The sequence below is a fragment of the Urocitellus parryii genome, chromosome 11 (assembly GCF_045843805.1).
Source record: "Urocitellus parryii isolate mUroPar1 chromosome 11, mUroPar1.hap1, whole genome shotgun sequence".
NCBI classification, from domain to species: Eukaryota; Metazoa; Chordata; class Mammalia; order Rodentia; family Sciuridae; genus Urocitellus; species Urocitellus parryii.
Genome location: NC_135541.1, coordinates 102,938,526 through 103,080,883, shown reverse-complemented (window position 1 = coordinate 103,080,883; position 142,358 = coordinate 102,938,526). Strand labels below are relative to the sequence as shown.

Sequence of the window (142,358 nt, the reverse complement as noted above, 5' to 3'; positions counted from 1 at the left end):
AGAGCCCATCCACCCCCTAGAGCCAGGTAGGCAGTATGCCTCTCAGGCAGACCACAGCTGGGAGACTCTTCATTCAGTCAACAAATTTTTATTGAGCCACTTCTGTGTATATTGGGGATGGACTAGTAAATGGAACAGAACTTGTCACTGTTGCCCTCCATGTATCTTATAGTCTAGCTGAAGATCTCACCTCATTGCCTCTCCCAATCTTTTTTGTCTTCACTTGACTGGTTTTAAGTCTAGGACAGCAGATTGGTTAAAGCTAGAATGGCAACTCTCATCAAAACGAGGGGCTAAGTGGCAAGGTATGTTCAACCCTGCTCCCTCCATCTCAGGGGAAAGTGTTATGATTGATTAGTGATGTCTGCCATGAGATCAGGATAGAGAAGCAGGACCAGATGTCCCAGTGATATGAGCATTGAACTTGTCCTTGCATTTCAAGTCCTGGAATAAAAGTTTACAACTTGAATCCTGAAAGTCCACCTTTGAAATTCAAATCCTAGCCTGGGGATGGTGGCGGTGGTAAAGATCTGAGCGCCCAATTCTAGGGAAGGTGAGCTTTTAGAGTTGGCAGATCTAAATCTCAAAGGAGGAAAGAAAGGGACAAGAGATGGTGAAGTGAGATTACAGCTGGGAGCCCGACAGTCATGGCTGACAGAAGAGAACAGAGTTCACTAGACAGTAAGAGAAATTGGCAGGAGAAAGCCCAGTGATGAGTGAAAATCTAGCTGACTGAAGTAGTGAAGCCATCATGGACTCTGTTTCAACTCCCATCAAGATTCTTTAACTAGAAATGCCTTCCTTGAAGACGGATGTTCTGAAGATCCAGCGGGTGACCCGTAAGATGGCAGCAAGCAGCCCTAGGTCTGTTTGGCTTGGAAGGTGAGCCTAGGAAACTGGACAGGTGCAGGATGCCTTCCTGGTACCTGAAACAAGTCCCTTGGGTCTCATCATCAAAACTCAGGGGGTCCCAATTATGCATGCCCGTGTGATTTTGTATTATTTGTGCAAAATAGTGAATATTCTTAAAGCTTGAAGGGAACTTAAGGATCAGCTACTCCAGGGTTCCTCAATCCTGTCACAATTGACATTTCAAACCAAATACTTTTGTTTGTTGCTGGGGTACACAAAACCTGTGCATCATGGCCTGCTTAGCAATATCCACAGATGCTAATAGTACTGCATGCTTTCTCACATTGTTACAACCAAAAGTGTCTCCAGATGTTGCCAAATGTCTCCAGGGGAGCAAAGTCACCCCTAGTCAAAAACCACTGATTCAAATTATCTCAATATGTAGATAAAAAAACAGAGGTCCAGCCAGGTGTGGTTATGCATGCCTATAATCCCAGCAGCACGGGAGGCTGATGCAGGAGGATCGCAAGTTCAGAACCAGTCTCAGCAACAGTGAGGTGCTAAGCAACTTCAGTGAGACCCTGTCTCTAAATAAAATACAAAATAGGGCTGGGGATGTGGTTCAGTGGTTGAGTACCTCTGAGCCCAATCTCTGGTACCCGGGCCCCTACCCGCAACACACACACACAAAACAGAGGTCCAGAAAGATGACCTGCCAATGGAAACACTTTATTCTTTGGTGACCACCCTGGAGAATTCTTCTATTACACCTCCTACCAAAGACAGAATCTCATATAACTATGCACCTAGTGTCATCGTATAACTTAGAGTACAACTATATACAAACCTTAGAGTTAGTCTAAATTTAATTAGAGATGGGCTCTGCTTCTGCCCCTCTCCTAAGGGTGCTGGGTCTCAGGACTTTCATGATGTTACTTCCCACTCAGACCTTCCCAGAATCCAGTTTAGAGCAAAATGTACCAGGGCTTAGAGAAGGAAACCCTGTCACTCAGCTCCTGTGGAGCTGCTGCTGACTTGAATGTCACATTTTATAGGTTTCAGTATTGAAGGGGAATGAAGTTTCATCCAGAGGGTAAGAACTCCAAGGTTGGTAGCAGATGAGCTATCTCAGGGGCAGATAAGGTGACTAAGAAATGTTGTGGGTTGTCCATTTCACCAATAAACCTTATTTTCTTTTTTTCTCAAAGAAAAGAACATCCCACTGTTAATTTGTTAGAGCCTAGAGTTGCCCACGGCATTAAAAGTGGCACAGGGAATAGCATTACATTTCTATTATCTTCCTAATGCAGGCATCAAGACCTGCTCCTGCTAGGCTATTTCACATTTCCAGCTAAAAAGCAAGCAATTTCAAAGGCATTTTGCTGGCCTTGGACGTTTTTGATGCTGTGTGTTCTTTCTTGACTTCACTTACAATATTGCCCCTATCAAATGAGCCTAAGTCCCTGTGATTACTGAAATGCTGAAAGGAGATGGCTAAATTTAGATCTGGGTGGGATGTGGGATGGTAGGCAGCATGGAAATCGGAGGCTTTGGGGGCGAAAGGACAGCTTACAGGTGCCTTGCAGTTCAATAAAACTTGAGTAACTAATTAATAATGTGTGGGTTATATTGGTAAATACTTACAACTCTGGTCTCTGCACTATGGAGAACTTTTGGGGACTAGCCTATTATCAAATCATTTTTGCAGTTGCCCCCTCGCCCCTACAGGTCCTGTTTGTCAATCTTGAGTTTGCTTTTAGTATGGTGACATGATGCACTCTTCTTCTTCTTCTTCTTTTTTTTTTTAAAGAGAGAGAGAGAGAGAGAGAGAGAGAGAGAGAGAGAGAGAATTTTAACATTTATTTATTTTTTCTTAGTTCTCGGCAGACACAGCATCTTCCCATTTGTATGTGGTGCTGAGGATCGAACCCAGGCCGCACACACGCTAGGCGAGCACACTACCACTTGAGCCACATCCCCAGCCCATGATGCACTCTTCTTGCATGAGATATTAAGCAGTTGGGGCTGTTGGGATGCTTGTTTCTCTGATGTGCTGAATGCAAAATGTCCTGATTCCTCTGCTGAAGAGGATGCTCTTGCATTTAGATGTACTCTAGAACTTGCCTGTGCTGAGGGCTTCCTAAGGGATTGATGGTATATTAGAATTGTCATTATAAATGGAACTCAAACAGCTTGGAATCATATTATTAGATAGTGTTTAGGCAGAATGAGGTGGATTTATGCTTTCAACAGTCAATATAGTGTACCATAGGGACCAGGTACCTAGATCCTTCACTTTAGAAGAGGTCTGTCCAAAGAGTTCAATTTCTGGACTGGACTGGGGGCTGGTCAGGGCTCCTTCTCTTTCGGACACAGCTGCACACACTGATAGTCATAGGTTCCTGTTTGCCTGGACACCATGAAAGCCACCCCTTTTCCACTTACTCATTTTTTAACCTATCAAGGTCACAAAGCATACACTGGTTGTTTTTTTTTTTTTCTTTTTTGAAACAGGGCTTTGTTACCTAGACTGGTCTCAGACTCCTAGACCCAAATGATCCTCCCACCTCAGCCATACAGGTAGGTGCATGCCTGGTGCATTCGGTTCTTAATGACATTTGAGTCCTAAGGGAGCTCCCCAGCTTCTTTGGTTGGTCCTGCGAGTGACTTAGGTCCTCTGTATAACTGGTGCAGACTCTCAAGTCTGGGTGACTTCCTGAGAAAACTCATTAGTATCCAGGAAGTTTTGGGATGACTGGTTTTTCTACTGGCTCTATTCAGACAGGTGGCTTTACCTGTAAGACCCAGGGTACCTCCCTACAGACACCACTCACCCACACCCAGTTGGTGTTTGCTTTGAATTCTTCCCTCAAAATGGATTTGGGTGGTTTTAACCCACATTCTTCATCCCTCTCTACTCTCCCCCTGTCCCTAGAGCACATATTTCCAAGATTTGCTGGTCAGGGTCAGAGTCACCATTGGTGGATATGGAGGGGTAATACAGTCCTGGCCCACAGGTCAACACTCTAGTTAATCCTCTGAGTGCCAGGCTCAGCACTAGTCTCAGTGGAGGGAAGGAGAGTTGATAACTCAGGGACCCTGTGCTTTCTGGATCCTTCATCTCAAAGAAGAGACAGAGGTAGCTAACTCCCACTGAAAGCAGACCATAATGAAGTCTCAATGGCAGTATCAACAGAATGCTGGGGTTTGTGTCCCTCACTAAAGAGTGAGAAAAAAATCCTAACATATTTGTCTGTTTCCTCAGCACCAGGCTCAGGGTCAGGCCCATATCTGTGCACAATAAATGATTATGGAACAAGTGAAGGAACTCGGGCAAGGGACTACAGACTGCTCCCCTCTAGGGACTCTCCCACGTCAGTAAAAGACACTTCCTAGCTCTAACTAGATGTCCTCTTTTGGCTCCTGGGCTCATTTTCTCCAGGAAGCTTTAGAGGCAGTTGCAAGGGTTCAGACTTCTTTCTGTGCTTCTGTTCCTAATGGTCTTTCATACTGCCGAGGCCAATTGTCAAGGGAACTGCGGAGACTTCAACACCAACTCCAGGGCCTTCCCTTGGAGATGCGGGGGCGATCACTCTTATAATACACCAAATCAGATTACATGAAGATAAAGGCATCTTAGGATGGATTTACTAGATGCAAAGGATAAAAAAAAAAAAAAAAACAGCATTCCATGCAAGCCAAAACAAAGGAGGCAGTGACTGTCAAGTTATAAGGCGGCTCCCAGAAAGAAAGTCCAGCCCCGATTCTTAGAAACTGGATCATTAAGGGCTTGAGGTAATAACTCTCCCTCTCTCTTTCTCCTTGGGGACATTTGTCCACTTTTCCACATCCCCAATCATGGATTATTATGAGTGAACTGTCATGATTACCAGTGGCTACGTCTTGTGTCTCCTCGGGAAAGCCACACCATCGAGTGACTGTGGCATCCTCTGGGGAAACCCAATCTCAATTGCAGCCTTAAGAGCTGCTGGCTTCAGAGCCACACCAGCCCTCTTTGCAATGACCTGCAGACCTCTCTCTGACTCCCTGTCTCTGAGGCCTCCACCGTGTCTCGTTTATTTAGATGTGTGAGACGATTTTCTCTCTGCAGCTGACTCAAGAAGCTTCTCTGCCTCCTGGTGACTTAAGGTTATTCTCAGTCTTTTAGGTGTAGCAGAGGCTCCTCCTCCACCACCACCATCAGCTGCCTTCCAGAGTCACTGTGTGGCAAGACAGAAGATTCTGGAAGCATGTGGTATTGTTGTAGAGGACAGATGAGGCAGGGCACTGAAGACAGCAGGAAACGGTTTTATTTGGCTGCAGCCAGGTTCAGAGGGCACAGCTTTTGCTATGATCAATTAATCCCCTGAACCCCAAGTTCAGGGAGTTTCAGAACTTTATACCCAGCATGTCAGGGGAGGGGCCCAGAAGTTCACAGTCTGAAGAAGTTCACATAAAAGCAGCTTTTTCTTTCACTGTCCTGGGCAAGTTAACTTCTTTAAGGACAACACCTGAGTAGGGGGAGCTTCTTCTTCCCTTTCTTTCCTCCCCCTGCCAGCTGTTACCATCTCTTATCTTAGAAAGGTAGACATTTCTGTGATGCCCCAGCTCAAGACCAGAGGTCTTGTTAAAGGATCTGTCTCTTTTCTTTTCTTTCTTTTTTTTTTTTTTTAAATTACAATATTGCATTTGCAAACACACTTTTACAAACTACCATATTGGATAAATATGAAAAACTAGGAAAAAGGGCGTTCAGCACATGGAGTGCTGATCTCTTCCAGGCCAGTGGCCAAGTAAAATAGAGCAACAGGAAAATAGGAAGTTTAACTACATTGAACTCTTTTGTAGACACTTTTTTGCTGATAGTCCTAAAAGCAATTATGGAGAAGATTTCTGGAGAAGCTTAATTAAGATTTTCTGTGCAGGAGGGGGTGTCACCACAGTAGGAACAGTGTCCTCCTCCACCCCACACCTCAGGCCCCTCTGCTATATGCTACACTAGAAAACAGTTTCACTCACAAATGTCTGCTTCCTGGCAAACTGGGCCTGCATGTGTCCAGGAGCAGCTAGCCCGCTTTTGTTGGAATGATCTTTGAAGGGAGGACAAAGTTGTTCACTGCCAACAGAGTTGAGCTAAACTCTGTAGCCAGGAACTCTGCAAGTGCAGGTATTTCCAATGGGAATGAACAAGTCAAAACAGATCTGGATTCAGGCAAAGTCTGGCTTCCCATTTTTAGCTTTTTGCTCTTTAAAATAATTTTTCTAGACTGGAATTTCCAGATCAACTGCCAGGATTTGGATTCAAAACTGTTCTCAAAAGAGTCCAGAGACCTGGCTTCCAGTTTTGTCTCTGCCACTAGCCAGCTGTGCGACCATGGGCAAGTTCTAGGTCTCACACCTCTCTCTAGAAAGAGGGAATTTGGGGTAGAGGATCCCTAAGGTTCTCTTCTTGACCATCCCTTCCCCTGCCTTTTCCTGATCACACTGTCATACTCAGCTGTCCTCACCTCAGTGGGGGCTGCACCTTGAACTCCCCAATCTCCCACCTCTGAAGGTTTAACTTCTTTTTTCTCTTTGCTTCATTTCTCCAGGGCCTGGGTGGCCTTTGGAGCTTGCCAGTCCACACAAGAGGAACTGAGCGTGTCTGACAATGGAGAGTTGTCCTCTGTCTTTTGCTTTTATCCTGCGTGTTTTCAACCTCCTTCAGAACTGAAATCCTCGGGATCCCTCCAACTTGTCCCCAAGCCCTCCTGGAAAGATCCTTCAGGAGAGTTCCCTTCTGTACCTCAGTGTCTAAATCTACTGAAGAGCTGACCTTTCACATCAATAGACTCTTCCATTGTCTCAAAATGTGTAACTCTCAATTGAGGCCACTGCAGAGCCACTCTGCAGGGGATGAAAGAACCATTGTGATGGCCAGGCTAGGCCTCCTGTGGTCAGGCCCTCGGGGTTCTGATTGGCTGTAGACCTTTGATGCTGCCCAATTGCATCAGAGGATCCTAGACTGCTCTGACATGCAATCCCTCCCGCCTCACAGCCTTGTTCCCCCATTGCATCATGCTTCTGCTTGTCTTCCTCACCCTGAGCTCCCTCCCAGCCATTCCGCCATTCCTCCCTCCCACATTCCTTGTTTGTACTCATACCCTCCACGGAGTAGCTTATCTCCCCCATGAAGCCCAGGAGCCACAGTATGGGGACAACTTGCAAGACTCACAGTGAATATGTAGACATGGGGTCGTCAGGCTCTTGGGCTGCCTCTTTTCCCCAAGTTCATGGCCGGGTCATCAGTGTATTCCCATCCAACCGCTTGGCTTTGTTTTCAACCTTCCAGGCACAAGTAACTGCTTTTCACAAAACTCCTTTAATTCTGTGGTCCTTATACCTCAGTCGTTTGTACATTCCCTGGGGATCTGCTGGCCATGACCTGGCCCTGGAGAGGAAGGCCCAGGCTACACTTATTCCCAAAGGATTGAGGCCAATGCAGCAGGCAGGAAAAAAGGACCAGAGAGCAGGGTCTGAGGGTGGCATGACTGCAAAAAGGGGTGAGGACAGAGTGGACCAGGGGCTGCCTGATGACTTGAGGGAGTCGTTTGGACCACAGTGCTTTCCCGGTGAGAAGGATGGAGCACCAATAGCTCTATCTTCTGGAAACTGCCAAGCCACCTGGAAAGCTTCATTCAGCTACTCATATATGTGATAAAGATTTATTGAGCATCTATGTAGTCCATATAGAAGATACAGAAATAAACCAGTCCTATTTCCTATCTTCCAGGATTGTCCTTGAAGGAAAGAATGGAGGGGGGGTGGGGTGGGAAACTGGCAATATTTAATACTGGTAAGGATGCAGAGCAACTGAATTGTTTGTAATTTGCTGGTAGAAATGCTAAATAACAGCTTGTCTTCCTTCTTTCCTTCCTTCCTTCCTCCCTCCCTTCTCTCTTTGCAGTACAGATGATTGAATCAGGGCCTCATCTATGCTAGTCAAGTGCCTGATCACTGAGCTATATCCCCATGCCTAATGCAGTCACTTTAGAACACAGTTTTGCAATTTCTTAAGTAGGACTAGGGATGTAGTTCAGTGCCAGAGCATTTGCCTGGTGTGCATTAAGAGGCTCTGGGTTTGTTCCCCAGCACTAAAAAATAAAAAAATTAAAAGTTAAATATACACTTAGAACATACACATACAACTTAGAAGATGTTTATAACAGCTTTATTCATAATTGCTCCAAAAAGAAACAACTCTAGCGTTCTTCAATTGGAGAATGGATAAACAAGCTGTAGTACATCCATATTTGGAATACTACCTAGCTTAGAAAGGAATGGGTTACCAATACATTTAATAACATGGGCAAGTCTCCAAAGGATTGTAATGAGTGAAAACAATCAGACTCAAATTCCATTTATGAGACAATCAGGAAAAAGCGAATCCAGAAGGGGAAAATGAAACCATTGCACACTGGTGGTTGTGAGAGCCTGGGGAGAGGGGAAGTAGCTGACTTCAAAAGTATCCGAGAGAACTTCTGGGGTTGATGGAACCATTCTGTACCTTGATTAGGGTTGTAGTTCCATAACCATGTGTTTGTCAAAAATCTGAGACATATATACCAAGAAAGGCTGTATTTCATGCTGTGTAAATCATACCTCAGAAAACCTGCCTGGAAAACTAAGTGCCATGTAGTTTAGATACTTGCTATTGCGAAGTCCTTGGGGGGAATTTGTACTCTCAGAAGGTGACCCTTTCCCAGGAAGTGGAGTGAGGAAGACTACAAATGGCAACTGAATTTAGAGGGCTTCCTCCTGTTAAAGGTAGATTAAGATGGTAGCTAAAGGCATGGCCTAATCCTAAGAGAGACTGAAATGCAGTTTCACTGGCCAGGGGAGGAGGCAGGAACCAGATTCTAAATGTATTTAGAAGTGCACTTCTGTGGGAGGTGGAGGTCTGGGGAGAGTGTTGGTATCTGGAATTACAGATTCAGGAAGGATGTGGTGACAGCAGGGGAATAAAGACGGGCCCTCCATCAGCTGAATCTCTCAGCGTGCGTGTGTACAACAGCACTGAGCCAGAAATGTACTTCCTTGCCTCAGAGCTTACCAGTTTGCTTCAAAGAAAACCCCTAGACAGTAACTGCAGTATAAATAGCAAACAAGCAAATGCGACATTCTTCTGCATCAGAATGGAGAAAGCTGTTGGCTTGAGCAGCCCGAGGGCCTTAGGTGGTGACCAGCAACAGCCTGGCTGGGCCCTAACCCCTTCCAGTTCCCCACCTGGACACCTGGAAACCAAGTACCCTGCTTCCTAGAAAACCCCACCTTGCACAGGTACCTGAGTCAACCACGGCCAAAAGAATGACGAATGGCAGCCCTTTCCCCAAGGGTTCTGCCCACAGAGGCCTACATGGCTGCTTACGGGCCACTTGCAACAAGATGAAAGCTCCAAGGCTTTGGGGCTGCTGTAGTTTGTTTTGCTCCAGGCCCTTGGCAAATGCTGTTTGCTCAGCCTGCTCATCAGCGGAGGTAAGGAAGTGGGGTGCCCCAGGAGATGGTAAGGGGACATCAAAAGGAGAAAACACCCTCAGGACAGTGGCATATCAAGGCCTGTGTTCTCAAGGGCCCAGGGAACCCATGCATGGAGGTCCTTTGGGGTGAAATGCCAAGTCCTTAAAGGGGAAGAAATGGGGCCCATTACCAGGAGTGAATGGTAGTGAAAGGGCCAAGCTAAGGCCAAGAATGGCAACGACAGCCGTGGAAATGGTATAGGTAAGAGCAGAGACTGGAGCTGGACTCCCTGGGTTCAAATCCCAGCCCTGCCATTTACGGGTTCATGCCCTTAGACAAGGTTTTTTTTTTTTTTTAACCTTTCCTTATTTGCAAAATAGGACCAGTTATAGTACCTATTTCCCAGAATTGCTGTGGAAACTAAATGAATTATCCTATATCAAAGGCTAAGAGCAAAACTGTTAGTAAAGACTACCAACAATGAAGGATTGTGCTTCCAGAAAGTCTCCAAGGAGTTCCAAGAACCTTCCAGAAATTCTTGTTCCTCCTTGTAAGGAACGGGATATTCTGGGGCTGCCCTTATTGGTGGGACCCAGGTCATTCTGCATTCCAGCCCTACCCCACCTCACTCAACGCTCCAGGGTGTCATTTCAGCCCTATGACCTCACTTGATCACTTCCCTGTCAGTTCACTTCCTTCAGCTGAGATCATCTGCCCAAGCAGCAGAGTTGGGACCCTCTACATCCCCATCCGCCATTTGACTTGATTCTTGCCCTTGCTCTCTCCCAGGACTGAAGGGGGATGGAGCGAGTTGTACTTAGGTGTAGCAGTGGCTGCACCTGCAGGTGCTCAGCAGTGCTGCTTCGTCCTCACACAGAGCCTCAGGAGCTAGTGCCCACCCTGTTCCTAATTCCTCTGCACCACCAGCCCAGTCTCTCCATATTTTTCAGAGGATTGTCCAGGGCCAGCAAGACCTCACCTGTGCTGCCTTCCTCTAAGGGCCTCTCTCCTGGTTCTGAGTTCTTCTGCTGAGCCCCAGGACAGGCCCCTGGCTAAAATGGGAGACGATTTTTGGGTTGTCTCCAAATCAGAGGGTTAACATGTTGACTTAGTGCTGCTATAATCTTAGAAACTCAAGCAGCCTGGAAGAGTGGGGATGACCATCCTCAATGTTGCCTGGGAGAGTGGCCTGGGTGACTCTGGGGCAGTCTTCTCTGAGAGCTCCTTTGGGCTCTGACACAGCCCTCTTCTAGCCCTCTTCTTGGACCCAGCTGCTAAGGGCTATCTTCTGGGTAGGGATTTTTTTTTTTTTTTTTTTTTTTTTTGTATTGGGGATTGAACCCAGGGGATTTTTACTGCTGAGCTACATCCCCAGCCCTTTTTATTTTGAGACAGGGTCTTGCTAAGTTGCTTGGGGCCTCACTAAGTTGCTGAGGCTGGCTTCGTGACCCCTCCTGCCTCAGCCCCCTGAGTCACTGGGATTAAAGATATGCACCACCGCACCCAGCAGGCTGAGGAGCTTTGAATGATTTATTCTTTGCTGCTCCTGAAGACCCAGGAAGCCTTAGAGTTCTCCTGTTCACTCATTGGCCACTGGCAAACCAATTTTCCAAGGCTTACAGCCTAGGGAGTACCTGAACCCTTTAAAGGAAGGATTGTTCTGGGGAGTCTCAGAGTGGAAGGGACAGGGGAAGAGAAGTTACGAGTATGGCATCAACAAAGTATGTTTTGATATTGCAATTGTTTTTCTCTTTATCATCCTCCTCCCCCTTCTTCCTCTTTCTCTTCTCCTTCCCTTTCTCCTTCTCCTCCTCCTTCTTCCTTCTCCTCCTCCTCCTCCTTCTTCCTTCTCCTCCTCCTCCTCCTCTCCCTTTCCCTCACCTTCTCCACCCCCCCCCCCATATAAAGAAGTTCAGGAAACACCATCCTAAACATGCTGTTTGGGGTCATGCCATTGATCACTTCTAGCTGAGAATATTTGGGGAACAGTAAATGCAGAGAGAGAGGCTTTCTCTGAGCTTCCATTATCTGACTAAAGACAGATTCCCCCCAAAGGAACACAGTTGTCATGAATCTTCTCCCACAGAATCTCATCAACTAGACAAGATTAATTGCATCACAGGACAGAAGACTAGAAGTCAATATCACACCCCAACAGACTTTGTCACAGGCCAGCACCTATTCTTTCAAGGCCCATTTGTCTTTCTACAAAATCACTCACAATCCCCTACGTCTCCTCTCCCTTCTCCCTTAGGAAAATTATACGTTTCTAGGCCATGCCAGAATTGGGGGTAGTCACTTTCTTTCCTGTGATGCTCCCATGCATAGAACAAATTTGTATACCTTTTCCTCTGTTCTTCTGTCTACCATTAGTTTATTTCATACACTCAGTTATGGAATCCCCCAGGGAATGTTTTTCTTCCCTTACATATGTGTAAAGTCCCTTTCGGAATTTCACTCTACCTTGGTTGTACTAAGGGCAATCTAGGAAAGAGATTTTTTTTTTCCTACCCATTTCCTAGGGAAGATCCTATCAATGAGGGAGATTTGTACCCAAAGAGAAAGCAAAGCCCCAAGGTAGAGACACCTGTAAAGAGTCCTTCTCAAATGCAGACTCCCCCATCCAAAGTTTGAAATAGTTTGGTTTTGTTTAAGGAATGGTAGTTGTTGCTTTCCAATCTGGAATTTTTTAAAAATATATTTTTAATTGTACTTGGACACAATATCTTTATTTATTTATTTATTTTTTAATGTGGTGCTCAGGGTCGAACCCAGTGCCTCACACATGCGAGGCGGGCACTCTACCACTGAGCTAGAGCCCCAGCCCCCCAATCTGGAATTTATTTCTCCAAATAATCTACACTGCAAGACTGTTTCTTATTTCTGTGTCTAAAATTGGGTCTTCAAACCTATCAGTCCCCTACATGAAATCCTGCTCTAACTTAGACTCATTTTTTTCAAGACCTACTTTGTACCCCAGGAATAACTAAGGATTGGATGTTGGCTCTACTTGGAGTGGCCCACATATTTCAGGGCGTCTGTCTGTCTGTGTTGCCCAGACAGCTCCTACTTACCCTTGGTAATCCCTTCTGGACGAAGGATGCCAAGACAAATATAAGTCACTCTATCTCTAGCAGCAATCTTAGATGGCCAAGGAAATGCCAACCTTAGAAAATAAACAGCCCTAATATTAGCCTGGATGTGTGGACATGTTTCCCTAGCAGGTGCAGGGAGGAAAAAAAAACCTTGAATTCTCATGCATTTTTAAAGCATGCCTCATGCACTGACACCTCCCAGGATGTCACTACATGTCTTTGGGTCCATAACAGATGTTACTACCCACAGGATGGGGTAGCAGCCAGTCCTCAGTTCCTAGGGATCAGTGTCGCTGTCTGTCTCCAGAAGAGTCTGAGCAGTCCCATCCCTCCTGATCCCTCATGTCCCTCTGTCACCACGCAGGCAGCAATTCTAGGGCTATAGCACACAGACACTCCCTCTGGCATAGAAAAATGTGCAAGAGACAGATGCAGACAGGTCATCAAGCAGCCCCCCAAATGTCATGCTGTCACCAACAAGCATTTCCAAATGAGGCCTGAGTACAGCATGTTCATGTTCACAGGGCTATGTCCAGCTGCCAGACTACAAGGCGTCTATGTGCTCTCTGGTTCTTACAGTTGACAGTCAGGTAGGATGGACAGGACAGCCTTATCATGATGAATGATTATCATCATACCTACAAAATCACACAGGTAGGTGCTGTACAAAAGTACCCAGTGCTTTCAGCATCTCTTCCATTGAATCGGAATTGCTTTCTCATAGTATATATCAGAAAGATGTCCCATATACTAAAGCAAGCAAACAAACAAAGTACCCAGAGGTTGGAGGGTCCTGAGAGGTCAGAGCCAAAGAAGTTTAGAGAGGAAACAGACTGGAATCTTGTCTCAAATCTAGAGTTCAAATAAGTTTGGGAGAAGAGGGGCTCCTGGAGATGAATGGGGACAGGCAGGTGACAAGGGTGTTAGACAAGACAGAAGCACATCTGTATTGCAAAGGAGGTAGAACTCATCCTATGACCTTTAAGGAGCCAGAGTAGGATCAGGAAACAAGCCTAGCAATGATAGGACCTAAGATTCTGGAGGTTAAGTCTCTGTCGGCAGCAACGTTATATTCACATTCACAAATGCAGCATCTTCTGAATGAAGAGGTAGGCCCAGGGGCAGGGGAAAGTGGTCAGAGTCTGGGAAGAGGAGAGGCATAGAAAGAAGAACAGAAAACAGGAGCTTCAGCTATGTGGAAGGACAGTGCCCTCCCTTGGCTAAGAAGCCAGTGATCCAAGGCAGTACACGAAAATCATCAAATAATTCCAGTAGCACCAAAGTCTGTTCTTTCGAGTGAACAGAAAGATTTGTGTAACTTTATACTTTATAATTTATTTGTTTATATATATATATATATATATATATATATATATATATATATATAACAAAAAATTATGTGTGTGTGTATATATATATATATTTTTTAATTTATTTTTTGCATTGGGGATTGAACCCAGAAGTGCATTATCACTCAGCTATATCCTCAGCACTTTTTTGGGGGGTGGGGGGGTTACTGGGGATTGAACTCAGGGACATTTGACCACATCCCCAGCCCTATATTGTATTTTATTGAGAGACCGGATCTCACTGAGTTGCTTAGTACCTCACTGTTGCTGAGGCTGGCTTTAAACTCGAGATCCTGCTGCCTCAGCCTCTTGAGCTGCTGGGATTACATACGTGTGCCACCACGCCAGGCTTGTATATATAATTTTAATAAAATGGAATCAAAATTTATTGTAACTCCTCATTTAAACAGATTTAGCAAGGCAGAACATTTTGTTTACAGTTCTTCTGTAAATGTTCAGATACAAGCAATTTAAAGATAAAATTGTCCCTTGGTATCTATCTGAGGGGGATTGGCTCTAGGAACCTCCTCAGATACCACATTCACAGATGCTCAAGTATCATATCAAATGGTGTTGTATTTGCATATAACCCACACAAATCCTCTCATATACTTTAAATCATCTCTAGATCACTTATACCTTACAAAATGTAAATGCTTTGTAAATATTTGTTATACTTTATTGCTCAAGGAATAATGACAAGAAAAAAAAAAGTCTATGTACTGTTCAGTACAGATGTAACCATTGCAGTCTGAACCACATCTTCCATCCATGATTGGTTGACTCTGAGGTTGAAGACCTGGCAGATAGAGGGCTGACTGTGTTATAAACAGTACTTTGGGGAAAATGGTGCAACAATGCAAACATCCAAACATCTGTTTTCAAATGTTCTTTTTTAGCACAATTTTAATTTTTAAAAGATGATCAAGCAATACCTGTATGTTGAAGGGATAGGTTAAGACCTTGTTGTTTTTGTTTTGTTTTGTTTTGTTTTGAGGAGTGGTATGGGTACTAGAAATTGGACCTGTGGCCTTGCACATGACACAGAGCTACATCCCCAGCCTAGGACTTCTTATTAAAAAATACCTGACAGCCACTCGTCATCACAGAGAAGGACAATAAAAATAGAACTTGATCTTTTTGTTTAAGAAAAACTTGTAACTTAGCTTTAATGTTGGTAACTCATTAAAATGCTTGTCCTAATAACAACCAGTGAATGCCTATGTAAATAGAAAGATCTTCCTGGTTACTCTTATCCCATTATGAAGAGTTAAAAGAACTCATTATATTTTAAAGAACTTTTTTTTAAAAAAAAAATAAATGACATCACAATGTTTTTTGCATGCCTAGCTTTAACACCTTGGCTGTGAATAAATATCAAGTGTGGTCCTATCTTGGAAACCATATGAGGCCCCTCTTTTTATTCCAGTCAATAAATTTCCCATAAAACATTATTTTTAAAGAAGTCATTTATTTTTCTCCCACACACCTTTCCTTTAATGGCTCAGAAATAACACTTTCTCATACATTTCAATAAAATGTAGCAAATTCCATTAACTGAGATGTTAGAAATCTCTATACTTTTAATCAAATCTATAGCACGCTTCCTATAAGGCATACTCTGTCCTAATATTCATTTCTTGAATTTCCCAGCAATGTTTTCTATGCATCTTTCAATAATGCTTGCCGACAAAAGATTACATTTTTTATTGCCACATTGTTTCATGTATTATTTCAGCTATTTTTCCTGGTAGAAAAAGCAAATGGTTCCCTAAGGCCATGTGGTTTTTTTTATGTTTTGCAATTACTAAGAAATACCAAAAGATTCTTGTATGTGCTTATCATTATTTTTAATGAAATATTGTAAAATACTGGATTAAACATTAGAATGACTTTAAGCATCATGCTTAATTTTTAAATATCTTACCAATTAGGAAAGCTTTCTCCTATCATTGGCTAATGTCTCAAAGCAAAAACTCTTAGGAAAATAACCTTTGTAACAATACTGTCAACTATATTTCAGGTAATTATTTTGAAAATGTGGAATTTTTTTGTCAACTTCCTTTCAGATTCCATTAGATTGTCATTGCTTTTTACCTTTGAGGAAGAGGGCCATTCCTGGTATTGATGTTTTATGCTTGCATTATTGATATTACCTCCAATTCAGATCTCTTTGCAGACATCTTTTAAAGACATTTTTTCATTTTGTGAAAGTTCACATGGTAGGGCACTAAAAAAAAAAAAAAGTCGATGGGCCTGGGATGTAGTTCAAAGATAGAGCACTTGCCCTAGTGTGCACAGATTGTGGGTTCTTGTGTACAAGGCACTGCAAAAACAAACAAAAAGATGTTGGATGAATTGAGAGACATCTTGGACCCTCAATGGTTTGATACCTAAAGAGAGAAGACCCTATCTCTGGGTTTGGGAGGATCAAGTTTTTAATTCTCCAGGAATTTGCAGCCAAGAAGCGTTTTTATGAGAACCATATTCTCTCTTGGAAAAAGTAAAAACAATTGATGGGATTTTATTCTTCATATTCCCCAAGAGTGATACAGATGAATAATCAAGAAAGAGCTCAGACCGTCTGAGATGAGCACCCAAGTCCACTGAGAGTTCTGCTGGGAGAATTCAGATGCTGTTTTTTCCCTGATAAATGGGTGGGCCAATTTGAAGTCTGGCCAGTTTCCAACCTCAGAGCAAGTGAGCTTAGGTACAAACCCAGAATGGGAACTGGATATAGGCTGGCCCAGTCTGCTGCCACAGAGAGTCACTTGCTTTGGCAATCTTAGATGGGAGTTAAGATTGCTTTTGGCTTCCTGTTACAGATACTCAAATGAGGCTATGTGTGTGTGTGTGTGTGTGTGTGTGTGTGTGTGTGTGTGTGTGTGATATAACGAGAAGTTAGGCGGCAGATGATCCAGGGACATTGTTAGGAAAGTTACAGAGAACCCTGCTCAAACATGAGGCATTCCTTTTCAGCATGGTGAGACAATTACTTCAATCCCAGGCCTCCCTTCTCCAGGCAGGAAGAAGAGGGTGAGGCCAACGTGTGGTTTCTTCTTGGGCCTTTGCCTTTTTGTTCAGGGACAGATACTCTTCCCAGAGAGTTCTACCAATATTTATTATCCAGCACGGTGAACATCTGTAAGTGAACTTGAGAGATGAGGGTTTTCAACCAAGCATGTACCTCTCCAAATAGAACTGGTGTTATTTAGTACCAATTAGTGGGGAGCGGGGAGGATTCTGGGATGAATCTGGCTCAACTCATGAAGGAACACCCATGTTTCAATTTCATTTGAGTCGACTGACTCTGGCTTCTTCACAGACATCTCTCAAAACCTTTCATCATGTCTTGGACAATATTTTACTCTAAAAGACTGTTGAAAAGCACCACAATTAGGTGAGTCTTGGTAAGTTCCCCGTATGGCCCACTTTTCACTCCAGAAATATTTCCACAGATAGAGCAGGATTCAGGAGGCCTGGGCTCCAGGTTCTGATTTGTGGAGGGGCTTCTCTGTCCTGTGGGGATGAGGGAATACTCCTCCAGGTCCCTGATTTGCCTATGGGTACTGGGGAGACCTCTGATTCCCAAAGAACTGCAGTCCTCTGTGAGAGACGGTGTGGAGGCTGAGCCTCAGCAGGCTCTACAGCCTCCACTTGCTGCTATTCAACATGACTCCAGTTGGCCTTCAGCCTCAGTCTCTGAGGACACTGGATTTCAGCACGTGGGAAGCACCCCAGATACAGGAGTTGGGGCTGGCAGAGAGGCAGCTCAGGAGCTGGCCCAGGATCTGGCCATGCCTGAAGCTGTAGATCCTTCCAGCTCCCAGTAGACTTTCTATTTTTGTTCCATTCCTCTTTCCATAGTGATATAGTTGGTAGATATCATTCAAACTGAATCGAATTTATATTCGTTTTGACTCTAGGCTAATAGTCACCTAGGTGGATGATGAAGGAGGATAGATGTCTTTCCCCCACCCCTCTTATTGTCAAATAAATATACACACTGCAGAAGATTTAGACAACACAAAGAACTTTCACGAGGCAGGAAATAGAACCCCTTTGTAAGCCTTAGGAGATAAACACGGGTGACCATAGAGATGATGAAATCCCCTAGCAAAGTGCCCATGGCAGAAATCGCTCTCCCAATATCATTCTCCCATTCTTGATTCCTACCACAACCCCAGTTTTAATTAGGGCAGCAATGTGCCCAGGTAAAAGGCAACATTTCATAATCTCCCTTGCAACCAGCAGGTGCTAACGGATTGTCAGTGGAACTTGGGCTTGCAGGAGGACTTCTAAAGGGAGGGAGGGGAAGGAGAGGGAAGCACACGTACTCTGTCCCTTTCTCTTTCCACTTTGCCTGTCCGGGATATGGGCGTGATGGCCAGAACTTCAGCAGATATCTTGGGCATTTTTAGGATTAAATCTATGTGTGAGAAACAGTGAGACAGGTAGAAGAAAGCTGCATCCCTGATGGCTCGGTATAGCCCTGAAGCAGCTGCCTCCAGACTTCTTTTATGAGAGAGAATAAACTCCTCGTTCATTTAAGTCTCTAGGTCAGGTCTCCCCTGACAGTAACTGAACATAATTCTCAGTTGATCCATTGCCTGATAGAGAATGAGTGTCCAGTAAATGTCTAAGGCAGCAGGTTTCTCTGGGAAGAGGTTTAGGCAACAGGAATAAAAGTGCCCAGAAGGGCTGGGGATGTGGCTCAAGCGGTGGCGTGCTCCCCTGGCATGCGTGCGGCCTGGGTTCGATCCTCAGCACCACATACAAACAAAGATGTTGTGTCTGCCAAGAACTAAAAAATAAATATTAAAAAATTTTCTCTCAAAAAAAATTTTTTTAAAAAAGTGCCTAGAAGAATCCTGGCCCTGCTCCATCACCTGCTCCCTCAGGGACCAAGTCACATGCTCTTTCTGGGCCTCAGTTGATTTTCTGTGAAGTGTGTCAGAGTCAACACTCTCTAAGAGCTTCTTGAGTCTTACCCTCTGAGTCTCTGGACTAGACAGACCTGGGTGTTCTAACACTTCCGCCTCTTACCAGCTTTGTCACTAGAGGTGGTCACCATGGCCTCTTGGAGGTTTGTATTTTTCATCTTTTTTTTTTTTTTAAACCTGCCAGGCACACAGGAAACAGCAAGGAAAAAAAAAATAAGATAATTCTGTACTGTACCACCCAGAAGAGGGAGTCTCTGTAATTCCAATGGCTCTAGGACTTAGGTGACCTGGCCTTCCCCAGCCTTGGCCAGAGCTCGTATTCTGTGTATTTGCCAGGACTGGCTTCTGATACAAAATGACCCTTCTGTCTTTCTCTCCCCAGCAGCTTCTGGACTCTGTGGGCAGCCAAAGCCTTCTGGAGAAGAAAGAAACGGGGAGAGAAATAAACCGGTCCATGGCAGGTGTGAGGGACAACAGTCGATCCCTCCCAGAATGAAGCTCTAGAGACAATGTCCTCTGTTGTCAGGCTGACCCCCTCCAAGGGCATCAGGGAATTCTGCCATCATTTGGCTTTAGGAGAGGAAGCTGTGGCCATCCAAGAAGCTCCTCGATTCCCATTGGTCCAGAGCTCTACCTGTGCCGTTATTTCCTGACAGGAAGTTCGGTTGTCCTGGCACTCAATCTCCATGGCAACCCCTGCTTTTGAGACACTGAATGGAAACTGCTGGTGTGGGGAGGCCAGTAGCAGAATACTGATAGGCCCGGGTGTCTGTAACAACCACTGCATCTCAATACCTTTCCAGATACCCGAAGAGCTAAAAATACATCCAGTTCTGTCTAGGGCTCCCCAGCCAGGCTAAGCATCTTAAAGCACCTCTGTGCTGACTCTGATCTGCTAATATTAGTACCTTTGGCAACTTGGGCTTGGGGGACATAAAATCGTTCATTGAAAGCAAAACTGCAGAGCTCAGATTTGGAGGGGTACATTTGGGGAAGAAAGGAAGACCTCCTAAGAGGAAACCCAGGGGTTTGAGGAGAGGGATGATCAGCAGAGAACATGTTGAATCCTAACTCCTCACAGACCTCCAGCAATCTTGCTAGTCCAACTTAGGTCATCTGGGCCTTTGCTCATTTACTTGTTCAAAAAACATGTTATTAGGCACTTACTCTGTTCTGGTGGGTCACTGTGTCAGGCACTGAGATTACAGGTATGAATAAGAGAGTGTGGATGTTCCCTGTTCTCACCAGAGTTTGCAGTATGTTGGAACTCGGGATTCTTATTCAGTCTAGAAATGCTCTGTGTATAGCCGGATGCCTTCCCTGCTCTGCAGTGAGTTTCTTCAACTAGAAGATCATGTTACTTTCAACCATGGCACATTTCCAGTACCTGGTAGGTGGTGAGCTAACATGGGACTGAATGCAATGGGATGGAATGGAACAGCACTTGCAGCTACAGTTGTGCCTGTCCTGCCCTAGTGCCACAGCTTCTCTGTGGGCCTCCCAGAGGCCCTGGTTGGCTCTGCCAAGTGTATGCTCAGGCTGTCAGGTACTGTATTCAGCATAGATGGGGTGACTGCTCCATGGACACCTGCTAAGGGAGCTCAGTATAAAGTGACAGGTTGAATTAATTCCTAGTCTCCTTGGCAGGATCCACAGACAATCCTCCCCCACCCATCTCCTTCCCGTAATCGCTGCACATGTCATTCAATTAATTCTGTATTTCCCAGAGCAGGAGGCTGTGCAGAGTTGAAGCAAGCAGCCTATTCTGGGACTGTTTTTTTTTAAAAAAGCGGGTGTTGCGCACTTAGCCTCAGTCACAGCTCCAGGCCCAGCCTCTTCCTCAGGTGGACAGGCCACAGATGCAAAAATGGACCATGATTACGGCTCTTCAGGACTGTTTCTGGAGACACAGCAGGTGCTGGGCAGGTACCTGATGTGCATATGATGTACTGGATCACGTGAGGATGCCATACTGATCCTCAGGGGGGTCAGATCTTGTGGCTGGCCTGCTGGTGGGAAGCAGGGAAGAGGCTGGACTCCTGGGTGCACCCCAAATCATTCTAGGTCTGAGAATGAAAATGGTTCTATGCAACTTAACCCTCCTTTCTGGCAAGGCAGCTCCAGAGATGCCTGTGGTGTGTGTGTTGGGACGGAGGATGGAGGGTGGAGGGCCGGGGGGGTGGGGTGTCCACAGCAGAGCTGCTTCTGGTTCCCTCTGGAACCCTGTGGGCAAAGCAACAACAGTCCCATTTCCTTCTTCTTCTGCCCTATTTCCTCCGTCACACATGGTAGCAGCAGGTCTCTGGTGGTTTTCTTTTCCCTTCCTCTAGGAGGAGGGATCCTGGGGCTCCTTGGGGCTCGGTCTGTAACATCACCAGCCTGCACTGGTGGCTCCCTGCATACCCACAGGGTGGGGAAGGGATTCTGGAGACCCTTTGGTCTCCAAATAAGCTGAATCCTTTGGGATTCTGGGAAGGTCTTCTCTTGTCCAGAACTCAGCCTGGCAGGTGACAGACTCTTTCAGGGCATCACCTGAATTGCTCCTTAACACCCCCCACCCGCCCAGTGCTCTGATATGAGTTGTCTTCAGAGCCGGTCTGATGGTCCTCTCCACAGAGCCCCGCAGCGCTCTTCTCATGGCTCTGTGGAGGAGGAAAAAACAAGGAAAACCAGATGGCTGAGGTATCAATGGTATGTCTGTGGCCTGTGCAGAGAAAGAAGCTTGGATTCAGAATTGAAACTCAGGTCCCAGTCCTGCTCATTCCCTAATCAGCTGGTCACCTTGGCTACAGCACCAGCCCCTCAAAGCCTGTCTGACCCCAGAAGGTTCTCAGATGACCCATGGGGGCAATGGACATTTAAGAGCTTTGAATCGTAGTACCCAGCTGTGAGGAATGTATTCAACACCTACTATGTGGCTGGCACTGTGCTGAGTGCTGTTCAGATACAAAAGAGTTTGCCTCTGGACTTGAGAAACTTGTGTGCCCGAGAGATGAGATCCTATGGCTATAAGCAATGTGACCTTTTGGGATATTGGCTGCCGTTTAGGGAGGACAAGAAGGGGGAAGGAAGAAGATGTATACATGTGAAAGAAGAGGACACATAAACAGACTATGATGAAGTGCTTTCGAGTTCAGTAAAGGCGAATGGAGATGGAGAGGGAGAGGGAGAGGGAGATCAGTATGACCCGGACCATCAGGGATGCTTTATGGAAGAAGCCCATTGTGAGCTGGACTGTGAAGATCGACAATCATGAGCCACATAATGATGTTTCTGTAAATGAAGAACCACACATATATGTTGGCGGTCCCATAATGATATCACCTAGAAATGTAGCCATCTTGGTTTGCGCAAGTATACTCTGATATTTGCGCAACATGCGATCACCTAAGGAGGCATTTCTCAGAAGACATCCCACCGATAAGCCACAGACTGTCCAAGCTTCAGAGAGTTGACTGAGAGAACGAAGCTGGGGTGGAGGATAGAGGGGATCCAGGGATGAAAGGGATGGGAGCCCCTTCAGTATGGCGTAGGGTTAAAAGCCTCTTTGAGGGAGCAGGGTGGGAAGACAGCAAATAAATAATAATATCAGTTGGTCTTGGGCGGCGAAGGGAGGTCTATCACTCAGCAGTTGTTTGCCTTGGGAAAACCTTATTAACCTATCTGAGTCTCAATTTCTCTGCCACTGAAAACTTGAAAACAATACCTACACGAACTGACTATATTAAGGGTTATACCAGATCCCTGCCACAGTTCTGCAACTCACTGGTTGCCCGACCTAGCAATTTCACTTTCTTGAGCCCCAGGTTTCTCATCTTTAGAGTGGGGACAATGCCTCTTCCAAAGTGGGGGCTAGGATGAAACAAGAGATGATATGTCAACTATTTGGCACAGGTAGGTGCTCAATAAATGTTATCATGAACCAGATCCCCTCTAGGGAGGCAGGGCAACTGGGAAGTTTTCTGAGCAGAGGGGAAGGGTTCAAATGGGGTCATCTATCAAGTGGATGGAGGTCCAAGTGAACAAGAGAGCATTTCTGAGTACCACCTGTGCCCAGGAGAGGGAGGAGAGCCTCCTTCCAGGCTGGAGCCAGCAAGTTAATCTGGCGTGACCTCACTCTTGCAGGGCAAACTTCCATCCCCCAAAACCCAAGTGACCAACTTAATAGCTGTAGCCAAGGTAGAGAAGGTACTGGGAGAGGTTCTCCTCTGGCAGCCAGGATGCATTGCGAACCTCATTTCTTTGATGAATGGAAAAATAAATCATTTCAGTGGATTTGTTTTCCTGTGGGCACACTGAGTCACAGTACCTGGACATCCTTCCCCAGTCATGAAGCCTCTGAGCTCCCCCAAGCTGCCCCTGCCAATGCCTGGGAAGGTAAGCGCACTCCAGCCGCAGAGCCAGTGGGTTCAGGACATCTTGATTAAGAGTGGGGGTGGGATGTGGTGGGCATCACAGGCCTGAGGTGACTCAGAGACTGCTTCCACCCCCTGATCCCTCGCTTGACCAGTCCTCAGAAGAGCCACCTGGTGCAGACAGTTTACTAATGTGGATCCCAGAATCTGCCTGTGTGGAACCTATTGGACCCATGCAGTCAGAACAGGCAGCCTGGGTGAGTAAGGACCCTGGACCAAGGGCAAAACCCTACAGTCAAATCCCATCTCCTTTACTGATGAGCTGAGTGGCCAGTAAGGGTCTTTACCTTTTGGTGCCTCATTTTTTTTTTTTTTTGCCTATATTATGGGATAGCTGTTCCTGCCCTGCTCAGTTCAGAGGATTGATGTAAGACCGTCTGCATTTGTGTTATCAGCCTAACCTCTTACAAAGAATCATAAACAGCTTAGACACTTAAGTGCCCCCCTCTCTCTTGGGCTAATAATCCTAAACTCTGGCTCTCTAAGCAAATTTCAATTCTGTCTCTTTCTTCCATCCACTTCATGCTCTTGGCCTATGGAGCTTCAAAACCCTCTAAATAGACTCTCTTAGCCAGGGCGGATCTAGTGTGTAGTGGCATACAATGATCTCATGGCCCCTCACGTGGAAGTTCCTGCAGGGATTTTGGTCAATGAGCCCCTTACCCTGTGGTCACTACCCTGCTCCCTGCTGGGGTATAAGCAGTTACCATGCGAAACTCCTGGCTGTTTCTTGCTGTGCCTACTGCCCCACCTCCCTTCTCTGCCTGCCACATGGCCCTCATCCCATCCCCCAGTTCTGACGTCAAAGGCTGGAGCGGTAGCTGAGCACACAGAAGGTGAGGCCAGGGCTTCCTGGCAATCCAGGGGCTTGGCTTTGGGAGCAGCCACCTGCCTCTCTGCCTGATGGGCTTGGCTGAGCCTCCCCGGCCACAGCCTCCCCTCTGCTCCTCCCAGAGTGGTCTGTGCTTCTCCTAGGCAATGAGTCCTCTTTCCTGATAAAAGACTGTGTCTGAGCCCTTGGCAACCCAGGAGAAGGTCTGGCTTTCCTCCTTTCACTTGGGTGCCACATTGGGAGGCAAGCTGGGTGCCCAACTCAAAAAACTGCTGCTTTGTGGGTTGATTGGGTGAACGAAGGAAGAAAGAAATAGCTATGCTAAAATTTAGGATTTGATTTCCCTTAGGACAAGAATTTCTACCCACACTGAAAGCAACCCTGCCCCACCCTAAGGCCAACTGTGTGGGCTGATTTCTCTGGGAAGATAATTCCCCCATATTTGGGGGAAGTTTCTTACCACAAATGGCTCAGGCTTACGCACGGGTGCCAAATGTGGCACACGAATTATTCTAAGCAACTCAACAGCCTGGTCTTACACAAATCATGAGATAGGGAAGGGTAATTCTGGATTTCTCTTTCTTTGTTTCTGTCTTCCCTACTGTCATTGATTGAATGATTCATTCATTGATTCATTGACTCAAACTCTTGCAGAGCATCACACATCAGCAGGTGCAAACTGAACAAGGGGCCGGCTGTGAACTGTGCCCTCCCTCAGGGACCCTGTATGTAAAAGAGGGAGTTAGTATATAAAGCAATTGGGCAGAATGTAGGGTGGGCTGCAAGAGGGAGACCCAGAAGTCCAGGAAGCCATGGAAGAGGCTCCCCTGCTGCAGGTGTAACTGGGCTTTGGAGGAGATGAGGCTTGAGCTGAGTAGGCATTAATCAGGTGAGGGAGCGTGGCCTGGCAATGTGGAGGAGGAAGGGGGGGTGCCCATGGAAGGGGAGCTGCGTCAGGGAACCATCTGGAAGACAGTGTTTCATTTAGCTAGAGAAAAGAGGGAATGATGACCCATTCTTGTCAGCAGCTAAGTAAGGTGCTAACTGTTAAGTAAGGCAAGTGTTAGTTTATAACAGCTTCAAGATGGGATTCCTCTTAAGGACTATCTATTTTCATTGGCTGCTGCTGTGGGAAGAGTGTGACTTTGGAATCAAGCACACCTAGGTTCAAAACCTGCTGTTAGTCACTACCTGGAACCTTGAGCAGGTCACTTAATTTTTGGAAACTTCACTTCCTGGAGAGACAACAACCTCCACCCCTTAGGGCTATTGTGTGGGTTAAAGGAGATGTCATATGGAAAGGGCCCAGCTCAGAGTCAGCACAAAATAGGTGCTCAGACAAGTTGCTTTTACCTCCAAAGATTAAACATAGGATTACCATATGGCCCAGAAATTCCGCTCCTGGGAATATACTCCAAACTGAAAATGGGGACTAGAACAGATATTTATACACCCATGTGCCTAGCAGCATTATTCACAATAGCCAAAAGGTGGATCCAAGTACCCATCAATGGATGAATGGATAAATAAACATACAACAGACTATTTTTCAGCCTCAAAGAGAAAGAAAGAAATTCCTGATATATGCTACATGGATGAAGCTTGAGGACATTATGCTAATTGAAATAATCTGGTCCCCAAAGGGCAAATACTGTACGATTCCACTTCCATGAGGTACTTTGAGTAGTCCAATTCAGAGAGACAGATAGTAGAATGCTAGTTGCCAGGGGCAGATAGAGAGGGGGAATGAGGACTCAGTGTTTAATGAGTACCGAGTCTCGTTTGAGAAGATGTAAGGAGTACTGGAGATGGACAGTGGAGATAGTTGTACAACAATGTGAATGTAATTAATGTCACTGAGCTGCTATGCCAAAAATGGTTAAAACAGTAAATCTATGCTATGCATATTTTACCATAATTTAAAAAAGTTTTCAGGACTGGGTTGTTGCTGAGTGGTAAAGTACTTGCCTAGCATGCATAGGAGCTGGGTTCAATCCCTAGGACCTTGATAAATTAAAAAAAAATTATTCTCCTTCTACAGAAGCAAAGCCTCTTACCCCACCCCACCCCCACCCACTCTTTCTGTCTCTCAGAAAGTGGACAAAGGTAGATTCCCTGTGACACTCCTGAAAGGTCACCAGCCCTGAGCTAGATGCCTAAATATCAGCTGATCCTGCTCAGACTCCCAGAGAGGGGATTGATTAAGCAATATTCTATCCAGGCTGAGAACTCTATGCATCCGGCTCATTGGAAGGGAGCTGGCTCTGGTGCTGGAGTTGGGCAGGGAGGGGAAGGGGGATTAGCATTCACTGAGTGTCCACTGTGCGCCAGGCTGCATGCTAAACCAGGTGCCAGGCATACAAATGAACAGCTTCTGCCCTCAAGGAATTTGCACTCAACTTCTACCTCAGTTACCAGTGGGCCAGCCCCCGCTGTGGAGATGGCCAGGAGGGTAAAAGGGATGAAACATATTTTTTTTGCAATTATTGGACAGGATTCAGGACCTAGAGAGATTTCTGCACAACCCCCAGAAGACCTGGCTTTTGAGGCCAGCACTGCTACTGACCTCTAACAATAAAAAGGTCTGTGTCCAGACCTTGAGGAGCAGCTGAGCTTGTCTGACAGAATCTTCACAATGCCGTAGTTGGCAAGCTCATGCCACAGGACAGGAAGGGATGCGAAACTTCTCTGGGCTCCCACTGCAAAAGGGAATTGCGTTGGCCAGCATCCCCCTGGGACCACAGACACCAAGAATTAGGGAACCACCCAAAGGGTCTGGGTTTCTGAGAAGAGGATCTCATCCTTCCCACATCTCCCACCTTCCAGGCCAGTAGCTGATAAGGGATGCTGTTGCAAAATATGGGTAGCTGTACACACTTAAGGTCCCAAATCTAAATAAGGGTCTTTTATTCACTCAACATTCATTGAACCCCTACTTAATACTTAACATGTTAGTAATTCAGTCTTTACTCTCACCTGGACAGGAGACAGAGATCTATCAAAGTACAACTTACGAATAGTTAAAAGTGTGCTTCTCATAAAAAAAGATGTCATTGAACTTAATAATTAACAAGAGAACCAGTAAGGTGATAGAGTTGATTCAAAGAGCATTTGAAGAGCTGGGATTTAAAAGAAAGTCACAGCAAAATAATTTCTTAAAGATAAATTTAGCTCATGTCCTAAAGGGCAGTAAAACTGGGGTTATCTTTCTCACCAGACAGAAATAATCCCATCTGTGCTAGACAAAAAAAAAAAAAAAAGGCCAAGTTAACATGTAACTTCACTTTATGAGTCCTTAGTTAATAATAGCAAATGATGAAGTGAATGAAACCTTCCAGGGGGACACTTTCCAATAGATATATAATGGGAGCCACAGGTATAATTTAAGTGTTTTGGTAGTTACACTTAAAAGGAAAATCAAAAGGGTAAAAATTAATTTTAATAATAAAATTCAATATTAAATTGCAATACTTTATTTAATATTTTAATTAAATACTAATTTTAATGTTTTATTTATTTAACCCAGCAAGTCCCAAATGTTGCCATTTTGACATGTGGCACTTACCACATTTCAAGGGCTCAATAGCCATGTGTGGATTGCACAGTTCTTTCTATTAAATAATCTTTGTGCACATCTGTTCAGCAAAGCCTCCGTGTGAAATAGTCTCTTTGAAATTAAGAGCTTCAAATCTTATTAACTCCTGAACCTCCTTATGGCTGAGACACGGGCCCAGGTGGGCATCAAAGAAACTGACCTGTGACAAGTTTTCTGGCTAAGCACAGGGTAGCTCAATCTCCATATATCTACATATGTATATCTCCTGGCTATTGTTTCTATAAATTGTAACTGCTCCCAATTTTTTTCCCTTACATCATTTGTTTATTTCTTATACAGCAGGCAACCAAATCTCATCGGCTGGGATCCAGGCAGGCTCCCTGGCTTGACTGCCGGTAACATGTTCCTTCTACCAGCCACTGAAAGAACATTCCGTATCCCCCCGATTTTATCTGCAGTTTGAATCATTCTTATGAACATATCTGCACAAGTCTGATGACCTCGAAAGGTGAGTCCCAACTATGGCCCTTAGAAGGGTTTGTGTAAGGCAGCTGAGCAAATGTCATCACATCAGATGCTCTGGTTGGGATGTGTCCAGGACTGTGGGGGTCTACAATCTGCTGGGGGGGACATAGTAGATTAGAAAAAACTTGACCGGGGATGAGTAGGCTAAAAAAAAAAAAAAGTGGTGGAGGGACATTCCAAACAAAGAGAAGAATGAGACCCAAAGCAGGGAGAGGCACAAATTCAGAGAACACTCATGGGTGCACATGACTGGAGAATGGGGTGTGTGGAGAGGGAGGGGCAGGGACTGACGGAGACCTTGATAGGCTGGGTCCCTATAGCAATAGACAAGGGTCTGGGGAAGCTGTGATGTCTCTCATCTACAACCAGAAAAGTAAGGACATGACCAGACTTGTCTTTTAACAAGTTACTTCAAGGAGATGTTAGCCTTGTGGCTGGTGGAACCTTCTCCAATTCCCTATCCTCTTGTTACCCCAGTTATGAATGGGGATGAAGTTTGCATCACAGTTGGTAGCTAAAAATATTTTCTGGGCATCAAGTAACAGATGTGATGCCCAAATCCAAGATGAAGAATGCATTGATAGAGGGGGCAAGGTGGCTCCTGAGGTCAGGACATAGCAAAGACTCCTTTTGGGTTCTGAGGAAGGCTGTAAGGCGACTTTTATGGATTGGTGACTTAGTAGTTGATACTCTAGCAGCCTTTGGGGCCAGGTTCAGGTAAGATAAAAGAATCCCAGCCTGGCATTGACTCAACGGTTGGCAAGAAAAAGCCCATCGTCTGGAGGGAGATGAGAGCTGGCTTTGATTTTCTCCTGCCCTTTGTATCTGAGAAGTCAGGTGTCCTTCCTGGGCATCCCCTGAGATGGTGGTCTCTGGCTCCTGGAAGTGACAGGTTAAACAAGAGCAGGTAAGGCTGAAACAGGCCTGCAGAGTACGAAGAACCAAGAATTCCTTAATTCTCAGGCAACATCCTCCTAGATCCCCCACTACACCAACGTTAGAAAGAGAAAAATGACTTGTTTTAGTTTTACCTGGAAACAAAATATGTGCATGGAACAAGCTTCTTTAGCTAACAGACTGTGGCTGCCAGGAAAGGATGAGGTGAGATTTCAAGATGGCTCTGTAGTCCATCCGCCTCTGTGCACCCAAGTGCATGCGGGCTGGGTAGGAGGGATCTCAAGTCAGCTTCCCAGGGCTGATGTGTCCCTATGTGGCCAGTCTGGGAGACAGCAGATTCTAGGGTCCTATTTTCACTTGGGGCTATACAATCACCAAGTGAAAGACTAACCATCCAGTTGAACGAGGAAATTCTGATCTTATCTCCTTGGAGATATAAGACTTCCCCTGCTTCCGATTCCACGCTTTGCACCATGAACTGATCACTGCTGAGTTCTGCACAAATGTTCATGTTTAGGTTTCATGACAGGAGAGGAGGAAAACCAAAACCCAGAGCAGCAGGGGCTGCTGAACTGGAACTCAGAGGTTGGATCCAGGCCTGCCAGCTCCAGCCCCATGTTTAGAAATGAACGCCACCAAATGTTAAATATATGGTTAAAGATAAAATCCAGTGTGATATCAAGCCATGTTCCAAATATCAGATCCAGGGCCAGATGCCTCTCTGCCTCATGAGCAGCTAGCACCTGCGCTGAGCCCCCTGGTCCCTCAGCTCTCCCTCTCCAGAGCTAACCTTCCGGCCCCAGCCCCTCAGGAGAGGCTGTGGATGATGGTGCTCGTTCTCTTCCCAATTTAAGCATCCTCAGAGGTCCTCCAGTGGAGACTACCTATTACTTTTGAAAAAGGGCCTTGGAGAAGGAGGAAAAGAGGAAGGAAGGACAAGAAGCTTTAGGAAGTGTTGGTTGGTGAGCTCAGTGGTAGGGACACAGATCTCATTTGAGCTTGTGAGAGCCTGTTAAGGTGGGCAGTATCGTCCTCAATTTGACAACCTGCAGCTCAGCGAAGTGAAGTGAAATTGTGCAGTCAGCAGTGGAAGCCAGGCTAGAGCTCAGGGTCCCTGATTCCTTCCACATTCAGCCCCACGTGGAACTCTAGAAGAAGCGATAGCAGAGCAAAGCCCCATAGCGAGGACTCCTTGGGATGGACTAAAACCCAGGCTCCAGCTATCTTCACAGCCTGCACGGACCCAGCGTGTAACCCCTAGACAGATGGTTCTTCCCAGAGCAGTGGGGTGGGTTGGACTCCTTGGTGAATCTGATGGGAGCTCTGGATCCTCTCTCTGGGAAACGTACAGTCACCCACGTTCACATACAACCTTGGCTGATATTTGGAGGGGTGCTAAGTGTCAAACAAATTCTCTTTGAAGCCCAGGAGTCTCCCATGTGGACTTAGATAAAGAAAGAGAAAGTGTTTGGGAGAATGAAGGAAGGAACAGCTCTGGCAGGTGAGGGAAGGAGGGAACAGATGCCTCTCCACTGGCATTGAGGGGCTTGGAGGCCCAGGACCTCCCAGGGTGCGGCTTGCTGGTGTCCCATGAGGTCACCCAAAGCATGCCGCAGCTCTGGGGGCCTGAGAGAGGCAGGGCCTCAGGCCGCCTTGACCCGTCCTGGAACTGGGTTTTGCTCTAATAAAGGAAGTGGTGTCCATTCCCCAACTTAGCTTCCCAAGTCTCCTTTTGGAAATCAGATCTCTGTCTCCGAAGCCAGCAGTAGCCACAGTGAGAATAAAAACCCAGAGTGGTTTTGGTCTCAAGGTACCGCCCACCTGCCAAGGACAGGGTGGCGTCAGGCTAACCCAGCCCCAGCCGCCCCGTTAAAAATAATGATTACGTAAAGAAAACATCCCCAGAAAAAGAATCCCTACTAATCTCAGCTGGACTGGAGTAAAGGTCTCCTGTCCTGACCCACCTCTGAGGCGAGATGGGCCCAGTCTTCCTTGAATTGTTGTCCCTGTTCGGTTCATTCATGTGCTTGCTCAGCAGGCACCCGGACAGTGTGGGTTTCTCGGCTGTTCCACTTCCAGCCTCTTCAGTCCACTTTAGGCCCCGTAACCTCAGCCCCAGCAAAGGCAGGACCTCCTCCTCCCTGCCCTTCCCACTTTTCCTCTCTTCTGCCTCTGCTCCAGTTTTCCACTCTCCCTTTCTTTCTCTTTCCTCTTTCTCTCATCCTCCCTCTCTCCTCCTCTTCTAAGATTCCTGCAGTGTTAGTTTTCCATCACTGTAAGGAATCTCTGACACCTCTGAGATGATCAACTTATAGAGAAGAAAGATCTATTTTGGTTCAGGGTTTCAGAGATTTCAGTCTATGGCCACTTGGTCCCATCATTTTGGGCCTGTGGGAGGCTCGGTGAAACCTGGTGGGAGTGCATGACAGAGGAGGCATTTCCATTCATTTCATGGTAGCCAAGAAGCAAAGAAACAGAAAGGGGTCAGGATCCCAATATCCCCTTCAAGGTCACACTCCCAAAGACTAACTTCTTTCCACTAGGCCCAACCTCCTAGAAGTTCCCCTGCCTCCCAATAGCACAATGGACTATGGACCATGCCTTCAGCACCTGGGCTTTGGGGCAACTTTGAAGATCCAAACTCCCACCTTCCACCTGTCCTGTGCATCCTCTTACCTCATTGCCGCCTTAGCTGTCACTTACAGTGGCTTACAGGTATGTGTAGAAAGGACCTGGGGGGAGTCCCAATCCCAGGACCTTGCTGGAGGAAGGAGGCTGGCAGTTGTGGTCAAGGTACTCCCAAGCATTAGAAGCAGCTTCATGGGTGACCCTCTGTCTTCTCACTGCTTTAGAAAGCATGCACACAGTTCTCACTGCTTCTGGCTCAGCAAGAGGGAAATGGCCCTGCCAGGGAATTGTCTCACGAGAATTAATGTCTCAAGGTCCTGACTCAAGGTTGACATGCCTCATCCTGTTATCCTAAATGTGTGGCTCTAACAAGGGATTTCTGGAAAAGAATTTCTGTTGTGAAAATCAGGTCTGCCAACCCCAGACCCCTGGCTGTTTCTCTAGGTATCCACTAGGAAGGACACACGTTGGGACTGTTCAGCTGCATGGGCCTGGCTAGCTGTTTCACATATTCCACTTCCACTTGCTCCCCTCAACAGGATCTGTAGGAAATGAATGATTATCCTCATTCCACAGAGGAGCTGGGGCCATGGAGGTGCGGTGTAGATGGGAGCATTGAGGGTGGGGTGGTAGGGGGACAGCATCCCAGCTCAGACAGGTTAAATCACTGGTCCAAGGTCACACAGTTCTGGTGCTGAGGGGCCAGCATCTTCTACCTGCAGGTATGTCTGGCTAGAGATCCGGTGGAGACAGACACACGGGGCCAGAGCCAGCCTGAATGGGTTCAGGCCCAAATTGGCCTGTGAAATCTACCTGTGAGTCCTCTGTCAAGTTACTCTCTGTGCCTTGCTTTCCTCATCTAGAAAATGTGAGTGATGAAAAGAACCTTCACCTCCTGGGCTTGTTCAGAGGATTAATCTACATAGAGGGCTTAGAACAATCAGAACAATCTTTGCCTGTCTAGGCACTCAAAATTAGCTACTAGGACTTCCAGAGGCCCCCGTTCCCCAGGTCTGCAGAAATGCCCACGTTGCTGGGAGCAGGCTGGAGGACCACCTTGGGTGAGGATGATGGGCTTCTGTTCCCATCTCAGATGTGGAGCCTGAAGCCTGGCAATAGGACCGGGCTGGCTTAGATCCCCTGTGGAAACGCCACATTTCAGCCAGCCTTTCTTTCTTTCTCTGTTTCTTCCTCCCTCCCTCCCTCCCATCCTTCCTTCCTCAGCCTCTTTCTATGCCCCATTTCTGCCCCAGGAATTTTGTCCAAAGCACAAATGAGAGCAACTGACTAGCCCTCCAGGAGTTGGGGAGAGCATGAGGCTCCAGAAGAACACTTGTAACAAAGACTGAGAAAGAAGATCATGGAGAAGGAAAGGGCACAGGATGTGAGCCCCTCCCTGGCTGTTCCAGTGGACTCCATGGAAGTCTGCAGCCAGTAACACCAGGAAGAAGAGGCCCAGCTCCATGGATCCTGGGGAGCTGGGGCCATGGAGGAGCGGTGTGAATGGGAGCACTGAGGGTGGGGTGGTAGGAGGACAGCATCCCCAGGGAATTGCTCTGGACAAAATTCTGACACCCAGACATGGACTTGAATGACAGATGTGATGGACAGAGATGGACAGACGTCAATAGTGAGCAGTTAAATCATTCACTAACTCTTCATTCGGTCCTTCCTTCATTTGTTCACCACTGAGCTCCTGAGCACTGAGCTGGCTCTGGCACTAATAATGGAAGCATCTGCAGGTGAGCAAACAAGCAACAGGGGATCACTGTGAGGAGCATCTAAGGTAGAGGTATTCTGCCTGGGATAGTGCAGGAAAGATTCTCAGAGAAGATGACAGCTGAGTGGGCCTTGAGGGATGAGTAAGAGTTTGATAGGCAGATGATGCAATAATGGAATGGGGGGGTGGCGCAACAGGAGAAGAGTAATCTAGACACAGGCAACTCCAGTTGCATATCAGTCTGATTTCCCCTCTGTGCTGTGTTTTTGTTTTGGTTAATCAGAGCCAGAATTCCTTATAAAGTTTTAGCCTCTAGATTGACCTACACAAGGGAGCTCCTGCTTTCTTCTCCCATGAATTAAAAAAAAAAAAAAAAAAAAAGGACACAGTGGTACATGCCTGTAATCCCCACTACTTTGGAGGCTGAGCGGGAGGACCTCAGGTTCCAGGCCAGCCTGGGAAACTTCATGAGACCCTGTCTCAAAATAAAATAATAGCCAGGTATGTTGGAGCACGCCTGTAATCCCAATGGCTTGGGAAACTAAGCCAGGAGGATTGTGAGTTCAAAGCCAGCCTTAGCAACTTAGCAAGGCCCTAAGCAATTCAGTGAGCCCTGTCTCTAGGTAAAATATTTTTAAAAGGTTGAGGATGTGGTTCAGTTGGTTAAGCACACCCCAGATTCAGTCTCTGGTACCAAAATAATAAAAATAAAATAAAATAATAAAAAAGGGCTGTGAATGTAGCTCAGTGGTAGAGTACCCCTTGGTTCAATCTCTGGTATCCCCCCCCCACACACACACACAAAGAAAAAGAAAAAAAAATACAAAGAAATAAAAACAAAGAGACCTCTCTGGTGCTAGGATTTCCTATAACAGAGAACAAGGCTTTAACTCCATAAGTTCTTGCCGTCTTGCAATCCTACGTCCTGCGAAATACAACATACTTGGACCTTCATTCGTACTAGCATGTTAATGACTGGCGTCAGATACTTTCTTGTGCCTATCTTAGATGAAGAGAGAGTGACGATCTCTGGAAATATGTTTGTATGCTGGAGGTGGGGCAGCAGGAGCATGGTAATTAGTGGGAGTCCCTGCATAGGGTGGGAAAGAAATCAAGAACTGAGATGAAGAGTATTAGAGATCAACGTTTGCAGTCCTGCCCAGGGAAATCCAGTGTGTCGCCATCCAGCACTGAGGCCCAGAGGGGGAATGGTAACGCTGGTGCTTTCATATCTCCCCACTCCCTCCCCATCTTTCCCCAGGTTCCCTGGGAGCTGGTTGCCACCTCTAACAGGGTCCTAAGAGAAATGAGGTCCCTAATCGATTTGCCAGGAGTACAAACAGTATTGTCCCCTCAGGGGAGGAACTCGGGGGCCCTGCTTCCATGGCTGGATGTAGCTGGGGTGGGGTGGGGTGGAAGGGGCTGGGCTGTGGCCACGGTGTGCACTGAGGGTGGCACAGACCCCACACCCCCCGCCAGGCTGAGCAGCCAGTGTGCTGGGAAGGATGGAGGATCCCAGAGCTGTGTCCCTGTGGAGGTAGCTTCAGAGATGGTGGCACTGGTGGCACGGCTCCCTTCTCCATGGTAACTGGAGAGCCGCCACATCAGGGAGGGCCACCACAGCAACAACTGCTCCGGAACAGCTCCTCTGGGCCTCCTGGCCTCCTGGGTTTGCCCTGGTCCTCCCCAGGGGTAGCTGGCTGGGCCGGGGCCGCCAAAAGGAGGTGAGATGCCTTCTCGGTGAGCCTGGGCTTCTGGGCATGGGGGGAAGTCTGTTGGCTCTGATCAGATCAGATTGATAAGGGATTTGAAGTTGGCTGGGCTGAGGGGTTGAGGGAGAGGTGCTAAGGAGAGTCTCTCGGATGTCAGGACTGGAGCTGAGGCTGGGGCTAAGGAATCCTGGTTTCTAGGTCCCCCACAGGCCTCCTGAGAGCTGGGTTCTACCCCTGGGTCTATGAGCCAGAGTTCAGGAAGCCCTGGTGTCAGTGGGATCTGGAGGAAGCCCACTGTCCCACCTAAGGCCTGAGCAGACCCTGGAGTCTCCCAGGTCAGGAAAGAATGTTGGGGCTGCTGGCTAGAAGGGAACGACAGGCCAGGCAACTTGGCTCAAGGTTCGGCCTCTTCCACACTCCTCAGCCTCACTCCCTTCCTCCTTCTCCTCTCTGCATCCCCTCCTTCATCCCACCCTCCTCTTCCTCTCTTCCTTCTCACTCATTTCTTCCTTTCTCCTCATCTCTTTTTAACATTTTGCTGAGCATCTACTATGCATGGAGCCAGGGTGGATCAGCACCCTTGCCCAGCTCGAAGTGCTGGGGGCCAGGATTTGATAAGAACCAAAAAGGACCAAGTGGGAAGTGGGAAGTTCTGAAGTGAAGAGAAGAGGAACTATGGTTATGGGACTCTCCCCTTCCCTCCCTTCCCGTTTTCCTCTCCCAACCCTCCTCATTATTCCGACAGTTTCTCCGGCAGGAAATGCATAATGTAGAGAAGAGCTTTCACATGGTTCCCCAAGGACTCCCAGGAATGCCCTAGAAGGGAGGCACACAAGTCAGCTGGAGGCAGCTCGGTGGGTAAGGAAGGATGGAGTTCAGCACCTCTGGGCAGGTCCATCTCCAGTCCCCAGCACTGGGCTAGGCCCTAGCAACCCACTGGAAGGCAGGCAATAAACAAACACAGAGTTACAGAGTGACAAGCATCTGGAGAAAACCAGCTGGCTGAGGTGCTAAACAACTCAGGGCATAAGGGACAGAACCCAGCTACTGAGACAAGGGGCTGGGTGTGTGTGTGTGGGGGGGGCAGCACTGTGATAACACTCCTGAAGAAGAGACTGGCAGGTGTGAGAAGCCGAGGGTAACGGAGCTGCTGGTTCCCAAGGGCTGAGGGCTGAGAGCAGAAAGGGACAAACAGAGTCTGCAGAGGCAGGAAGTAGCCTGAGCAGCATCAGGGCCTAGAGAGGCCCCTGAGGAGTTGGGATTTTATTCGAAACGCAGTGGGAATTTAGCCACTGAAGGTTTTAAGCAGGGGTAACATGATCCTGGTTTCATTTTGAGAAACTCTCTGGCTTCTGGGTGGAGACGGGGTGGTGGAAGGGCAGAGGGGACCTAGGGAGAGTGGGAGGAGCTTCCTGCAGAACTCCAGGCAGTCCCCGCAGGGGGCCATGAGCCACAGTGCTGAGGGAGTGAAGAGAATATTTAAAATACATTTCAGAACCAGAAAGACAGAACTTGCTAATGGGATGAAGTTTGGGGTAGAAAATATATATTTTTGCCAATTGTCTTCTGGCCTTTCTCCCTTTCATCTTATTACTGTTGTTTCCCCAGCACAGGCTTATTTATTTATACATGGCAGTGCTAGGGATCGAACCCAGGGCCTTGTGCCTACCAGGTAAGAGCTGTACCACTGAGCCACACTCCAGCCCCAATACAGGCTTTCCATAAAGATTTCATGCCTGATAATTAAGTCAGTGAAATAGGGAATGAAAGAGTGGGTTAAGAATGACACCACCCCCCCCCCCAAATTTCAGGCTCAGCCCCCTGCGGGGGTAGGGGGAGCACAGAGAAGGGAGGCAGAGGCGTGAAACCAAAGTTGGTGTCAGGGAAGCAGTGACAGTACTGTGTCTGGTCCAGCAGGCAGTTAGTGAGCATGGGTAGCATGAGAGGTAAGGACCTGGCTGTCTGGGCCAGTGCTGTACACCCAGCAAGTTCAGCAGCACCAGGAATGGAGGAGAGGCTCCGTCTGTGTCTCCCGAAAGAAGGAACAAACGAACAGCCTTGAGAGGGGATTTCTGATTTCTGGACTGAAACCAGAAATGTGGATGTTACCCGTTCCTGGAAGTGTTGAAGGCCACAGGAGTAGGGAGGTCAACTAGGAAAGCATGTGGAGAGAGAAAGTGGGTAGCCCCACGCACCCCTGACCAACAACCAGGGATGGCTGATTTAAGAAGCAGGGACCCTGACTCAGCTAAAAGCAGGACCCCACATTTTCCAGAGACCCTGGCATATGTGCATTAACCACCATCCTTCCAAGGCCCCCTGGGGTGGGGGTGCAACTGAGATCACCCAGGAGAGAGCCAGAACCTTGGAGTCCTCTGGCAGCCCTCTATAGTGATGTGTGCTGTCCTGGGCCTAGGTATGGTGACCCCAAGCCCAGGATACCGAGGCCAGCTTGTGTGACACCTATTGTGGGTACCAGGGTTTACACACAAAGGCTGGGAGCCCCTATCTGAAGGAAAGCATTCACTGCAATGATGTCTCCTGGCGCAGGGAAGATGGGCAGGGGTGGAGAGTCTGGGTCACATCACAACCCAAGCCCAGGTGTCCACCTACCCACTGCAGACAAGACATGCTAGATGTTCCTTTGCCTTCCTTATACCCATGATGGGTGGGGAAGAAGCAGAGTGAGTCTTGCTGGGAATTCTGCTCTGGAGTTAGGGAATTGGGAGGAAATCACACTGAGAAAGGAGCTGATCTGACCCCTGCTCACAAGCCCTGGGTTCTGGACAGAACTGGTTGCACAGCCCCAGGTGAGTCAGTCTTCCAACTGGAGGAGATCTTCTAACCAACTTCCATGCGGAGCAGAAGTTCTTCCCATTAACCCCTGGCACAACACATTACCGTCCAGTGTCTCTTAACGTGTCCAGGGAATGGAGTGGTGATTTTTCTAGAAAGAGTCTCTTTTCAGAAAGACCTGGAGGACCTACACCAGATGTTCATGGTGCTACCTTCAGAGGGAGGAGAGGGATGGGGGTTTCCCTATTGATTATGAGATGTTTTGCAATACCGTGCATTAAATTTCTACGAACAAACAAAACAACAAGTTTCTTATTTATCCAAATGCAAGTGTTTCCTAACACTTCCAGGTATCATTGGAAACCCCTTCCTCTCAGGATCTTGCAAATACCTGAAAGTGGAGATCAGGTTTCCACTGAGTCTTCTCCAGGTTAGATCTTCCTTATGTAACTTGGTCCCCAGACCAGTCCCTCCCAGGCACCTCTTCCGTGTGCCAGAGAATAAAACTCCGGAGCATTGCACAGGGAATGGACCAGTCACTTCCTGAGCTGGAGGTTACCACTAGCTAGTTAACAAAGTCTGAGAAGACATCCCTTACCCCTTTGTGTGTGGGCACGTGTGTGTGTGTGTGTGTGTGTGTGTCATAGGGTGCGCACACACAAAAGGAAGAGTGAGTTAAATCACTCCTTTCCCTGAGTTCTAGTTTTCTTATCTATACAAGGGGAAACAATGCTTTCACTATAAGAATCAACTGAGCTTAAGGAAATGAAAAATTTAATAGCACAAATTCCCACACTAGGGGCTAATGCCTCCTAAGCCATGTTTGGTTTAGACAGGGACTAGACACTGGGCCCACAGAGCCAGGCTGCTTGTCTCAGAATCCCAGCTTTGCCACTTGCAGGCTGTGTGGTGTTTTGTTTTGTTTTTTAATCTTTTTTTGTAGTTGTTGATGGACCTTTATTTTATTTATTTTTATGTGGTGCTGAGAATCAAACCCAGGACCCCACACATACCAGGCAAGCGCTCCACCACTGAGCCACAACCCCAGCCCAGGCTGTGTGTTTTTGACTTGCAGTTTTCTTCTCTGTGGAACAAAGATAATGATAACACCAATCTCGGAATGCATTTTTATGAGCATTAAATGTATTGCCATGCACTTGATAAATGGCAGCTGTTTGGAATTATCCCTACTCTTACTCTTTTGCATGGAGATAAGGGCTTCACTGGAACAAGGCTAATTCCTAGCACCTATTTTGAAAATTGAGGGCATCCAAACAAAATGGTCATGTTATTCGACTGAGTTGCTCCACAGCACCCCCAACCCCCACATTTGTAAGCAGCGGTTATGCGCCAGGCGCTGTGCCGAAGCCTCTGCAGGCACCAACTTGTTTCATCCTCCTGACAGCTCAGTGAGGTAGAGCCCATTGTTGCTCCCATCACAAAGACGAGAAGAGGAGGTTCAGACAGGTTAAGTGCCATCACAACTAGAAAGTGATGGAGCCGGGGCTCAAACCCAAATCCTTTTGACTTCAAAAACCCCTCTCAATCACCACAGTGTCCTGTTATCTTAAGCAGTTCCCCAGTTTGGGCTCCCCTCCAGCTCCCAGCTGCCTCAGAGTGGCTTCTTTGACAGCAAGGCCCGCTGTCTCTGCAAGGTGGGGCCTCCTGCTTCTCTCACCCAGCTCTGCCCTTCTGTACACTCTGCCCCTCTCTTCCTCCAGGGCTCTGGGTGCATGGTGACACCATGCACTCCAGCTGCATCCCCTTGGGTCCCCTCAGGATCTCCCTGCCATATGATATCCCTGGGCTGCTTGCTGGGTTCTCAGCCTCTGACCATGAAATGGTTCCACATTGATCTACAAAAACAAAAAAACAGCCATTCTGGACGTGGGCCCTGATGCGTAATATCATTATGGAGCCAGCAGTGCATCCCATCCCATTATCGCCTGGCCAAGCTCCTCTGAGCAAGCCTGGCTGCAAATGGCTTTCTTTGAGGGGAGGGGGGCACAGCCCCTATCTGCCCTCCACTGTTGGAGGAGAGATTTTATCTTTAATTGACAACTGGCTGCCTGCCACCACCCTACCTCTTCTGCCAGCCCAGGCTCCCAGCTGATTTTCTCTGACACTTCAGGAACCGGCTTCTCCTTGCTTCTTCCCTCCCCTCAGCCCTGGGGTCCTCACCCTGATGTTCCGTGCTGTCCCGGAGGCCAGCTCTGGGTGTGCTCTTGTCCTTCCTTAGTGTGATGGACATGGAGATTTCAGAAATCTGCAGAGAAACACTTGAGAGCTGCAGGCTAAGGGCGAGAAGAGAGCTGACACTCATTGTATGTCTACCGTCTGCTGTGCGCAGACACATGCCACCCGGCCGGCAGGCTCTCACACTGCCGTCGAGACAGCTGCTGTTCTTGTCCCCATTCTACAGACAGGGCAACTGAAGCTTGGGGAATCGTCCCCAAGTTATCCAGCTAATAAGTGGCAGACCAAGACTGAATGGAGGTCCCCATGACTCAACTTTTGCCTCTAGTGAGAGTAAGGAGTAAGACATAGAATCAACAACAACAACAAAAACAACAAAAACACAAGCATCCAGACCCAGCTACGTAATTTGCAGAGCCTAGTGCAAAATAAAACCATAAGACCCCTTGTTCAACAATGATTAATTCTACAATGGTGAGAGCTGAGCATTAAACCCAGTGTGGGATCCCTCTGAGTGACTCCAAGGGTTACAGCCCATGAAGCTGCTCTGCCTGTGCCCCTATGTGAATGTGCAGGACAGCAGTGAGAGTCATGGCCCATGAGTAACCATGGCTTGCCACCCCCCCCCATCCTACCCAGGTCTAGGTATGCTCTTTGCCTACCCAGAAGCTGCCCTTGGTAGTGCTACCGGTCCCTTGTTGGCTTAAGTCCATCAACCATCCAGTCATCTCAATGAGTAGCATCCCCTGGGCCTTGGCCCACTTAGAACTCGTGCAATGACAGGGAGGGGAAGCCCAGGCACAAACAAGCAGGAGCAGAGGGGACCTGCCTAAACAAAGACTTCTTCCTTGTGAGGGGGATTCAGGTGGCAGCAGTGGAGATCAGACCACTGCCTGGAAGTCAGAGGTCCAGGGTTGGACCCTTTTGAGCAGATTTCTTTCCTCTGAGAGTTTACCTCTGGCTATAAGACATCAGGGCTGTGCTGCATGGAGAACCCCTGGTGGGGCAGGATTATGCTCAGATGTGTAGCATACTTCAGGTGTAGTGGGTGGGGCCCCAGGGAGGTCCCCACAGACCCAGAGTCAGAAAGGAGAGGCAGACACTCACATAGAGGAGCAACAGGACACTCCGATGTCTTTATTGAGGTTCGAGCACAGCATGACAGTGGAAGGCATGCAGACAGGGCAGCAGGGCCCGGCCTAGGCGTGCCTCAGACGCACATGAGGAGACAGCTTGAGAGAAGGACTGAACCAACACCAGGGAGGGGCAGGGGGGAGGGCCGAGGCCAAGGCTGAAGGGGTCACCTGGCCTCTGCTATTGCACGCATCCTCTGGCCACAGGCCAGGAAGTACAGTATTGCAACTGGTCTCCTCTTGCCCGAGGTGTCCCCTTCTCAGACCCCTGAGCCAGATGGGCAGACAGACCCCTTTCCTGCCCGTCTGCCCAGCAGCATCTTTGAAAACAAATGGATGAAGGAGACAGAACAAATAAATCAAAAATGAAAGTGACAAAATGCCCCCCTCGATCAAGGACACAAATGGGGTGTTGGAAGGAGTGGAAGAGGCTGCAGAGGAGCCCCTGGAAGTCCCCCCACAACTGGGGTGTGGGGTGGGAGGTAGAACCCCAACCTGGGGTGGGGGTGGGCTAGTGGAGCAGTGACCCTGGGGGGCAGTCTGGCCGCCTACAGACTTCAACAGACCACCTGTTGACAGGGTAAACACCCCCAGAGAGTATCCTGGGACCACCCAGGTAGATGGGTGGTTCTCAGGTGCACTTTTCCTGGGACATTCCCCACACACAGTCAGAAGAAATAAGGAATCTTTGCGGGGGAAAGAGGATAGGAAACTTGGGGTGGGGAGAGGGTTCAGGGAGACATAGCCTACAAAGAAGACAGACCACCAATAGCACGTGCACTACACACAAGAGTATAGTATGTATGAATATAGATACTATATGTGCATATATATCTCTTCAATGTACAGTAGAACAGAACATCAGACCCAGATGGCTCTGGGCCCCGAGGGTCGCATGGGAGGTTTTCCACCAGTCTTGTGCAAACAAGGATATCTGAGTCTTTCCCAGTGAAAGATTCGTGCCTGGGTTCCAGAGTTTCCCTAAGCCTCTGGCTTTCTGTCTGTCTGCCTGTCTGTCTCACGTTGGTGCCGCTTTAAGAGAGGGTGAGGACTTCAGCCTGGGCATAGTTGGACGAGAGGGCGTCTTGGCAGGTCTCTGTGTTTAAAGAGCACAGGTGTGAGACACTGGGACGCACGCTTTCGGCTCAACATTGCCTTCTGGGGGCAAGGAGTTCAGCAAAAGAAAGGGAGAAACAAAGAGTGACATGTTAGAAGAAAGCCAGCAGCTAACCCACAGGCTGTGGGCTAAGGAGCAGGCCAGGAGCAGAGCTGGAAGGCATAGGGAACCCCAGGCCGAGAGGCCAGAAAGCATAGGGATGGGTTAAGGAATGAGGTGAGCCCTTCATCACCCCTCTGGGCCCAGGGGTTGCAGTGCATATCCACATCTGCTCCGGTAACCAAGCTCCAGAAACGACTAGGCTCTCAGGTCTTCAGAGCTGCAATGCAGTAGAAGGACCAGAACTCTACACCCTAGGAGGGAGGCAGTGGCGAAGCTTCTTAAGGGCAGCCTGTGGCTCATGGGACCCAATTACTGCCAGCCCTTAAGCTTTCCCCCAAATAGCTGCACGGCCCTCACCACCCTGGACTATTCCACTGTCCCAAGGAGCTGGTAAGGCTCTAGGATATGGAGCCACATCATGCCCAGCTCCTGTCCTCAACGTGGGAGGACAAGTCTCTGCAGAAGGAGAGCTTGCAGCCTTGGTTGGTGGTCAGGGAGGATGCATGTGCCTGTCTCAGGAGGGAAGACCAGCACATGGCATCTGAGAGCCCACCCCTCTGAGAACCCTTAAGGGCATCCCACCCTCAACCTGGGATGGCTGAGGCCTGGGCCTTCTCTTCCCCTACCTCCTAGTGATGGCACCGGCAGAGCAGCTAGGGGGGTTGGCCCAACAGTGTGATGGGAGTTCCAGCCCCTCCAGGTTGGTGCTGGGACAATTCCTGAAACTATTAGGTCTATGGTCCAGGGCAGGGATCAGAGTTGGCATCCAGACCTCACAAGCTTCTACCCTGGGGGAGCTGCCATGCCACACTGGAGAGCCATTATTTTTATGGGGAAAGTGTGTTCTCATCTTGGAGCAACACCATTTCCAACTCCTTAAGATTATGGGCCTCAACTACCTCCTTAAACACAGCCTGTTGGCCCACTCGTTTCTGGGCCACTGAATATAATTCTTAAAGAAATCAGAGAACATAAGGCCCTTCAGAGCCCCCTTTCTGAGGACAAGGAGAGGGCTGGGGTCTTCCCTTGTATTCCTAATGCAAATCTATGCATGTCACAAAACCCAGTCACGGGTCCCCTGCTTACTAAGGGAAGGGGAGTGTCTCTGGATTCCACAGACTTCTGGATCCGAAGATGCACTGGTGGGAATACCTAGTAAACCAAGAGGTCTAGGATGGGCGTGGTAGGAGGTGGGAGTCCCGGCAAGGCTGTGAAGTGTCCCTGGGTGCTCTGGAGAAAGAATGGCCTTAGGTGGCATTTTCAGTGACTTCCATGGGCTCTCCGTCATCAAGGGCCTCTTCCCAGGAATCTTTTTGTGAAATCTATCTGCATAAGCCACCAAGGGTGGGTCAGGGGTTTCAGAGGATGACATACGCTCAGGCCAGGGCAGAGGAGGCCCTTCTCTCTCAGATGCTCTGTGAAGGGCAGCCCTGGCTAAGGGGTGCACCCTGGAGCCCAGTCTTTCCTCCTCCGCTCCAGCCCGTCAGTCCTGGTCTTAGGCTGAACCGTCACCCACCCATTGGTGGCTCCTCACAGCCACTCCTCTCGGAAGCCTGGAGCTGAGAAACTGCCTCTAGGGTTCTCGGTAACCCTGCTACTGCCTGGAAGGTGAGGCTAAAAGCTCCTGCCTGGGCTGCTCCCTGCCCTATAGAAAGGGCCAAGTCCCAGCTGTGGGGAAAGGTTTCTAGAAGTCAAAGAAATGGGTGCAAGTCCAAGGAAAGTCACACTACACCGTCAGGTTCTGGGTGAGAGAGAGCCTTCTCCTGAGGAGCGAAGCCCAAGGCCTTGGGAGGGCCTGAGGCTAGTGCAGGTGGCGGCCTCCTGGGAGAAAGCCCAGCGGACTTGGGAGCTCTATAAACACTGTTCTTCTCCATTTCCCAGGGACCCGGGAAGGCCCAGAGGTCGAGAGAGGTAGCTGGGGGCAGACACCTACACAGCTCTCCCGCCAGCTGGGTCCTGTCTCTACCCTACCGAGCCAGAGAGCCAGGCGGGAAGTGTGGGAGCCCATCCCCCAAGACACTAGGGGCTCCAGCCTGGCACTGCTGCATCATGTTGCCCAGGGACATCTGTGCCCCCCACAGGGGTGCCGTGAGCATGCCCATCCCCGTAGGAGGAAAGAGGGGAGGAGGCGGTGGGTGCCGTGGAAACTTGGGCTCCTGACAACTTGAGGGCTGCCACAGAAATAGCCGCCTCAGCTCCCTGAACCAGAACGGCAAGTCAGAGGAGAAAATAGCTGTGGTGCCCGTGCTAAACCGGACACCTTGCTCAGCATGTCCCTGTCAGGCCACACCCCAGAGGCCTCTGCCAGGAGCTCTGCGGGGCAGGGCGGGACCTGTCATGAGGAAGCTGGACTTTGACACTTAGCCCTGGGGGGGGGGGGACGGTGCCAGCATCTCCATCCTGCTCCACAGGCTTCCCATCACTTAAAGCCTGCATCACTTATAGGGGCCTGTCCCCTTCTGAAGAGTGGTCACATATATGAGGCCCCTATAGGATCTCTTTTCAAATCGTTTGGGTCACTTTATTCTGACAGCAAATGGCAGGCAGGCCCCACAGATCACAGCAAAGCTAGAGTGTCCCACTCTATCTTGAACGGACCTTTATGAAAGGGACATCCCACATCTGCTCAGGGGTGAGGGAAGCACTTAAAAGGGGGTGCTCCTGGCACAGGTTTTGACTGTACCCTGAACCCAAGGAAATAATCAGATCTTTCTGTCCAGGCCACCTTTTGGGGTGGCCCTAGATTTTCCCAGCCTCCTGCCAAGGTCCCCAAAAAACTGTCTTGCCAAGCCTATCTTTGCCACCCTGGGGGAACAGATATGGACCTTCCTTAGTCACTCCTTCCACAAAGTTGCATAATCTGACTCTAAAAATTGCCAGGCGCACGGCTCTGCTGTCAGGTCTCATGCCCATCAGGTGAAACAGGAAATGTCTGGGCCGAGGCCTTTGTTCCTGGGTCCTGCGCTGAGGAGGGCTGGGTTGGCAGGTGTGGGCCTCCCTGGGAGTGGCACGAGCAGGTGCAGGTGGGATGGCTTCTGTCTCCTTGCTTCCCCTCAGCTGTCCCTGCGCAAGGTGTACCCCTGCTCACCCAATGACTCACAAACCTGTTTGCTCCCAGGCTCGTTAGGTAAATGAACACACTTAATTATAGAAATTAGATGAGTCTCTGGTTCTGGCAGGAATACAGAGCACAGAGGCTGGGTGGGAGCGGCAGGTGACTCACAGGCAGGGCTGGGAATCTGAGAGAGCAGGAGAGGGAGGAAAAACTGTCGCGGAAGCAGAGGAAGCAGTGTGGAGAGAGAGGCTGCAGTACGGGATGCAGATGGGATGCCGGGTGCTGCCGCTGGGTGTCACCCACTGAATCGGGGCACAGGCCTCCCTGCACCTAGGCACCCGGCCCATGGCTCGTGCCAAGTTTGGGGCTTTGATTCTAGGAACGCCCACCTGCATCCCCAGGCCACAGGGGAAACACCAGGTCTCTTCTCCCAGGGCAGCACTGCCTGCAGGCACTGCTCTTCCAAGGAGTCAGACCCCCCTCGAGGGCCACAGAGATGCCCCACATGACATCTTGGTGTGGGATGGACAGGCAGACAGACAAGACAGGCTGCTTGGTTACTGGTTAAAGGCCACGAGAAATGGAAAATGCATTTGTGGTGATTAAAAATATTAAGGTCGGCATGGCTCTCTGGCAAGGCTGGCTAGTGGCGGGTGCACGGTGCACCACCTTCTGAACCATGGGACGCTGAGACAGAGGCAAGGCCCAGAGACGCAGGTCCTGTGTATGCCACTTCAATGGCTCAGAGGAGACCATACTGGGGGGGTAGAGTAGGAGCTCTGGGAATAACCTCCCCCCTGCTGTCAGGCTCCAGAGCTGAACATTTTGGGGAGCTGAGTGCTAGGCAGGGACACTCGGGGACCTGAATCTCCATCCTGATGGCGGTTCCCTCCCATTGCTCCCTAAGGCCCCAGGAGGAATGGGGACACGAGTGTGCCTGCTCGGGTATGTGTTCCCCTGCCCAAAGCAAGGAAGGTCAAGGGTGTAGCTAAGGGGCCGAGTGGCCAGGTGGGGGGCTGGTGAGGGGGTGAAAGGGATGGGAGAGCAGGAGCTTTCTCGGAGGGTAGGGCGAGCTGTACCGCGACGCCAGTGGAGACAGCCCCAGACTGGTTCCAGCCGCTCCGGCTATGTTGTTTAGACTCCGGGACTTTTCGCAGCCTTGGTGAAGAAAAGGCATATGGGTCAGGGGGACGCAGCTCCTCACCAGAGCAGGTCTGTGGAATCCATGCTCCAGGGGACCCTGCAGGGCCAGTGCTGGCCCTAGGCTGGGGTCGAGAAATTTGTCCCTCCTGGGAGGGAATTCTTGACTCTCTGACCTTTTGGTCTCCTAGGTTCCTGAAGACAGACTCCAGAACCCCACACCCAGCTGCCTTTTATCCTATCCTGTCCCCAGATAAGTTCCTCAAGAGCTTCTTGATAGGCCAGCTCCACAAAGACCCTACAACTTCCAGCACCCAACCTAAGAAGCCCCAGTTAGCACCTGCCACCTTCCTCCCAAGAAGATGACTCTCTCTACCCAGGGGCACTGAACCACTAAGCCACATCCCCAGCCCCTTTTGTTATATTTTATTTTGAGACAGGGTCTCATTAAGTTGCTGAGGACCTTGCTAAATTGCTGAGGCTGCCCTCGAATTTGGGATCCTCCTGCCTCAGCCTTCCAAGCTGCTGGGATTACAGGCGTGCGCCACGGCTCCTGGAGGAGCTGACACTGGACACACAGGCAGCTTCAGGTTAATGATGAGGTCTGTGCCAGTGGCTGGAGAAGGCGGGGAACCCTTCTCTCCTGGTCCTACGTGTAGCTGAGTGCAGAAGGGTACGGCATGGGAGTGTGGGGAAGCTGTTGAGTGCACACTGAGAGTCTGGCAATGTTAACTCACGCTCACTTAGCAGGGCCTGTTTCCCAGCAACCCACCTGTTCCCTCTCGAAGGTCACTCTAATTGGCTGAGTTACATGCTTGTTGCCAAGAAGCACTGTGGAGGCATCTTGAAAATAGAGCAGCAAGGCCCCACAGGCACCTCAGAGAGATAGGGTGGTGGGACACAGGCTCCCCGGCTGCGTGCAGGTGCACGCGACCCCCTTTCATAGATTCAGCTGCTCCCAGGACCACGGGGTCCCTCCTGACTTGAGCCCTCACAGATTCTTCCACACCATTACTTGCACTGAGCACAGGGAAGGAAGCAGGGGTGCTTGGCACTTAGCTCTGTGTGCTCAAGTCCTCCATGGGGATAGGGCCCCCTCTGCCCCACATTCTAGGTCAGCAGGCTCCAGTTAGAGCAAGACTCTGGGTTTGTACCAGGGTGTGGTGGAACCACTATATGGTAGGGGGGAGAGGCAAGAGAGAAGGGCATGTCCAGGGCCTGAGGACTGGGGTCCTGGGGGAATAGCCAGGGGTGTCCAAGGTCTGAGCACACTCCATCTGCTGTCATTTAGTTGGGACCGCTGGGCCCTCTCCTTCCAGGTTAGATTGCTACTCCTGCTTCTACAAACCCAGACACATGTGCAGCAAAGCTGGACAGACCTCTCAGGGCCAGGGAAGGTGCTCTGGGAGCCTGCCTGGTCAGGGCAGCCAGGGGACATCCCCAGGGATCAGAGGCATGGCAGGTCATCTTTGCATCAGCCCCTGCCCCGCCCCCTCACACAACCCAGTCTGGGTCTGAAGTTTGGGGATAGTGAGAAGTAGCAGGTGGGAAATCTGACTGCGGAAGAAATGACCAGGTAATTTGGGAAGAGATTTGGTTGGGGCGGGAAGAGTCAGGGCCTGTCCTAGAACCAGGCAGGATTTCAGGGAGGTCAGGTCAGGGATAGGAAATACAAAAAGTGATCAGAAACTGGGCAGGAGAAGTGTCTCGGGACCCCTGGTTCTCAGCCACCTCTGGCTCTTGCCCATCCCTAATCATCTCTAGCCCCGTTTTCAGGACCAGAAGCCCTAGTTCCACAGCCCAGCTTCCGTCCTGCCGCTGGGGCCTGGTGATGGAATTCTAGCTTTCCTTCACATATAAGGAAGGGGCTACTCCCCGGAACTCTCCAAATCTTTCAGAACACTCAGGCCCACTCTCCCTGCCCACCTCCCTCTGGTCACCTCTGGCTCTGCCTTGAGAGGACCATCACCCCCGGGGGCTTGCAGATGTTGGTCAGCCTGCCTGGGCTCCAGGGCCCCTGTTAAGAATGGGAGGAATGGAATCTGACTCTCGAAGGTTGAGGGCCTCTCTGGGGACTGCTTGAGTGAAGAAGCCTTAGCTGGGCTCAAGGGAGGCCTAAGGAGAGGCTGGCAGTGACCCTTGGGCCAGGCGTGAAGGCAGCAGCAGGACTCCAAGGCAGAAAAGGTGATATGAATGAAGGGGCTGGGCCCTCAACCCTCTAGCACTGCTTGTCCCATGGCTCCTCTGGCAGGAGGCGCTCTGTGGACCCTTTTGGGATGCTGGGGGCCTTTCCAGTCCAGAGACAGCAGACCCCATTCTAAAAGCGGGGACGCACCCAGGGCAGAGGAGATGGTGGCCACGGGCTCAGGGGAGTGGGAGACCTCAAGCTCTGTGGGGAGGGGTGGGGAGACTCAGCTCTGCAGGGGCTCCCCACCGGCCCAGCCCGGGGAACCATACCTTTGCGGACACTGCCATCGGCACAGGCATAGTCCCCAGCACTGAGCAGGAAGCAGGCAGCTGCCTTCTTGTTTCTGTCCCGTGTGCCAGAGCGACGCAGGGCCCGGCGCTCCTCGGGGGTAGGGGCGGAGGCCAGGGGCTGGGTGAGGCCAGCTCCCTCCTCGTCCGACAGCACTGCATTGGCGTCACCATTCTGCTTAGAGTCTGAAGGGAGCAGACAGGAAAAATGGGGGAGGGGAGGGCTATAGGGGCTGCCTGGGCCTTCTCTTTCTCTCTCTTTGGTACTGGGGATTGAACCCAGGGGCGCATCACCACTGAGCCACATCCCCAGCCCTTTTTTATTTTTTTATTTAGAGACAGGGTCTCTGTTATAGTTTGGATGTGAGGTGTCCCCCCATAGCTCACACGTGAGAGAATGGAAGAGGGTTCAGAGGAGAATTGATTGGGTCATGAGAGTGTCAATCCCATTAGTGAATTAACCCACTGATGGGGATTAACTGAGTGGTAACTCTACATTTGTATCAGGCAAGTGGAGACTTCTCTCTCTGCTTCCTGATCATCACGTGAGCTGCTTCCCTCTGCTACACTCTTCCACCAGGATGTCCTGCCTTGCCTGGAACCCTGAAGAATGAAGCTGACTGTCTATGTATGGACAGAGACCACTAAAGCCAGAAGCCCCCAAATAAATGGTTCCTCTTCTACAATTGTTCTTGTTCAGGTCTTTTAGTCATAGCAGCAAAAAAAAAAAAAAAAAAAAATCTAAAACAGTCTCACTGAGTTGCTTAGGGCCTCGTTAAGTTGCTAAGGCTAGCTTTGGACTCACAATCCTCCTGCCTCAGCCTCCCAACCTGCTGGGATTACAGGCATGTGCCACCGTGCCTGTCTGCCAAGGCCTTCTTCATAGGGCCATCTGTGTCTCAGACCCGGACCCAGGATGTCACTTGCTCAACCAGAAGAAGGGGCCTAGAATCACTGAGAGGAAATATTCCAGGAGCCAGGAAATAGGCTAAGAGTTGGATGCTGTGCTTGATCTGCACAGCTTCCCTCCCAGCCTCAACCCGAAGTCTTCCCTGAGGGTGAAGCAGAGCAGGACCCTCAAATGATGTCCACCACTCCTAGTGCTGTTCATGACTCTCTCCCTGCCTCACCTAAGGCAGTTATTCTTGCCTACCATGCACTTAGACTGAAAGTACCTAAAGGACCCGGAGCTCTCTGCTTGCAGGGCTCCCATGTTTGCAAAGACACCATGCAGAAAAGGCTTCAATTCAGCTCTGTGGTTTTTAGCCCCAACTCTTTGCCTTGGTAAGGGAATAAGTAGTACAGGTGAGCTGGGCCCTTGGATACAGAGAAGTGAGGTCTGAAGACAGTGGCCTGGCCACTGGCCAAGCAAGCCATTGATGTGACTAGCCATCATGGGCGGCCAAAGGTGTGGCTGACAGGGCTTCAGTGAAGTGCAACTGAGGAGCCCCCCTAAGAACCTCTCCATGTTCGGATGTGAGGATTGGCTCTGAGCCCAGCAGGGGCCTTGGAGTACAGCTGATACCCCTGAGAGACTTACATTCAGGGTCAAGAAGCAGGTACCATGCTGGTGGGCGGGGAGGGGAACCTGGTGGGTGCTGTTCTATCAGGGTCTTCTATAAAGGAAAACCCAAGCCCATGATGGGCACATGCCCAAAGGCCACAGGTTCCCACTCAGGTACTCCATGGAGGATGAATCTTGCTTTGTCCCAGAGGTTAGCCAGGAGCTGCTGCCTCAATCTCTGGCCCAAATCAGTCCCTGGGGCCCCAGCATCCAATAGCCCCCCCCCCCTCACACTAGGCATCCCACATCTCCCCCAGGAGCCCGGGCATCCTGACCATCAGGTGCCAATGCTCTGCAGCCTAACTCCAGGTTGCTGGAGATTGAGAGCTTTCCCATCCTGGTCCGACCCAGATGGAAGTGAGCTCTCTGGCCTTCTCAATCCTTGAAAGACAGGGCACAGAGATCCTTCCGAATGCAGATACCAGTTTGTTCCACCTTCGTCTGCTTCCCAAGACTGTCTGGGCTTCTCCTTCCTCAGTCCTCTTCCATCCCATGTTCAACCCTGAGCCTGAGACTCAATCTAGCTTGTGCTGAACAGAAGGCAGCCTCCCACTGCTGTTACGTTATCGCATTTATTAGGCCAAGACACACCAGACTTGAATGTTTGGAAAGAAGTGATTCATGTGTTGATGCACCTTGGAAGAACAGCTGTCTGCTCTTTGGCTAATAATGACAGCTCCTGACATTAGTAAAGTGGTTTTAACTTCTCAAAGTGCTCTTATACCTATCATTTGGATCTCATCAGGGTCTTGGGGGGTAGAATATTGATACATCACTCCTATTTTACAGAGAAATCTATGCCCAGAGAGGGTATGACACTGGCACATAGCACAGCAGCCAGGAGGGGATCAGAAACCAGGGCTTTCAATATACACACCCAAGCACACTACCAAGCCCAGTGTACACTGGGTGGAATACTAATCCCACAGATCCCCATTGTTCAGGAAATTCAGAAAGCAAGAGGATGAAGTTGGCTTTGATACTTTTGTCTTCATAAAGGCACATCTTATACTCATATTAAAGCAAAGCCTCTAATTCCAAGGGGACCTGGGGACTGCCTCAACCATGGGGAGGAGAGAGACCCTCCATCCCAGTCCCTACTCACCTGCCCGTTTCCTCTCTACCACACCCTCTTCCCGGGCAGGGGGGCTGGTATCACTGTAGGTGCTGTCCCGGGGCGAGGTCTCCTCCGACTTGCAGTAAATGGGTGACTCGAGCTGGGGTGGCCGTGGCACATGCTTCTTCCGTTTCTTGGGCAGCTTCTGCTTGGCCATAGCCAGGGAGTAGTACATGCCGAAGTTGTTGACGATGACCGGCACAGGCATGGCGATGGTGAGCACTCCGGCCAGTGCACACAGCGCCCCCACCAGCATGCCTGACCACGTCTTGGGGTACATGTCCCCGTAGCCCAGTGTTGTCATGGTGACCACAGCCCACCAGAAGCCGATGGGGATATTCTTGAAGTCGGTGTGGTCATTGCCCCGTGGGTCAGAGGGCCTGGCACCGATGCGCTCGGCGTAGTAGATCATGGTGGCAAAGATGAGCACGCCCAGGGCCAGGAAGATGATGAGCAGCAAGAACTCGTTGGTGCTGGCGCGGAGCGTGTGGCCCAGCACGCGCAGCCCCACGAAGTGGCGTGTGAGCTTGAAGATCCGCAGGATGCGCACGAAGCGCACAACGCGCAGGAAACCCAACACGTCGCGGGCTGCCTTGGACGACAGACCGCTCAGTCCCACCTCCAGGTAGAAGGGCAGGATGGCCACAAAGTCAATGATGTTGAGCAGGTTCTTGACAAAGTCCAGCGTGTCGGGGCAGCACACGATGCGCACCAGGAACTCCAGTGTGAACCACAGGACGCACACGCCCTCGATGTAGGTGAGGATGGGCTCCGTCTCCACCTCCCGCCGGAAGCGCACACTGGTGATATTCCCCACCCGGTGGATCTCCGTCACGTTGCGGTCGATGTTGAAGGCCTCGTGAGTCTCCAGGCAGAAGGTGGTGATGGAGACCAGGATGAAGAAGAGGGAGGCGAATGCTACCACCTGTGGGCAGGGGATGAGAGCCAGGAGCAGCAGTCAAGAATGGACAGCCCCACTGGGGACAGGGACCTCTGCTCGTGGAAGGTACGCACACAGGGCACCAGTCAGTGTGTTAAACAAGAGGGGCCATTCAGGCAGAGTCAGAGGCTGGAATTCTCTCCTTAGAGGGTCTCAGCTTCCTAATCTGTCATTGTACCCGGCAGACAGAGGCTGCTGTGTGGAAGCAGCAAGTCATGGAACTGCAGCTGCCTGGCCTTGCCTAGGACAACTCTGCCCATCCCTTTAAGGCTTGTCAAACTGTAAAGAATGTCCAGACCAGCTTCAGATCCTGTCTCAATATGATTCTGTCTCACGGAGCTTGGGGAAGGACCTGCAATTCTGCCTTTCCCACAAGCACTCAGGAGAGGCCACAGCGGGAGTAACCAGAGCAGTGGTCCTAGAAGACAGCTCCTGGACCAGAAGCAAGAGGTCCCTGGGATCTGGTTAGAAATGCAAATTGCAGGCCCCACCCAAACCTACTGACTGAGAAGTGCCAGGGGTCCAGGGCCCAGCAGTCTGTTTCAGTAAAAGTTCCCAGGGAATCCTGATGCACACATAGGTTTGAGGCCCACTGCTTTAAGGGAGGCCCCAAAGAATGACCCAAGGACTCCTTCTGCCAGCCAAGCCAACAGCTCCAGCCATGAGGCACCGTAAGCCAGTCTTAGCTCCTCTTTCTAGCCTCAAGGATGCCTAGGTGACATCACAGATACCAAGGAAGCCCCAGAAGGAAGACAAGACAACATGCACTCTGGCAGGAGTGGTCCACCCAGAATCACCAGTTTTGCCTCTTCCCACAAACTGACATTTTCTGGGACATTCAGATCCAAAGGAAAATGAACTGTACCCACCAGGATCAGAGTGGCAGTGGCTGATCCCAACAACTGCTGGGATATCAGCTAGAATGGCGACAGTGGCACTTGGCAGAGGAATGGCTGGGCTTAAGTGTCTGATCATTATGAATGGAGATGAAATGCATGTGTAATAACACCAATTACGGAGCCTTCATCTGTTATTCATGCCATGCCATTCAACACTGTCGGGAGCCCGTTGTTGGGGACTGTTCTTCAGCCCTTGCTGCCTCCTGTCCTGGTTGGTGTGTGTGAGTTGAGCTTCCTCTCTGAGCAGAGGGCTGAGCCTAAACAGGGGATGAGGGAGGTCTGTGTCCCCAGGACCATTTGGCAAGCCCATGCCCGCCCCTCCCAAACTCCACCTGCCGTGGCCTTCACTGTTGAAGGAGGATTCAGACCTGACTCTCAGAGGGGTTTTCATCTTGGGGAATCTGCATTGGAAGTGGAAGGGGAACACCCTTTTCTTAACATTGCAAAACAGCAATGCAGAAAATAGGGGGGGTCCATGAAAATGAGAAGAAGCCACACTCTGAGGGCCTCCGGAGCAGCAGCAAGTCTGAGGGAACTTTGGACCTAGATATCCATCAGCTGTCTATTCTATGTCTGGGGTACTGTTAGGAGTTCTGTATGTGTCACCACCTTCAATCCTTCCGGTGATGCAGGAGGCAGGCCTCAACCTATTTTATGCAGGAGGAACTGAGGATCAGAGAGGTTACACACTTGTCTCAGGTCACATAGCCCAGAAGAGGTACAAACCAGACTTGAACTGTAAACAGTTTAGAGTCTACCTTCCCTTCCCATCTCACTGTCTTCACTGGGCAGGGTCAATTCTCTCATGCTTGCTATTTCGTATCCTTGGGGATGCATACCTTGGACGTGGGGCAGATCCCCTATCACATGCTATGATGTACCTCATTTACACTTGAGCTTGGATCAGAAACAGCACACAAGGAGAAGTCTGGAGAGGGAGTGGGCCAGACACACCTCTACGTTTTAGCTTTGCCCGGAGTGTCTTCTGTCTGCTTCTCCCTGGGAAGGTCCATTTCAAGTGTCTTTTCTGGGCTCATTTTTTTCTCCTCTGAGGAATGGGCTGCCCAAACAGTGCAGGCTGACACGGGCCCAGGGAAACGGCTCCAGCCTGTGGCCTCTGCCTGCCAGGGGTGAGATGAGCTGGTGGGAGCACCTGCCGGGGGCCCTGGCAGTGTTGGGCATGTGGGGACAGCACGTCCAGTTCTGAAGCATGGGAAACAGGCGCCCTCTCTGAGGGAAAGTTAGCCAGGAGAGTCGTCCCCCCTGGGAGTCCAGCGTAGGTTAATTAGTGATTTGGAAAAACAAGCTCAGGAAGAGCTGTCAAGGGGCAGAGCACAGGGAGCAGAGATGGAGGAAGGACGGTAAGACCACTCCCTCGCCCACAGGGCCAAGGAGCCTTCCCACTCCCTTCTGCTGCTTGGGGCCCCTGCAGCAGGTCGGGAACCTTTCAAGCCCAGTAGGCACAGCCCACCCTCCCAGTCAGGGAACAACCCCCTGCTCTAGCTATCTTTACTCACTTTTGCTCTTTTTTTTTTTTTTGAACCGGGGATTGAACCCAGGGGCATTTACCCACTGAGCCTCATCCCCAGCCTTTTTTATATTTTATTTAGAGACAGGGTCTCGTGGAGTTGCTTAGCACCTTGCTAAGTTGCTAAGGCTGGCTCTGAACTTGTGATCTTCCTGCCTCAGCCTTCTGAGCCGCTGGGATTACAGGCGTGCACCATTGTACCCAGCTTGCTCTTGTTTTTACAGGAAGGACTGTCCCCCACATTACTCTAAGATTACAGTTCCCCTTCAGGACCCATGTTCTCCCCTAAGCTACTCCCCATACTCAATTATTTCCTAAGCAGTTGACTTGCTTGTAACTGGTGCTTTGGGCCAGGCCTCCCCCAGGGGGCAGGGATACTGCTTTCTTTCCCCAAATTCCCTTGCATGGGGGTTGCCCAGGACAAATGGCGTCATATAAGAGGTGGCTGCTGCATATTGAGTAAGTGCTCAATAAAATGGTGACAGAGATGAGATGTGAGGGTCCCCCAGGAGATCCCTGCATGCAGCTTCTGATATTGCAGAATCCTGGCTTTTTAGAAGTGAAAGGTCATCCAAAAGTCATCCAGTAAAACTCCCTTTCTGCTTTTACAGATGAAGAAACAGAGCTGAGTGAGGTGGAGTACACCTGTAATCCCAGAGATTCTAGAGGCTGAGGCAGGAAGATTGCAAGTTCAAGGTCAGACTCAGTAATTTAGTGAGACCCTGTCTCAAAATAAAAAATAATGGAAGGGGTTGAGATATAGTACAGCACCCCTGGGTTCCACCCCCAGTATCACAAAAAAGAAAAAAAAAAAAACGTAAAGAAAAAAAGGACTCAGGCCCAACAGAAGGGATTTGTCCAAGTATCTACCAGGGGGTGTGGGGGTGGGAGCTGATGCCATCAACCCTCTCCTTAGGTTATGGATTCTGCTGGAAATCAAAACTGCCCCAGCACAAAACTGCTGGTGTGACCTGGCTCTCCTGGTGGCAGCTTCTCTCCTGCCAGCTGGGAGGACACAGGAAGACCTCCATTCCCCTGGGCCTCCTCAGACACATGCTGGCCACTGTGTCCTATAGGGCACCCTCCCATCTCCAAAGCTCAGGTATTCCAACTAGATGGTCAGCCCTATTACCAGCCTCCTCCACCAAACCACCCTAAGGCTGTCCTGGAGGAAATGTAAGGTCACACTCTGGGTTCAATTTGGGCTCTGCTATCATCCTAGGAGAATTTTTGCGGATTTCTTAGCCTCTCCTAGCCTTAGGGTCTTCATTCATAGAAGGGAAAACTGAGCACTTACTATGTGCCAGACACAGTGGGGACAGCAGGAGAAAACCCAAACACCGCTGCCTCGTTAGAATGAAGGGAACTATTTACAAATAAGTAAAATACAGAGCACATCAGACAGTTTAAGTGTTTCAGAGAAAAAGAGAAGGTGTATGGTGGCGAGGGAGCTATTTCAAATAGGAATGACCAGAGGAGATCAAATGACAAGGGGATATCTGAAGAGAGACCAAAAGGGGTGAGGAAAGGAGTCACAGGAGGAGCCAAAACAGGGGCAGTGCAAAGGCACTGAGGCCACCATGTGCCTGGTGTGTTTCAGGGAGTGAGACCCACCTTATATAGTTATTTGAGGATTAAAAGAAACTATGCTTGTACAATCAGCACAGAGACTGTAGTGTCTCAGGAATCTGGCACAGGTTAGCTGAGGGGAGAGGTGACAGACACCAATCACTGGGAACTGAATACAATCACTGGGGGCCGAGAAGGGGAGCCCAAGGAAGGAGGGCCAGGGAGACAGATGGACAGATAAACAGAAGAAGACTCATGCCCAAAATCCTATATTAAGGATGAAGTGTAGGAGAAGGGAAAATTGAGAACACAGCCAAAGACACTTGCAGAGGAAGATCTGGGGGGGGGGGGAAGGGGGGGGCTGAGCCTCCTAGGGAAGTCAGATCCTAGTATCCAGGCTAGGACTGGGGTACCCTGGGGCTACAAAGCAGGAAAGGAGGGTGGTCTAACAAGGATGGTATCGGAGCTGTTCTGGGTTCCTGGACTGAGTGCCTACACTGAGGCCCAGTTCCCAGCTAAGGGGTGCTCCCCTGGGGGTTCCCCTAGGGACAAACCTGCCTCTGGCCGCAGCCTCTCTCAGCCTGAGCCAGCACACTCTGGTTCCAGTGTCAGGAGTCCACCTCTACTTCTGCCTGCCCTCTGCTGGGGGCACTGGGAGCCTCTCAGGGCCCCCCAGAGCCCATGAGTCCCATTCCAAAGCAGGACCACTGTCTGAGAACCTCCACTGGAGTCAACGGCGTTCCTGGTTACTGCTCACCCGTGTCCCATGCAGTGCCCCCTCTGCTGGGGCTGGTCTCCTGGCCAAGAAATGCCCCTTTCCCTAACTCGGCGGGGTATAGCACTACCCACATGGAGATTTTATTTATTTATATATTTATTTATAACCTGCCTTCTAAAAATTACTGAAGGGAGCTCAGTCGACCCAGCTCCACTTCTCTTTCCTCGCCACGTGGAGGGGGACTGCCAGCTCCCTCCTCTAGCCTCCTGTTGGACTTTATTTTTTATGACCCTGTGCCACCTCTCAGGATCCATCTAGTGTTACTGTGGTCCTTTCTCACCAGCTGTTTTCCCCTTGATGGCCCCCTGACCTGGCTCTCCTCAGGAGTGCAGACCACCTCCGACTTCTCCGCCTGCTTCTAAGAACCCAGCGGTGTCCACCATGTAGTTAAGTGCTCAGTAAGTGTCCTCTGAGGACTGGGACCAAGGTGACTGCCACTCCCTCTCCAAGTTCTGTTAGAAGATGGGTTCATCCGACCTTTTCATTGTGGCTAGAGGTGACAGAGGTGTGATCAGGAATAACCTCCAGGCATGGGGCTCTAGTTGACCACCCCACAGCCTGAAGAAAACCCCAGCAGGGTCATGGCACATGGACTGTGTCCAGGAAGCAAAGCTGGCATGCGTGTTCGGGTGCCCAGCACTCCACGGACACCATCCCTGAGGGGAAGGATCCAGGGGTCTGCCTGCTCCCAAGGCCCAGCTGTCTTACTCTGCTCCTGGGTGCTCTTCCCCTCACCCTGCTCTCCAAAATAGCCCAAGTTTATTTTATCCCCTCCTCCCCTCCACACCCCAGCCCAAATGGTGACAAACAGAAACACCTCATCATCCCAGGCAAGATGTTCAGAGACAAATGTTGGTCTGTTCAGAATGAGGAAGAAAAACACAAAACAAAACCCCAACCAGGAGGAAACGGAGGCTCCCGGAGACAGGGTCTGTGAAGAGGCGGCAACTTTTGGCCTGGCCCAAGCTCTGCAGCTCCTCAGGAGGCAGAGGGGCTGGCACCATCTTCCTGAGCCAGGTCCTAGCCCAGAGGGCACAGGATCAGTGAGTGCTGGCCCTCACTCGAAGCCTATTGGGACCACTGCAAGTCCCCAGGCAATGCTAGACCAAAGAAGCCAGGGACCTGCAGAGGGTCCCTGCATCTCTTCGCTGGAAGACCTGGGTTTCACTGCTTTGCCTGGACCAGGAGAAACTCAATGTTTACTCCTAAACAAGACTCACTTCTTTTTTCTTATGGAAGTCCCCCAGTAAGAAACAAGAGGCAGGGTAAAACTCAAGCAATTTCTAGGCGTAGAAATTAAGGACAGGAGGAATCGGGGGATGAAGCTCTTCCATGAGGACTACTCCTGAATCTTCCAGAAGCCAGAGATGTTCTCTGGGCAAGAGCCATGGGAGACAGTGGTAGGGGCATAGAATTGGACTCATGAGACCAGGATTTGGATCCTAATTCTACCATCAGTTGTGCCACCTTGGGCAAGCCGCTCTGTGCCTCAGTTTCCTTATCTGTACATTGAGTTTAATAATCCCTGCCTCCCCTGAAACTGAGGAACTAGGAGAAGAAAGCCTAGGCCATACACCTGCCACTCACTGGACCCTAAAAAGAAGAATCAGCTCTGGCTGCCCTCCCAGAGCAGCAGGATCCTGTGGACCACCTCCTCCATTCAGGAGGGAAAAAAATCTATCCAGAAACTGATTTAGTCAAAGGAGAAGGACACATGCTCCTCAATAGGACTGACAGCTGAGCTAAAACCAGCCCAGTTCCTGAGACTTCAGGAAAGAGAAGGGTGTCCCAGGCTTCCATTCTTTAGGCATCTGGACTTCTCTTTTCAGAAAAAGAGAAAGGAGTGATTCTGTAGCTCTGCGAAGCCACCTTAGGAAGCCCTGACTCTGACCAGGGCAGTAGGTAGTAGGGCAGGTGAGAACAAGACCAGCCTGCCCCTAACTCAGGACACAGAAACAGAACCACAGAGGCAGCTGCCCACGGTCCAGCTCCATCAGGGGTGAGCATCCCCGGCCAGGAGCCTGCCTGTAAGGGAGCAGCTCTGTGGGCCAGGCCGGTAGCTAGGCAACAGGCTCTCCTAATCAGCTCAGTTCACTTTCCATTTGTGTCTGTTTTGCTTTTGTCATAACACACTACTCAAACGACCGGAATGACTTGTGTGAGGGAACACCCTGGGTAGAGCACCAGTCCTCTACCCTCATGCGTCCTTCTAGGTAACATCCCAAGCCCACCACCCAAGGCGCTGCAGATCCCTCTCAGGGAGGCAGTGGCCATGAGTGAGGCAAGACATGCACACATACCCAGGAGCACAGGGCTAGGATGGGGAGTGTGACTGGTTTAGGGTCAATGGAAGGGGACAGTGTAGCCCCAGAATCTCCCCTGCATGACACTGTACCCTCAGGCCTAGAGGAGTGACAGAGCGAGTGTCCCTTCTGATCTCCCCATCTGCTCCTGGGTTTTCTGATGCCATCCACAAGAGGTACAGAACCTCAAAACACCCTGCAGGTCAGAGCATAAAACTAGGCACCTCTCCATGCTGCAAATAGCCTGGAGCAGTGGGAAGAGACCGTTGTGACCACGGGAGCAAGGGCTTGGAAGTCAGGGTGCTCTGGCTGTGATTCAAAGCTTGGCCACTATCTAGCTGCGTGGTCTCAGGCCAGTTGAATACCTGCTCACAGCCTCACACTGTTAAATGGGAATAATAGCCTTGTGGTAAATTCATTGGAAGGATTAGAGATTAATGTAAAGTATGTATAGCAAAATGTCTGCACAGGGTACCCAGTGAATAGCAGTTATTAGTTGTTAAAATTCGGTATTTCCACCTGTGTGTCCAGGAGCAGCTTGAGGCTTGCCTTTGCCTGCATTCCTTGGCAACAGGCAAGTCTTCTTTTGGCACACGCGACAGTCAGAGCTCCATACAGCTCCTCACATCAGTACTAACAACCCGAAGGCTGGAAACTAAGGGTGGTTTGCTGGTTCTATTACTTAAGTGTCTTTGGCAAGACACATGTTTCTGAATCCTGGTTTCTTCACTGATGAAATGGGAGAATTAATTCTGCCCTACCCCAAACTTCAGACCTCAGCAGGAATGCCCAAGCTGAAATGATTCATGCCCAAAGGGCAAAGCATCTTGGGTCCCTGGAGGACCCCCAAGGATCACACTAGGCTCTAAGCTTAATTATAGTGGCTTCTGGCTGGGTCATTCTGCAGTGGGTTGAGGAGAAAATAAGCTCATTGATGGTGCTTCCCCTTGCAATCCTGGCAAGAAGAACCCAGTGAAAAGTCCTCAGAGACACCAGAATGCTCAGAAATAGGACCTATCTCCCGGTTTCTCTTAACTACCTCTTGTCATTCCTCCTCAATTGTTTGTCCCTTTTCCCCATCTCTATCAGGCTAAATCTGCCTCGTTCCTGTCCAGCAACTTTGAAAGAGTCTGAATGATCTGGGCTTGTCACTCTCCCCTGGTGCAGACAGCCAAGAGCCAACACTAGCAGGGTCAGTGAACTGCATGTGATGCCCTTGGAACTCACAGCAGACCCAAGCCAGGGGCATTACTGTGCCCACATCTTCCGAGCTGGCTTCAGGGCTTCAGGACAAGACACCAAGGCAGCTGTGGTGGGAAGAGAGCTGAAAAAGATTCCTGACTTCTAGTGGCTGCTTGCAGCCCCAGTCCAGCATGCCATAGCCCCTGAGACCTCTGCTCCTCCCTTCTATTCCAGACAGGGGACGCATCTGCCTTGGTCTGGCATTTATGCCAATTTAGCCCCTCCCTGCAGCCCCATTCCCCAACCCTCTGTCCTCCCCTGGGTGGGGAAGTGGAACTTTTCCTTCCATGATTAGGATGAGATGCAGTCCAGACAATGCTTGGGGTGGGGGGCGGACAGGGCCCTGAGACTCATTAGCATAACAACTTGGTATGCCAGAGATACCAACCAGCTTTCACAGCAAGCAGTCCCCAGACCCATCATATCACTTTGCTCTTTCCTATCTCCCAAACAGACCCCAGCCAGGCTTTAGACTGTGGCCTTGAGATAAGACATTGGCTGGACAATTTTCTTTTTTAATGATTCTAAAGCCATCCTTTGGGGTTTTAGCTGCCCAAGCATAACAGGGTGAGTGTCTCCCTGATCATCCTCTCCCACCTATAATAAGGGTTAAGGAAAACCAGATTAATTTAGGGAAAGTGGTGAAGAGGGACTAGACCTTGCCTAAATAAACCTGTACTCCCCTCCCCCTCACACTCCCATTTGGAACAGTAACCTGAACCAGGGCTTTCTGGGAAGCCACTTTATGCAGCAGCAGTAAGAAAAGTAGTGGCAACAAATCTGGCATCATCACCAGGAAGCCTGTGGCTGGCCTTTGGCAGTGGGAGCCTGAGGAGCCTAGAATAGCAAGCCCTTCCGGTCTAACTCCCCTTATCCCAGCTGAGGCCAGGCCAGCTCAGGTATATAGAAAGTCTTGGGGCACAGCCTGTTCCCAAAGAACCAAGGCCCCTCCTCACCTGAACTGGAGGCCTGGGTTCTGGTCTCATCTCTGCCTCTCCTAAGCTCAGCACGCCGGAGGCTCTGTCCCTCTCTCTAAAATGCATAGCTGCCAACTCACAGAGATATTGGCAGGATTTAAGTGGGGTGACATGGAAAGGAAGCATCTAACAAAAACGAAAAAAAGAAAAGAAAATCCCAGTTTTCTTCTCTTAGTCCTGCCTCACCCCAGAAGAAGGCAATTCTAGTTCTCCAGGGCTATGGCCCTGTGGAGGAGTGGAGGGCAGCTGAAGATGGGGTGGCCTGTGCAAACCAAAGAAGGGATGAAGAGCTGTGGGCACCCCACTCCCTGGGGGGATGCAGCAAAGCAAGGCAGCTGGGATTGGGTCCAAGTAGTAAGTCAAGTGTGTGCAATCTCCTGATGGAGCGTGCAGGAGAGAGGGTGGGAGTGTGTAATTCCCCAGAGGGCCCTGGAGGGAGTTGGGAGGGAGGTGAGAACAGACTGGGTGGTAAGCTAGTCCTGTTGGGCTCTGCTCTGCCCCTACCCACCACCACCACCACGCGCCCCTTGCAGACACGAGAAGGGGAGACCGGGACTCCTGACACTTACCCTGGCCGCCCGGGAGGAGTAGGGATCCTCAAAGAGTGCCCACATGCGTGGTTGCCAGCCGCGGCAGCCCCCGGAACCGGCGCCAGGACCTCCGCCTCCCTCGTGCGGCCCCAGGCGCTGCAGGGCTAGCTCCCGCTCATCATCGCCGACCTCGTCGCTGGGCCCCGCTCCACCGCCACCCCCGTCTGGGCTTTCGAAGATGTCCAGCGCCTCCTCAGCGTCGCGATGCTGGCGGTAGGTCATCCAGCAGCAGGGCTCCACGTCGGTCTCGTCGATGCCCCAAAAGGTGAGCTCCTCCTCAAAGAGCGGCCCGCACACGTCGGCGGGGCAGTGCAGCTTGCCAGTGCGGTAGTAGTTGAGCACGTAGGCGAAAACGCCCGGGTGCCGATCGAAGAAGAATTCACATCCTCCGCCGCCGCTGCTGCCGCTGCTGCCCGCACCGCCGCCATCCGACTCCGGCCGGCCCCCGCCGTCGGGATCAGCCAGCCAGGCGAGGCGGGTGCCCGGCAGAGTGCGCAGGGTGCTGCGGTAGGTCTCATGTCGCGTGCCGCCCACGTTGATGATGATCTTCTCCGACGCCTCGCCCTTGGCCATCTCCTCCTTCAGACATGTTTTGGACGGAGGCTTGTTCCCCGACTTGCGCCCGCGGTAGGAGGAGACACACACCGAGCTGATCATAAGAAGCGCTGCGGGGCTCCGGCTTGGGGCGGCCGCTGCCCTCCAAACACCCTTCCCGAGGAGGCAGCGTCAGACGGGGGAGGGGGAGGAGACGAGGAGGAGGCAGGAGGCGGCGGCGGCCCCCTCTGCGGCTTGGCCCTGCCCCTGCCTTCCCCCCCGGGGCGCGTAGCGGGAGGAGTTGGGTTTCTCGGGCGCACAGGTGGTTGGGGTTTGGGTAGGCTACGCTGGGGCGGGAGGCAGGAGGTGCAGAGAGGACTCAGCAAGGGGCCCGGGGAGGTAGCGGCAAGCAGGCGAGGACGGGACACACAGACTCCCGCTCCGGGCCGGGGACACGCCCCCCCCTCACCCGACCAAAGACCAAGAAGTGCTCAGTCCCGGCACACTGCGAGGGTCCAGGGCACGCGCGCGCTCACACTCACAAGGGCCACCCTCCGGCTCCCAGACCGCGCGGAGCCCGGGAGCGGCCGGTTTCTCCGCGGCGGCGGCGGCGGCAGCGCAGCAGCAACAAGTCCTCCGAGCTGCTGCCGGGGCCGGGCCGACGATTTCAGGGCAGCCGGAGCTCGGCGGGCCCGGGCTGCGCGAGGTCAACACGAGGCGGCGGCGGCGGCATGTGGCCTCTTCCCCCCATTCATAAATTCAGCGCTGGGCAAGGATGGCGGGAGGGGCTGAGCGCAGCGGAGCGGACCAGCGGGTGGGGGCTGCGCAGGGCGAGGCGACTGTAAGAAAACAAGCGCGCCCGCAGGAGCGAGCCTCGGGTCCTGCATCCACGGCTGGGAGCTGCGCTGGGCTGGGCGCCGCGCTGCGGGGGCCGCGCCGCGGCGGGGGGGCCTCAGACGGGGCGTCCTGCGCGGCGCCAAGCCTGGGGGGCGGGGCCGCTCCGGGTAGCCGGGTTCTAGGTGCTGGCGAAGGAGTCTCCCCGGCGGCGGCCGAGAGGCCAAGGACACCTGCAGGCTTCTGGGGCCGCGCCGAGCGGGAGCCTCAGCGCAGCGCCCCGGCGCCGGGCTCCTGCGATCTGGCGGCGCCGGGAGCCGCGCCATCTACACGTCTGCCCATCTCCGGGCGGGGCGCTGGCCTTGGCTCGCGGCAGGGGGCGGGCGCTAGGTGGCCTCGGGAAGGGGGCGCCTGGGCACCGGTAGACCAGGACTCAGGGGGCTCTGCGTCTCCCTCCGGCGATGACAGCGGACTCCGCGCTTCAGTGGCGCCTTTTCCTCCGGGTCCCGCCTGGCCTGGGCGCGCCCTCCGCCGGGAGGGGTGGGCGGGGCGGGGCGCAGGGCGGACCCGGCTAGCTGCAGGGCCCCGGCGGCGAGCTCAGCCTTCCTCCGCGCGGCGGAGCCCAGCCGAGGCGCGTAACCCCCTCGCCGCCAGTGCCCAGCCTTGCGCGCCGCCCCTGCGCGCCTCCGCCACCATCCCCTCCCTCCGCCGCCCGGGCCCGCTCCCCGCCTCCCCCGAGCTAGCAGCTCCTCCCACTGCAGCCCGGGTGACACCCAAGCGCCCTCCACCCCCTAACCTCTAACCTCTGCCCACCTCTTATTGCAGAGCCTGTCGCCCCCCTCCGCGCAATGCTGGTTGCAATGATGCCGTTTCACTGCGGCTAACTGAAGACGGATGAGAGTGAAGATACGGTGTCTTGAGGAAGAGACTGCTCCAAACACCGTATTTGGGGCCTCCTGACCACCGTGCCCCTATCCTGTGCTTTGTAGGCCTGTAGTCTTGATGCTTGTGGCCACTGTCCCAGTCACCACAGCCTCTGCCATGGAATGGGGGACAGAGCAGCTTGGGCAAAGAAGCAGCGTCTGGTCTGAGAGGAGGGAAATTGTAACCCTGGTATTGCCCATGAAGAAATATGTTGTATGAGTGTGAGGTGGTGGCCCTGACCCATCTTTAGGTTAAATGGTTTACAGTTCCCTAGAGAGCACATAGAAAGTGTCCTGATCCTATGATTGTTTCACTTCTTGTAGTTTGGCTTGTCCTGTGGTTCTGTCTCCTTGCCCCTCCCTGACCTGAGCTCCTCCAGGCCACACTGTGCTTTTTCATCTTGATAGCACCAACAGTGCCTGCCTTTCAGAACCTGTTTGTTAAGTGATTGAGAAGCTGTCATACCCCAAATATTAGGCACCAACTGGACTTTGCTGGCCCTGTCCCAAAAGCAATTTCCAGATTAATTTGTTTTTATTTGTTTTTAAGCCCAGAACCTCTTCTACATCTTTAAACTCTCCTTCACAGCTTCAGCCAGCCTCCATGTCTATCTGGGTGATATGCAGAGGATTTTAGAGCAGAAATGGAAACGGATGGCTACACCTGCCCTGAACAACTGTGCACCATCCAATTTCCAGATGAGGCAGGACCTAGAATACCAGGAAGAACAAAACAAGGGCTTGTGTGTGTTCTCAGGAAAGATTAGAAGCCCAGAACAAATGTATGGGATTTTCATAAGCAAAAGTCACATCATTAATGAGATTAAAAACCAAAAGGATGGGGATTTTGATGATCTGTTCTGATACGCAGGGGAGGCGGTTACAATCCTTCTGTAGTCAGAAAAAGACATTTGCTGACATCCTTTGATACCTAGTCCCTCCCCTCCTCAGACCTGATGTCTGCATTTTAGAGTTTAGGTGGCCTTGAGTTTGCTGCAGAGAAAAGAACTATTCCAAACCTGACTGGGAAGACAAGAGCTGGAGCTAGAGTGCAAAAGGAAAAACTGCTGGGTGGATATCAAAGAGTTAACTGCAATGATGACTGTAAAGTCCCCTCTGGACTATGTCCTGGCAAGCCCCTTATAGTCTCTTCATCGCTTTCCATTCTTCTGTTTGGCTGATGGTCATTCTGAGAAAAGGGACAAGATGACGGGGGTAGAGTGGGGAATGGGGAAGAAAGTCCATCACAGTACCCCACACCTGATTTACTTATTCATCAACAAATATTTATTGAACATCTACTGCCTGCCAAAAGCGTTTCCAGGCACTGGACATATATCCTTGAATTAAACAGCCTCCCCAGGAAACCTCTGCCCAGTCAGCTTCCATTCCGCAGTGCTGTTGGCTGGTGATGAGCACCTGGGGAGAGGGTGGAAGGAGAACACTGCCAGGGAGAAAGGAGGCCAGGAGGGAAGGGAAGGAGATGGGAAAGCTGGTATGGGGGTAGGATAACCAGAGGCAGCCAAGGAAAATAGGCAGTCAGGTACAGATGCACTAAGAGGAAGACTCCTGGTCAGCTCCTGGAGAAGGTAGCTCAGACAAGAGGCTTCCAGAGAAGGCCTTACCACTTGCTGAAGGTTTTATTCTAGAGCTCTGGACTAATCTGTTCTCTGGACCCTTTCGGGCTTTTCTAGGGGAGTCTGTATGTTACAGTTGGCATCACGGGGCTTGTCCGCATCCACTCTGTGTGTGTGTGAGGTCATACTATTCTTTGAAAACACAAACCCCAGGGCTGGGGATGTGGCTCAAGCAGTAGTGCTCTCACCTGGCATGTGTGCCGCCCGGGTTCGATCCTCAGCACCACATACAAACAAAGATGTTGTGTCCGCCAAGAACTAAAAAATAAATATTAAAAAAATTCTCTCTCTCTCTCTCTCTTTCTCTCTCTCTCTCTCTCTCTCTCTCTTAAAAAAAGAAAACACAAACCCCAGGATGGAAAGAGAGCCCCCCTGCCTGCCAGCTGGATGCCAGCCTAATGTGGGTGGGAGGGTGCTGCCCCCTGGTGGTGCTCTGGTGGCCCAGACCTTACCCTCTGCTGGGACTGTGATGGTTGGGTAGAAAAGGGGACTATTGTGGTATGGAGTGCAGCTAATCCTGGGCATCCTATTGATCCTAGAACCCAACACAAGGCTATCATCCAGGACTCTGTCTGTTCTGTCCATTCCTCCAAAATCTTGATAACTGAGAGGCTTAGGCAAGACACAAGCAGTCACAGTTGGAAAATTGAATTGCTCACCTTTCACCACTTTCCTATCCTGGGCACCCTGTTTCTCCTGGCTATAGGGAACGGCATCTGCCTGGAAGTCAGTTCACACTAATGTATCAGCTGCAGTGGGTTTCCCTCCCCAGGATTAGGAGTACTGCCAAAGAGAAGGAGAGAGGATAATGTTTGATTCTAGAATAACACTGATGGAGGATGTCAAACCTTTCCAGAACCCCGCAGAGAAGGTCCTTGCTCTCTGAATACTAAAGCTGGACCCTCCCTGCAGGAAACTGAGACTGAAATCAAAGCCATTTACACTTCCTCTTTCTCTACGGTGGGGGTGTGTGTGTGTGGGCTCATCCTCTTTGGGGGGTGACAGGAGCCATCTAAGCTCCTCTCTATCCTCCTTCTTTGGCCACATTTGTTTTGAGGGATTCCAGGCCACGGAGCAGCCCCCAAATCCTCCTGAGTAAGGTAATAGCCATTGGCACTCACACCTCCCCCTTTTGGCATTGCAGCTCCTGCCAGGGACCAACCCCTCCTCCTTCAGGTCCAGGCCAAGGAGCCAGCACCCTTCCCCAGCATACCCTGCTCCCTCTTCTTCTGGTTAATTGGATTTCTTTATCAAACATCATCACCAGGCCATGACGTTGTCCTCTCATGGAGGGAGAAAGGAAAGGTAGGCAGAAGGCTGGGAGCCTGTGGTCCTCCCACCCTACCTCCAGGCATCCTGCAGAGATCCCCAGGTTCCAGATCCAATGAAAGCTTTCCCATAAGGGCTCCGAGGAGAACCTAACCTTAAAGGGCTGCCCAGAGTCATCCAGGCCTTGTGAAGGTCAGCTAAGATGGCTGTGGCCAAGGACTGAAGGTACAGTTGGGTTACTGTGAAAATCAGATTGAAGTTGTATTGGGGGCTCTGGGTAACTCCAAACACATCCTCTGATGGCCCAGCTCATAAAAGGAAGAGGCCAGAAGGATACAGACCACAGTTTCAGGCTGGACCAGGACTTAAGGCCTCCTAAACCGTGGCCTTAGAGTCATAGGGTTAGAAAGAACCTGGGAGCCAGCTCACAGGCACATGCCCAAACAGCCGCAGTGAACCTGAAAGGCAGAGCCATGGCTGCAGCTGGGCCAAGGCCAGAGAAAAATGTGGGGACCCATGTGGCCTCTGCATGTAGAACAGTGTTTGTGGAAATCACAGGACCAGGGCCAGCAGAGTGGACCCAGGTGCCAAGGGGCCTCTTTGCTCAAGGCTGCTGGGCTGGAGACCAGCCTAGGCCCAGAAATCACCTCCACCACCCAACACACACACAGACACACACACAGACACACACATAGACACACACACAGACACACACATAGACACACACACACACACACACACACACACACACACATACACACATTAACTTAGGTCCCAGCTGGCAAGACTTCTTGGCACTCAGCATTTCTCCATCTAGAAAAGTACAGAGTCCTCCCACCCCGACTAAATTCCGGTAAAACTGGTTCATTCCATTAGAGTAGTTCATTAGTCCTAGTGGGCCCCGTCCCCTCCAGCAGTGTCCTGGGGAAATGGGAAGCAGCTGCCTGGAGATGCAGACCAAACTCAGGATCCTCTTGGCTGCTCGTGAAACCCAGGAATCCTTCCTTTATGGGTCAGCCCTGGGCAGGAAGGGAGAGACTGGAATCCAGCCAGCTCTGACCCTGGAAGCCTGGGGACAGACCCTCACTCCGTCTTTCTGCTGCACCGCTGACACTCTGCCTGGCACAGAGTGATCCTCATGATGGTTTGCTGGTTTGTTGAATGACAGACATTCTCCCCTTCTCCCAGGTTTCCCCCCAACTAAGCCAGTGTGTCTGGCACTGGTGGCTATGCCACGGGAGGGGTACTTCAAGTCAGATGTGACTGCCTCCATGAGCCTGAGGCCCCTGCCTGGCCTGATCCTTCTTTGTGTATTTCCATGTGTTTAACACAATCCTAGGCACTCAGACTACTAGATTCATACCTGCACATGGAATTAACAGAGGGAGGACAGGGTGGGAGAGGACTGGCACCTTCCTGTCAGTACCTTGCAGTGTGGTACACTGGACTGGGAGCCAAGAAACCCAGGCCTTGGGGCTGGGGTTGTGGCTCAGCTGTAGAGTGCTTTCCTCACACGTGTGAGACCCTGGGTTCCATCCTCAGCACCGCATAAAAATAAATAAATAAATAAATAAGTAAAAAGAAACCCAGACCTTGTCCCTAGTTTTCATTTGCTTACTCGTAGGAATAAGTTGTTATATGAGAAGGTTGACCAAATGATCACTCAATTTCACATTCTGGTTACTACTGCTATAAAACAAATTACCCCCAAAATTTAGTGGTATAAATTTGAGAACCATTTTCTTTGGCTCATGATTTTATAGGTTGGGAAGTTAGAAGGGGCTCCATAAGACGGTTCTTGTTTAGAATCCTCCATGCAGCTGCAGTCACATGTAAGCTAGGACTGCAAACTTTTAAAGCCCAGCTGGTCTAAACATTCACCAGGCATGTTCATGTGCCTGGCAGTTGACACTGGCTGTCGTCGACTGAGTGTTCAGCTGAAAAGGCCAACTTAAGCACCTGTAAACACACAGCCTCTATGTGCAGTCTCGGGGTCTGACGTGGCAGCTGGTCTCCCTCAGAACCAGTATCCCTAGAACACTGCATGCAAGTGGCGTGGCTTTTGCTAATCTACCCTTGGAAGTCATAGAGCTTCACTTCCACCATATTCTGTTGGTTAGAAGAGGCATTTGCTTATTCAAATTCAAGAGAGATAGACTCCACTTTTAAATTTTTTAAAAAAATAGAATTTGTTCAAGTAAAAACAAAGAGTTCTCACAGGGCAAAAGGAGATCAATTAGGGATTTTTGACTCTACTCTTGGGGACTTTTCTTCAAAAAACAAACCATTGCATTACTGAAATCTGTGAAATACTTCAACCTTGGCCCAAGTCCCTTATACTTGGAGCTGGATGAGCCTGTGGGTGTGGTTATGGCTGTTGGGGGGAATAGGATAGTGTTCAGGATCAGGAAGACTGCCCCCCCCACACACACACTCTGAGTACCCCTTTCCTTGGAAAGGGGATCCTCTCACTCCTCCTTCCTTGGTTTCTCGGGTTCAGACTGAAATGTCTTAAAACAGTTCTAGGAGCCTGGCTCATTGCAGGGCTGACGGAGCTCCCAGAGTGAAGCAGGCCCCATGAACCTACCCAGGGGTTGCAAGAGAGGAGGGTAATGTTTAAGGAGCAGCTCTTGTATTACCATTTGGAAGAATTCTATATGGTATTCCAGCAGGTACTACAAGAAGGAGTGTGTTTATTCCTCACAGCATCCCCTCCAAGAAGAGATTTTATTGTCAACCTCCTTTTACAGATTAGAAAATTGCAGGTTCGGAGGGTTAGTGGCTTGTCCACAGTTGGCGAGAGACTCATGGTTCAAACTACCTGTGTCATCTAACCCCAGGGCAAACATGAGGCAAAAGAAGTCTCTCATGTTCTCCTGCATGTCCTTATCACCTGCTTCCTCCACCCAGGACTCACATTTACCCACTGACTTCCACATCAGAACAGACCTCTTGTATGTTCCAGTTCTGTGGGTCCAAGGAGAAGGCTTCCATGCAGATGCCAATGACCAAAGATGAAGATCCCTAACACCCTAGAACAGCTTCATTACATGGGCAGCCAATGCCCCCCCACCTTAATTCTGTGTGCCCTCCCCTTAATTCCGGGCAGATGTTATGATCCATAGAATATGGTGGAGGTGACAGTGTGCCATTTTCCAGACCAGACCTTAAGAAATTGGCAGTTTTCATTTTCTGCCTCTCGGAGGTTTTGTTTTTTAGAAATGATCTCACTATATTTCCCAGGCTGGACTTGAACTACTGGACTCAAGTAATCCTCCTGCCTCAGCCTCCTAAGCAGCTGGAAAATTTAGGAATGCAGTTCCTGCCTCTCTAAATGTTCTCTCTGGGCACTTGGAGTTGACATAAGAAGTCTGATCACCAGAGTTTAACTCCGCTGGAGGAACCAGTTCACTCTGTTCATTCTGATTGATGTTCCCTGCTGAACCCAGGCTCCCCGTCTTTTCCTCTGAGGGGGTAGACATTTGAATGAATGTAAGGGAGGCTGCCTTGGACTCTCCAGACCAGCTCTTCTGCAAGCTGAATACCACTGAATGACCTCAGTTGCTACTAGAAGAGTTGCTCAGACAAGCTCTGCCAGAATTCCTTACCCATAAAATTGTGAGATGTAATAAAATCATAGTTTTAATTGTTGGGCTAACTTGGAACACAATATGCAATAATGTGTTGGATTATCTCATTCAATATATTCATTATTTCAACGTTACATACTAGGAAATTGAAGATCAGACGAATTAAATAACTTGCCCAAGGTCTCCCAGGAAATGTGAGATCAAACCAGCCTTTGAACTTGAACTTGAGGAGTCTGACCCTAGAACCCCTGAGCAAAGCGTGACTTTCAGCCAAAAGTATGTATGACTATACAAGTAATAACTTTTCTAGCACTGGGACATTCTCCTGTTTGAGAGACAAGTGGGGAGATTTGGAGTCACAGGGTGGATTCTTCCCTTGGCAAGACTCAGGGCAGTGGGGGCTGATTTACGTATCTTGATGTATCTATGGCTGACAGGGAGGCTGCCCATGGTGAGTGCTTAATAAGTGTTTGTTCAATAAATAAACTAACCCACAAAGGATTAAGTGGCGAGGAGGAGCCAGACACAGGCTGGGATCTGGACAGAAGGTTCTTCCGCCACCTAGTGGTTATTCCTGGTACAGCTTTCCTGTCTGTGGCACGGGAAGAAAATGGAAGTCTCCTTTAGGGACCTTGGCTGAGTGTGTCTAAAGTCACACAGCAGCATCCTTCTGGACCAGTGGGGCAGGGTAGGGGTGAGGCCCTATCCGAAGCCAGACATCTTGGCTCTTCAAATATCAGTGCATCTTGAAGGAGGCAGGGAGAAGAGTTTCCCCTGCCACCTGCTCATTCTGTTCCCGGTGCTGAGCATTTCAGCGGATGCTTAATAAATAAGTGCTTGGGATAGAAATTTGAGACAATAGGTGACGTCACATCCTGTAGTTCATCTTCACCTTCCACAGGAGTTTCCAAAAGAGATAGCCAGCCTGAATCAAGGATGGTTTTGAACTCAGAATTCAGCTCATTCATGGCCAACCCGCCTCTCCAGTACCCCAAGTCCCCTGCCTTTCCAGCCCTTGCTCTGGGACCTCTGGACACTGACGGCTTCCTAGTCCCTAACCCCCACCCCCCAGAAGGCCTTCATGTACCCCACCCTTGATGAGCTGACAGGTATGGCTTTCCCTGGCAGTCAGGACAGAAATGTGCAAGGCCCTGAAAAAGGCCACCAAACACCATCCTCACATCAGATGGAGTCTCATTTTCCTCACCTGGAAATATCTAGATCAAAAGCATCTCCCTCAAAGAACGGCTGCAAAGCTCACAGGAGTTAGGTGTCTGGAGTAGCCACAGGTGTGTGCACTGATAATACCTTAGAGCAATTCCTAGGAAAATAAATCCATGTGGCTTCCCAAGCTCCTTCGCCAGCCAGCACGCACCCTCAGGAATCCTGTCCACATATTGCACTCTAAGCTTTCACCCCAAAACTTCCCTCAGGATCCTTGGCTTCTCCCATTCCCTTTCCCTGATCCCAAGAGCAGGTAAGAAAAGCAAGAGGGCTTTGGTAAGAACAGACACTTTATTGTACACCAGGGTTGGGGAGAAGAGGAAAGAGGGGGCCTGGGGTGACAATGCCTCATTCCCCACCCTGGCTGAATGGTCCTGGCCCAGGGCTCTGACCAGCCGTGGGACACATGGACTTGAACTGATCCGAACTTGCACCAGGACCCAAAGTGACTGTCTGGTGTGTGTGCTTGGGTCTGTACAAAGCAGGGCTTTCCATGAGAAGGGAGCCTGGACCTTTTTCCCCTAGCCCAGGTCATTGGGCCCCAATGAAGGGACAGGCAGCCCCCCATGTTTCAGGGCTAGTGGAAGGACCTGGAGGTACTCGGGGAAGTCAGGTGCTTTATGAACAGTTAGATCTCACTTCTCTTTTTCACAGTGGGGAGTGCTCTGGTGGGGGGGGGGACGTGCAACCATGAGGAAGGGCAAAAGGGCATCCACCTGCCTGACAATACTGCAGGCCTGCGTGGGGCCCAGGCCCAGGCCCAGCCTCTTGGCTGACACAGGCTGACTTGGGTGGGCTTCTCCTGGCACTAAGAAAGCAGCAGTCCCTGCAGAGTTATTGCTGGAAGGCAGACGCCTACCTCACCTGCATTACCTGGTGTGCCCCACCTGTCCACCTCAATTGGGGCCTTGGGCTCACATCACCTCAGCGGAGAGGGCGAAGGCTCCCTGAGCAAGAAGCAGGTGACTGGGGCTGGGCACAGTCCTCTCACAGGCATGGCCCTGCTTACCCAGCTCAGCCACTCACAGCCTGGAGCCCCTCTGCCTCCTGGTGGGCACTGTATGGACAGCACCAAAGGCAGCAGGTGGGGATCCTGGGCAGGGACTTGGGGGTCTGCCCCTCTCTGGCCACCTTTTGCTCCTCCAGGGAAGCTGGATCCAGCTCCTCCGGTGACTCCACCTGCCCTGACTCCCCTGCCGAGTGAGCAGAGGTGTCAGAAGCAGAGCCAGGCCTTGTCCCTTTTTGGGCAGTCAGGATCCTCTCAGAGACAAATGCAGGGCAGAGGTGCAGTGAGAACCCAAGAAACCCAGGACCTTCCCTGCCAAGGAGCTGAGACTCCTGTGAGAACAGCAAGAGGTTTACTGGAAAATAAATTGGGGGACTTTTTTCCCCCCTGCCTCCCACCAGAGATGTGAAGGCAACCATCAAAGCCCAAGCCGAAGCTTTCTGGGGCACTTGTCCTGAGGCCTCGCTGAGAGCTGAGAGGAGGAAGAAGAGGAGGGCAGCATGGTCTTCAGGAGCATGGCGAACACTCAGGGTCACAAATCAGCACCCTACAAACACCCACACCCACGCATGTGCACACATACCACACACACACACACACACACACACACACACAACCAAGCTCTGGGCCCTACGTCTGACATCTAACACAGCAAAGACACTGCCAGGCCAGGGCCCAGCCCACAGCACAAGTCTACGATGAACACTACTGAGCCCACAATGAGCAAGCAGACAGCCCCAGCGCAGCCTCCTCCCGCAGGCACGCGGGCTGGGGCCTGGCCCAGCCATGCTACAAAATTAAAAATATATCAAATATACAATGAAAATAGATCTGTACAGCACTGAGGATGAAAATAGTCCACCAGCCACAGTATAATATTGGGTTTGTCATTTCACAGCATTTACACCCACATGTACAGATTGAATGTACAATAGAAATAGCATATAGAACAGTATAGACAGCGCAGAGTCTCTTCTGGGGCCTTGCTTTTCCTGTTGCTAATTCCGCTTGGGATCAGGCATGGAGCCAGGTAGGAGGTGTTGTCAGGTGAGAGGGCCTCTCTTTGGGGAAATATGGGTCTCCCTTTTCTCTCAAACACTCAGGAAGGACAGGTGGAGCTGAGAGGGCTAGAAATGACAGAAGATGTGGGGGAGGGTTGAGTAAGGGGAATGGCAGGCTGGGAGAGCGTGGCAGCAGAGGACTCAGGGGTAAAGGAAGGGACCTGGGCTTAGTCTGTCCTTCCCAGTGCTGAGAGTATTCGGGGTCACAAGAGGGACTTGGCACCCTCTATGAAGATGCCCAGGCCTAGGACTGTAGCCTGCTCCGTCTCTGTCCCGCCCCCCCCAGTGCTGACATGAAGCCCAACTGACTTCTATCCATCCACTGATCCATCCATTCATCCACTCATCCATCCATCTGTCCATCCCTCTGTACACCTATCCACCCATCTCTCTGCAGACATTTATTCTGGATCTGGTTCTGATCCTCACAGGCAGCCCGTCTTGCAGGGGAGGCTTGAAGGTAAGGGTGGGCTTGCTGCCATCAGCTGTAGCCTCTTGCAGGCACTAGGCCGCATGACAGAGCTTCACTTTGCCCTTGGCAGCCTCCAATGTCCACGGCATTGCCAAGAGCGCTGCCCACCACAGGCCAGGGAAGCTTGGGCAAGATTTCCAAGGTGTCTGCATACAACGTGCAACACTGGTGGCTGTGCTTGTGCAACAAGGAGGGTGAGTGGTGGCCCCAAAAGGGCAGTAAAATTATCTGTCTTTCTCCAGGAACAAGACTTCCTGGGAGTGAGCTCCTGAACTACAGGGATGCCCATTCCAGGGGAGAAGCTGCCACTAGAGAGAAAATTGGGCCCCAGGTGAGGGGAGAGGGCGTGTGCTTCACAATTGTGCTCCAAACCATCAAATTGTGCTGAGAACCATCAAGCTGCGCTCTGGAAAGTTTACCTTGCACTGTCCCCTTCTCTTTGGAGAAAGAAGGCAGAGGCCACCACCTTGGGCTTCAGGTTGGATGGAAGGGGTGGGAGACGGCTAAGCCCTCTAATGGAGGTGGGGAGGTTCTGAACCTTGTCATTGCCCACCCAGGCAGAATGCAGGAGCATACCCCACCTGCCCTAGGCAGGGGCAAGGACATACAAAGTTTCTAACTAGAGCCAGGGGCCAACAAGTCCCCTTTGGTGTCAAGATTCTTGTTCAAGCTAGGGGTACCACCTTCCTCACAAAACAGGTCTTGGGAGCTTCTGCACACTCCTGGCACACCTGTCCTCCAACCCAGCCTTTAATCAGGCAGCCTCTTGGCCCAGCAGCAGACAGTCTGGGTTGGGCAGGAGGGTGAGTCCTGTTTTTATGGCACACTCTGCCCCTAGGCCCTGAGGCCTCTCCCCACCACCACCTGATAGTATAGGGGGACCCTCTCCCACTCCCCAGAACTTCAGGTGGCAGGTTGCAAGGAGAGAGGAGGATGGAATGACCTCCAAAGTAGCCATTTGGAGTCTTCTCTGAACTGGGAATCAGGACATCTTGATTGTTCTGGTTACATGGCTGCAATTTGGTGAAAGGTTCTAAGGGTTAGATGGATTGGGGGCCTGGATTGGGGGGCAGTGCTGCTCCCAGCTCCCTGATCAGGGCTAGGGAGCAGAGTCTACCAGGATTGGGATGGGAATGAGGCAGGGTGTGACCCTCTCTCCTTGGGCAGAGGGGCTGGCCTGGGGCTGGTGGCCACTGTGAAGGAAGAGGCCAGGCCCAGACCAGTGGGCAGGTTGGGCGTGGTGGGAGAGGTGGGCAGGGTTGGGGCAGTGGTCACAGCTCTGATTCAGGGGTGCTGGCCAGGAGGTAGCCGCTTCCATAGCGTCCATTGGGGTTGCCGCTGCTCTCCAGGGGTGACGTGCTGCCAGGCCCCAGGTAGGAGCGGTGGGTGGGCATGGGGGAGGGTGCCTCGCTGGGCACCTTGCTGAGGATGAAGCGGGTCTCATCGTTCTCCTCCAGGTTGGAGACATCCTTCATCATGCGGCCCTTCTTGTAGGACACAGAGAGGGTGTTGGAGCCATCGGAGAGCAGGTGGAAGTGCCGCAGGACGAACACCACAGGGATGGGCAGGGTGGCCACAACGATGAGGGTGATCAGAAGTGCCATGGCCCAGTTGGGGAAATACAGGTAGCGTTCTGCAGCCTGGAGGCAGGTGGCACTGAGTGTTTACCTCCGGCCCCAGGCCTCTAGGCCAGCCTCTTCCTGCCCATTACCTTAGTTAAACATCTGTTTCTACATCTGTAAAATGTGGAATGTAAAATGTTTCTATTCCTCCATAGACACTGAGAGAGAATATGGGTTAAAGACTCAGTTTCCTCCTTTGTGCTATAGAGACAATGCCACCTTTCTCTTTGGGCTGTTGTAAGGATTCCAGAGTAGCTATGCAAAGCACCCAGCAGGGCCTGGCACAGAATAGCTGCCATATAAAGGTTTATTCCGAAGACCTGTTGCACCTCCCTCCCCACCCACCCCACCCCACCCTCTCATTTTGAGTAGTGGTGGTTGAACTCAGGGCTTCATGCATGCTAGACAAGTGCTCTACCACTAAGAAGATGCAAATGTCCCTGGGTTTCCCTGGGGAACACCCCCTCACCTCCTCCTTGATCCAGGCGCTGTAGCCCGGGGGCGTCACCCCCAGCTGGATGATACTGGCTGTGGTGAGCACAGCCATGCACAGTGGAGACACAAACTTCCACATGTAGAAATAGAAGCGATAGGGTCGGAAGCCCAGCATCTCTGTCAGCTCCTGCATGAACCTGTCAGGCACAGCAGAGAAGCCAGCAGTTGGCACCTGCACCTCTGAGCCTCCCCTTCCCGCATGGCCACCTCCTCCAGGAAACCTTCTCTGATCAGTCCCTCCTGGACTTTTCTAGGCTTCATCTTCAATGCTCACAGGTGTGAGGCCTGACTGGCCTGCTCTGACTACCTTACAAGCTGCTCCACCCAGATGCAAGAGACATGCCCTGGCCAGTGGGACAGACCCTTAGAGGGCTCCAGTTCACAGAGCCCTGGGCCCCCAAACTGACCCGGCTCAAGTCTCCCCCTGCTGGAGAAAATATGAAAGTGCACTTCCCTAGCATCCTGACTGGGGATTTCTAGCTGTAGGTTCTGTGCTGGAACTGTAGGAGGCAGGCAGGCTGCATATTTGAATGCACACAAAAATCATCTTTACCTCAATTCCACCTCACTGAAACCTGGCAACTGCTCCTATTATAAATGCACGTAACCACAGGAGTCAACTGTATCTGTGACTTTGTCACCAGATAGATGAAATCACAAGCTATTTTAATTTTCCACTACAGTTGTTAGATACCTAGAAACCTCATTTATATTCATCACTACTTTGAAATTACTATTTCCACAACTAGATCTTGTAGCTTTATGTGATACATATAAAGTACATGTACATTTCTGTTTTATAGATTTAGACAGTATTTTGTTATTTTTCAATATAATTCGTTTCCTATCTAATCCTATATATTTTATCCTATGCATTTAAAAAACAATATTCATCAGAATGCCAAAGGAGCCCATGGCATGTGTAATCAGAGCCCCTCTAGCAGTGTCTTCCAACCCAGGGTTGGGTGATGGATGCAGCAGCCCACTACACACCACCCACCCCCTGCCCCACTCTCATTTTTTAATACTGGTGATTGAACTCAGGGCTTCATGCATGCTACACAAGTGCTCTACCACTAAGCTATATCCCTAGCCTTCTTAATTGATTGATTATTTTACTTTCAGACAGGATCTTGTTGAGTTGCCAGGCTGGCCTTGAACTTGTGATCCTCCTGCCCTGGGCTCCTGAGTAGCTGGGATTTACAGGTGTGCACCACTGTGCCTGTCTGGGAGTGCTCCTCTCTTACCCCTTCCTGTCCCTCCTGCACTCTCTTAAGAAGCAGACCATCCCTGTGAGAGAGCCCCCATTCCCAATCCAGGTCTAGGCATTAGGGAGGGCCAGACTGAGTGGTTAGAAGAGGTCCTAGGCCTTGCCCAGAAGGACAGTGAGGCCACTTCTGGAGCTGAGAGAGTAGGAAGGGCCTAGTCCTGGAGCTTCTTGAGGACACTGATTTTTTCCTTAAAGGAGGAATGAGGTCAGGAGCTGACAGTGAGTGGAAGTCTACCTTAGCAGTAGGCCATGACACTCCATCCTTTCTTATTGCTGAATCCTCTTACCTTGCCTGAACCCAAATTTGAGGCCCAAATCACAATTTTGAGAATCAGGCTGCTGAAATCTACAAGTTCTTTGAGCACTGGGGACCCTGGTGCCTCCACCAAGTGCTTAACAAGCTTAGCAGAATTCTGACAAAGCACAGGTGTTCAGGAAAGGAACTGTGGTAATTTACGAAAGTTTAGGCTGGTCTCAGAACCTAAACACAGGACCTCAGCCTGACTTTAGCTCTTACTAGCCAAGAGGCCTGGGTAGCCATGACTCTCTCTAGGCCTCAGTTTCCCGTGCTAAAAGGCAGGACTTTTTGTTGTTGTTGTTGTTGTTTTGGGGTTTTTTGGTACTGGGGATTGAACTCAGGGGTACTCAACACTGAGCCTCATCCCCAGCCCTATTTTGTATTCTATTTAGAGACAGGGTCTCACTGAGTTGCTTAGCGCCTCACTGTTGCAGAGGCTGGCTTTGAACTCGCCATCCTCCTGCCTCAGGATCAAGGATCCATGGATCACAGTCGTGTACCACCGCGCCTAGCTTAAAAGGCAGGGTTTTAACTCTGACATTTGGATTCTATAATCTCCCGCCCCAATCTTCAAGCAACACTGGGAACACAGGACTCGCCAGGAAATCATGGTGGGATAGGACCCTCCTCCACACCCCACCTCTTCCCTGCTTGTCCCCCTTACTTCTTGGTTCCATAGATCCAAGCCACAGCGATGTTCTCAAGGATGACGATGACGGTGAGTGGCAGGGTGGCCGAGTAGTCATCAAACATGGTGACAAAGTAGTTTCCGGAGCGCTGGACGAACAACAGCCCCACGAAGAATGCAAAGACACAGCAGCCCACTACAGAGAGCCGGGAGGCCGGTGTGGGGGCAAAGGTGCAGGGTGGGCAGGGCCCTGGGGGTCTGTGGGGGCACCCAGGTCCCTCCCATCACACTGTTCCCCCAGGAGGTACAGCCATGCAGGAGGGACCCCATGCTGAGGTGCTGAGCTCCCCATCTACCAGGAGGGAGCATCTTGAGGGAGGCATGGGTCTCCTCTCTTCTCCCACGGTCCTGCTCCAGCACAGCCCCTACCCCATAGCACCTGCTCCACTTAATTGCTGAATTAAACTTAAATGGTTCTTCTGAGTGTTCCCAGGCTCTTTTTCTCCACCTCAGTTTCCCCATTTGAGAACAGCAAGATGCTCCTTGCTGGGGATGCAGGTGAGAGCCCAGCTCAACTCAGCAGGGGCAGAGGGTGGAACAGGATGCAGAGAGGGGGCATCCCTGCCTAAGACAAGTCAGCAGGCCCTCGGGAGGTGGGGCAAGCAACCCAAGCAAGGGTCTTAGCTCAGGGTTGGCCCAGATTTCCAAATAGCTTTGTCCCCCTGGCTCCTAAGTGCAGGTGGCCAAGTGCCACAGCCAGGTTCTTGCTTTATCCCGATGAGGGAGGGGTGCAGGGTCTTCTGGGCCTGAGGTCCTGAATGACCCAGTCAGAACCCAGATTTTCTGAAGTGAGAGCAAGAACCCGATTATTGCATCTGTGTGGGCAGCTGTGGGACCAGGTAGGGCTGCAGGGAAGAGTTACCTGTAAACATCTCCTTAGGCACCTTGAATGTGTCAATGATGGGCGTGGTGATGCCCGCCATGGTCCCAATCATGCTGCCCAGGCCCAGGTTGATAAGCATCAGGAAGAACATGACAGACCAGAATGGGGAGGCGGGGAAGTGTGTCATGGCCTCCGTGAAGGCGATGAAGGCCAGGCCTGTGCCCTGCACGGACTGAGGGTAGGGGGGAGAGCAAGGGCCTGTGAGGGCCACCCCACCCAGGAACCCCCTGCTGCCTTACCACTGCCCCGGGAGCTTTAGGAATCACTGTTCCCTCCTGCACAGGGACTCCCCACCTCCACCTGAATCCTGCTGGTGTGGGTCATGGTCTTAAACTGAGTAGGCATCAGAATCTCCTTGTGGTGGGTATGAAAGCCCCAATTCTGGACTTCCAGGGTGGGGAGCTGGAATCTACAGGTGGTATAAGGATCCGAGTCATTCAGATGAATTTGCTCATGTCTGGGAATACACCCAGTACAAGACCCTGCCCTTCTAAGACATCTTCCCTGATGGCCCCAGCCACCCCTGCTGCCCCCAGCTCTGAGCTTCTGAACTCCAGACTCTAATACCATGGCCTCAGGTGTGGCCACTGGAAGCAAACTGGAGTCTTTAAAATCACTGACGCCTAAGTCGCCTCCCAGGGACAATGATTTAATTGGTCTGGGATGATGCTGCTTTGGGGCTTTACAAAGGCCCCCCAGCCCAGGTGACTCTAATAGGAAGACAAGCTACGTAACTGCTGCTGACATCTCAGCCATGTTGTCCTGTGGTGGCCAGTGATTGTGAAGGAATGTGGGCCCCACGTGAGCAAGTGACAGTTGGGTACTCTTGAGGTTGTAGGGTATTGAAGAACTGCCATAACCCTAGTTTTATTCACAACCCAAAAGAATGGGGCAGGCTTTCATGGAACATGGAAGGGCATGTCCTGTCTTCTACTTGTCACCTGGGGGAAAAAACAGCCAGGGGTCCCCAGATTGTCCTCATTTGCTCTTGTCCCCTGGGAAGAGGTCAGGGATGTGAACACAGCTCCCTTGCTCCAGTGGAGCTGACTTTTGACATGCAGGAGCTCAGGTAGGATTTAGAGGAAGCTTCTGGTCCCATGAAGAAGGGCACAGTCAGCACAAGCCTATGGGAGCTGGTCCTGTCCCATGTAAGCCTCAGCTCCAGCCAGGTTTCCTGGACCCTCTGGGTATGTCTCTGTCTGATGACCCCTTCTAACAAAAAGTCATTTTGAAAAGTGCCCCAGCTATGCAAACAGAAATCGAAACAAGGTGCCCAAACTTGGGCCTGAGCTAATGAGGGGACAACATCTTTCCACCTAAAGGTCATCATGGCCATGGCAGCTGGAGTGGGCACAGCTGGGCAAGGGGGTGGAAGCTACAAGGGGTGAGCCAGAACCCATGCTCTGGATCTGACCACCTGGATTTGAACCTGGCTGGCCCACTTACTCATTTGAGACCTTGATCAAGTCCCCCGACTTGCAGACTATTCATTGGTAAAGCAGGGGGACAATATTAAAACCCAAGTCATCGAGCTACCACGAGGTTCACAGGAGATGGAGAGCAAAGGAAAGACACTAATGTGTTTGTTTCACACAAGAGTACAGTGCATTTCACACACAGTACCCAGCCCACAGAAGCCCATCTGTTATATAGGAAGTCACCCCACACCGACTGATTTCCGTGGTTCCCTCTGTTGCTCGTTTAGGCTTACACCTAGTTCAGGGCACCACTGGCTGACACCTTCCTCCCTCTCTCTTCTTGTGGACGCACAGTAGGTCCTGACCTGCCACGTAGACTACTGACTCCCAGGAGCTCTCCAAGGCCTGTGCCCAAGCTCCAGCTACCCGCGGCCCATCCCTGGGTTCCTGCCTGTCCTGGGAAGGGCAGCCTATCCCCATACCTTGTCCAACTCATCTTCCAGGAGGCAGGGATCTAGGCCCAGGGCTGAGAACCGGTCCTCCTTCACGGTCATGATGACGTGGTACATCTCCGCATAGTCCTTGGTGGTCAGGTGGGAGAAGTTGACGTGAGGTGGGATGAGGTCCCGGCTCAGGACGTTGGAGTTGAGGTACCCTAAGATTTTCTCAGCATTCCTGCAGCACAAAGGGAAGAATGCCAGGTAGGAAGACAGGAGTGGGGTCCTGGGGCACCTCCCAGACACCCAGACAGGTCCCTGTGGGCCCGGGCTGGGGACAGACGATGCTGCATGCGTGCGTCTTATTGCTCAGTGAAGTGGAGAGAACTATCTGTCTGCATGGCCACCTGCCCACTCCTGGCTGTGGTGGGCAGGGAAGGAAGGACCAGGGGAGAGAAGCCACCTACTCGACCACACACTTCTCATTCATGATGTTGGCCTTGAAGCCCAGCACAGCAAACACCACGAGGGTGGCCAACACGGAGGTGAAGAAGTTGATGAAGGACACCAGAGCGGCATCAAAGTGGCAGTTGTTGTCCTGCTTGTTGTAGCTGGAGAAGGCGATGACCCCACCGAAGCCCAGCCCCAGGGCAAAGAAGACCTGTGTGGCTGCCTCCCGCCACACCTGGGGATCCAGCATCTTGTCCAGCTGTGGGGTGGGGGAGGAAAGAGACACAGGCTTACTCATGTGCAGGGGCTTCCCTCCACACCCCCTTTCCTCAGCCTCAACTGAGTTCATACCTGTAATCCCAGTAGCTCAGGCTTAGGCGAGAGGATCGTGAGTTCAAAGCCAGCCTCAGCTACTTAGGGAGGCCCTAAACAACTCAGTGAAATCCCTGTCTCTAAATAAAATATTAAAAAGGACTGGGCATGGGTTCAAACCCCGGTACCAAACAAAAAAGAGAAGCTGTTGAACTTGGGCAATTCATCTAGCCCCTCTAAGCAGTATCCCCAAGTGCAAAGCATACATAACAAAAGCATCGGCTTCAGAGGATTATTGTGAGGACTAAGCAAGATAAAATAAATGTTGAATGCTTACATAGTAAATTCTCAGTTAATTTTAACTGCTATATTTCTTGCCGTGGAGCTGTCAGACTAAGGAACACGGCCAAGGCCATCACTTATGGTTGTGTGGTGCACAACTCTAGGGAGCGCCATTCATTTAGACTATCGTGTGCAGTGAGTAGCCTTCCCAAGAGTACAAGAGAACTGGAAAAAAACCCATGTCTCCTTGACATTTCCTCTGCCTCCTCCTGCCTTCCCAATCTCCCCTTTCTCAGAAAAAGAGGTCCAAGGCTCATCCACACACGTCTACACTCTCCAGGTCACAGAAGCCCCCCACCCCAGTGCACCACTTGGCACACAGGACCAGACACTTCCCGGCAGAGACAGCCCTTACCTAAGGCTCTTTCTGCCCTTAGACCTGATGAGGGCCTGAACCACACTGGCATTTGGATGGTGTAGGCAATTTCCAAAGCCTTTTTACATCCATTTTTCTTTAAGTGTCTGTTTCTCCAGGCAGGGACCCACGGGAGAGAAAGTGGGCAGGGTCCCAGGATTCGGGGTGTTTATGCTCCAGTTGGAGAGATGGACCTTGGTCAAATGATCCCACCAACAGATGTCAAACTGCAAATGTGACAAGGGCTCTGAAGGCCAGACACCTAATGCTCAGAGAGCCCGTAGCAGGGGGTCAGCATGAGCCAGGAGACCAGGGAGCTGACATCTGACAGGGGCTGTGGGGGCTGGGAAAGCACTTGGGCACAGGTCCTGGGGGGGCACAGAGGGTGGTGTGCAAAGGGAAATGGAGGTGGCCAGCAGGGGATAATAAGGAGAGGGTACAGGTGAGGCAGAGGAGTCAAGAGCCTGGAGCAATTTCCTGTCTTTATCCTAAGAAAGCTCTTGATCCAGGAAATCATGAAAGGGTTGAAGAAGGACACAATCAGATGTGCATTTCCAAAAGAGTCACGGATGCAGCACAGGAGACACGAGGAAGCACCATCTGGGGTCCAGGAGGCAGGAGGTGGTGGCTTTGCCCAGGGGCAGGTGCTGCTGATGGAGGAATTCAAGCAGAAGACACCAAAAAGACCTTAGGGATGGATTGGAGAGGAAGAGGAAAGGTGACAGCCACATTTCTGGCCTGCGTGTTGAGCATGTGGAAATGGAACAGGGAAGAGGAGCAGGTTGGTGGGGTTGCGCAGGGCTGACAGGACATTAGCTCTGCATGGGTTGAGCTTAACGTGTTCATAAGACATTCTGCAGAAGAGCCAGGGACAGTGGCGCACACCTGTAATCCCAGCGGCTTGGGAGGCAGGAGGATTGCAAGTTTGAAGCCACCGGACTCAGCATCTTAGCAAGGCCCTAAGCAACTTAGCGAGACCCTGACTCAAAATAAAAAGGGATGGGCATGTGACTCAGTGGTAAATGCCCCGGGTTCAATCCCCAGTACCAAAGGTGGGTAACAAAAGATCTCCTGGAGGAGCTGCCTAGCAGGCATCTGGGCAAATGAGTCTGGGCTTCCGAGGAGAGAGCACAGCTGGAGGTGTAGTTGTGTGGAGCAGGCAGTGGATGGACAGTGAGAAGAGGCCAGAGCCAGATCAGTTAGTTTATAAAATTTAATGCAGGGAAGAGGAAGGATCTTCTCCAAGGGAGCTAGAGAAGCAGGCAGGAGCAAATTCTGGGGAGAGAGGTGAGCAGGAAAGACCAGTGCTGCCGAATGGCAGATGCCAAGGTAGAGAGTCAGCAGCACAGAGGTCCCAGGAGGGCTGTTCAGGGACTGAGGGTCTGGACGTCAGGTGGAGGGAGGAGAGGAAGGAAGCAGAGCAGAGGAAGTGGAGGTAATACACAGGCAAGTCCCTGGGCAGGTAACCTTGGGATGGAAGGGAGAAGGGCATTATCAGGAGGCAGCCATGGAGTCAGTGAGGATTGCTCGTTTGCAGGTTGCATGGTCTTTGTGGGATGGAAAAGCTTCACCATGCTATATTTAAAAGCTGATGGAAGGCAGGGATATGGGCTGGGTGGAGCTGCCTTCCATAAGAGCCTGTCTGAGTTCCTGGCTATCCATTAGTTGGAGAGAGAAGGGGGACAAGGATGGGTATCAGCAGGCAAGTTTGTACATTCAGTTTCTGCCTGTGTAGGTAGAGAGAGCTTCTGACCTGGTGACCTGTGTTTACCTTGTAAAGCAGGAGGTGAGCTCATCTGCTGTGATGAGTGGAGGAGAGGAGGAGAGAGGGTTCAGATGGGTGGAGCGGTTTCAGTGGTCACGGTGGAGCAGGGGAGACCGATGGCCGGAGAAATGGGGCAGGGCTATCCACACCATTAGGCTCATCATGGTCGCACAGGTGGAGGTCTGATTTGTTTTGTTTTGTTTTGTTATTTTCGCTACTGGGGACGAAACTCAGGGCCTCACACATGCTACACCTCCAGACAGGGGCTCGGCTTTTTAAGATAACATAAAATATTATCTTCTTTATAGAGGTAACCCAAGCCCTGGAGGCAGACTGGTTTTGGACTTTAGGCTTTCATTTCTGTTTTTATTTTAGGAAGGTAATATGGTGCATATGCCACAAAATTACATCACACCTCCAGTGGGCCCAGGGCAGCACCCTGTAATAAAACACATTAGGACTTTGGCAGCCGAATATGAATCTTCACACCAAGTGAATCAATAAGGACTATAAATAACCTCACATCTGTGCAGGTAGTCTGCTTCCAAATGAATTCTAGGGCAACAAACCCAAAGAGAGCAATTTTTTTTCAATGCAATTTGGATTTTGGTATTGTGAGTAAGGAAATAGGGGCCTATACTGTGCCTAATACAAATTACAGAAAAGAAGAATATAATCATAGTCCTCCTGAGAAAGGACTTCTGTAACTCCTCTTTATTTTATTTATTTTTTTTGCATGAGTTTTTTTATTTTTTTAGTTTTGTACTAGAGAACATTTTACCACTGAGCTACAAGCCCAGCCCTTTTTATTTTTTATTTTGAGACAGAGTCTTGCTAAGTTGCTGAGGCAGCTTTGAACTTTAAATCCTCCTACCTCAGCCCCCCAAGTCACTGGAATCAGACGTACACCACCACACCCAACTGGGTGAGGGGATTTTCGTTTTGTTTTCAAATTTTTTTTTAGTTGTAGATGGACACAATATCTTTATTTTATTTATTTTTATGTGGTGCTGAGGATCGAACACAGGGCCTCACACGTGCTAGGCGAGTGCTCTACCACTGAGCCACAAGCCCAGCCCCAGGTATTTTGGTTTTTTTTAAAACAATCCTCCTAAGGGCTCCATCAACAGAGCGGGGAGGGACCATGTGCACCTGGAAGGCATGCTGGCCTTCACAGGTGCTCATGGGTGTCCATTACAACAGTCCTCTCAATCTTCTGGAGCCTGCACACTTCTCTCAGGCTAGAAATCAGAGCCTAGTGGGAGAGCTACAGGCGATTTGGTGAGTTCCAACCAGGAAGAAGTCCAAGATTTTATAAGAGGGGAGGTTGAGACAAACAACTCATGGATGCCCCAGGACTCCCCATCGTCTTCTGGAAATTTTTTTCCTCACTCTTTTGTGTTCTGAACATTAAATGCAATGAACTTACTCCTCATCCAAAGCTCCCTGGTCTTTCATACTTCTGGGCTTGGAGTTCCCTTCCTCCTACTTCCGCTCTGGTGAACTCCTATTTATTTCTCAAAACCCAGTATACATATCACTTCTCTTTGAAGCTTTTCCTGACTGTGGCAGAGCTAGTCATGTGCCTTGGGCACTCAGAGTCAATACCCATCTCACACAACTGTCTGTCTACTTGCAGTTTACACTGAGGGCTGGAGCCCAGACCCTGTTTGTGCCTAGCACATGGAAGAGAAAGAGTGGGGAGCAAGAGACAGTCAGACACACGTGATCCATCAAGGTTACGAACTGCACGGGAAGCACCAGATTAGTGATTATAACATGGCATCAGCCCTTTAAGGCTAAGATGTGTTCTTCTAGAACAAGAAGAGTCTTAGGATTTTAAACTTTTCTACTTTGTAAAACACAACTACTTTAATACTGCCTTCCTCTTCTCCTTCCCTCTCTTCCTCTTTGGTAATTATTCCTTTTTGATCTATGTCAAACATGTTTACATAAAAAGGTCCAGACCATCTGTCAGTCCCAAACACATGCCACCATTAGGAGTCTCACCACTCCCTAAGCCTGAAACAAGAATGTGGATACGTTCCTATCCCCAGTCACTGTTCAGGGTCAAATTTCATAAATGAAGGCAGCTGCTCCAGAGCAGACACCACAGTCCCAAACTGCTCCCCCAGGAGCTTGGGGGATTTCTCGGAGGACAGGGCAGGATGGCTGTATAGGCAATGATTTGGAATGAAAACAAGAATTTCTTTTTTCTTTGTTAAGTTAGTGTTGATTGATCATTATTTTCCTATTCTTAAAAATTGTGGACTATCATAAAATCAACAAAAGTAAGGATGAATATATAATGAACCCCTGCTCTAACCTTACCCCCCTTTAATCATCATCAACACCCGGTCAATCTTAGCTCCTCTACATTTCACCCATGTCCACCCCTAGAAAATTTTGAAGGAAATTGAAAGATCCAAATCTGACATTGATAAGGCCCCAGGAAACCACCTGTGAGTAACAAAGCTCCACCTTCAAGGTGGGAAGTGCTCTGTAGGAGTGTCCCTTGGTGCCCCCATTTCCAGCCTGCAGGTGAAGGAGAGGAACAAAAACACCCAATGCTAATCCAGGGGTAAACTGAGTCAGGGCCTTCAGTATGGAATGGCCGTTGTTCCCTGAATGTAAAGGGGGCTTTTGCCAGGATCCCTGGGGCGATGGTGCATGATTTCAGCAAGTGTCAACAGAGGGTGAACTCATGGCCCAACTCAGGATGCCCCATGGCCCAACTCAGGATATGCCCCATGGATCCTCTCTGGACATAAGAATGTGAAGGCAAGAGGAGAGATGGGAAATGGGCTTTCCCCTCCAGATATAAGAAATTCACATCACACCCTTCTCGGGTGCCCTCTCTGAACGGCTTCCTGCTGTTTCTTGGGTACAGTGGCTGAGTCACTTCCTTGCGCAAGGGAACAAGGTGTTTCACGGCATTTGACTCATCCGCATGAAGCTGCTTTTTGAATCCACAAGCAGCTGCCGAGCCCTAGCCTGAGTTGGTGTGTGACACCCTGGCTTCCCAGCACCGCTGCGGCACCTGCTCGTGTGGAGCCAGACGGGGCCACGAGACACCAGATGGCACTGGAGTGCTGGATCCCCACTGCTCAAGAACAGTGTCACCCTCACAGTGGATGAGAATAATAGCTGATGCTTACCATGCGCTTTCCCATGGCCAGGAGGGGTCCCACCAGCTCTCCTGACAGCTCCAGAAAGTGCTGCCATGGTTCAGCCCTCTCACAGCTGTGGATGAGGGTCCTGAGAATCAAGGAACTGGACCCGCTGCTGGGTGATGAGTTGGGATCTGGACTAGAGCATCTGGCTCCAGAACCCACCCTCTATCACCAGACTGGGCCACCTTCCTCTTCCTGCTGAGAGGCCCTTGCTCTAATAGTGGGTTAGGGTTATTAACCTCTATTCTTAGGCCTTTGGGACTTACATACACCCTTTGTCCCTAGGTCTCCTTTTCCTCACCTCAGACCCCGGAAGCCCAGTTCTCCTTCCTCAGAGGAAACAACATCAGCTTCCTAAGTACCCCTCCAACAGTGCTTATGCACGCACCAGCAATATATAAATGCACGTATATTACAATGCACACACATGCACACACACACGCAGTGTGTGTGTGTATTCTTCCTTTTCCCTCCTACTGTTCACACCAGAATTCTCCATGGAGTTCTCCTCGCTCCTGGGGCATTATCTTGCCCACCCTTTTCTCTCCCTTAATTTGCTGAGCTGGGACCCAGCAGAGGCCCAGAGCTCCTGGCCATCTGTCCCCTCTGTCTCTGGTCACCCAGCCTCGTCCCTACAATTCTCTAATCTCTATGTGAAATAGCAACAGTAAAAGGACCTACATCCAGGGTCATGAGGTCTAGATGAGTGTACAAATTTATAGGGCCCAGCCCTTGGGGAGACCACCCACTGTCAAACATGCACCTGTTTAGGTGCCTCACTGACTGTGGGAAGCAGCCCGGTGTCAGAGATGCCCAAGGGCGGAAAGATGCTTCTGGGCTGAGTTCACAATGTACTCCTGAGCCCTGTCGGCTAACGGGCCCTCAGTGCTACCCCTGTCCACTCGTCCCCAGCTCTCACAGCTACTTCACACTGGTACCTCCTTAGGCCTCCGTTGCCTCTCCTCCTCCCTTCTTTCTCTCAGTTAATCACCTTGCTTCCTACTTCACCAAGGAGGAGGATGCCATCAGAAGAGAACTCTGGCAGTGAGAACTCCCCACAGCTCTTCCCAGAGCACCACTGGCCCCCCAGGGGCTGGCCCGTCCCTCCCACTGCTATGGGCACTTGTGGGTGCTGCTAGCTAAGACCGGCTCTGCCACTCAGACCAACCCCTGCTGCTGTCCTCCTCCCCCAGAGCATTGGGTTCCCCCTCTTTTTTTGGAGTTTTTGAAGTGCACTACTCAATGTTTTTGCTATATCAGAGTTGCTCGACCTTTTTGGTATGGGGGATCGAACCCAGGGGCAGTTAGCCACTGAGCCACTCCCTAGCCCTTTTCATTTTTTATTTTAAGACAGGGTCTCACTGAGTTGCTTAGGACCTCACTAAGTTGCTGAGGCTGGCTTTGAACTTGTGATCCTCCTGCCTCAGCCTCCCAAGCTGCTGGGATTATAGACGTGCACCACCGCACCTGGCCTCAAGCCCAGTTCGAAGCAAGATCTAATCATCCTTCTGTCTCTCTAGATCCACCAATTCTAGAAATTTCATACAATTGGAATTATATACTGTCTAGTCTTTTGCATCTGGCTTCTTTCACTTAGCTAATGTTTTCAGGGTCCATCTATGTTGTAGCCAGTGTCAGCACTTCTTTTTTTTTACGGCTGAATAATATTCCGTTGTTTGGTTATACCACATTTTGTTTATCCATTGATCAGCTAATGGACATTTGGGTTGCTTCTACTTTTCTGATTATTGTGACTCACGTTGCTATGAACAGTCACATTCAAGCTTTTGTGTGAACATATGTTTTCAGTTCTCTTGGATACGGGCCTAGGACTGGAATTGCTGGATCATATGCTAACTCTGTTTAACCTTTTGAGGAATCACCAGACTGTTCTCCAAAGGTGTCGCACCATTTTAAATCCCCACCACCAGTGTACGATGGACTATTTTCCCCATCATTCCAAATTCTGAAATAACACCCTTGACTCCTGGGCCATCTCCAGGTAACACCCCATTTCTCCTTCCTCTGCTTCTCTTTATAGCAAAACTAAAAATGCATGATCTCTGCTACTTGTCTCTGATTCCCCACCTCTTGTTTCCCCTTCAGCCCTTTGCGGTTAGATGTTGTCTCCGGCAGTCCACCGGTGGCTCTCATCAGGGTCACCAGTGACACCTCTGTTGCCAAGTTGTGAGTCATTTCTTAGTCCTCACCGACTGGCCCCTCAGCAGTTTGGGACACAACTGACCATTCACTCTTCCTCCACCCTTTCTCCCCTCCTTCTCCTCTTCCTCCTCTTCTTCCTCTTCCCCAGTCACCAGCTATCCATTTCTGCACTCTGGGGCTCCAGTACTCAGTGCTCAGTCCTCTTCTCCAACCAGGTTCACTCTCCAGGTGATGATAAATCAACCCAGGCTTTCAGTTCTATTACCCAGCCTCCAAATTTGTACCTCCACCTGACCTCCAGATTCATGTGTCTCAATCCTACCCAGCATCTCCACCTGGCTATCTATTGGACATTTTATTTTTTTAAAAAAAATATATCTATTTTTTAGTTGTCATTGGACACAATACCCTCATTTCACTTATTTATTTTTATGTGGTGCTGAGGATCGAACCCAGGGTCTCGCACGTGCAAGGCGAGCACCGTACCGCTGAGCCACAGCCCCAGCCCTGTCTATTTGACATTTTAAACCTGTCCTGTCCAAAATAGTTCTCCAGATGTTCCCCACCACAGGTGCTCCTCCCACTGTCCTCCCCGTCACCCTGAATGACAACCCCATCCTTCTGGTGGCTCATTCTTGACTCCTTCGTCCTCCGACACCTCACATCCTATCCACAGCAAAGTCTCTGCACCCATAGTGCATCTTCAGCCCAACCACCTCACCGTTCCCATTGCCACTGGGCTCTAAGCCTGGTCGCCCTTCACCGGGATGGTCTCCCCTCACTCCCTCCAATTCCCTATGGCAGCCTCCTAAGAGGCTTTGAGTGGTAAGACCAGGCCAGCAGCCCAGAACTCCCCCAGGGGACCCCAATTCCTCCAGAGACAATGTCAAAGTGCTTACTCAGCCTCCCAGCCCCTCACGATCTGACTCCGCACCGTCCCCACAGCAGCCCTCTTCTCTCCCCTCTTGTTCTGTCCAGACCTGCCAGCCTCCTTGAATACATGATACACTCTAGTAGTCTGAAGCATCTTCCCTCATGGTCCCCTGTTCAAAATGAAATGAACTTCCTTCACGTCTCCACATAGACTATCCCCTCAACTCCTCCAGGTCTTCATCCAAATGTCACTTTCTCAGCTAGGTCTTCCTTAACCACACGATGGAAAACTGCAGCTCTTCTTCCCAAATGCCCCGATCCTTCTTTTCTGCTACAATTTTTCTCCTTGGCAACAACAGTCAACAACAACTCTCTTTTTTTTTTAATCTCAACCGCATCTTCCCACCAGAATATAAGCTCTGTGAGGTCTGAGAAGTTTCTGTGCTGTATTCACTGCTGAATCCCAAAAATGAGAACAGTGCCTGGCATAACCCAGCGAACCTTTGTTGAATAAATGAATAAATGAATGATAGGCATTTGGGGTGTTTTTGATTTGGGGCTACTAAAATAAATGCTGCAACAATACTGTACACCTGGTCATTTTGTTTACATGTGAGTATATTTATAGGACTAAGACCTACAAGAAGTGGAAATTACTGGGCAAAAGGACATGAACAATTGGAATTTTGATAAACATTCCCTGAGAGTTTGGTGGTTAGGAACCCCACCATAATCCACCACCGTATGTTGAACAAATCACATGATTAATTGTATGGCACCTCATGTTGACCTGGGTTCATAACTGGATGGAAAGAAGTCATCAAGAGAAAAGCTGCCTGAGGAATTCAAGTTTACGAACCATTAGCCATTATTGTCCCATCAGAGACACAAATGGGCCATCATGTGTCCTGGCCACATTGCAGTCATCATACCTGATATCTGTCTGCTTGAAGGCATGGACCCAAAGTGCAGGTCCTACAGCCTGGATTACTTCTGACATTACAAAACTCTATAGGAGGGAGGACCTTCAGGCCATTTAACATAATCTGCAGAGAGGCTACATTTCTCCCACATGGGTTCGGAGATGCCCTGGTCAAAAATTTCCTTGGACTCTGCCTGGGCTGTCAAATGGCATGACCCCTTCATTCCCATTGTGTTCTATATGCATAGAGCAGAGCCCACCCAGGGAAGCCATGGTCAGTGACCTGGCACTCCAGAGCACCATTCTAGGCCAAAAATCTCCCCAGTCCTGGGCAGACACAGTCACAGCTCTGCAGTGGTCCTTTGCTTGCGTATATAACAGGGTTGTTTTGGAGAGTGGGTCCTTTTGTGCATATGACCCTGAGAGATTTATAAACAGAAATCTCACCCTAGCTGGACTTACTTGGCTCAAGCTAACAGTGGCACAGGCTGTTTGGGGGCTTTTGATGAAAGAGTTTAGTTCCTGATGCCCTTTAGCCCCCTCCCTCCCAATACCCACTCCAGGGTCAAAGGAAGGAGCTGGAGCTACACCATGGAACTGACCAGTCAAGTGTGAGATAGGCCCTCAGGCTCTGTTGGACCTGGAAGTCAAAGGGCTGCATTGTGCTATTTCTTGGAAACTTGGCTCCTCTAGAATCTTTTGGATTTGATTTTTTTTTAGTCTCAGTTCATAACGATTCTGTCCTCTGCAAATGCTAAAGTGTGTTCACGTGGTTTCCTGAAGATCCAGAAAAAGGTTTGAGAAAGAAGCACCCTAGTTGTTCAGAGTGCACAGCAGCCATTCCACATCCAAGTGGCAAGTATCGAAGTCTGATAAGTGTGGTGTGACTCAGTCTCCCATACATCTGCTGGGAGTTAACAGACACGGCCACTGTGGAGCGCATTTTGACTGAAGAGACACCTACCTTTGGGACAGCAATTCCACTTTAAACATATACACCCTGGAGAAACCCGTGCACAGGAAGACCTGTGTAATAATGTTTACCGTAGCCTTATTAGCAATGGTGAAAACTGGAAACCACTGAAATGCTCATCAACCAGAGAGTGAATAAATACATTTTAGTTTAGACCTATAGGGGAATCTTTTTTTTTTTTTTTTTTTTTTTTTTTGGTGGTGCTGGGGATTGAACCCAGGGCTTTATGCATGTGAGGCAAGCACTCTACCAACTGAACTATATCCCCAGCCCTAGGGGAATCTTTCCAGCAGTGAAAATGCATGTACTAGAGCTCTATAAATCAACCTAGGTAAATCTTAAGAAAGCTATATTAAGCAAAAAAATAGAAGAAAGTCACAGAAGGATATATACATAATGCAATGCCATTGATATAAAGCTTAAGAGTATCCCCAAATACTATACACTGTTTACACACACATATATATAACAAATCTCAAAGAATGTATTAGCAGGATAAACCCAAAAATTCAGGGTAGTGGTCCCTATGGTCTGAATGTTGGTACCCCCCGCCAAATTCCTATGCTAGAATCTAATACACAAAGTAGTAGTGTGAAGAGGTGAATCACTGGGAAGTGATTAAGTTGTGAGGGCTCCACCCCCAAGAAAAGGATTAGTGCCTTTATGTTAGAGGCTCAAGGGCATTCCCTCCCACCACTTGAGGAGCAGTGAGAAAAGAGAAGCTGAGAATGAGCCCTCACCAGCCTTGATCTTGAACTTTGTCAGCCTCCATAACTGTGAGGCAATAAATTTCTATTGCTCATAAATTATCTAGTTTACGATATCTTGTTGCGGCAGCAGGGATGGACTAAGACAGTGGTTATCTTTGGCAAGGGGAAGAAAAGGGATGTGGGGTTATGTAGGCACATTAATGGCCTCTGTAATATTTTATTTCTTAAGAATGTGAATCATATTATTAGATATGTTTTTATATGCCTGATATATTTCACAATTAAAGAGAGATTTTTAAAAGTGTTTGAATCCATAGGGAGCAGCGTTGTATATGCTGGGACCGTGGCTGATCCCAGTGAGTCTGTTCTGCCTGCTCCTAGAGTCACATAGCAGGGACAATTAACACCATCCAGGAGCCCATCTGGAGATCTTTGTGAATCTCCACATTTATGAACATCACCAGAGCATATAATTTCCTCATAAAGCTCAGTTAAGTGTAACTCAAAGACTCAAGTGAACACTCCACACTAACCATGATTCTAGAGCTCTAGCCGAAGTAATTCATAAAAACAGTTGGCTTCCCGCTCATGGCCACTTACCCCAAAGAAACAGATCTGCATGCTTTTCTTCTTCGTCAGATATCACATTTTCACAATAACCCTACGGCCTGCCACATGGCTCAGGATTCACATTCACGCCTCAGGAGATTCATTAAGTGCCTCATAAAGTGGCCCTTTGTAGGCGCTCATGCAGAAACCTCAGATGTTCAGTCCAAGGACGCCTAGGGCCACTTTGAGCACTGTGGTGACGGTGGGGTGGCATGTGCCCTGGTCATGGGTGTTTACCAAACATTAGCAGCCTACACACGGCAGCAGAGCATGGAGGCAGGAGGGCCTGGGGACTTCAAACCTTGTTGGATCTGGGTTCTCTTCCTCACGTCCCCCTATGTGCACAGTCTATGCAAGGGCTAGTATAGGGGGGCACTGTTGAGCTCCTAGGGAGGCCTCAAGCTGGCCTGGCTGAGTTTTGACCCTGAGCCCATGGGCTGGAGTCTCAGCAGGGCCCTGATGGCTGCTAGTGACCAGCTGGCATTTGGAGATGGACTTCTCATCCTAGCCAGCTGAGGTTACTAATGTACATTGCTTGGGGCAACTTGACGGCATGTCAATTTGCACCCAAAATGCTCTTATTCTCCAGGGGACTGACTCAGGCCAGCAATGCCACGTGTTATGAAGGGTCACAGAGGGGTGAGACCACAGGTGGGGACAGACCATCTTCAGGGAAGCTGGGTGTATGCCTTGAGGACACCTGTGCCTTGTCCACGCCCTCTATGTAAGGTGAGCAGAGCTCCTGCTGGTCTCCAAGGGGGCTACTGAGAGGACGGAGAGGAGGCAAGCAAGGGTCCATAAGGTAAAATCACTCGTACTGGCTTATCTATAATAGAAAAGCAACCTTGATCTCCAGATTTGGGTACAAACTGGGATTCCAGGGGGAACTCTGAACTCTCGGGCACCTTCTTGATTCCTGATGTCACAGGTCCACGAAATGAACCTTCCCGAATGAATAAAGGAGCGAGGCTCCCTGCCCCCACCCCAGATCCCAGCCAAACCTACTCCCCACTATCGCCTCAAACATGCCCAGTACTGTCGCACACCCTTGCTCACGTAGCTCCCTTTGATGACAATCTCCTCTTGGCGCTCACTGAAATCCTACCTGCTCCCTCGGGCTCATTTCAGGACCTCTTTCCTTGAATGGATGTGATGTCCTTCTCCTTGGTCCCTGTGCACCCCGCCAGCACCTGGCATCATTCCCACAGGCAGTAGGTGCTCAGCGTGTCTTCCACTGTATGAAGCGCGCCAGGCTCACGGGCCTGTCAGTGTTTCCCTGCACATGGGAACCCCAGCTCTTACCTTGGGAGTGAACATGTGTAGGATGCCATCGACTGCTCCTCGCAGCAGCAGCCCTCGGACCAGAAAGCAAGCCAGCACCACGTAGGGGAAGAGGGAGCTGAAATACATCACCTGCAGAGAGGACGGAGACCCACCATCAGGCAGAACCCCTCCTGCTCCTGCAGCTTGCATAGCCCTCCCTGCTCACAGTTGGGGCACACGAGACTCCTGGGATACCAGACAGCAGACAGCAGAGCCCCGGAGTCCCTGGGCACCAGGCCAACCCATCACCCATCTGGCCCAAGCCCAGGCAGGAGCAGGAAAGGCTGGAGTTCACGTGGCTGGCCCAGGGCTTGCTTGCCTCCCAAGGATTGATGGTTTAGGCCCCCATCCTCAAGGCTGCCAAGGGTGAGGGAATCCTATGCTCTCCTCCTCATTTACTCAAGTCTCATGCCCCTGTCCTTAGAGTTCCTTTGACAGAGGCATGCAGGAGGCCACAGACAAGGTTCCCAATCGGAGACCATCAGGAAGCCTAGTCCTGTGAGCCCGAGCCCACACTATTTGCTGGCCTGTGCATGTCTTGCATATTTTTATTGCTCCGTAGGCCTGGTACAGAGCCACATGCAAAGGCTATGCTCACAAAACATCCTGTTCTGAAGCAAATCCCAGGGGCTGATGTGGGCAGGATAGTGCAAAGGTTAAGAAGGTGCATGTCCAGAGCCATGTGCCCAAGTTCTGGGCCTGCCACTACCAGTTGCCGTGGCCTCCAGCCTATGGACTTAACCTCGATGTGTCTTTGTTTCCCTGTCTCTAAGAGGGGTGTGAAAATTTCTAAGGCTCTAAAATTTCCACATAAGGTTGTTGAGGATGACATGTGTTCACATATGTGGCTGTACTGGTAAGTTCCACAAAGCATCAGCTACGACTTTGGCCTCCAAAGAGGGGAGAGATCAGGAGCCAGGATGATGCCACCTTCAGGAACTTAGCTTCCTTGCTCATCAAGTCTGGCCAAGAACCCAAAACCTCAGACAGAACAGGCTCGGGTTCTAGCTTTGAGGCTAATTGGCTGCATGAGGTTAGACGACACACTTGCCCCTCTCTGGGCCTCAGTTTCCTCATCTGTAAAATGAGTGCATGGAGCTACAGGATTTCTAACATCCTTTTCATCCCTGGCAGGGCGTGAGTACTGATAGGGGACAAGTAAGAAAGGGCCCTCTTCAGAAGGGATCTGATCTGCTGGGGAAAGGTGTGTGGGCCTGGCCAGTGTGCACCCCAAGATGGAGTGGCCATAGAGCTGCCCTCAGAGGCCCCCAAGGCCCCCTTCACTCACAGCACCCACCTGCTCAAACAACCCTATAGTTGTTGACATGGAAAGTGCTGGTTTTCACCCCAAAATCACTCAGAGCAAGTGACTCTAGGGCTTTGCTTGGGAACCCGAAGGGACAGAATCTAAACAGATATTCCTGAGTCAATGCTTCTATCTTCCTTCTCTTTAATGTTGCAGGGCTGGACTGAATTCTCTGAGCATGAAGGCAGTCAGGGGTCAGGACAATGATCTTCCAGCAAGCCCAGCCCTGGCCTGCTATTCTCAGTGGACAACAACGCAGGAGTCACTCCCACCCGGTCCCTTGGGGGTCAGTGCCATCACCCTAAGCCATCCAGAACATAAGCCAACCCAAGGGCCCTGCACTGGTGACGTGGAGTTCTCAGTCCCCTGTCCTCTGTCTTTCTGCTGTCCTCCTCCAACTCACCTTCCCTGAGGACTGGATCCCCTTGACCACAGCCATGCCCACAATGCTCCAGGCCACGAGAAGGCACAGCGTCATCTTCCAGTTGAGGCCCCCGCTCTCAGAGATGGAGTTGGAGATATCCAAGGCCTCTCGGTACCAGAAGTAGGTGGTGGCCGAGCTCTTCTCACATTCTGCCTCCACCACTGAAACAGCAGCAGAGGCCACAGAGGTCAGTGGCGAGGCCCCTGGGGCCACCTCTCCTACTGGACCTCTGCTCAGGGTGAAGGCGTGGCTGAGGGTGGGCAGCTGAAAGGGGCTGTGCTTATTTCGGGTTAGCCATGATCTGGCAGATCCCGGGGAATCCCAGCTCCTGATGGAGGCCGGGAGGCCACAGGTCATGCTGAGCTGGGTGAATTCCTCCTACACCCCCTGCTGCCCACATCTGTCCACAGAAGGTAGTAAGGGTGGAGGTTGAATTGGCCTGAAGGTCCTTGGGAAAGTTCCTAGATTCTCATCCCAGAATGGATACTGGGGACATGGGAAAGTGGCTTCAAGGGCCTCAGTTTTCCCATCTGCAAAGTGGGATAATCATCCAGCCCTTTGTAGGACTGGCATCCTACAAATCAAGATTATTCACACGCAGCCTGGAGTTAGAATAACACAGAGTAATCCATACTGACCAAAGAAAAATAAGAATTATAGTGTTTTAACTACCCTCATTTAATTCAGTCCTCTAAGCACCCCGTGGGAGAAGCCAGAAAGGGATCACTTATACTGTAGAAATGGAAATGAGGATCAAGGGGGTTAAGTGACTTGTCCAAGGTGACACATCAATGAAATTCCCAATCTGTGCAGTAAGTCTGTTAGACTCCTGCTAGGGAGAGAGCTGGCTGAGTCCCATACTTGCCTGCCATGGTCCCATTCCTGATGACAGGACATTCGCTCCAGGGCAGTGGGTACTGGAAGGACTTGAAGAAGTAGAAGATGCTCCATCCGATGATCACGTTATAATACAGCCCAACAAAGAGGCACACCTGAGGACGGGGACCCAGGGCGGGATCACAGAGACTGGGGGTTAATGGCAACGCCATCCCACCCAACACTCCATCCCAGGGCCAGCAGCACAGGCCAACGACATAGGACACAGCAGCACAGCCACGAAGGAGGACGACCAGGGATGAGACGGAGCAGCAGGAGCAGCAAGGACCTGCTCCCCATCCCCCATTCATCTGGCACTCAGGCAACCACAAAAGAATTCTTTGGATATTAAAGTTGTCTTAAATAGACTCTTAAAATGTTAATCCTTTCCAGTTTTGAAATTCCTCTAAGATGCTTGAAGCCCTTCCCCGCCATTTCCTGAGGACCTAGGATTCTGATTAGAGATGTCCTCCAGGACCAGAGAGGCTGCGCAGCTTTTGCCCTTATAGGAAACGGCCCCAGGCGGTTGTGCTTTATGAGATTTTATGGATTGCTGGTTTCCTATGTCTTCCCTTCTCTCAGGATATTACTCTCTCTTTGGTTCTGCTAGCAGCCGGCCTCCAGAAAAACACCACTTTTCATTTCTTGGAAACAATAACTAAGCTTGGTAGAGTTTTATTTAAAATAAGAGTACATGGAATCTGATGGAGGGTCCAAAGGGTTTCTTTGAAAGTAATGTTTTATGGACAGAGATTTGCAGCATCTGATCTAGATGCTGAGGGGTCCTTTCCAGGGGCCTGGCAGTGGGAAGACTGCTGTTCAGAGTAAGAGCCAAGGGCCCCTTGCTTGGTTCAGTTCACCTGAGTACCTGTGCGCAGAGCAGACGCTTGCCCGGCAGGCTGTATGGGGACAGACATGGAGAGAGATGCCCGTTTCCTTTACTTGGGTGCTTCAGTGCAAGGGGAGACCCCGCACACACTCCTGTGTGTGACCGCGGCCAGCCCAGCAGAGTGCACTGTAGCTAGCCAGATCAACTTGTGCAAAGGCAGTGCCCTGTGGGTGAGTAGAGGCCAGACAGCCCCTCTCCCAGGCTCTCCCTGGAGCAGGTTTGGACTGGCCCTGCCATTCTGCTTGATGGAATCCTTAGTCCCTTCCAGAGCAGATTCCAGTTTCTATTCCAGGTATGAGCATAGGCAACTGTCGGCTTTGCCCTTAAGGAGCACTCAGTTCTTCACCTAGAGCTCTACACGGGGCCTCATTTGCCACCTGGTGGCTGAACTGGAGGCCTCATGGACTTCCCCTCCCAGGATTCTGGGGGTCTCCCTCTCTCCACTGTTCCCAAGCCTCACCTCTCCTGGGTTGACCATAAGGTTCCTGGGTACTCCAATGGGGCTCATTTGTGTAGCACCAAGGCAACAGGGCCCTGAGCCTTTTCGGAGTCACTGACATTCCCAGTGGAAACACTGCCTGCCCAGGGAAAGGGGTAGGGCCCTGTTACAGGGAACTGATGGCTGAGAAGCAGAGATAGGTATTTTAAATGGTCTATATGTCTCCCAGAGACCCTGGCTGAGATGTCCCAGGGCCTCCCTTGTGAACATGTCCCAGCATTGCCTCCTTTGCCTCAGTTGCAAATATCACATTCTACTTCAGGCAGGGCTGTCGACTTTCAGTGTAGGAAATATGGTAACTGTAGCCCCAGACACCAGCTGGAAGCAGTTCTCCTGTTGGGTGACCCCTTGCTGCCTTTGTCTTGGCCCAGGACTGTGGCCTGTCAACCTCTATCCAAGAGTGGCCCTTCTGTCTCTGGCTTAGTGCCTTCCCCAGCCCTGGACTCACAATGCAGCTGGAAAAGCCAATGCCCCCCAGGCGGGGACACACGTAGTGCCACACACCAATGCTGCCGCGGCGGATCCTTTGGCCCACAGCCAGCTCCAGGAAGAAGAGGGGGATGCCAATAATGATCAGCAGCACCAGGTAGGGCACCAGGTAGGCACCTGTGGAGAGAGAGGAGGGGTGTCAGAGGCTGTCTAGAGTACAAGGTCAGAATGAGAGAAGGTGTGGCAGCAGGGTCCCCCAGTCTTAATCACATCTCAGAGCATCCACTCACTGACCCCAGTCCCAGGGCCCTTTCATGCCTGTGACCTACCCTACACTGGCTCATTCATACCCTGCTTCTCCTTGACTCCCCCAGCCTAAAATGCTAAGGGAGGAACATACGTATATCAATACTCCCGCTCACTAGACTCAGCTCAGAAACAGAGGGAAGGACATCTCACCGCGTCTCGGGAACGCATGCGTCAAGTCATATGCAGACACATTCACCTTAGAAAATACTCTGTGGACATCTGTTCACACCCCTCCTGCCCACAGGTAAGGAACCCCAGATGGCATGGGCCCTGATCACTTGCCCCCAGTGGCCCTGCCTGCCCATATCTGAGCCAGATGCTGATGCAGCAGACTGGGCAGCTCCAGGGAAGCAGAAACTGGAAGCTCTCCAGGGAGAGGGGGGGTCTAACCAGCATCCTCATTAATCCACAGCTAATTGGGAGGAACAGAAGAGAAATTGGCTGTTCAGGAAAGCGTAGTCAGGAGGATCATAAAGGATAGAATGAATCTTGCTAAAGATTCCAGATGATAAATGAATCTTGCTGTCCTAAACCTCACTGCAGACACAATCTCAATTCCAAGTGACAGGGCATTTAGCAGGAGAATTAAAGCCACGCCTGGACATGGACGAATGCACGCCACAGAGAGCTGTGCCAACCACACAGTCCTATTAGCAAACTGTCATCCAGGCCCTGCCTGTCTATCAAACAGTCTCAGGCCCGCCCTAGTCACCAAGGCCCTGATGGTCACCCCGTGCCTGTGAGCAGTCTCCAGATGTCCCCCAGCCTCACTGCTCTGCCCCTATCACATAATATCTCACATTCTCTCCTATATGTGCCAAATTTGCCAAGAAACACTGGGGATTGGGCACCAAACCTGGCACTTGGCAACAGTCAGCTGTGTACTGCGGGTCTACCCAGTGCCAAGCAGGAAAGTAGGGGGACAGTGGAGTAACAGAAGGCACAGACGCCATCCTTGGGGGAGCTCACAATCTGTGAGGGAGGTTGGGCTCTCAGCTGCACACGGGCAATGTCAGCACTGGTCACATGAAACCAACTGAGCAGTATGTATGTAGATATGCAGGAAGGGGCCTGGTTCTGGGGAGGCAACCCACCGAGTCATACACAATAGCACTGAATTCATCACCGTGGTGCACATAAATTCAACACATCAAAAGCAGCCTCGTCATGGTGCTCAAAGGAGGAAGGGTCTGAAGGAACACAGGTGTAGACCCCTGGGTCTGTCTAACTCAACTTCTTGGCCTTGGGTGGAAGGAAATGGAAGTAGAAAGAAGCCATCTGCTATAGGAAGGCAAAGGAAGATAGCCTTCCTGGTTTTTTTATTTATATGCCGCAATATCCTTGAGAGGGACTAGATGTGCAGGGAGATGGGTTTCAGAGTATTGGCATCTTCTACAGATGTTTCTTTCCTCTCCTCAACAGTGAACCTGCCTAAACCAGGTACTGGCCTCCTGCTGCTCAGGCCCCATCCACCTCAGTCAGGCAGGACACAGGGGGGCTGACCTAGCTGCAGGGTTCTCCACCAGGCTGAGGCCCTGCTGACCAGAGTGCTCGAGGGGCTGTGTGAAGTCTAGGGGAGCTCAATTTGTAGTGTATCAGCCTTTGTTGAAATCATTGGAGAAGACAGTAGCACCCTCTTCCATCTCAGAAAACACAACCTGGGGACACAGTGGGTTTGCTTCCATGTTTCAGCAGCTTTCAGGAGCCTCCAGTCGGGACAGCTGGGAGCATTAGGAAATTGAGCAAAATGTGGACCGACTCCAGGCTCTCTGAGGCTCCCTGGATCGCTAGCAATCTATGTCTCAGTCTACACCCAGCTCCTTGGTTCTGGCAAACCCCAGGTTTCTTTCCAGAGCTTAAAAGACTACATTGGCCCTAACCCATTGAGCTATGGATTAAGCAGGAGCCAAGTTCAGATCCTGGAGGCAGACCTCCCAGGCTCGAATCCTGGCTTTGCCACTTACTAGCTTGTAATTTGGGGCAAATTACTTGATATCTTGTCATCCGTGTAAAAAGGATGGAAATATTAAGTAGAAACATGAAAAATGGCTGATATGGGACCATTTTTTACTTATATAAATGCCATTTCATACACTTTGATGCGCTATCTATCACAGGGCTGTATTGTAAAGAGAAAATGAGTTACTTATCCACATTAAGCACTTAATAAACATTTGCCTCTTTCTCATAAAAATAAACAGAAAAGAGGCAAATTAAGAGGATGCAAAATAAAGAAATTGCTGGCATCTGGTGGAGCTAAGCAGAGTCCCAGAGTTTCCATCCAGAATTAAGCAAGGTTTGATTGAATCACCCATGTTTCAAAACCACCGAGTGCCAAGTCCAAGGCCAAACACCTGTCTCCTCCCTAGGACCATGTGCTTCCTGCTCGACATTTAAGGTGACTTGTAAAACCTGTGAGAGGCAGGACAGTTAAAGGTGAGAAGGGATTGCCGGAGCTAGATAGGAAGGACAAATAAGGGCAGGAACATAGAACATAGAATGGGAGCTCAGAATCCTAAGAGTTGACCACACTTTTCTTCTGGGGGTGTTGATTGCTGACACTATGAACAGGCGATCTAGGTAAGAACACTGTCCTGAGAGACTGCACTGTCCTGAGTGTATGCATGTGCACGCATGCAGTAGTCAGGGGGACTCTGGGATTCAGCACCAGGTATCCAGGCAGGGTTGATCATCTAAGCCAGCAAGGACAAGGTTAGAGGTTCTGAGTAAGTCCCCAAATGCCAGCTGTGATCCAAAAGTGTTTGGTGCTCCCAAGCTCTTCTCGGAGGAAAAGCATAAGGAAGTCTTTTGTTTATATCTTGCTTTGAGCTGGTCTTATGTCAACATGGTGACCACATCAAAAGCTCTGATTGGCAGTTACTTATAGAAAAAAATCAAAAATGTCTTTCAAGGAAGGGAACCATGTGGTGAATATACTCTACAGTGGAAGCCTCTGGCCTGACTCAGTCACATGAGCTCAGATGGGCAGTCTCACTCCCTGTCCTTCAGTAGAAACTGGGAAGGAAGAGAAGCCCCCAGGCAGACTTTGCCTTTTGAACCAGGCAGAGAATGTGTCCTTGTGTCCTTGTGGAGAGGAGGGGAAGCCGCTGGATGGGGCTGCATTTCAGTGCTGGAGAAGCAATGCCTGGGGGCTTCTGCCCACCCTGGCATCTGGAAGTGGTGATGGTGGTCTGACCCCAGCAAGAACCTCAAGAGAAATTCACACAGGTACAGCATGAGGTCCCCTACGGGAGTGGGGCAGGTGACAGCAGGTGCCATAAGCAGTACACAGGCTGGGGCCAGGTTTTTCAGGTTGAGTCCTAACTATGTCACATGACCCTGAACAAACCACCTAAACAAGCTGTGTCTCAGTTTTGCAGTCTCTAAAGCGAGGATGATGATACAACTCCTTCTTCACATAAGATGGTTGGGAGGATTCCATGGTCGGACTTGTGAAAACGGTAATGTGGTTGTTTCAAGATGCTCAAATATCAGCAGTTTCAGGCCTAAAAGCCAATGTTTAGAAAATGCTTAGCACCTAGTAGGCATTTGAGAATAGTGGCCAACAGGTGCTCTTTATTATGGGTCGTGTAGTGTATAAAGCTCATTTAATCCTTCCAGCAGGAGCCACTATTCATTATTACCCCCATTTTACAGATGAGGCACAAAGAAGTTAAGCAACTTTTACTAGGTCCCAGACTGGGATCGGAACCCAGGCAGTCTGCAGTCAGAGTACGCATTCTTATCATCATGGCCTACAGCCTCTGGATAGCTATTAGCCACCGTTATGGCTATTCCTGGGAGTCACTCTGGAATCCTGAATTGCCACCTTACATGGACTCCAGTTCTGCCTCCTTTTCACCCCTCAGCCCTGCCCATTCGCAGGGCACCTTGGTGCAAGCAGGGCAGCCTCTTACCTCCTCCATTTTTCTGGCACAGGTAGGGGAATCTCCAGATGTTGCCGAGGCCCACGGAGAAGCCGATCTGGGCCAGGATGTACTGCAGCTTGCTATTCCAGGCTGGTCGGTCCTCTGCGTCCAGCTCCTCCTCCGCTGCCTTCTGCTTGCCACCTGCCTCACCGCACACATTCAGTACACTCTGCTTGTAGTCCACAGGCTCCTCAAGGGCCAGCAGGTCAGCCACTGACTCGGTGACATGTTCATTGCTGTGCTCACGTTGGGTCACCTTGCTGTTCTTCGGCATGGGTGCCACCGGGGCTGTGCAGCCCTGCTCCCCAGCACACAGAGAAGGTGGGACTCAGCTGCTGTCAGCTCTTTCTCATCCAGGGACCTATGAAAACAGGAGAGCAGGAGAGGATTAACTGAGCACACCGGGGAGGTAGGAAGCCCAAATCAGATTCAACCTGATCAACTCCCTGGCACACACTCTGAGGCTGGTCGAGGGCCTCAAAGGTTGAGCTTGCCTCCCCTTCCCATCATGCCCCCATTGCAGAGTTCAAGGTCTGCATGCTCAATTTTCCCATAAGAGAAAGGTAAACTTAATGGGGCAAAGTGGGCAAACCCATCCACTGAGCTGGAGTAAGGGGCCACCCATCATGCCACGGCCCTCTTCATAATGAAGAGTTGAGAGTGTTCCAGACCCTTGGGAGACCCCCACAGCTTTCCCCCTTCCAGGCTGACCTACCTGTCTGGTATTCTATGGAGCTAAAACTACTTGGTAGGACCCAGGAAAACCAGTGTCTGCCTTTTCTAGGGTCTTTCTATTCAAAATATAGTCCATGGACCAGTAGCATGACCCAGCGCTTGATAGAAATGCACAATCTCAACCCCACTCCAGACCTACTGAATCACTCTCTGCATTTTTACAGGATTCCCAGGTGATTCAGAGAAACATTAACATTTGCACCTCACCTCCACCAAAAAAAAAAAAAAAAAAATGTAGTGCCCTCACAGTGGGGCCCCTGGGTGCCACCAAGGCACCTTCATTTCCTTGGCAGAAACATCTGACCAGGCTCGGCTAAGGATTCTGGCACCAGAGACCTAGAAGTATTTGCTTGGTGCCAACAAATCCTGGGTCATTGCTCAACGTTGACATTATCTGAGGGCCACTGCAGCCAGGAGCCGGTTCTCCATCCTTCAGAGACAGTTTTACGGCAGATAATGTCTGCACAACACGGGTGGGGAGGCAAAACCCTCCCCTGCTCCAGCAGGTCCTCATTTGTCATTCATGCCTTCCCTTAAAGAAATAGAGCACCAAGAAAATGAATCCTTGAAGAATTCTAACACCCGTTATATTTCAAGGCACCTCCTCATTAAGGGGAGGTTGGAGGATTTAAAATTAAACACACACACACACACACACACACCCCGGTCGGTAGTTGCCCTGCATCTTTCTAGGGATGTAAATTATCCAGCTCTGTAATTACTTTATTAAGAGAACGAGCTGTCCCTGGAAGCCGGGCTGGCTGCTTATTCTCCTCCTTCTACATCTGTGCCACCTGAATGGCACAGGCAAGGTTACTGGGCAGCAGAAGGGCACAGAGGTACCCTTCCTGCTGGGCTAGACCCAGAATTCCTGGCTGACTCTAATCAAAACCTGACCTTTGAGGGAATCCAGCCAGCCAGGTCCTGCTACACATGTGGCGAAGCTGTGAGGCCCAGCAGGTGGGGATAAATGTCTATGCTGGTCCTGGGGATGGACTAGCCCTCCACAGAGGCATGGATCATATTAGCAAGTGACACTTCCCTGCCTTCCTCACCCAAGGGCAAGAGTGAATCGTCAGCAATATGCCCTTCCACCCCGGGAACAGTCAGGGTCTTGGGCTTTGGAGGAACGGAGACAGAGCCAGCTTGCCTAAAAGACCTCAGGATCCCCTTTAAAAAGCTCTCTACTGGGACTCCACTGTGGGTCAGCTGAACATCCCACTGTATCCTGGAGGGTGCCCCAAAGTGGCACTTAGGTGTCTGTGAACGCTGTGGCCCGCAGCCTCCCTCCAGGGCTGCTGTGTTCCTCATGCCAGACAAATAAAGAGCTATAAAGGGATTTATGCAATAGGAGGCCTGTGTTCTGGCCTAGGATGTCAGCTTGAACCCCACCCTGACCCCACCCAGGAGGTCCCTGTCCCCAGGGTGCTCAAATAGAAACCATATGCAATGGCTGCTTCTCTGGGCACTGCATCCTCCTCCTGAGCTCACATGGAGAGCTTTTATTAAAGACTGGAGCTGAGGCACAGGGTGAGGGTCCCTCTGGAGACTGCAGGCGTGGGTGGGGGTGCCTTGGCTCAGAGCCTCTCTCTCGCTATTCTGCCTACAACAGGATTTGATCAGAACAATCTGCAATGCATTAGGTCTGATTTAATGATCATCAAGCCACAGCTGGAAAAAAGCAAGGGAGAGTCCCCCCAGTCTGCAGAATTCATCTTGATGCTGGCCAATTGAAACTCACATTTCCCCATAAATAGCCTGGTGAGTGGCAGCTCGGTCACCAACATGAGCAAGGGTTGGATGGGAAAAAAGCACCCTTTTAAGCTAAGAGGACTCAAGGACAAAGTTAGCACATTCTGGGAAAGTCAGAGAAGGACACTGAAAACAGCATCCGGGCAACCACAGGTCCATGCTTCATGCTGTATAAGCTTCCTCCTTTTCCCCATGATGTCACGGAGGTGTCCGAGCATCCTGCACTGCAGGATGGGGGCCTAAGGAATCCCTGTGTCATCAGATTTGCAAGATGCAAAGTGCTGATGTGAACCTGCAAGCTGAGGTTCTGGGTTTTAATCACAGTTGGGAAGTGCCCGGTGACTGTGACTGTGCCCAAGTAGCAGCAGAGCCAGATTCTGAGAAATAAAAGCTTGAGGAATCCTAGCAATTCCCCCACTTTACATATATGGCAACCGAGGCCCAGAGAGAAAAAGAGAATAATGGCTCAGAACTACTCAGGTCCTCCTGACACCCTGATCAGAGAGTCTCATTCGGGGAGTTTCACCTACTGAGTTGGGCTCAGTAAAGACGGAAACAGAGAGAGGGCAGATGGGTGTGGAGGTTTAGGGCAAGGACTTTGAAGTCAGACAGGCTAGGTTTTGGGAGTTCCCCTTCATTCATTCACTCACTCACTTGCTCACCCAAGTGACTCCCATATACCATGATCTTTCTAGGGGCAAGGGATACAGTAGTGAACAAAAAAGGCCATGTGTCCCTCTTGTGGAGTTCACAAGAGAGCCAGAAACTAAGAAATAAATGTCAAACATAACGGTCAGGGGTGATGTGTGCTCCACAGAGAAATAGCAAGGAGGAATGGGGGAACTGGCAGGCTGTTCCTTTAGGCTGGAGGTGGGGAGGCCTGGAAAGGCCTCTCGGTGACATTGGAGCAGAGGCCTTAATGACAGGAAAGAGCATTGGCTGAGAAAAGAGCCTGCTGAAAGGAAGCAGTATGAGGAATTCCAGGAACAGCAAGGTGGCCGGAGTCACCAGAAGGGAGCGGCAGGGAGGGCTGGCCCCTGGAGACCTTGGCCACACACTAACTGTGTGCTCTTTGGACAAGGCACAAACCATGGGAGCATCAGTCTCCTTGTGAGGAAAACAATTACATCTAATGACAGTTCCCTGCTCTCTCTCAGGGAAGGCTGCTGAGAGGAGCCAGTGAGTTACCACAAATGAGTGCCTGGCATACAGCTTGGCACACGGGGAAGATCCAAAGGGTAGAGGCTGCTGCCTGGAGGCCTGGCATTATTTACCTTTATCCATTTAAAATATGTAAGTGCCCATATTTACATCTGGTCTCAGAAATCCCCGCTCCCTCTTAAGGAAGGGCCAAGGTGACGTGGGAGTGAAGACAGGAGGTAGACAGAAGCATTTTTCCTCAACCTCAGAAACGTCTACTCGGGTTAGCAAGAACTGGCTTCCTCCTGGGGCTGCCGGCCAGCACCTTACAAAGCCCTGCCACTCACCATACCCCAGTGGACGAAGGATCGAGGCACAGGGTACATGGAAAAGATTGGCAATAAAATGTAAATAAAAATAAGGCCTCAAATGAAAAGTTGGGCATTACTATTAATAATAAAAATACAGTTCAGACATGATATCTGTGATCATTTGAAACCACTTAACATTTTCTTTCTTTCTCAAGGTACCAATGATGGAAACCAGGGGTACTTAATCACTGAGTCACCACTCCAGCTCTTTTCATTTTTTTATTTTGAGACAGGACCTCACTAAATTGCTGAGGCTGGTCTTGAATTTTTAATCCTCCTACCTCAGCCTCCCAAGCCCCTCAGATTACAGGTGTGTGCCCCCATGCCTGGTCCACTTAACATTTTTACATGTTCTACTGGTACAGTGTAGACCAGTGATCCTGCTCATCAACTGTTCAATCTGGGTTTAAATCCCAGCTTCACTCGGTATCAAGTGCTTAGTTTCAGTTTCCTCACCTGTCCCAGGAGCTCCAAGTGCCCCTTAGGGCTGAGAGGAGGGTAAACTGTGCAGGTCCTAGCGACCCCCGGGGGTCTCTCACAAACGCTGCCTCTTCCTGGGCTGTCGCTGGATTCACACTGCCACTGCTGCCAGGGAATTAAGCTGGCAGCTGCCTTCACTCCAGGTGACAGATGGGGGTGCCAAGACCAGGACAGTGCAGACTGTGGTGCTCAGCACCCAGGTCTCCCTGCTTCTGGACTCTCTCCATGCCCCAAGCTGAAAGGCTTCTTTAAAGGGGAAGTGGAGGCAGCAGAGACTTGGAACAACCCTCCCTCTCCCCAAGCCTCACTCCTGGTCCTCTGAAGCCTGGGATCCACGTGCTAGAGAAAGAACAGCTTCCAGATCAGAGCACAGGAATGCAAAGGGCATCCAATCAACAACCCCAAAGTATAGCCTGGGACAAGCACAAGCCTTGCCTTTGCATCCCATAGAGCCAGCCACAATTCAGGCACCAACCAGCTCTGCAGACTGGTACCACTGCCCTGACCTCCCTGGACCTCCGTTTCCCTGTGTGTAAAATGGGTGGGTCTGGATGGCATCTAAGGCCCCTTTCAGCTCCAGCATATATCCAGCAAGTGCTCCTCCTGCATGTGGGCATGAGCAAGGCATCTCCTGCCTCTGGCACCAGGTGACGCAGACTCACAGTACGTCTGTCCTGCCCCCTCTGTCAGCTGAGAGCAGGCCGGAGCATCTTGAAGATGTGCTGACAATCAGCCCAACCGTATTCTCATTATCCCCCCGTAGTAGCTGAGGTGGGTTGTAAAGTTGCGCTCACGAACCACACGTCAGATGATGGAGGTGCATGGTACTCTCTGAAAGGAACGCCTCCATTACCTAAAGCACGATGCAGAGGGGCTTGAGTGCTGAGCAGGTCCTCAGTGCCAGCTTGTCACTTAGCAACCATGCGGCTTACAGCTCAGAATAGCTCCTGTGAGAGAAGCAGGACTGAGCAGTGAACTGTGAGTCTTCTTCAAAGAGAAAAAAATAGCGCGACTAGGAGGCAGACAGGTAAAAATATCTCCTGCCAGAGCACTGATGGCTCCACCACAATTTTTCAAACAGGGCATCTGGCCATGAGCTCATCTGGGGCCACACCTACACCCCCTCCCTACCCTGCAGCACCTGGAGAAGGCGGAACGGGTGTCCTTCCAGGATGCTAAAGTCAGCCCCTCTGAGCACCTGCTTCTAGTTCTGGAGTGTCTCTTGCTCAGGAAGGCTGCATCGGGTCACCTAAGGGACAAACTCCCCATGGGAACTCAGTGGGGAAACTGCCATCTTTGGGGAAGCAAGCAGTCAACTTGACCCCAGACCCCATGGCACCCACTTCACCCAGCCCCACAGTGTACCCAGCTCTGTCACCCTCAGCTCTGTGGCACTAGAAAGAGTGTTATGACCCAGCACAGCCTCAAATAGATGAGACAAACTGGAAGCAATGGGAGAAGGCCCAGCTCCCAGGCCTCAAGGGTCGGAGTGCCTGGCAGCTTCCTGATTTCCATGTGACAAGCAGTTGTAGCCCCAACAGCTTTTCTAATTACCTCGGAGCCTCTGGGCTTCCACTGAGGTTAAACTGTTATCAGAGACACAAATTGTCCTCCAAATTATTTTAATGGTTTTATCGAAACCTCTGACAGTCACCTGGGCAAACAACTCCTGATAAGACCTGGCAACGGCTTGGCAACTGCTCTCCCTTCTTTCTCTCCCAGGGCACACAGGCAGAGACCCCACCATTCTCAATCTCTCCCACCTTCACCCCCATCCGAGTGTTGTAGCTTCCTGCCAGGTGTTCAGCTCTGCCCTGTTCCCACCCCTCCTGCTCTGCTTCAGAACTTCTCTTCTGCTAGACACTCACTGCGGGCTCCCAACTCACTTCTCCCTCCCACATGTCGCCTTCAGAGGCATCTCCTGGAAATACCATGTAGCCCCACTCCCACTGCCTACTGAAGAGAGCCCAGGCCTCTCTCCCAGACATTTGCCCCCCTGCAGGACCCCCCTGGGCTTCCACTTCCTACCAGCTCAGTCTACTCCATCTGCATAAGCCCTTCCCCTCCTCTGCCTCCTGAAGCCTTCTAGGTCCAAGGCCTCAACTCCACGACACCTTCTGCAATTCTCTGAGTAAGCACTGACGTCTTTTTTTGCTGCCCTTCTCAGTACACTCCTCGTGAGACCGTTTTATGCTTTCACCATCTGGCTTTCTGAAATAACCAGTTGTTGTTAATGTGCCTGATTCTTTTTTCCACACAGGAAGTTCCATGAAGGCAGGAACCCAGGTGTGCCAACTTCATGTCCGCTCTTCACTACTCCCTGCCCAGCCAGTGCCTGGCATGCGCAGGTTATCCTACCAATTTCTGGGGGCAGAATAGGGTACTTAACAGATGTTCTGGATCCCTGACTCCCCATCCTGAGAACAACCTGCTTCGTGTGTTGCTATCCTAAGGGCAGCCTTCACCTTTGAAACCAACAGGCATGGGTAAAAAGTAGACAGAGCTGACCAGAGAGACATTTAGACTGACGAGACGTCTGCATTTTGACACAGTCAGGGGGACTCTAATCAAGTGCAGCTCTCAACCCATGTGGGGAGGACCCCAGGACTTGGAAGCCAGCTTTCTGTTCCTTATTCCATTGTAAAATAAGGAACATCACTTATTTACCAACTGCATCTGGTTACCACATGGATGGAAGGAGGAGGAAAGAAAAGCTTTGGGGGAAATCAAATAAACAGGCTGGTAATTTTCTGACTCCATTTCACTGATTTGTCAGGTTTGTGTTTGGGTCTCCCGTTTCATATCACAATTGACAAGGCCAGATTCTGGTGTCTTTCTGTTACAGGTGTTCAATAAATATGATAAGAATGAATTAAATGAGTGCATGAGTACATGGACACATTTTAAATGCCCCCAATTTTCTACCGTCTGAGTATTTTTCCAGCTTCCGATCTTTCCCATATTCTGATATAACAGTCTGATCCCAAGACCATGACCCAAGTGACAGTTTAAAAGCTAAGGTACTCCACAAAGCCTGGCCATCATTCAATGATTTTTTTTTTCTTCTTTTTAAAAGGAGGCAGTATTGTACTCCACCTTTCCCCCTCTGTAGACAGGAACCATTCTCATCGCAAAAAAAAAAATCAGTTTTGGATAAGACAGTCTAGCACGGGACTGGTGGGACCGTTTCCAACAACCAATCAGGTCAAAGAGCTGAGGGGACCTTCCAAAGCCCCCTTCTCACCTCCAGGTTGCATTTGTGGAATATGCTCTTTGCCCTGGGTATTTTGTTTTCTTAGCTAAGAGAAAAAAAAAGAAGCAGGAAGAGGGGCAGATGGTCCAGAGGGGGAAGAACTGGCACTGGAAAGCGTGGGCGTGGCCAGTGCAAACAAGATCTTTTGGTTCCTTTTTACCGTTTTGTGCCACGGGGGAAAGCGTGCTCAGTAGGTAAGCAAGGGCAGCCCAGCACACCCCGCCCCCACGGGCTGATCTTCTAGAATTCAGGTGCTGAGCAATCTACTGAAGGCAGAGTGGGATGTAACAAGATAAACAGTGACAACAGCAGCATACAGGCCACACTGCTGGAATGCCACCTCTGGGGCAGCCCCTGGGCAGAGAGCCTTACTTCTAGGATCTCCTTTAATCTTGCCAGTAATGGCCACAGGTGAGGACCACTGACACTCCCAATTTGCACATAAAAAAGTGGAGGCTCCCAGGGATTAACTGCCTCTAGCTCATTGAACTCAAGATCCTTGACTGCGGCACTTGCTTGAGCTTACCAGAACTAATGGAAGGTTTTTCACTCAAGTAGGTCACCCCTGTCACAGACCAACTGCCATTTTGAAACGGCGATCGATTACAATCATGTCCTGTTTTGTCTTGTTGTTTTCTTTCTTTGCAGTACTGGAGATTTTCCCTGGGTTACTGCCACTGAATTCCACCCCCAGCCCTTTTTAGTTTTTATTTTGAGACAAGGTCTCACAAAGTTGCCCAGTCTGGCCTTGAACTTCCAATACTCCTGCCTCGATCTTCTGCGTAGCTGGAATTACAATCCTGTACCAGACTCCCATATCCTGATTCTAAGACATGGTAACGTGCAAAAATATGTATCTTGGAATCTGCACTTAGACAACTTGTCCACAGGCACAGGATCAAAACTAGAGACGTCTGGTTTGCCACAGACACAGTCTGACTCTAGAACGTGACTTCCAATCTCACAGCTGTCCTAGGAAGATCACAGGGTTTAGGGCCAGGAAAACCTAAATTTGAGTCCTGCTCTGCCACTTCCCAGGGAGTCTTTGGGAAGGTATACAACTTCTCTTGCTTTCAGCTTCTGGACCTGAAAAGATGGGGAATGAAGGCTGCTATCTCATGAGTATAAAATGAGACAAACATAAAGGTTGTGCTCAACAGAGGCCAGACACTCCAGAGACCAGCACCAGCTGCCCCCTGAAAGTGAGAGCAAATCAGGAAGGGAATAAAGGCACATTGCCCCCTCACCTTGTCCCACAATGCCCTGGAACCCATGTGGAGCACACTCCCAGGAGCTGGTGGGCCAAGTAACTTCCCACTTCTTGGATTGGAAGCAGAAAGAAGCCCAGACTCCTATCAATGACAGGCACTGCTGAAATATGGACTTTTACACATTCTTCTCTCTCCCCCTTCTTTTCTTTTACTTCAACAAATATTTACTGCATATTATGTGCCAGGACCTGTTCTAGTACAGCAGAGAACAGAGTGAACTATGTTTCTGCCCTGTGGGATTTATATTCTAGTGCAGAGGGACAAATAAAAATCAAATACATAATTTATAAGGTGTTTATAGACATCTGTCTGTAGCACATACAAATGCATCGAATATATAACAGGATGATGGGATGGAGTAGGGCAGGGGTGCTATGAGACATGGTGGGGGGAGGTAAAGGAAGCACACTTTGATCAGGTGACATGAAGGAAGAGAGTAAGAGAATGAGCCATGTGGACAACCCAGGACAGCCATCAGGGTGGAGGCAACAAACAGTGCAGAGGCCTGCGCATGCTTGGTGAGTGCAAGGCCTAGAAAGAAGGGCCGCATGCCTAGAGCACCCTGAGCCAGGGAAGACAGGAGGCACTGAGACAGGAAGACAGCAGGTGTCCACAGCAGGCAGGACTCAGGCCGAGGAAAGCAGTTCGGGTTTCCTTTGGGGACTAAAGGGAAGCTCATGGAGATTTTCAGCAGACATGTGACGTGTTTCAAATAACATATTGTATTTTTTTAGTGTTTAAGGCCCAACTCTTTTAAAAGGGATTGCTGGCTGCGTGTAGGACAAAAGTGAGGAAACTGAGGACAGGTCAGAGACAGTGGTCGCCTGGGTCAGGCTGCTGGGTGAGGTTTAGGTTTTAAAGAGAAAGGAAAACCCAGCCCTAGGGGTCAAAGGGCATATCCAGTCCCTGGCAGGGAGGGAGACTCATGAGAGTATACTGATTTGAAAGAAGAAAAAAATGTAAAATTAGATGTGAAAAATGAAGTTCAGGAGCAATGCGTGTGGGCCTCACTCCCTTCTTTCCTGATCCATGGGGTCCACCATTATAGGCCACGTGGGGGGTTCAAGGGGGTACCAAATGGGTCCTCCTAGCATCTGCCCAGTCCTCTGATCTGCATTTTCTTAAAGTCTCTTCTTTCTTTTGTCCAAGAGAGAGACAGAAGGAACAAGGGTGTCCAATTACCGGAGATACCCAACAGCCAACTGAAGAGCACTTGAAGGAATAGTGATCAGAAACCCTTAATTACAGTCCCCACATGATGTCTCCTTCCTGAGAATGAGAGGGTTTGTGTCTCTTTCCTCACCAGCCTTCAGTGCAGCTTTGTGGAATGCTGGGCAGGAAAGCAGCCCTGTTGGGAACAATCACAGTGAAGAACTATTATGCTTACAGACCTTATTTAGCCTCTCAACAACTGGAGACAATACGGAATTCTTGTATTAGGAGTGAAAAAGCTTAGGCTAATAGAAATTATTAATGCACAGGATGACCCAGCCATAAATGGAAAAGTGAAGATTCAAACTGTGACCTACCACACTGTAGCCCATATTCTTTCTGATATACGAGTGCTTTCCAATCTTTTGCATGTCATGATACACAAAGAAAATAATAGGGGCTGGGATTGTGGCTCAGCAGGCAGGAGCCCTGGGTTCGATCCTCAGCACCACATAAAAATAAATAAATGAAATAGAGAGATTGTGTCCAGCTACAACTAAAAAATATATAAATATTTTTTTTAAAAAAAGAAAATAATAATATGGCATGCAGGGGGTCAATGTGCCATACTTAGGAGGCTCCACCACCCTAGGCCAACCCAGGCTACCCCAAGGGATGCATGCATTGTGATTTCTGAGCTACATGATTCCCCTTTGTGGAACTGGTTGAGAATGTCTGTGATGTACCTTGCTACCTTGCAGAATGATACACCCAAATCTCTCTCAAAAAGTCAACAGTAGAACAAGCCCATCTACCACCATTTATTCCTGAGGTCAGAAGTTTCCTCACTTGGTGAGGCCCTTTTCCAAAACTAAGAAAATAATTATCTCTGAATTAGTCAAATAGAGTCCCTAAATTACTAGCTAATGGCCCCAGTGGTGTGGCAGGACCGTGGACAGCGCCTGCTGGACACTCTGGGATCCAGTCCAGGTCGCTCAAGAGAGGAACATCTGCTCTCTTTCCCTTAGATCTTGGGAAGAGAAGGTCCATGTTCTCATTGAATACTCTCCTGGTGGCACCTGCTGGAACTACCCCACCAGGTGATGTTCACATCCTTCTTACAAGGTAGCTTTGGTAAACAGTGTTCCTGCTCTGTGCATGGCTCAAACCCTTAAAACCACAAGGGTTCAGGAGTCTTAAAAATAAAGAGAAAAATGTAACTGGTAGGATTTTGGGGGTGTGGATCAATGAATTCTATTTGAAAACAAAAGAATAAGTGGTAAATTCATGGTGCACAGAACCCAGGAGAAATTCTAATTAAATCGGTAATTAGAAATGATGGAGTAGAGTAAGAGGTAATTCATTACCTTTAGATGAACTGCTGGGTGGGCTCTAGATGGCAGCATGGTGGCTCTGTGGGACAGTACAGATGAGGAGGTAACCCCAGGGCCTGAGAGATGAACATTTGCTCCTCTGGCCCTAGGTGGGCCTTTCTTCCACTCCACAAAAGCCATAGGACAAAAAACTAGTTGGGGACTCTGGTGACCTAAGACTCACCTAATCCAGAATTATTTTCTAACAAAACATTCCTGGCTCTGAACATGAGAATAATTTAGTACAATAATTCACATTGCATCTAAGTGTGTTTTCTTTGTTTATATATATTTTTTTAAATCAGTGGGGGTTCAACTACTGAGCCACATTCCCAGCTCTTTATTTTCCATTTTGAGACAGGGTCTCGCTAAGTTGCTTAGGTCCTTGCTAAGTTGCCGAAGCTGGCCTTGAACTCACGATCCTCCTGCCTCAGCTTCCTGAGCCGCTGGGATTACAGGCATGTGCCATCATGCCTGGCTGAGCTTATGTTTGCACAAATGAGTTTTCTGTACAGAGTGAATATCTAATTATATATTTTGAAGTAGCTAGATTTACCCACAGATGAACATTTTAATTTTTAAAAAGTTGCTCATGGGAGGAAAAGAAGAAAAAAAAAGAATTATGAAAGGATCACACCTCCACAAAATGGCTGCCTCTGAAGCAAGGGCTTCTGGGAAGTCCTCTTTGTCCACTGGGGGGTGGGGGAGCACTAATGCTTACAATCCAGTTATCCACCCTCCCTTACAGGAACTTCTCCACAGAGATCTCCAGTGGCTTGGAGATGGCAGACGGGCTAGGACAGGCTGGGCCGGCGCCTCCAGAGATGGCCATTTCTCAGAGAGAGAGGAGACAGGCAGGAAGAATCAGATTCCAGGTTTCCCAGAACAGCCAAGAACTCAAGTGGCAGAGGCCTAGGGGTAAAGAGAGGGGGTCTCCATGGGACAAGGCCAGGAAGCAAGGTGCATCCCTCCTGGCAGCCCTTGCCAGCAGCTGCTGTCAATCACCCTGAGTCCTAGCAGTTTTTCTGTGGGTCTGGGGCCTATCCGACACTGCTGAGAATCCCTGGCACACTGTCTGGCACAGAAACCTGACCCACAGAGCTCCCGCCAGCCACTGGAGTCCTTGATTCTGCAGATGCAGGAAATTCTCAGGACAGCATTCAACCAGCTCTGACTCTTCTCCCCCTGCTCCAGGAACCAACCCCTGACTCGGACACGAAGTCCAAGGAATGAAGTCAGAAAGAGAAAGGACCCCTGAAGTCCACCCAGCAATGGACAGGACAGGAAGTGCCAAGATGGAGCTGGGGATTTCTCTGTGGATTCCAGACCTCCTGGAACCAAACATCATATTCCTCAATCCTTGGAAATTTGGATTTGTTCATTTTTTTTTTTAACCAGTTTCCCACTGTAGAGGCCCGTTTGCCTCTTTTCAGGACACTAGCATGAAGAACAGAACCCACAGGTTCAGACAGCCTCATTTGGTTGGGTAAATGCTTCGACTGTCAGCAAACACTTATAAAGCACCTATTAAGAAAACATCACACAGTCGTTAAGAGCATTAAGTTTAAAAATCTAACAGACCTGAATACCAGTTTCAGGTTGCTGCTCACTACCTGTGCAACCTTGAGCAAATTACTTAACTTCTCTGAACCTCACATTCCACATCTATAAACTGCAGATAGCAATATTGGTCTCCTGGGATTGTAGTGAAGATTAAACAAGAAACAAGATAGTCTGTGAATAAAGCACTTAGCACAGCACAGAAGCCTCAATAAAAAAAAAAATGGGATATTATCGCTGCACGAGCAGTGAGAATCCAGAGCTGCACTCGCCCCTATTAAAGTATACAAAGGGGGCATTTTGCCACAGAACACCGTCCTGGGCAGCAAGCACTCTAGCAATCTGGGACTGGAACTCTGGTAGCCTGGGACATCATTTGAAGGAAGCTGGCCTAGGGTCTCAGATGTCAGGGATTTTTCCTACCCTGGTGCTCTAGATGTTTGGCTGTGAATATTTCCTGCAGGCCAGCCTGGGAGCAAGTGATAACTCAGACTTTGTCTAGGGGGAAAAAAAAGCTCTAATCCACCTTCCCTTTAAACTCTTCTGCTGCTTATCTTAGCAGTTTTAAAGGGATTAATGATGAATCGTCCTGCTGCAGCAAAGCTGGACAGGAAGAATATAAGGAGAGAGAGGATGCCCAGGCAGAAAGATGCTGCGGCTCCAGAATCTTCTCATCTCTGTCTTCATCAGCCTTGGAATATGTTCCCAGGTAAAATGAGGAGGGCATTGGCTCCAGGGTGAATGGTGAATGCAACACACACACACACACACACACACACTTCCAGTGTCAGACTGGAGTCCCCTGGGTCGGCATGGCCTCATTCTTGCTGTACTGAGTAAGGGTCCTCTAGCAACCTTCAGTTTTGAGGTGCACACACCTTAGCTCAGCCGCAAGTCTACACGCACTACAGAGGGAAGAAGCAGGGGGCCCAGGGTCCCCAGGAAAGTAGGAGACCCAGTCTTCCCTTTCCTTTCCAGGAAAGGCCAGCCTCGCCTCTCCCTTAACACTTCCCTTGCACCTGCCAACTCTTTTATGGATAGGACAAGTGGGAAGAGGGATGGCAAGACTGGCTCAAGAAGGTGGGGCCCCTGAAGTCCACCCAGCAAGTGCCACAGCTTGGGACCAGGCCACAGTCATGAGCAATCCCAAGGAGGCAAAGTGTGTCCTGGAGTCTCACTTTGGAGCGATTGCAAGTGGTCATAGGCACCCAGAAGATTCAGTACAGCTGTACTTCCACACTCCAACACTTACTCAGCCTTCCATATACCCCTATTTTGCACTCAAGGGCAGAGATAGAAAGAAAGAGTCTCCTGTGATTAAGATCCATAAGGTAAGGAGCGGAGAACTAACATCTAACGAGCGTCCACTATCTGTCCAGCACTGGGCTCAAAATAAGCCTGCAGAAAAGGTATCATAGTGGGCTGGGGATATAGCTCCATTGGTAGAGTGCCTGCCTTGCATGCACAAAGTCCTGGGTTCGATTCCCGGCATCACCAAAGAAAAAGAAAAGCTACCATAGGCACCCCGCTTTACAAGTGAGTAAATAGAGGCTTCAGAAGTAAAGTGACTTGCCCAAGGTCACTCTGCTAGCACATGGCAGAGCACTGGGCCCAGCTGTGACCACAACAACAAGCCCCCCCCCCCTAGATTTCCCCTCAAAATCACTTCCCAACCTGGTCCTGTTCACCCTCTCCCATGGGTGGGAGTTCCGGGGTTCTTGCCCAGCAGCCAGGCAGCCTGAGCTCTACTCAGTTGAGGACTTGCCCATCTTTAGCCAGTGGCTCCAAAACACTTGGGGCTCAGGCCATTCCTGCTCACGAGTCCTGTTAAAGAACTTCATTGAACTCACAGCAGCTGACACACGACTCTGTATGACTCAGACCAAACAAACTCCCTCCAATCAGAGCTGGTGGGCACGATTTGCCTCCTGCATTGAGTCACCCACCAGGCTGAGCTGCAGGGATTTGCTGAAACTCAACCACCTACTTAGCCACAGCTGTTCCATTAGAGAAAAAGCCCGGCAGAGGAGATAGAGCCTCTGATCGCCCCATGGATGGGCCATGGCCAAGGACAACCAGGTGTGACCGCAAAGCCCTTCCAGCCCAGGAGATAGACCCACCATATGCTGCCATGAGATAATGTAAGCTCAGTGTGAGGCATAAGAGGCCCCACTGTTCACCTCCTTTTTCTCCAGACAGTGATCGGCACACCCAGCAAAGCCTAACAGACACTAAAGTCTTGATTGAATTTTTTTTTTTTTTTTTTTGAGCCACTACAAGATTTTCTCAGTTCCTGGAAGTTCCTGTTAACAAGGGCAGTGCCTTCAAAAGAATCTTCCAACTCTACCCCACTCCTGCATCTCCCCAACCCAACCCCACCTGCCTCTTGATCACAGTTGAACTGCCTCAAATGTAGCTTTGATTAGAAATTTCCTAAAACAAAAGGCCTATTAATATATTTCTCAAAAATAAGAAAGATGAATAGGAGCAAATTCAAAAAGAAGTACACACTTGACAGCGACAGGGTGAGTGGCTTCAGGACTTCTGAACTTGGAGCCCTGACAAGGTTGTTTGGGCTTTAAAAGGAAACATCCGGCTTCCTTCCAAGGCGGCCTCGCCCCTGGGGGAGCGGCCCTCCCCGGACTACCGCAAACATCCTTTCGGAGCACCGCGCACAGGTATAAATATGACCGAAGCCATTCTCCGAGTAAGGCGCCCCCTCTAGATCGGCCGGCACCCGGTGTATGTCCCCTATTTCTCCCTTTCTGCTCCAAGATGCGCTTTGCTAGAGGGAGGAAGGGCTCCCCTCTAGTTCGGAACGGCGAGGACCGGCCCGAGGACTGGGAATTAAATATTCACATCGGGCGTGAGCTCTCTGCTCCTCTTGCCAATGTTACTGTCAAGGTCACGGGCCCGAGGCCCAGTGGCTGGGGTCGGGGTCCCCAGGAGTGCAGGAGCCTTCCGGCGGAATTGCGCCCTGGGCGCGCAGCTCTAGGCGGCGGGACCCGCCAGGCTGGCCTCCTCCTTGGTCCTCAGCGGGCGCTTGCCCCTGCAGCTCTGCCAAATTACCTCCGGAGTTCTGGGGCCCTTCTGAGCCCCAGAAGCTGAAGCCCAATGTCCAACCCCTACGTGCGCTGCTGGACACCCTTGATGCGCCGGACTATCGGGGACCGGGGGCTCCGTCGCCAGGCAACCACGGCTGGAGCAGCGGGAGGAGCCCGGCGCCAGCACTGGGTCCGGCGGACACCGGGGTACAGCCGCCTCGCACCTCGGTCCATAGGCCTTCCTGCCCCGGGCGGGGCCAGAATAGGCAAAGTTGCGGCGCCTGGTCGGATGAAGCCAGGCGGGGCGCGGCCGGCGACTCACCTGTCCCGCGTGGGCCGTCGCACTGACTCGGCCCTGCACTCCGGCCGAGTAGCTGCGGTCCCTGACCGATCAAGGGTGCAAAGTCTGTCCTACGGGCCGCCCAAGTCTGATGGCGACAGGCCGGGTCCGGGGCTGGAGGGGCCCCAGGGCGGCGCGCCGGCGCACGCGACTCCGCTAGCTCCTCGCTCCCTCCTTCGCCGCCAGTCCCGATCCCTCTCCCGCCCTCCGCGCGCTCGGGGATGTGAGGAGCGGCCTGGGGACCCGGGTCCCCCGGCGGAGGGGGCGCGAGGGGCTGCGAAGGCCGGGATTGAGTGCCGCCCTCCCCGCGCCCTGGCCGCGCCGGCTCTGCGGAGCGGAACGGAGCTGGGCGGAGCGCAGCGTGCACTGTTCCCTCGCTTTCCGAAAGGCCACCCTGGCGGCGGGGCGCCGTGACGCAGGCTTGACTCACGCGCGGGCCCGCGTCAATGCGAGGCTCTCGGGCCGCGAGCGAGGCTCTGATGGCCGACGCAGGCGGAGCGGGTAGGCGGAGAGCGGGAAAGGGGGTTGCGGGGCCGCAGCCTCGTGAAGCCCCTGGTTGGGGGACCCAGACCCTGGTGCTCTCACCGGGGCTTCAAAATGATCCAAGTCCTCCAGAACCCCGGGCCTCACTTTCTTTTCAGACTCACCTTTTTGGATCTTCCTTCATAAACTCAATCCCACCCAAAGTGGTTCTTGCTTCTTAGATGGTACGTGTCCCCTTCGCTTAGAATGCCTTTTCCCCTCCAATGACCTTCCGTGAAACCACCGTGCAAGGCCGTTCCTTGCACTCTTTCAGCACAACGCTCATCTGTTGAGCTCCTACTGTATAGCAGGGACTACAAAAACTGAGGATCTAAATAGAGGGAAAGGAAGCTCTAGAGGAATGTTTACCCAGGTAGTAACCACACAAACCAGAAGGGTTGAAGGGCCCTACCAGATGAGTAAATGTGGCGGGTGGGGAGGGAGACAGGGCAGGAGGACATTCTGGCTGGGCTCTGAGCAGGCGTTGGAAGATACTACCTTCAAATGATGTATAGACAGAATAGAGAAAGGTCAGCTCTTGCGGAGGGAACAGCACTCCAAGGGTATAAATGCAAAAGCAGAGAGGGTGTGCGGGGGTGGGGTTGCCCGAGCTGGAGCAGGACTGGGGTGATTAGAGGTGAAGTCAGGGAGACAGGAGACATCCTACCAGCACTAAAGCGTGGAATGAATTATCTCTGCTCTAAGGGACACTAAGAGGAACGGTGACATCAGAGGCAAGTGTTTGGGTAGGTTGAGAGATGAAGTCTCAATTGTTGTAGTGAAAGGCAATGAGGGCCATTGTCCAAACTTGGAAGGTTTCTGAAATTCTACTCTTGTAATCTAACAAGTTAGCCTGCCACAGATTTCATGGATGCTGGCAAAAGACTTGAGACTCCAAGACCAGAGACAAAGGACTTTTTATTACTCATAGCACAGCGGTTAGCATGAAGCTCACATTCAAATCAGTTTCCCTTAATCTCCAAGTCCTATAGAAGAGATATGGGGCTAGAGTTGGGTAATACTAAACACACTGAAGAACCTAGAACTTAGGAAATTCCAATCTTTTGTAATGGGTTGCAAGCAAACCCATCCATCATTTGCCCCAGACAGTATCTTTATTATATTAAAGAGCAAACAATTGCCCTCCACTAGAGGGAGACACTATCTCTATCTTCCAAAGTAGTTTGCTATGAAAACAATCTCCAAATCATAGTCTGGGACAAAAAACTGTCAGTGCCTCTGCCCACAGACTTGTGGAAGTGTAGGATTCCTGATGTGAATTATTTCCCAATAGACAGTTATTCTTTCATTCAACAGAGTTTCACTGAGTGTTTTACTTAACTGTTCTAGGCCCAGAAGATACAGCAGAAAAGAGACAGATCGTGACGCCTTCCCTTATGAAACTTACATTCTGGTGAACCCAGCCAGGGAAGCAGAGCAGGGTGGATACACATGGCAGGAAGTAACAAATGATGCAGGAGATATGACAGAGGTGAACAAATACAGTGTGACAGCTCTGGTGGTGTGGGAGGCAAGAGGGAAGAAAGCATCAGAGATCAGTTCCTTCCAGGCAAGGGAATTTGAAGGTGGTGTGGCATTGGGAAAGGGGCAGGACTTTGGAGTGTGACAGACCTGAGTTTTCATCCTGACTGCCATTCCCTAGAGATCTGGAGCAAGTTCTCTAAGGCTCAGCATCCACATCTGTATCTGAATAATACATACTCCATAAGGTTGTTATGATGATCATAAAGATGATTATTTTAAAATATCTGGTATCACATCTGCTATAAAAATGCTTAATAAATGACTATTATTAGTAATATTATTAGATAATTGTATTGCCATTTACCAAGACAGGGAATCTAGAAAGGGTAGCAGGTTGGAAAAAGGAAGTAGAAGACCATGGATTTGGGATACACCGAGACAACATGTCTGTGGGATACCAAGGTGATAAGCAGAAGATGCCTTTGCATCTCTGCACTTGTGATCTCATCTGCCCTTGAACTCAATTTCTCTTGAACTTGGTTTCTCTATGCAAAGTTCTTTGGAGAAAAAACACACTGGATCTGTCTCCTTCTGTCCTGTGGTCACAAACTCGAGTGGGCTTCTCATACTTCCCAATGACCCCCCCTGTGAACCTCTGGTCAACTTACTTCCCCACTCCAATCTCCTCGACTTCCTCCCTTGCTCTTCCTCCAGCCCCTACTCTGTCAGGAACTGCCTCACCTCCATCAGAGCTCCCTGAGTTTGTTAGACAATGAAGCCTTCCCCTACCTGCATCAGTGCTAACACCTGCTCTCTCCTCCTTCCTCCTGATAAAGGAAGATTCCTTTCCATTGGATCCTTCTCGGGAGATTTTCAGCATGTTCAACTATCTTCCTTGAAATATTACTAGGCTCTCATCCCCCACCTTCTCATTTTTTTCTACATTCTCTCCTCCATCTCTACACCCTCCCCTCATTCCTTACCCCACTCTTCTGCCAGGATGGCACTCACTAAGGTCACTGATGACCTCTGTGTCACTAAATCCATCGGGCATTTTCCAGTCCTCATCTTCCTGACGGTTCATGATATTTGTCTCAGGCATCCTCTCCTTCCAACACTCTCCTGGCTCCTTTCTAGCAGCCTCTTTGCCTTCCAGTTTTCCTCCTACCTTTCAGCTACTCCTCACAGTCCTCTTGATGATCCTTACAGACCGGACTTCTCCCAGCCCTGTCCCTTTCTCATTCTGTATTCTTCTAAGCCAACCCCTGTAGGGGTGACTCCCACATTTGTATCTCTACTTCCCGTCTTCTGAGCTCCACATACTCAACCTCCTGCTCCACCTTTCCACTTGGCTCTCAGAATTACCTCCAACACGCATTTGAAAAATCAGCTCCACATTCAGAGATCTGTCCCGCAAGATGGTCAACATTTTGCTTCTTATTCACATTCCAGTGCTCCCTTGCTCTGTGAATCAGTGAACCAGCCAGAAACTTCATAACCATTGTCTGGAGACCCCCTCCCTCTTCCTCACCCCTTCCTGAAATCCAGTACCAAATCATGCAGGTTTGACCTACTAACCTCAAGATCCCAGCTACTTCTAGTTAATTCTGCTGCCATGACCCTAGTCCAAACTCTTAATCTTCACTCTAGGGTCTCCATCACCTTCTAACTCCAGTTCCAGTCTCAACTCCTTTTCTCCACACAGCAGCAGGACTGCCCTCTCAAAAGAAATGTGGTCATTGCACCTTGTTCAAGCTTGCAGAGTCTGACCCACATCTTTAACATGTGCCTCACGGCCCTTGCTTGTCTTCAGCCACATTTGTCACTCTTTTCCCCCATGACTTTCCTGCAGCCCACTGACTCCATCAACCTTCTCTCAGTTTTTCCCACTCTCCCACGCCTTCCTGGCTCAGGCTTCAGCCCATATGTCCTCCCTGCCAGGAATCTGTTAATCCTCTTCCCTCCCTTCATGTCCACTCACCTAACAGGGTTTGCCTGGAACCCTAATCCTCTGTGCCTCTCCTGACTGTGGAGGAGGAGTAGGGCAGGTGGACGTTTATTCCCCTTTGTATCCCTTGTCACAGTATAATTACATACTTAATAGTGTGGCTGGCTGCTTAGTGATGGTTCCTTTGGTTGAAATGGAAGACCCATAAGGGCAGAGACCATGTCTTTCTTAAACACATGGTGGACCCTCATAAATACTGACTGTTTAGTCAGCTTTTTCACTGCTGTGACTAAAGGAACTGACCAGAACAACTTTAAAAATTCATTTGAGGGCTCACCCTTTCAGAGTGAAGGCCACCTCCATTCCTCAGGGCTTGAGGTGAGGCTGAACATCATGGTGGGAGAGGGTGGCAGAGGGAAGCAGCTTACATCCCAGTGATCAGGAAACACAGATACAAATATATATCCCAAAGCCACACCCCAATTTCCACCTCCTTCAGTCATCACACCCTATCACTTCAGTTACCACTCAATTAATCCCCATCAGGCGATTAATTAGCTGATTAGGTTAAGACTCTCACAACCCAGTCATTTCTCCTCTGAACCTTCTTGCATTGTCTCACGTGTGAATTTTTGGGGGACACTTCACATCCAAACCATCACACTTACTGAAAGAAGAGGTAAAACTTGGTTAGAAATATAGATATGAAGCCCAGGAAAGAGGGTTGGAGACGCACGCTTGGAAGTCATAACCATAAAGAGAGTAGGGAAAGGTGAGACCATCCAGAGAGCGTGTGCAGAAAGCAGTCAGGGGGACATTGATGGGAAGTGTTTTCTTCTAAGTGGCAGGAGGAGTGAGAAGGGTCGGGAAAGAAGACAGAGAGGAGTCAAGAGGGGAGAGGACAATGTGCATCACAGAAGAAAGAGAGAAATTCAAGGAGGAAAAGCCAGTCTGTGGTGTCAAAATCCACAGTGATATCCAAGAGGATGAGTCCTGGAAGGTGACCCTGAAGGTGCCATTCACGAGGCAGTGGGCATGAAGCTGTACTGAAGGCCCTGAGATAACATGGAAACAGGAAATAAGTCTTCCTCCACAACGTCCTTCTGCACACCAGCTCTTGATGACCAGCTCTCCCCTGAGCATCTAGAAACCTGATTCTTCCTTTTATGGGGCATATAGAAATAGATTAAAATTATACAATATTATACGAGGCTTGTACTTATCAGCATCCCCATAGTACTCATAAGGAAACTAAGGCTTAGGGTGGTTAACTAATCTGTCCAAGTCATGCAGTGGGCTCCATCCTGGATTGAAAGTCTTTGCTCTCAGTCTTGACATTTAGGGCCTTATAATGTAGGGCCCCCTCATATGTCTAGTTTGTCTCTCGAGTTTGACTGATTATAGTGCAGGGACATTTTCTGATTTATATCTGTATGTCTTACACTCCCAGCACAGTGACTTGAGTTTATGAGGTGCCCACGTGAAGCTTATGTATTGGGAAGCCGTGTCAATTATGGCAGGCCCAACACAATGACCAGATCCAGTCTTCTCTATACTGGTCCTGCTTGAAAGGAAAGACATGATCATTCTCTTCTCCTCTGAAGCTTTCCCCTTTCACCCTAGCCTGCCTTCCTGAGAAGAAATACACTGAAGTGATGCCTCTAATGTATTTCTCTCTCTACATAATAGAACCCACTAATACATAAGGAATAAAATCTAGAAGGAAGTGTTAGCCATGACTTTTCCTCAGAACAAAGGGAAACAAACCATCTTCAATTTGCCTAAGCTGTGTTTGTGTTTCTGAGTATCTTAAACATACTCATACTAAGAAAGGACCTCTCCTTTGTTCTTAGTGGCACAATTATTAGTTTCCCCAGTGGAGATATTCCCAAACATGGCCTCAACATTCTTTGGCAATGTTTTCTTTTTTTTCAAGAAGTCAAGTCTAGATCCCTCCTTTTGAATCTGAAGAATCAAAGAAAAACAATATCATGCCTGTTTCTGGACACAGGCCATATGGTAGATTTCATTATCTCTGTCCCCAGGATCTTGTTCTAAGACCCCTAACTACCATTCTGTGAGGAAGCCCATGAAGCCCATGGAGAGGCTTTTGTAGAGAAAAACTGAGGCCCCCAGTGCCCAGTTCATAGCCCTGACTGAGCCTCTGACCTCCAGCCAGCCCCAACCTGCCAGCCAGGTGAGAGTCACCCTGGAAACAGAGCCTCCCGGCTCCAGCCAAGCCTGCAGCCAGCGCTGCACAGGGCAGAGACACTGTCCAGCAGAGCCGTCCCCCAATGCCTGACCTGTTGAAACCATGAGAGAAAGAGAAATGATGGTTGTTTTAAGCCATTTAATTTGAGGGTGATTTTCTCTGCAGCAATAAATAACCAGAAGATCCATGCAATTTTTTAAGTACGGAAGTAGCTAGATGGCCAGAGATTGCTCACCATCCCTCTCACACCTTTAAAAATTCCTTCACTTCTGACTTAGAGACAGAAAATTGGGCCTCTTCCCACAGCCATTATAGGGACCCCATCCTCCTAGATTAATGGTGTGTGTGATCAACAAAGAAGATGAGCAAACCTTTCCCAATTAGTGTTCATGGTCTCCGGCATGGCAGATAATAAAGTCCCCATCCACCACTGTGACTATGTAATAAATGTGCCTGTAGAATGAATGCCAGGCTTCGGTGGTGTCTTGAGAGATGGTCATCCTATTGTGGCCTTGGAAGATAAAGCCAGTGTCCCTGTGGGTATGTGTCATATTAGCTGAAGGAAGAAGCAAATGCCAACGTAATTGGTCAATGGAAACCGGGGCATGAGCTCCGTGTTCCCTGGGACTAGCCCACATCTAGCACCTCTGTTTCCTTAATTCCCCGTCCTGGCTGATAGCCACTCTTCCTAATAACCTGAGGTGTGCTTTTGCCTTGAGTCCCTCCTCTCACCCAGTCATTTAGAGTCAGCAAAAGACATGAAAAGTGTTTGCCATCCTGGGATGGAGAACAAGCCGCCATGAGCTCTTAGCTCCCAGAGGCGCAGGTGTGGGGAGCAGCATTGGGAGCGAGTGTGTGCTTAAGAGCTTGATCCCTGAGCTGGGCATGGTAGCACACATGTGCCTGTAGTCCTAGCTACTCGGGAAGCAGAGGTGGGAAGATCCCTTGAGCCCAGGAGTTCAAGGCCAGCCTTGAACATAGAGGGAAACTGTCCCTAAATAAATAAATAAATACAATCTTGGCCCCTGGAGTCAAGGTGCCAGGGATCATAGTCTTACCCCATTATTCTAAGGACATTATTTCCAAATGCCTTTGTTTGTGAAATGGAAATGATATCAGTGTCCCCTTACGGGGTGTTGAGCAATCAATGAGATTTTCCTATGTAGCACACATATAGCAGCAGCCAGCACACAGGGTCCTCAATGCACGTCAACTCTGCTGCTGTGATAAGGAGGCAGATGAGCTAGGAAAGAACTCGCCTAGAAGCTTGGAAGGAGGATACTTCAGGCAGGGGCTAAAGAGGTCCTGGGGTCCTGTGTAGATGGAACAGAACTTGGAGTAGGAAAGAAGCACTTCGTCACAAACCAGGCTGTCCAGAAGGTCACCTGTCCAAACCTGAGAGGGGAAGGGGACTTCCCTCAGCAGAAGTAGAACAGAGTGGCAGCTGCCCCTCCTTGCCCGGATCATCTGCTCATGTTGGCACACTGTTGTCTGGATTTTAACTGAAAGTCATGTTTGGGGAAATCTACTCTCTGACAGATACTGTGTGAAGCCTTCAGAGGAGGAACGGTTTGTAGGAACAGTCAAAGACAAATTGGAAGCTGTTAAGGAGCTAGACAGCTGTTAAGCTCAAAAGCAGCCCTCGAGATGAGAAGACAATCTGAACTTCTTCCAGAGAGAAGAGAAGGCAAACGCCTCCTCAGACATGAAAAGGGGACTTTGTGAGCACCCGGGAGTTTGTGCTCAGTACAATTTTTGCTCTATTACTGCCTTGCTTAGAAGAAGGACATACAGCCAGGTGTGGTGGTACATGCCTATTATCCCAGCAACTCAGGAGGCTGAGGCAGGAGGATTGCAACTTTGAGGCCTGACTCAACAAGATAGTGAGACTCTATCTTAAAATAAAAAATAAAAAGAGGGCTGGGGATGTGGCTCAGAGGTTAAGTGCCCTTGGGTTCAATCCCCAGTACAAAGAAGGAGGAGGAGGAGGAGAAGAGAAATATAGAATTGATATTCTTTCTCTCTCACTCTCCATGTGTATTTCTCAGTTCCATTACTGTTGACATGAGAAATAAATACCTAGAGTTTTTTTTATTTATTTCAAGCTAATAACGAAGCAATGATGTGAAATGGCTATTAAAATTGTGTTAGTCCACTTTCCATCATTATAACAAATACCTGAGATGATCAATTTAAAGAGGCAAAATTTCACCAGGCACAGTGGCGCATGCCTGTCATCCCAGCAGCTCAGGAGACTGAGGCAGGAACATCTCGAGTTCAAAGCCAGGCTCAGCAATGGCGAGGCACTAAGCAACTCAGTGAGACCCTGTCTCTAAATAAAATACAAAATAGAGCTGGAGATGTGGTTCAGTGATCAAGTGCTCCTAGTACAATTCCCAGTACCCCCAACCCCCCCCCCAAAAAAAAAGAAAGAAAGGAAAAAAAAGAAAGACAATTTTTTTTTTGGCTCACAATTTTAGTTTTTTTCTTTTTTTTTATTATTATTTTTTTTTTATTGATTGTTCCAAACATTACAGAGCTAGGCTCACAATTTTAGATAGGGTCTCACTGAGGTTGCTTAGCACCTCGTCATTGCTGAGGCTGGCTTTAAATTCCTGATCCTCCTGCCTTAGCCTCCCAAGCCGCTGGGATTACAAGCATGCACCCCCGCACCCAGCCAATTTTGGAGGTTTCTGACATGAATTTCTATTCCTAGGTTCCACCTCATAGCAAGTTCTAGAAAGTCCTTCATCCCTGACCTTGACTCTTCAGAGCATAAAGGGGAAGTTTCATTTCAGAGTCTGAGAAAATTCCTGAACCCCAGTGGTGAGCATGTAGGTAAAGTGGGAGATAGAAATGGTAAAGAATTGAGGAAGGGGAGGGGGGAGGACAGCACCAGGGATGAAAGGCCCTGTAGGACCAGAGGGGGGCCTCTCAATGATTTCCTGCCCCCACCCTCTCACCTCCCTCTACCCCATCGTGACTCACAGGAGCCTCTGAATGGCTTTGTTCCTCGTCTCCCCTGGCAACAAGGGACCATTGTGCCCAGGGATGAAGGAGATGAATAGATGGCTCTTCACAGGACCAAGAGGTACCGCACAAATGCAGGTCAGGCCCCGTTGCCCCAACTTGAAAGGTAGCCCCAATTCCTTTGCCTGTTGGGACTTAGTGGCTGAGAATGTTGCTCCTGAGAAGCTGATTCCTGGAGCCAGGCAGGAGAGCTCCCAATTAAACACAGCCTATGTGAACACCCAGAATCAAAATCAGAGCCAACCTTTGGAACAGTGATGCCGAGGACCCTTCACTGTATGAAGCATTCTCCTGCATTCCCTTCCCTAGATCACGCCACCACATACATAGTCAGGTGAGTGCGGGTTCCCAGCCGAGCACAACCTTGACAGGGCTGCCTCTGACAAACTGCTTAGTATCTCTGACCTTCAGACTCTTCATCTGGAAAACAGAAAAAAAAAAAAAATCTGGTCTCTAGCTTCATAGAGCTGTTGTAAGGATTATGTGAGATAAATTGTGTAAACTCAAGGCTAGAGTTGCTATTAGTGGCAACTCATGGAAAGTGCCAGGCTCTCATCCACATGATTTATGTTCCTTAACTCATTGAATAATTAAATAGTTATTATCCTGGGAGTTTTAAAATATAATGCATTCACTCTCCGTAAAGGCTAAAAGATCCACTTGAAAAATATTTCACAGCTGCGGTTCTTATGGAAAAAAGAAACCAGCAAAAATTATCCAAGGACATTATAAAAGGGGAGAATAATGGGTGTAATGTGAGGAATTAGCCCTCCAGGTGGAAAAGCATGTTCTAAAACTACAAGTTGAAAGTGAGTGTGGGCTCGGTCATGAGGAATCCATCAGACTTGAGCACCAAGTTCAGAAATAAACTCATATCCTGGGTTTAGTCCCCAGCACCACAATCAATCAATCAATCAATCAATAAGAAAGAAATAAACTCATATAAAAAAGGTGCGATTAGCACCTGTAATCCCAGCAGCTATGGAGGCTGAAGCAGGAGGATCACAAGTTCAAAGACAGCCTCAGCCCTTTAGCAAGACCCTGTCTCAAAATAAAATATAAAAAAGGGCTGCAGATGTGGCTCAGTGGTTAAGCAACCTGGGTTCAATCCCCTGATACAAGAAAAAAAAAATCAAAAACCAAAAAAAAAAAAAAAAAACCCAGGCATTTAAAATATGTTAAAAATTATTTAAAATGAGTAAAGATGAATCTTCAGTAAATAATTTTGGTTTGGTCATCTGAAAGACAAAAGAGTAGACTTGAATTCTTATCTTACTCCTTATACCAATTTGAATTGTAGATATATCAAGATTGATATTGATAAATGTAAAAATTTAAGCCACGGGAGCACAGCAAAAGCAGAACTCAGAGAGATATTTATAGCCTTAAATAGATCTATTGGAAAAGAAGGAAGGTTCAAAATCAATGACCCAAGCAACCACTTCAAATCTTAGGAAAAGAACTACAAAATGAACCCAAACTAAACAGAAGGCAGGAGGTGATAAACATTAAAAACATAAAAAAGCAAACACAGGGCAGAGGAGGCTATCAAAGTTGGAAGTCTGTCCTTTGAAATGTCCGATTCTTTTTAACAAAACCCTAAGACCTGCAATGGAAAACGTGGGGCAGTTGTCCTGACGCTGGGGCATTGGGTAGGAAAGCCTCCCAGAACCAGTGTGATCACTAGCAATCCCTTTGCCTCCGCCTTCTTTATTGTTCTGGAAATCACTTATCACCATCTGGCATTCAGCTCACTTGCCTCACAGACAAAAACAAACTCGATGCAAACTGTATCCCCAGAACCAGAGCAGTCCCAACACAAACTGGGTGCTCAGAAATATCCACTGAGTGATAGTTCAAGAAGGGGGGGGGGGATTTTAACATATGAATAGTCCCTAACAAGTAGTTTTAGAAAATAAAAAAGAATGTGATTAGAAAGCTTATTGAAAATCAAATATTAGTAGCTCTTATATACGTAAAAATGTTCAATTCCATTTATAATAGGGGGAAATGCCAACTAAAAAATAATGACATATATCTGTGTGTGTATGTTTGTGTGTGTGTGTGTGTGTGTGTGTGTTTTACTGGGGATTTAACCTAAGGGTACTTTACCACTAAGCTACATCATCAGCCCTTTTTTAAAATTTCATTTTGAGACAGGGTCTCGAAAAGTTGCTTAAAGTTTTGCCAAGTTGCTGAGGTTGGCCTTGATCTTGTGATCCTCCTGAGTCAGCCTCCAAGTCTGGGATTACAGGTGTGTGCCATCAAGCCCTGTATGAGATACCATTTTTTTCCACCATTTATGTTGGCAAGTAAGTAAAGCAAATAATAAAAAAAAGATTGGGATCACACATTTTGCAAACTGGAGAAGAGTTAATTATGCAATCGTTATATAACTTGATTAAGCCATATTTATCAAAATTACAAAGCCCAGTGACCATTAAGCCATATCTATCAAAATTATGAAACCATGTACTCATTTTGCATGTGTTTGTTTAAAGGCATTCATTTAAAGATACTCCTTGAGCAAGGTTTGTAACAGAAAAAAAAATGGAAGCAATTTAGATACCTATCAACAAGAAATTGTTTGAATAATTTATAGCACCTCCACGCAATGAAATTCTTTGCAGCCATTAAAATGAACAAGGCTGTTCTATATGTTCTGATCTGGAAATGCCTCCAAGATGTGCTGTTAAATGAAAAAAAGATGCAGAATCGTGTGCATAGGGTGTGACCATTTGTGTATGCTTGAAGAGGCACAGATATTTCTGGAATGATACATAAGAAATTGATAATAGTGCCTGCTTCCAGGGTGAGAAATTACATGGCTAAACACAGGCATAAGAGAAGGATCTACTTTTCATCTACCTTTTGAGTTGCATGCTGTACTTCTGAACCATATACACATGCCATACATCTACATCTGCTTCTGTAGGCACATGAGATCTCTAGAAAGTGAATTCCTAAAACTGGCCATGATAACTTCCTCTGCAGACAGAGGCTAGCGTCCGGAGCGCCCTGAGCAGGGAAACTTGGTTCTGAATGGACTTCTATCTTGTTTGAATTTTTCTTTGTGTATGTGACCTGTTCATTAAAATCATAGAATGCATCTCCTCTTGCTCCTCTGAACTCTCTCGTCAGCCCCTTCTCCCCCTGATCGGGGCACACTCTTCTCTGCCACTCTCCCAGGCTGGGCACAGTGAGAAGAACAGGGACCTGGGCATCAGACTCCGTGATTTCCTGGTCTGATTCTGAGCTTCCTGGTCCTCATCCGTACAACGGGGATCATGGTGGTGTCTATGTCACAGGGTGTGATGAGAATTAAACGAGGTTAGACATAAAGTGGGGTGTTTGGTAAACAACCGTTACTGTTAACTTACGTTCTGGAACCTGGTTATAACATCCGTGAGGTTCAGAGGGGAGGGAACCCTTCCAACCCTTGAGCTCAGATATGCACTCCCTTCAGCAGCTACCTCCAAACTTTCAAGAAAGAGAGAAGCAGCAAATTGGTACCTTCTAATATTTACAGTAAGCAGCTCCTGATGGTACCCAGGGAGGAGGATGAAGGCAGGTGTCCCAAATACCCACGTGCCCAGCGCCCTGTGGTCCCAAACTCCAGCCTGGGAGGAAGTGTCATTCAATGTAAACAGAATGGGGGTGGCTGCTCTAGTAGGACCATCATCGGCCATGGAGGGAGTGGGGGGAGGGAATGTGCCAATAAGAAGGGGAGGGGACTGTTTGTGCCACCAGACACAGGGAGGGAGAATCAGACGTAAGACCTGCCTGGCCTCAGGGACAGCATGGAGGTTTTAGTCCCAGAGTCAAATATAGACCCATTTCCATAAAAGCACCAGCCGCTGCTTCTATAAATACCTCAGCCAGTTTTCCGGGGTTCTCATGTGACTTTGATGCCTACCTCGTCTGCGGGGATCTGTTGCCATGGTGACAGGGCCCCGTGACCGGCCACTCTTCATTCATGGCAGGTTGCAGCGTCCTAGATTGAGGGTGGGGTGGGTAAGGGGGGTAAGTGGGAGGGCCAAGGAGAGGAAGAATGGGAATGAACAATAAATAAGGATAAAGTTTCCAGGCCTGGGGGGAGACTGCAGAGCTTGAGGTTCCCTGCAAGGATGCTTTGACAGAATTATTGATCTCCCCCTGCCTCCATCGGGGGAGGAACCGTTTTATTCAAAAAACAGTAGACATCCTTACCTTAGCCTCTGAGAATCAAAGGTTCAGAGCTGAAAACACCCCAGTGATCCTTTAGACCACTCCCTGTGTTTGTGTGGTTGAATAATAGCACCCAGAAAGGTGGAGTGACTCGTTCAAGGTCACACAGCAAGTCAGTTGCAAAACTAGGGCAAGTACCAGGCTGCCTGTGGCTGGCCAATTCCTCTCCATCTAAGTAGGGTCAGCTCTGGGCCGGGGTCTACAGTGGGCCACAGAGATCTAAGTGTGAATCTGATGGGTGGGACCTGAGGTTGTTGCACCCTCCTCAAGCCACAGGTCTTCCAAGGGAGGTGAGAACAGAGCTCATTTAGCCTGTGCCAAGGTCACCCTGGCCCCTTGCTAATAAATGAGGGAGAAAATGGGTAATAAATCACGAGAGGTCCTGCATTGGTAAGCATAGCCAGATAGGTCCTCCCTCATCTCTGGAGATTTCTTTTTTTATTAGAATGTTCCAGATCTTCCCCCATCCTGCTGAATCCCCAAGTACCACCCAGTCCTACACCCTTCCTTCCTTGCTTGGAGTTGAGATGATGAGGCAGGGGTGAGCGCTTCCCACCCTGGCAGAGGCGCCTGCTCCAGCATTGGTAGATCAGTAATTAGAAGTGGCTCATTGACCCACAGGCGATGCTCTGGAAGCAGGGTGGGCCCCACAAGTCAGGGGAGGCTCCTGGGAGGAGGTGGAGAGGAGGATGTAGCCTTGAAGGAGGATGGAGGGAACGTTCTTTGGATGGTTGGGTGGTGGGGCAGGATCTGGTTGGCTGGGGTAAGGAAATGGGGCTGACTGAGGTGGTCTAGTCTTGGGTTGGGACAGCTGCTGGTCATCCAACTGAGTCACATGGCTCAATCACGTGGGCTCATGCAGAAGGTTCCAGAGGAGATAGATTTGGAGAAAACCAAGAAATGCTTGCACAGAAACGTTCTTGAAAAGGAACCGAGAACAAACGCAGACACCATCCTAGGACTGGCAGACCATCCACAGGAATGGTGGGCTCTGCCACCACATGGTCTGAGGACAGATGCTTGGGTATTTTGCCTGGTGGCATGGCTGGAGCGTGGCTTGGGAAGCTCAGCTGCATCTGAGTCCTGGCTGGGTCACTGACACCAGTGGCCTCCCAGAGCTTATTTAGTCTCTTTAAGACTCTTGCTTCTCTTGGAAAAGGGGATGAGCCATTGTGACATGTGGTTACAAAGTGGATACATTGTGGTTACAAAGTGGCGCGTGGCAGAACTTAAAAGCCAGGGGCACAGAGGAAGGAAACACTTCCTGGGACTCCAGCTACCAGGTTCACTCCAGAACTCTCTGAATCCACTCACCCCGCACCTTCCCATGGCCTGCCCCTCGCCCTAGAAGGTCCTCCCACTTGGCCCTTCTCATCCAAAGCTTTTGTGATCTTCAAAGCCACACTGAAATGTCACTCCTCCTTATCTGGAAGAGTGACATCTGACCTACAATGATGGTCCCCAGGCCAACTCTGCTGGCACTTGTTAGTGGCCATAGGACCACCCTTCAACACATACACACCCTGCATTTAATGTCAACAACAAGAACTATCCCACAGGTACCATTTCCTGCACTAAGCACCTAACTCAAGTGAGATCTGAGGGGGTAAGTGACTTGTCCGTGGTCACACAACTAAAGGGCTGTGAAGTGGAGAGTTAAGCCCAAGTCCGCCTCGTTCCACAGCTTGCAGCCCACTGCACATCTCCTCACTGTACCTAGGTCCTTACTCTACCATCGGGACACTTCCAACTCTGCTGTAAGCCCATTGAGTGTGACAGGAAAACCACTGCCCCTGGAGTCAGCTGGAAATGGGTTTGAAGCTTGCCTTGGCCACTGCTGGGTCGGAGACCTTGTGTGTGTCCTTCCCCCTCTCAATCGGTTTCCTCCTTGAGAGTGGTGAAGGGGTTTGTTAAGTGACGTGACACGTGGGGGTGGGCCTGACTTAACAGCAACAAACGTTTACACTCACGGCTCCTGCTTACTCCAGTAGAAGCTCTGGGAAGTTCCTGACGGTGAACCAGCAGCATCCTAAGGGCTTGTTGTCCACACTTTTATTTTATCCCTTACAACAACACCCACAAAGTACATATTGTTAGGGTCCCCATTTTACAAAGCCAAAGCTTCCAGAAGTTAAGAAACAGGTTCAACAGGACACAACCAAGCAGCAACTCTAGGATCTGAGCCCATATCCATCTGATCCCAAAGCTCAGACTCTAAACTATGGTTTTTTTCAGTCTCCATTTCTCCAGTAAGATAATTTAAGCAGGATCACAGATTCCATCTTCTGGATGGAGAAAGAAAAGTCAGAGAGTGTTGACTAACACGTCACTTTAACAAAACACTTGAGATAATCAACTTATGGAGAGAAAAAGTTTATTTTGTCTCAGTTTTGGGGCTTTCAGCCCATGATTGATTGACCCTATTGCTTTGGGCCTGTGGCAAGGCAGCACATCATGACAAGTACATGGTGGGCAAAGCCACTCACCTCATGCCTAGGAAGTAAAAACAAGAGGAAGGGACCAGGGTTGCCTAAACCCCAATGAACTGTCCACTAGACTTCACCTCTTAAAGGTCTATCACTTCCCAATAGGACCAAACTTTCAATAGGCCTTTGGGGGACACTCCACATCCAGACTATAGCAGGTATATTCATTGACTTGCCCACAATCCCAAGTCAGCTGGTGGAAGAGTCCATCCTAGAGGTCAGGGATCCTCAATCTGGCCTACTTTCTCCCTGGCTCCCTGCTGCTGTGGCTGAGATTCCTGGGATGGAGACACTGGGACTGTGGGACCTCAGCCAGGAAGTTGGCCACAGGCCTCAGCCTGGGCCCAGGAAGCCTCCAACCATGGTGGAATTTGCTCTGAAGACAAAGGATGACTCCTGGCAAGGAGAATCATTCCTATTTCTGCTCCAGACAAATTGGAGGCTGCCACAGATTCCATGATAAATCTTTTTGCTAAAGATGATGCATCACTTTGGGCTGGTGACACGCACAGAATCTTTGGACATTATACAAGTCAATTACGGAGACTAAGTTCTCAGCACTGAGCAGTGATATTTTCATCAAATGGTTGTAATGGAGCCAGAGCCTCCCAGGGATCCAGCTGGGAAGCTGTTCGGCTTGTGTTTGATGCTATGGGCTGTTCAGAGTGCTCTAGAGGCAACTGGGAAAGGCACCCCCAACTCTTACCACAATGACCTCTCCTGAGGTCACCGGAAGGCAACGGGGCCAGTGAGGGATATTCTGCCCATTTGAGAATCCTCAGCCCAACTGTCCATACTCTCAGCTGCTAGAGTTGAGGAAATCAGTTTCCATTCCAGGCCAAACCCCAAGTGCAGACCTGCAAGCAGGGCCTTGCCTTTTCAGGACCCCTGCACCCCATCCGGGTCCTTACCTGAGCCCCAAGCATGTCCTGCCCATCACTCCTGCCACTTCCTAGGCTCTTGGACATTACAGCCTGCTGAGATCAGCCCCTGGAAGGGTTCCAGGCCAGCAGATGGGCCCCCTCCCCGCTCCCAAACTCAGAAGGAGATGCACATGGCCGGGGAGTTTGAACATGATACTTATCTCTCCTTGAGGGTCCTCCTCTGGTCCCAGTGTGGCATTCTGCATCCCAGAACCAAGGCTGAGGTCCTGGCAAAAACCCTACAGGTGTCACCTACTGGCTGTGTGGTTAGGGACAGAACCTGGTCTTCTGCACTCCAATTTCCCCAAAGGAAAAGGCCCACCTCACTCCAAAATGCTAAGATTCATTCTCTGGGATTCAAAAAAGGCAGCTGGAAGTGTCTGGAGCATAAGATGAGGGGGCCGGGGTTGGTGAGAATTCGGTGGAGAGGGCAAGGGCTTGAATCACTGAGAGCTTGAATGCCATGCTGCAAAGCTTAGATTTTATTTTAAAGGTAATGGAGAAGGAGAGTGGGGAAAATTTCAAGCATGGGAGTGGAATTGCCAGATTTAGCAAAAAAGAATGCCAGACATCCAGTAAAAATTGCAACTGGGACTGGGCCTCCTGTATTTTATCTGGCAATCTTGCATAGGAGTGATAGAAAAAGTCCTCTGGGCACCGAGAAAAGTATGTATTGGAGGGGACAGAACTGGAAACAAGGAGACCCTTTAGGATTTTATTACTATATCCCAGGCAGTAATTGCAAAAGTTACTATTTGTTGAAAGCTTGTTTTTTGCCAAGTGCTCTTCTAAGTACTTTGCATGGATAGATTCATTTAACTTTCATAACGAGTCTACGTCTACAGAATATATTATCTAGGGTCATTCCCATTTTACAGCTGAGGAGACCACAGCATAGAGAGGTTCAACAATTTGCCCCAGGTCACACCCCAGCAAGTTAGTGGCAGCCCAGACTGGAATCCAGTGCTCATGTACTTAACCTCATGTTGTCATGCTGCCACCTCGAGAGGCCATAAGAGCCTGAACCCAGGCCATGCCATGGCAACTGGGTGTCAGAAGCTGTCTTAAAATACCAGCCCAGTGGGTGGGGGATTGGAGCAGGAGGCAGGTGGAGAGGTAAGAAGGGAAGCTCAGAATTCCCACTCTGTTTTAACAGCCTTTACGTTTTCCAGATCACTTGATAACTTTCAGAGCAGGAGGGGGACAGTAAGAGAAAGAAGCAGCCCTTCCTTGGCATGGGGGGAACATTAGGGTTAATGCTTGCCCCGTCCCTCCACTGCCCTGCAAGGAAGGCCTTACTCCATGGGTGAATGGGAGACTTTTCTGGAAGGGGCAAAGAAAAGTCAGAGGTCAGCTACCTACGTGGCCACCTTTCTAGTCAGGGCTGGGGCAGGGTCCGTGGCCTGGGGTTTCACAGAGGAAAGCATCCTGGGTTTTTAGGAGACAGCATTAACGAGGCACAGTGATTGATAGGACTTGGGGTAGAGGGGCTGAAGGGCAACTCAAACCACCTGGGTTTGGGGTAGCAGAAAGGGAATGCTAACCAGAGAGGTTTGGGCTGATGAGCAGCCTGGGACCCAGGCCCTAGTGTGTGGGCAAGAGAAGGTATGCGTAGCCCAGGACATGCCACACTCATAGGGTGCTAAATAAGGGGGCAACTGAAACTCAGAGAGGTTAGTGACAACTCTGGAGTCACACAGAAAGGACGTATGAGGGAAGAAACTGGGACTGGAGTCTCTTGGCTATATCTGGGATGCCTGGCATAGATGGAGCCCCAGTCTAGGTTCCAAAAGGGAGTCAAGAAAAAGGTAACCCCCCGATAACTGAGGTCATTTCAAAGTTTGGGAACCACGTTTGATGCACATTCAGGCTGCCTCCGTGCTCAGCCGTGAGATCACATCTTACCCCTTCCTGTGGGAAAGGAAAGTCAAGGGCAGAGCTGGGCTGAGTTTCAGGCCCTGTGAGCCAAGCACCCTCTCTCTGCAACAGTTTTGCTCCATCTGTGACCGAAAAACATCATCCTCGGCAAATCTTCTTGAGAATGAAAGGAGGTAACCAGGAAAGCTGGTGCACCTACCAGGGTAGCCTGTCACTGCGGGATTATTCGTTATCATTCCATTCTCTGCCACCACCCCCTTGCCCGGCCCATCCTCTTTCATCTTCTCGCCTCTCCCCTCCCCCATCCTTTTCAGATCTTGGGGCAGAGCCTGTCCCCGGGAGTGTCTGCAGAGAAGCAGCTGCGAGACAAACGTGCCACCTCACATCTCTGACAGTCTGGCTGCCTCCTCCGCCTGCTGCCTTCCACCCCCCATTCTGGGGCCCGGATCACCCCTCCCACCCCGCACACGCGTGTGCCACACAGGTCATCGCTGCTCCACCGGACTAGCTCACCCCGACTCCTCTCCTGCTGGCCCACCCCAGCCCACCCCTGCAGAGCTGGCAGTGGGGACAGCAGGAGAGACCCAAGGGGATGCGAGTCTCTGGCTCCGCAGGCCTGGAAATGTACAAAGCCCATCCCTGGGAACCGAGCTGAAGCCTGACGTCAAACCGAGGCTGAAAATACAGTCTGGAAAGTCACGCGGAGCCCATGAAAAATGAATCTGCCCTCCCCAGTCAGAGACGTGGGAGCCAAGAAGGGACATAAATCCCAGCCCTTTGGAGTCTCTGAACAGCAGGGGCAGCCTCTGTGAGCCTGCAGAGTTCCTGCTGAGAGATCTTGGGTCCCCAGTGTCCCAACACCTGCAAATCACCTCTCCCATCCCCCACATACATACACGCACTCCTAGGAGTAGCCAGTGCCCTGAGAACCAGGGGGATGTTGGGGGACCAGAGTGGGGGGTTTTTTCACAGCTGGTCCAGAGTCCCCCTTCCCAGCCCAAGCCCCATCCAGGACTTGTTGGCTAAGCTGGTGTGGTGAGGACATGATTCTCCAAATTGCTTCAGGGAGGCCCAGAGAGCCCTGGGGTGAGGATCAAGGTCCCAGCCCACACAAGCTCCACTCCCCTCCATGTCCCAAGACCCTGCTTTCCCACCTCAGGTTCTCCGCCCACTCACCTTCACAAGTACTAGTCACACCTTTAATCCAGAGAAACCTGAGGCCCAGAGCCATTGCATGAGCTAGAACTGCCCCCACAGGCAGGGCACCAGCCCCCCAACCTACCCCCTGCAGCATGCTGCTGTTAGAGACCACACTTCCTGCCTCCTCCTGGAGGCTCAAGCATCCCCCTCAGATAGAGGTGAAAGGAAACAAAGAGCCCCAGGTCACCAGGGCTACCAGGGGAGAGGTGTTTTCTGGGACAACCACCCTGGGTCTCAGGGACAGTCAGAGGCAAATGCCACCCCGCCATCTTGGTGCATGCTCCTTGTCCCTTTTCTGTACTCTATTTTTCTTGAACATTTATCACTAACACCTATGCATTTTGTTTATTTATTTCTCTCCCCCACTTGCTCAATGGAAGTGAAAAAAATTGGGGGGGGGTGTACTAGGGATTGAACCCAGGGTCATTCTACCTCTGAGCTACACCCCCAGCCCTTTATTTTTTATTTTGAGGCAGGGTCTTGCTAGGTTGCCCTGGCTGGCCTCAAACTGGCAATCCTCCTGCCTCAGACTCTTGAGTAGCTGGGATTACAGGTGTGCATCATCACACCTGGTCTGAACTTTAGTCTGTTTGATATTCCTTCTTCTCCTGGTTGATTTACACTCCACCCCATTAATAACCTAGTTAACTATTATTCACACACCTTATGTTAGATGAAAAGGGAATACGAGTGGGAAATAAAACAAAAATATTTATTTGCTCTATGGAAACATATAAAGACACACAGCCACCACTTCTACAATGGTCCACGTGGCCAGAGCAGATGCCTATAGCCGGCTCTTTTCTGTTGCCTTCTGTGAACCCCTCAGCTGCTCAGGTCCTTGTCTAGGTCAGGGGTGCAGGGCTCATGGTAGGTCCTTAAACAGAAGTTGGTCTCGTCCTATCACAGGACAGAGAGAGAAGCCAAGAGCAGTCTTTGATTTATTCATACAGCCCAAATAGATAAACTGAATTTTTACAAGTTTTACTCCCAAACACCTGTGCAATTTACAGCCCAGATCAGGGAATATTCTCTTGTTAGTTGTGCATTTCCCAAGGTGCTATGGCACATCTTTAGAGAACTGTCACCCAGCTGATGCAGAGTGCCAACTCAGTTTCCCCCACACCTGTGGAGGGCCTCCTG

General features: G+C 49.9%; 2 protein-coding genes across 7 annotated transcripts; both read right to left on the bottom strand.

The window, feature by feature from the left end:
• Positions 1-41,120: 41,120 nt before the first annotated feature.
• On the bottom strand, positions 41,121-64,485 carry Kcnc4 (potassium voltage-gated channel subfamily C member 4). Of its 5 annotated transcripts, none has more exons than XM_026402809.2 (4): positions 62,521-64,483; positions 51,704-52,640; positions 49,017-49,220; positions 41,121-41,465 (listed from the first exon to the last, which is right to left on the bottom strand). In XM_026402809.2, exons 1-4 carry the CDS (start codon positions 63,196-63,198, stop codon positions 41,212-41,214), a joined length of 2,073 nt encoding a protein of 690 aa, XP_026258594.1. In that variant the 5' UTR covers positions 63,199-64,483; the 3' UTR covers positions 41,121-41,211. The 5 variants fall into 5 exon arrangements, with proteins under 5 accessions (XP_026258594.1, XP_026258596.1, XP_026258599.1 ...); XM_026402811.2 differs by lacking the exon at positions 41,121-41,465 and adding an exon at positions 41,681-42,241 and having other exon boundaries at positions 62,521-64,471; XM_026402814.2 differs by lacking the exon at positions 41,121-41,465 and adding an exon at positions 42,154-42,300 and having other exon boundaries at positions 62,521-64,479.
• An 11,474-nt stretch (positions 64,486-75,959) lies between these two features.
• Positions 75,960-105,107, bottom strand: Slc6a17 (solute carrier family 6 member 17). Of its 2 annotated transcripts, none has more exons than XM_026402840.2 (11): positions 104,822-105,107; positions 100,615-100,772; positions 98,768-98,894; positions 97,882-98,063; positions 96,152-96,262; positions 82,670-82,911; positions 82,248-82,440; positions 80,327-80,519; positions 79,441-79,600; positions 77,183-77,345; positions 75,960-76,731 (listed from the first exon to the last, which is right to left on the bottom strand). In XM_026402840.2, exons 1-11 carry the CDS (start codon positions 105,105-105,107, stop codon positions 76,363-76,365), a joined length of 2,184 nt encoding a protein of 727 aa, XP_026258625.2. In that variant the 3' UTR covers positions 75,960-76,362. The 2 variants fall into 2 exon arrangements, with proteins under 2 accessions (XP_026258625.2, XP_026258627.2); XM_026402842.2 differs by having other exon boundaries at positions 80,327-80,510.
• Positions 105,108-142,358: the final 37,251 nt, after the last annotated feature.

Coding starts and splice junctions, on each gene's coding strand:
- Kcnc4 (XM_026402809.2), bottom strand. CDS start 63,198: ATGATCAGCTCGGTGTGTGTCTCCTCCTACCGCGGGCGCAAGTCGGGG. Junction 52,641..62,520: donor ACTCCTCCCGGGCGGCCAGG/GTAAGTGTCAGG, acceptor CCCTGCCCACAG/GTGGTAGCATTCGCCTCCCT. Junction 41,466..49,016: donor CGATGGCAGTGTCCGCAAAG/GTATGGTTCCCC, acceptor TTGTTTTCAAAG/ATGCTGCTGGGCAGACGGGC.
- Slc6a17 (XM_026402840.2), bottom strand. CDS start 105,107: ATGCCGAAGAACAGCAAGGTGACCCAACGTGAGCACAGCAATGAACAT. Junction 98,895..100,614: donor TTGGCTTTTCCAGCTGCATT/GTGAGTCCAGGG, acceptor CCCCGTCCTCAG/GTGTGCCTCTTTGTTGGGCT. Junction 96,263..97,881: donor GGATCCAGTCCTCAGGGAAG/GTGAGTTGGAGG, acceptor TCCTCTCTGCAG/GTGATGTATTTCAGCTCCCT.